The sequence below is a fragment of the Eublepharis macularius genome, chromosome 15 (genome assembly GCF_028583425.1).
Source record: "Eublepharis macularius isolate TG4126 chromosome 15, MPM_Emac_v1.0, whole genome shotgun sequence".
Classification (NCBI taxonomy): domain Eukaryota; kingdom Metazoa; phylum Chordata; class Lepidosauria; order Squamata; family Eublepharidae; genus Eublepharis; species Eublepharis macularius.
The window spans coordinates 50873284-50995922 of NC_072804.1; the positions used below are offsets into that span (position 1 = coordinate 50873284).

Consider the following 122639-nt stretch of genomic DNA (forward strand, 5'->3'; position numbering starts at 1 on the left):
CATGGGATGGGCAGGAAGCTTATAGACCATCTGTTCGTTTGGGAGTACGCAATCTGGTGCCTGAGTCATTGTTCTGAGAATCTGGGTGATTTTTGCCTTAAAATTGTTCCTTGCACCCCGTGAAGTCCTGGTAGACACGGCCTGGAACCAGAGCCCTGGGTGTGTTGCAGTGCATTTATTTCAACTGAGGAAGAAGGTCCACAGGCACATGGAACTCATTCCATTAACATATATGGTGCAAGTAGAAGAGAGCTCCATGCAGTAGAAGTGTGGAGAAGCCTCTGGGCTAGGCTGAGTTTCTATTTAAAAGGCACTTGTGACTGGAACTCCAGAGATTCAAAAGTTCAAATCTGTACAACTCTCTTGCCCCAGTTGTACATGAAGCTTTCCCCATTTCTTTCTACCCCTTGACACCTGCCGGTCAGGGCTGGACTGGCCATCACCTCCCATTCCTCCAACAACATATCATATGCTACCGTTCTGCAGCATCAGCACAAGGTGATAAATGCTTTTGTTTGAGTCAACTCTGCCTTCAGGTCTCTGAAGAACTACAATAGCCCTGCAGAGAAGATTAGCATATCAAGCACCAATCCATATACAAAAGAACCTCCTCAGGATACAGCGAAGCCTCTCTCCATTAGCATTCCACACCCTGGGAAACTCTTACAGGATGACTCAGCCCAAACCCACCTTCCTGAGTAGATATAAATTACCTGCCAACATCTTTTCCACACTATGACACTGAGAGATCTCTGTCTTTTGGTGCTACACCTCTGAAGATGCCAGTCACAGCTGCTGCCGAAACGTCAGGAACTACAATGCCAAGACCACGGCTATACAGCCCGGAAAATCCACAACAACCATTATTCTCTGCATCATCACAAAAGCTGCTTTCACACCCGTCAGACAATGCACTTTAGGGATTGTCTGGAATACTTGTGTGAAACAGGAAAATCAATTTGCTAAAATGTATTGAAAGTACATTATCTAATGTGTGCAAAAGCAGCCAAAGAAACCCTTCAGAGGCAGGTGAGGGCTCGGGCATGTTTATCAAGTGCCCTGGGGGAGAATTCTAACCGGCATTCAGTGCATTGCGCTGGAATTTGCTTCTAAAATTCTCCCAAACCGTGGCTAGGAAGTAGAGCTTTCATGCCTTACAAAACTCTTAACTCAATCCTCTGCATACTGTTTTGTGTTCCTCTGTCCAGGAGATCCATTTATTCCCAGTTTCATGACTGCTCTTCAAGATTAGCTCTATTGTTTTTCTCTTATAGACTCTCCAAGAGGGATGCACAAAAGTTCTTGACAGCCCTCTTCCAGATAACCTTCCTCCAGCTAACGGAAGAGCCACTGAAATTGGAGGAAGGCTGGAGGAAGGATCAAACTTGCCACAAAAGGTAAAGTGGGTATACATATTTTTAAATAAATAAACTTTGCTCAGCGGAGCAGTAGGACAAGGTAGGATCCACGCCACGATATAACTTTTTGTGAAACCTGAGGTTTTCTTGGCATCATAACTGGGCAAGTGTGGGTAAAAAGAAAGATGGCCTCTTTTGTCCTCACTTCCTGGCAACTGCCCTCACTCACCCCAAGAGGGCAGCAAAGTCTTATCTGAAGAAGTGAGCTGTGACAAAAGCTCATACCCTTCCACAGTCTTGTAGGTGCTACAGGACTCTCGCTCTTTTCTCCTGCTATCAAAGAAGGAGAAGCCTGGTCATCAGGGCTGGATCCAGACAATGTTTTCTGCTAATGAAGGAGAGGTACAATTTCCTCCACATATCCCCTTACTGCAGCAGACCCTTTGTGCCATTCAGGATTTGGGGGGGAAACAGTAAGCTGCAGTGGCGAGGTTCTTTTCCACTGACAGAAATGCCCTCTGTTAGCAGGAACATTTAGTCCGGATCCATCCCATTAACAAAGAATGTCACAGTCGCTTCTGCGCAAGGCAAGGCTAGCTCCAACGGGCAGCAACATCAGGCACTGGCCAGGGGTCCTAAGATCAGCACTTCCTCCTTGCCTTGCACAAAGCACCCCCAGAAAAGTCAGAGACACCGTGGGAAAATTCTGGGTTTGCTTCCCTTCCTCTTTGTGGGCACCGCTTGCCCAGTTTGTATCTTGCAGCCTGCGGCTGTTTTGTGTGAGTCACCCTATAGGATCCAGAACCTGCCCGGGAGGAGGCTGCATGGTTTTTGTTTTCTCTCTTGCTTTCAGTTGCATTTTGTTTATTAAAACAGTTGTTTATTTAAATTATATTTAGGTGTGTAGGTGAGCTCTGTGGGTTCCCACTGGGGGGGGGGGAAATCAGGGTACACAAAAAGCTGCCTTATTCCAGATCAGACCCCGGGCCCATCAGGGTCCGTATTGCCGACTCAGGCAGCAGTTCCCCAGAGGCCCTCATATCACCTATTGAGGGTGGAGAGCGCCCCCAAGTCACAGCTGACTTATGGCGACCCCTGGTGGGGTTTTCATGGCAAGAGATGACAAGAGGTGGGTTTTGCCATTGCCTGCCTCTGCAACCCTGGTCTTCATTGGAGGTCTCCCATCCAATTACTAACCAAGGCCGACCCTGCTTAGCTTCTGAGATCTGCTGATATCAGGCTCTCCTGGGCTATCTAGATCAGGGGGGCGTATCACTTACTACCTGCTCTTTTTAACTGGAGGTGCCAAGGATGGAGTCTTGGCCCTTCTACATGCCCAGTGGATGCTCTGCCAGTGACCCAAGGCCCCTCTTTGTTTAAAAGCAGTCTAAATTAACTTGAGCGTGCCTCCCCTTTCCTTCCCCCCCAATCTAAACCTCTGCAGCAAGCTTTGGGGAGCTCTCATGGATGCAAGTCTGGGAAGGAAAACGAATCCTTCACAATCCAGTGGCGGGGGGGGGGGGGGTCCAGTCACAGACGATGGATGAGGAAGGTACAAAGTGTCTCATTCTGATAATTTCCCCAAAAGAGGCTGTGCCACTTTCAAGACTAACACACTCATATTGTCCCTTTGTAGGCCTTGACCTGGATAGCCCAGGTGAGCCTGATCTTGTCAGGTTTCAGAAGCTAAGCAGGGTTGGCCTTGGTTAGTAACTGGATAGGAGACCTCCAGCAAAGACCAGGGTTGCAAAGGCAGGCAGTGGCAAACCACCTCTGTTAGTCTCTTGCCATGAAAACCCCACCAGGGGTTGCCATGAGTCAGCTATGACTTGAGGGCACTTGAGGCCACCATACAGAAACAAGCTTTTGCAGAGGACAGCTGAAGGCATATCTGTGAAGGGAAAAGCCACAAAAGCTCACAACATTCCCAGTCTGGTAGAGTTTTATGGCAGCTTAAAAGCTTTTTTTTTGTTTTTGTGGTTCCCTTTCCCCAGGGCCTTGCTGGAAGAGAAAAGAGAGTCTCCATAAAATAAATGAGGATTGCAGCCTGGTCTCCTCCCCACATGCCCCCTCCCCATCCTGTCAAATGGCCCTCTGGTAAAACCCAGCTGCTTTCTGAGAGCCAAGCTACAAGTGACACCTGACACAGGTTGGACACTTGTCAGCTTCCCTCATGTTTTGATGGGAAATATAGGCATCCTGGTCTTGCAGCTGTAATGGAGAGCCAAGCTGTAAAACCAGGACGCCTACATTTCCCATCAAAACTTGAGGGAAGCTGACAAGTGTCCAACCTGTGTCAGGCGTCACTTGTAGCTTGGCTCTGAGAAGCCAAACACATCCTGTGCTTCAAAATATCATTCCCATTTCGTACAGAGATCCACTGCTCAGTATGTCAGCACTGCAGCATTTAATTGTTGATAGAGATTCCAATGTGCCTCTTCACATTTGTCAGTTTCAGGGGGCCCCCCCTCTTTAAAAAAAAAAACGGGTGGTAATGTCAGCAGGGACCCCTCCCTGAAAGGGACAGCTTGGAACTATGGGCAAAGCAGAAATCAGAGCAAGGAGTCCTCTCTTTCTTTACAATATGGAAGACACCCCCCTCCTTTCCCAGATGTTGGCTCCCCTCCCACATTCATTCATCCTTAGTGGCCGGCTTCTATGCAGAGCAAAAACTCCAGCTCACACCAATCTTAAGTTTTGGTGCAGCCAAGCTAGATGCAGTTGTGGAGGTCAAATGTGTGTAAGGAACAATTCACCAGTATTGACTGAGAGAGAATCTGCACAAGACACCCGGGCACGTGTCGGGCCCAGCAAGGTTGCATGGGTAGTGTAGTCTTACAAAGAACAGCCGCTCAATGTGATTCTCCGCTGGATGAAGAATGATGGGAGGTATTTTTTTCTCTCTCTCTCACAGAAAGCCTCAGCTCGGGTTTCCCCCACGTGGAAGTCAGCGACCCTAAAGACAGGTGATATTGCACCCTTGCTTCAATGAACATGCGCTAGCATCAGGTCCTCCAAAAGGCACCCATAAAAGGCAGACATAACAAAAATAGAAATTCAATAGCAGCTTGTGATCTAGCTAGTAGAGGTCTCAGGTGCCCACGGGTGGTGAGCAAACTCCCAGTGGTTTCCTTCTGGGTGCAAGCTGCCGAGAAATTGCCCACCCCTGGCAAGTATCAGGGTCAAGCACACGGTGGGGGTTGATTTTAGACCCCAACAGGCCAATTCTGAAGGAATCTCATGCAAAGTGTGGGAGCGCTCCCGCAGCGGCCAAGATAATGTCACTTCTGGAAGTCATGTCATCGCAACCCACATACCAAGGGTGAGTGACACTCCCCCTCCCACCACCACCACCAGACTGTGGGGACCTGGTAACCCTGTGCTAGTGGGACCTTATGGATCAAAGACAATTGATCTAACCTAACATAGCGGCCAGCTAGATACCTCTAGAGGTTCACCAGATGTATCAATGGAAAGATGATGACATCCCATTTGTCCCCAACACATAGCATTCAGAAATGTACTGTCTCTGAACATGGAGGCTCCATTCAGTTATCATGGCCCACTATTGCTGATTGACTGAACCTCCCTCAATTTGTCTAATCAGTTTCAAAAGCTGCCCGAGCTCAATCCCACAGTTCGGTAGCCAATCCCACCAATGCACTGCGCATTGCCTGAAGAAGCGCTCCTTTTCGTCCGTCCTCGGCCTCCTGCAAATCAACTTAATCAGGCGGCCTTCTATTCACAAGAGAAGCAGAAGATATATTTAGAGTAACAAAGGCTGCTCCCGAGTCTAGTTTTCACTCCACAAAGAGGGGCTTTGCAGAACGTGGGCTGCAGAAGCACTCCCTGATGCATGGAACGATTTTGCCGCACGAGGTTGCCAAGAAAGAAAATGAAGCCATTCTGCCGCTCGCTGGAAAGAAGCAGCTTTAGGAACTCCAAGGGTGTACTGTTACTTTCAAGGCACAGATGTGGTTTCAAGGATGACATTGGCTTTTCCTCCTTCTGCATCTTGACTGATATTTTTTAAAGACTCAAATGTTGTCTCTTCTCCCAAGGAAACCTTCTTGGAAACTTCCTGCTGCTTGGAAAATTGGGGAGCATGGATCAATAAGGGTGCAGTCATGCAGTCTTGAGCAAGGCTGTTGAGCCAGATGTTGCAACGCAACGGTACATGCAGCCCATGGCAAATGAGAGCAATGTCATGAGGGTCTCGAGGCATGGTCTGCTAGAATGGACTGCACATGCATACCATGCTGGTCAAAGCTTTCTTCCCCTTTTCCTTGGAGTCTGCACATCCTCATGCGCGCATCAGAACCGACACATGACCACCAAGGCACTGAACAGCAGCAGGCGTATCAACACAGCGCCTCCCACTGGCACTGAGCTGCCATTGCAGAGGGAGCCGGAGCAGCACCGGATGGAGGCATTCCGGCTCAGTCCCAACAGCTGCGGCTTCTCCCAGCAGAGCTTCTCCAAGCTGCAACCACGCAACACCGTCTGGCCGCTCTCTAGAAACAAAGACCACAATACCCAATGTTTCATCGGGAAGGGGACCGGTTTCAAAATTCCAATTGAAAAAAAAATCAAAGTTGCTTGTATCCATAGTGGAATTTAAGTGCACTATAAAAGGTAAAGTGTGCAAGCACTGAGTCATTCCTGACCCATGGGGGACGTCGCATCATGTTTTCTTGGCAGACTTTGTTATGGGGTTGTTTGCCATTGCCTTCCCCAGTCTTCTACACTTTACCCCCAGGAAACTGGGGACTCATTTTACCGACCTTGGAAGGATGGAAGGCTGAGTCAACCTTAAACTGGCCACCTGAACCCACCTTCCTCCAGGATCGAACTCAGGTCGTGAGCAGAGCTTGGGCTGCAGTACTGCAGCTTACCGCTCTGTGCCACGGGGCTCCCCGTGCACTGATCACATTTGAAATGCAGGTTTTGGTACTCATACAGCGCAATCCTAAGAAGAGTTACTCCAGTCTAAATCAATGGGCTTAGAGTGAAGTAACTCTGCTTAGTCGATGGGGCAGCTGGCTTGCCGCACGTGCAGGTCCTCCCAGCCCTACGCTCAGCCACCCGCGTGGCAAGCTAGCCGCCCCAGGCACGCACTGCCGCCACCAGCTCTGCAGCGCACCATGTGCTGAGGCAGCCGGCTTGCTGAGCAGGCAGCACGAGTCAGCAGGGCAGGCGAACCACGCGGAGGGCCTCCTAGCCCTGCGCTCAGCCACCCTGCGCACTTATTCATTCATTCATTCATTCATTCATTCATTCATTCATTCATTCATTCATTCATATTGTTTCTACACACTACCCAGGTTTGCAGTTCCTCATTGCTGTGAAACTTACTTGGGCTGGAATGCATTCTGATTTAATATAATATTTAGAGAATGATTGTGAGTGGGTAGTATGGACTAGTTCCAAAGTTTTTGGGACTAGTCCAGTATTTGCATTGTATTTGCATTGTTCAAATATGGCTCTAATACAGTATGGTAGACCTTCTAAAGTGTGTTTTAAGGTCATGTGTAGAAAGAGCTCTGCATCTGTCTTCTCTCCAGCATCTAACCCTACCATCTTGCTTTCCGTTCTTCCCCCTGCAAATCGCACAGGTTGCAAAGCCTGAATTCCACCCGCCACAAAACTCACCTGTGATATTCACACACATGTTCTGGTTCCCAACACACTTGACGTGAGTCCAGTTTCCTGAGGCACATTCGCCATGCCCCGAGTCACAGCAGCTGGCACACTCCAGCCCATTCGCTTTTCTTTGCTTGACCCCTGGAGAGCAAAGAGCACGGTATACAGTCCATAGGCCCTACCACACTGGTTTCCAAATCTTTCCGCACAAAGGGAACTCTGGTCTGCGTTGGCCTGACTGCGGAGGAACTGCAAGGGAGTGTAGGTCACAGGACTCGCACTCCACTCTCTTGGGATGGTCTCTTGGGCTGCACTGCCAGCCTGTCGGAACAATCTCAAACATATTTCATGCTTCCTGTCATCAGTCTTCTCACTAGAGGGGCTCCTGAACTGTATAAGGAACTGCAGAACGCAAGCCAGAAAGCCATTGCCCGAAATGCCTACAGGACATCTGCAAAGGCGGGCAGTAAGTTGCCATCCTCCAGGTGGGACCTGGCGTTCTCTGGGAATTACAAGTGATCTCCAGTCCAGAGGAAATGGTAGACTCAGTCTCTCGACAATGAGACATCTGACACATGAAGAACACATGTTGGGAGATGCAATGGTAGACAGGAAGGGTAGTTTAAAAAGACAGAGCCGGCAGCAGGGGAAAGGCTTTGCTATACACTGGGGCTGTGTGAAGGGGCTGTAAAATGCCAGAAGGGAAACTTCAGCCCATTATAACCTCTCCAGGTCCAAGCCTGGCTCTGGACAGCAGCTCCAGCCTGTTCCCATTCCTTGCTGCACTCTGGTTATGAATGATCTCACACAGTTTTAGACTGGAGAGGTGAAACTGACATAGCCTTTGGGGAGGCGAAGCTGAAATTAACAAACCCTCCGAGGAGCGATCTCTGCTGGCTCTGTCTTTTTAAACTATCCTTCCTGACTAACATTGCGTCTTCCTACATTTGATGAACAGGTGCCGAGGCGTCTCGTGTAGAGAGATTCTCTATGGAATAGCATTCCTGCAGACCTCTGTCTCCTCCCCCAAACTGCGCTCTCCCAGGCTTTCCTCCAAATCTCCAGGAATTTCCCAAACTGGACTTGACAGTCCTAGTAGGAAAAAGCCTCTTGCAGGTATGTTTTTATCTTGCATTTTAATCCTCTTCAGGATGCCAGCCAGACGTGGTTCTTTGCTCCTCTACCACCCTATGAAGCAAAGGTCTCAGGTGGGCAACAGTGTTGGTCTGTAGCAGAAGAGCAAGATTCGGGTCCAGTAGCACCTAAGAAACAAGTTAGGCTGGAAGAGAATGACTGGCCCAAGCTGCACAGCGGAGTGGAGATTTGAAATTCTAACTTCTACCCCCCCCCCTTGTGCTCCCCCACATCCTCCTTCAACCATCACCACATTTGCACCGTCTCCTTTCTTCCTTGCCATGAACTGTCCTTAAAGCAACAGATAAGTTCACCCTAGAGTGGTGCCAGGGACAAGAAAGCTACCTTGCTCTGAAAAGTGGCTGCAGATACTCTTGATGCCGGGCCGGCCATCGTTACACAAAGGAGTGGAACAGCAGCTGATCTCCACCCTGCCCGAGATCTCTGGAACCACATATTGCTGGCGGCACAGAGTCTCCAGGGCACATGTCCGGTAGGTCATTTTCTGGGTACCGTCAATCACTAGGAAGCAATACAGAATACATCAAGATGTGAATCGTGTAATCAACTATGGCTACACTATGACTGCTTCAAAATGTTGGGTCAAAATCAACTTTCCTTGCCTCTGCAGCTCTTGGCTATGTCTACAGTTCCTCTCCTTTTTGCCCACTGTCTCTCCCAATTCATTCCCCTCTTTTTCCCAAAAGATTTTCTTCCTTGTTCCTCTGAACTACTCCCTCTTCTAACCCTCCGTTCTTAGTCACCGTGTTTCCTTCTCCACCCACTACATTTCCCAAGTGTCTGCTCCTTCTGTCCATCCTCCCCTTAGCCCTTATCTTCCTCCTCTCTCTAGGAACAGAACAGGACCTGCCTCCATCTATGACATCAAGGCAGCTCAGCCAATGGCAGCCAGAGACTCTTCTGCTAGATCCCGCCCCAGGCCTCTGTGACATCACAGCAACTCAGCCAATAGGAGCCAGAGATCCTTCTGCTAGACCCCCAGGCTCTGTGACATCACAGCAGCTCAGCCAAAGAGAGCCAGAGGTCCTTCTGCTAGACCCCTCCCTGGCCTCTGTGACATCACAGTCGCTCACTTAATGGCATCCAGAGACCCTTCTGCTAGACCTTCTATGAATCTGTGACATCAGGGCAGCTCAGCCAATCCCTGCCAAAGTTCTCATCACAAGCACCAAATTCCTTAGCTCATTTATAATATAAATTTAAACATAAATATGCCAAATCAACGTACCCTTGAGCCTGTCACTCCACCCTGGAAGACTCCTCCCCACCATAACATTTACCTTGAACACACCCAGCCCAACTAGCCCCTTCGGAGGTGGATTCCTTCCCCTGGGTATGTGATCGATTTCTAGCTTGGCTCTTTAGCATGGTCAAAACTTTGGGACTAGTCCATACTACCCACTCACAATCATTCTATAAATATTATGAGAATTGCCAATCGAGGCAGGGATCTTTGAAGAAAAGTAAACGTAGAAGTGTTTTAGGGATTAATGCCAGGTCCCCCACCCATTCTCCCTGAAGTACTTTCCCCCTCGGCCATATGGCCAATTATTTAAGAGAGGATCCAGTTTACCTGAAAAATCCATGCATTGATTCATGTCACCCACGCATTGGATCCGGGTGGCATTCCCTTGGGCACACTCCCCTGTGCCACGGTCGTAGCAGCTGTAACACTCCATGCCGTTTGCCTCCTGGGAGTGGCTGATGAAAGCTGGGAAGGCAGAGGAGAAGGGAAGCATTTGAGACCAGCAGGTACTGGGGGGCTTGGAAGAGCCCTCCACCCCACCTAGTGCCAATGGTTTTGTTGGGCAAATGCCTGAAATCCTCCCTTCCAGCCCCTGAAATCTCACTTCTCTGGCTTCTCAGATTACAGTAGCCATTGTCCACACACTTCCAAGAGTATCTTAGCAACGATGAGGACTAGAAACCTGACCGTTATGATTCTCAGGGAGCTGAATTCTCCACACTGTATTATTACATTCTATGCCTCCAGTTTTGCTAAGACCCCAGGGTCCAAGCCCTTCATGCTCTCCCAAAACACTCCATCGGAAAGGAGATGCATCCTAACCCCTCCGCCTTACTGCTTGTGAAGTGCGTGTTGCAAAGGTCCGAGTCGCAGTAGTATTCACGGTGTACCTCCCGTTCCTCTTCTGAGTACACGTTGGTAGTGCGGTTGGCCACACCATCCCCCGAACAGCCTTTCATCACATATTCTGCTAATTCCAAGTCTGAAGACAGAGACAGACGGGATTAAGACTGCAAAAGAACTGTGCTTTGCATGACAAAAGAACCATCTTCCCCACCTTCCCTCCAATAAGGTCCCATATTTCAGCCACAATGTTCTCGACTCAGCCAGCCAAGATTGTCTATTGGAAATTATGCCCTTGAAATGTCAGAGTACGGGGGTTTTAAACATACAGGCATAGCAGTGTTGGGTCCAGTTCTTTGGAACGGCCTGCCAGAATGAATGACATTTGAGAAGGCATGTAAAATAATTGTATTCCAGAGGGTACTTGGTGGAAGTTTTAGTGGACCTGGCTGTATTCTTTTCCATTTTGAGTGTTTTTAAATTTTTGCACACTTGTCATTTTGAGCATTTCTAATTGTGTTTTTAATAGTATCATTTCAATGTCACATATTTTGTAATCTGCTATGCTTTTAAATCTGTAATCTGTGCGTTTTTAAGAATCTCGCTGTGATGTTTCTATCCGAGCTGCAATCTAGTGTTGTGCCGCTAGCCGCCTTGAGTCTGAAGAGAGATGGTGGGAGATAGAAGTTTTTAACACAAAAATAAACTTGCAATTTCTTTTCCTCTCTTTCAGTTACCTTCATTCAGCTTCATTAGGTTTTTAACCCCAAAATATCTTTTCAATGCCAGATGAAAAAAAAGATAACATCTGAGCATCTGCAGATGGTTTTTCTCTCTATCACAGACACAGCTGAGTAAACACACCATCCATTCATATACAATGAGATCAAAGTCTTCCAAATCAGAAGGGGTATTCTAAGCCACAATGAGTTTGATTTACCAAATAATTATTTTTTTTTACTCACCTGGCAGCATGAATACTCCACTGTTATCGTTGTTTGTATCTGGAAGAGAATTGAGGCTGGAGAATCAGTGAAGGATACTGGAACGGTTTACAAGCTGATTCTTGATGTTGGAAGTGAGAGAAGCAGGGCTTTTTTTCAGGGGGAACATGGGGGAATGGAGTTCCGGAACCTCTTGAAAATGGTCACATGGCTGGTGGCCCCGCCCCCTGATCTCCAGACAGAGGGGAGTTGAGATTACCTGCCATGCCACAGTGTGGAGGGCAATCTCAACTCTCCTCTGTCTGGAGATCAGGGGGCGGGGCCACCGGCCATGTGATCATTTTCTCCGAGGGCTACCAGCTGAGTTCCACCACCTCTTTTCCCAGAAAAAAAGCCCTGGAGAGAAGGCAGCCCATAACAAAAGGCTAACTATCCTTCCGGTCAGTGATACTCACTCAGTGTTTCAGGAGGCACTTGTGGCTCTTTCACATGCTACCTGTGGCTCTTCTGAGCACCATTCCTGCATGTGCCATCTGCTCCATATTTCAGAAAAGTGGGCAAGGAGTGCTTGTGGTCAGCAGGTGGTTTCCTCCACAGCTGGAGGAACAGGTAAGCTGTGAGTCTCCCTGAGGTGCAGGACTCAAGTCAGGGATGGAAGTCAACGTGGCTCTTTTGGCTGATAGTCCTAAGGAGCTTAGGAGGCGGTACAAGGCACAGAAATGATGCTGCATAATGTGCTACCGTCACTTCCAGGGGAAACCTTGGACATAACACCAGCATGTCAGGCAACCCTCTGGACTTCCTCCAAGAGATGGTGGCATGTCACATAGAGTTGTCAACCTCTAGTGGGGCCTAGAAATGTCCAGACAACAGAGATCAGTTCCCCTGGAGGAAAATGGATGCTTGGGAGGGTGGACTACCTTGCCAAGATCCCTCCCCTCCTAACCCCCACCCTTCCCATGCTTTGCCCTCAAATCTCCAGGAATTTCCCAACCTACAGTTGGCAACTCTAGCTTTTTCCCTGCCTGCCACTTCCCAGCTCCACCTTCTTCTCTGAGATGTTTTTCTTTCCAAGTAGTTCAAAAGGGGCCTTTGCCCTCCCAAATATGCTTTAGAAATCCCCTTCTCTGCCCTCAACCCCCCAGTTGTATTTTAAATTTCAATTGTAGTTCAAATTTTAGTTTTAGATTGTCTTTTTTGTAAATTGAGTTTTTAACAAAATGTTTTACTGCTCTGTGCAGGGAAATCAGAATATTAATTAAAAATAAAATCCAATTTAAGTTTGTAGCATCGTGAGCGAGTGAGTCTATGAGTCTATGTCCCAGGTGAGTCTATGTCCCAAGTATTCAAGGATTCAACTTCTCAAGATAGCAGGAGAAATATGGGGGGGGGGTCAACATCAACACAATGTGCTTTGGTTTAATCATAGAGTTTTAGGCAAATCCTAGAGTGGCTGTGCAACCTGATGATGTCACTTCAGGTTTGTTAGCATATAGCGTTGGTGCTGGTATGACTGTTCCCACCCCCCAAGATCTTCCAGCAGACCCCAAAGCATCTATCGGCTGTATTAAGGATAGGAAATGTATTACCAAATCAATGGTTAAGGTTTGTGTTGTTGAGCTTTGGAAGGACCCTTACAGAAAAGTTTGATGGTGGATGAGAAGCAAGAGCGGTCCTTGGTCGTACACTGCTGCTCCGTCTGGATGCATTCATGGAACATCCCCACACACTGGTAGCACCGCAGGCCTCCGACTGCAGGACAAAGGTACAGGTGAACCCTGAATATTGACTCTGTCCAAAGAATCCCCTCAGGCAGCTCTTTAAAGTGCCACCATCAATAAGATCACCTTTTAGTCATTACAATTCTGGCATTCAAATTGTGTGTAAGAGGCTTGCCCTACTTGTGTGTAAGAGGCTTGCCCTACTTGTGAATGTGATCTTCCCGATAGACACCATTTTGTGCAAACAGGGAAACATGCAATTTTAAAAAATGTGCACCATTTGTGCAATAGGGAAATATGCAATTTTTAAAAATGTGCACCATTTTGTGCAAACAGGGAAACATGCAATTTTTAAAAATGTGCGCCATTTTGTGCAACAGGGAAACATGCCAATTTTTTTTTGCTTTTAAAATCTTTATTTATTAGTGAAAAACAAAAAAGAAACAAAAAAAACACTGCTGGCAACTAAAACAAAAACACTGTTGGCAAATCTATTTGTACACCTCTACAGAAATTTCCAGATATCTAAATGTTAAATGCATACACAATTGCCATCTGCATGCGATATGTTCAAATGCTGATAAATTTATATAAGGTCCTCAGTCCAATGAATTGCAGGAAGTGGGCTTTTGTCTTTCCAGGATTGTAGCATAAGTCTTTCAGCAACTGTAAGGTCATGTAGGGTCCATTTCCATTGACCATCAGTTAGGTTCCAAGAGACAGGCAAATAGTTTAAAAGTACATTAACATCCTCAAAAATAAATAAGTATTCTAATACAAAATTAATACGGGTAATCACTTCCTCCAAAAAGGGCTGAATGACTGGACATGTCCAAAGCATATGCTTAAGAGATGCATCTAATGTTTTCTCCAAATCCTGCACCATATTTCACAGATCGGTCCCACTCACAGTGATTGATTGATTCATTCATTCATTCTTACCTGTTACCAGGATCAAGAAGAACACGGCTGTAGCCAACACTGCCTTAGTCCCCGGCTGGCATTTCTCCCACTCCATCCTCTTCCGCCTGACTCAGAGAATGGTTTCTTCAACTTGCAATAAAGGTGTGTTTGCAACAACCACCCTGACTAGGTTTGACCTGCTTGGTGGCCTAAAGCCAACTGTGGGTTTCCATTAAAAGCTACAATCCAATATCCAAGGACAAAGGAGCTGGGCTTAGTTAAACACAGGGTGGAAAACACAGCTTGCTTCTTCTGGGAAAGCCACCACTGTGGGTCTCCAGAATTTAACAAGATGACGGCAACAAGGCCTCAGTTTGACATGACCGTTGTACTGCTCAGCAAGAGAATACGTTTCCTCCTCTCTTTCTGGGAAAAAGAGGACTTCAAATTCTGGAAGTATTCTCCAAATGGCCTCCCTTCAGTCTCCCGGGATGCGGCTCTGAAATGGAAAGCCAAGAGACTCTTGTTGGTAAAAACAAAGACACATAATAAAAGCTTCATTTTCTGTGTACTGCTTTACCTTTTTAAATTCTTTATCTGCCTTCTGAATGTATTAAAATACAGAGCTGAAAGCATTGGGCAGGAAATCCAGTGGGCGTTCCCTGCAAAGGTTTAAGCCCTGCGGACAGCACATCATTACAGGAAGATGCCATCGCTTGGGGGTATCGCATATGCATTCCATGCGAGCAGGGTCGCCAACTCAAAGCTTGGAAATTCCTGGAGATTTTGGGGTAAAGCCTGGGGAGAGTGAGATATAATGCCGCAGAGTCTCCCTTCCAAAGCAGCCATTTTCTCCGGGGGTTCTGAACTCTGCACTCTGACCCGGATAGCTCAGGCAACCCTGACCTTATCAGACCTCGGAAGCTAAGCATGATCAGCCTTGGTTAATAATTGGATTGGAGACCTGCAAAGACAACGAGGGTTACAGAGGCAGCCAATGGCAAGCCACCTCTGTTAGTCTCTTGCCTTGAAAACCCCACCAGGGGTCACTGTAAGTCAATTAGGGCCGTTTCCACACGACTTACCTGCCTGCGGAACGTCGTGCAAAAGACCCGGAAGACAGCATCTTCTCATGCGAAATCGCGCCAGGAAGAAGCTGTTATCTGGGAGTTTTGCACGAAATCGTGTCTTCCTGGTGCCATTTCATGCAAGAAGATGCTGTCTTTCGCGCAATAGTCCATAGGCAGGTCAGTCGTGTGGAAACAGCCTAGGACTTGACAGCACTCACTACCAACTCCACTGATCTCTGTAGGCTGGAAAACAGTTGTAATTTTGGGAGATTTCCAAGCCCTTCCTGGAGGTTGGCACCCCTACCTGCAAGATGGTGGTGAAGAGTGCCCTCAAGTCACAGCTGACTAATGAAGAGCCCTGCTGGGATTTTCAAGGCAAGAGACTAACAGAAGTGGTTTGCCATTGCCTGCCTCTGCAACCCTGGTCTTCGCTGGAGGTCTCCCATCCAATTACTGATCAGGCTCACCGGGGCTATCCAGGTCAGGGCACCTGCAAGATATTCCAAGTTTAGTCCCCAGCATCTCCACCTGGCGTCAGGTGTTGGGGAAGGGCCTTTCTCTACCTGAGATCTTGGAGAGCCGATGCCATACTAAGCAAGAGGGACATAAGCATCGTCATGCTGGATCAGACAATAGCACATCTCCTCCAAGTACAAAAATCTCATTTCCGACACTGACCACTCAGGTGACCCCTGAGAAGGCCACATGCAAGACCCACTGGCCACAACCTGCTGACTGCTTCCCCAGCTTCTGAGTATCAGAGACATTCTGCCTCCAAACCCAGGGGTTGGATTCCACTGTCAGATCAAATAGACAGCAATAGACCTACCCTTCGGCCATCATCCAACCCCCTTTTCAATCCAGGTAAGCCAGTGGTCGTCCCTGCAGCTCACAGTTTGATTTAAGGCAGATTCACATCATGCTCGTTTTACTTTCTAGGTGCACAATATAGAGAACAGCCCCAGATGCACCAAATGCTACAGAAATTTGCTGCAAAACAGCGTCCCAAACAGATTGCCATTTTTCATCCTTTGCCGTGGAGTCCTGCAACGTAGGAAAGACAGGGGTGGCTGGAGGCAGCAGGCTCCAGTGAAAAGCAGGGCGCATTATGTCCAGTTTTGCAACCTGGCTTGGAAAGATAGCCAGTGCAATTGGTAGACGGACCTTACCTGTTCTGTCCCCAACTTGAAAAACATGATCTGAAAATGTTGTACACGTGCATGCTTCCTTTTGTTTTGTTTTCACTAGGTAAGGCTCTAGTTAAACAGACATTTAAATGAATATTACATAATAAAGTTTTATAGGGCAAGCATTGTGCTGTTAGTGGGAAACCCTGCCATTCTTTTACTGACGGCCAGTACCAGGTTCTACTATTCCTTGCTGCCATTGACTGACATTATGGATTTCTAGCGCATTTTGAGAACACTACTCAAAAGGGGACCAGGAAGAACCACAGAGGCCCAGCACGTTGCATGGAGAGTATTCTCCCCCTTCCCACCTATGTTCTTTCACTTCCTGGCAAAACATTTCTTTCAGTCCGATCTATTTTCAGAATAAAATCATCCAGGTCTGTTCAGTTCTATAAGCTGACTTGAATCAAATTGCATTACAGTGTTAAGAAGTTGAGTCTCTGATTCTGGAGAAAGCCAAACACACTATAGCAATTTTAAAGAGAAATAAAGGTTCCTTTGACTCTTCCTTTAAAAAAAACCCCAAAACATGAGTGTATGCGCAAGCCTTCCCAGCGCTCCCACTCTTCCCAATCTATAGATCTGTAGTGACATTGTGCAAGAATATTGTATATCGAGGAGTTAGTTGGTGTATTAACAATTTTGCCATCTTGCCCTGCTCATGCCAGGGCCTGAATATGATTTCTTGCTTGAATATGCCTTGCTAAGCTATACTGTTTTCTGCTGACGTGAACTCTGGCCTTGCTGGTGTTTTGAGGTCAAGGGTACAAGGATTCCCAAAGAGGTCAAGTAAACTGGCTGCAAGGATACTAAATTAACACACCTGAAAGAAAGGAGGCAGGCAATAATTTCTTGAACTGGCGCCAGCATCTCCTTTATTGGTGCTGGCCTGGGACACTGAGAGTATGTTGTGGTCTTGAACCTTCTCTTTGTGGTTATCAATCAACTTCTCTTTAATTATCCCTCTTTTGAGGAGGATTAATGTAGGGGGAGGCATATGTAAGTTTAACCTGTGTAAATCTTAGTAAATTCCCTCTCAAACCAGACTTCAACCCAGACGGATCAGTAACATGCTGGGCACAAAGTGGCCCTAGGAGTCTGCCCGTTGTCTTTTGGGGTCCCAGACAACTGAAGTTGGCAGTGTAAATCATCAGGGGGTATCCTTCCTCTGTTCTGCTATGCTATTGTGCTGAAATGCTGTATGCTTTCCCTGTTATTTCTTTGTATGTATGCTCTGTCTTGATTATGCATTTATTCTGTTTAATAGATTGCTTTCCTTCCACACCTGTGTGTTTATTGCTGTCAAATCCTAAAGAACCTCTTGCTCTTTGGCAAGACAACTAGATCAGCAGGCTGCATCTTTCAATGCCATTGGGCATACGAGTCACGGCCCCCATATAAGCCCACTAGCTCAACTGCAATCAGGGCCATTTTGTGCAAAAGTGCCCCAGACTTTGGCTCATGTATTAATAAATTTGATTCTCCCTAACCTGGTACATCAGACCAGAGCCATGGACACCCCCCCTCAAACTTTACACAGAGAGAGAGAGAGAGAGAGACACACACACCATTATCAAAAAGAGTCCAGTAGCACCTTTAAGACTAACCAATTTTATTTTAGCATAAGCTTTCGAGAATCAAGTTGTCTTCGTCAGATGCCTGATACAGTCTCTGTATCAGGCATCTGACGAAGAGAACTTGATTCTCGAAAGCTTATGCTAAAATAAAATTGGTTAGTCTTAAAGGTGCTACTGGACTCTTTTTGATTTTGCTACCACAGACTAACACGGCTAACTTCTCTGCATCTACACACACCATTGTGTTTCTGCTGTACTGGAGCAAACCAAATAAATGACTACAGTCAATCTCTCCCCTTCCCCCACAGCTGCCATCCTATGCACGCAAACCAAACATCCATGCGAGCTATAAAACCAAACTGGATTCTTTAGAGCAATAAAAAACTCTTTCTCCCAGGGCACCCCACCTCCTTGTATATCTACTTAAATGAGGCAATGCCGTGCAGAGGGTGAAAAAACATTCTAATTATACAAAGGCAATGAGAGCGATGAAGCAGGTCCGCCTTTAGGCCCTGCAGAATTACTTCTGCAGTTATGGGTCATAAAGGCTACCAAAGCGGCTGTCTCATATACACAAACACCTGCACTTTCTGCCGATGATGCTTCCTTGCCTACCAATCTCCAGCGAAAATTTTCCACATAGAAAACATCCTTTTTAAATTTTATCCAGAAGCACTTGACTATTAACTAGACGCTAACAGGAGTGTGAAATCCTGCAACCAGGAACAAGAAGTAGGTTGCATCAGGTACGTTAGACCATTTGTAGCATTTGTTTGCTCAACTTACATACTAGAAGGCTGATTGCAGGATACCACCTTGGTCAGACTAGAGGCACCAGGAACTTCCCCGCATTTAAAAAAAGGTAAACTGCATTGGCTGTAGCCCTAATCTGGACTGAGGCTATGTAGGAAAGGGGGCTCGATCCTTTCATTTCTTCCAGCATTATTTTGCCTGTCTAAACCAGTCAACTCCCACCTCCCCATCACTCATTCACTTACTCTATTATTAGCCCTGCAAGGGAAAACAGACGTGTGGTTACTAGAGGTGGGCACGAACCAGGAAAATGACGGTTTGTTGCAGTTCGGGGTTTGTTGCATTTCACGAACCATGAACCATGAACCGGCATGAAATTTCCCAGTTCGCAAACCAGTTTGTTTGGTTCATGAATACGTCACTTCTGGGACAGCAGAAGGTCTGCAGAAAGCCCCCCCGCCCGTTGCCTAGGAAACTGATTGATTGGTGCCAGGCTGTCTGCAGTGATGAACCAAAAAATGAACCAAACGAACCAGCCTAAAAATTATAGTGGTTTGTTGCAGTTCATCAGAAATGCCCGCCAACACTGCCAGTTCATGAACCAAAAACAAGGCCCGGTTCGTGATGAACTTTAGTTCGTATTTCAGTTCATGCCCATCTCTAGTGGTTACCTTTTTAACATTATTTTATGAAATTTACAAAATTAATTAGATACATCATACAAAATCACATAAAGTCATACAAATTTGGTGACACATATATGTGCTTTAACACAGCATCTCATTGTTGGAGCATTTCTATAACTTAACATGAGGATCCTTTTAGGTGGGTAGCCCTGTTGGTCTGCAGTAGAACAGCAGGACTGAGTCCAGTGGCACTTAAAAGACCAACAAGATTTTCAGAGTGTAAGCTTTCATGAGACTGAAGAAAGGAGCTCTGACTCTCCAAAGCTTACACTCTGAAAATCTAGTTGATCTCTAAGGTGCCCCTAGACTCAAATCCTGCTGCAACTCGACAGTGCACACATATTTAATCTGGTTAATGCAATGCAATATTTTGTTATTGATTTTGTTATGTATTTTGCAATGTACGGCCGCCTCCTCTGAGAGGGGAGGATTACCAACCTCCAGGTGGGGCCTGGAGTCCAGAATTGCAACTGAACTCCAGGCTACATAAATCAGTTCCCCTGGAGGAAATGGCAGCTTCAGAGAGCTAGAGATTATGGAATCATATCCCCACTGAGCTCCCTCACCTCTCCAAACTCCACCCTCCCCAAGCACTACCCCTAAATCTCCAGGAATTTCCCAAAGCAGAGTTGGCAACCCATGTTGATTCATTGGAGACAGAGCCCTGGAAAGGCATTTTTGCAGTATTTGCTGACTTTAAAAGCATACACTTAAAGCCACACCTACAGTGTGCAACGATCTGCTATCTACCATTAGGTTGAGACTAGGGCTGTCAACTGACCCCCTTGGGAAATACCTGGATATTTGAGGCTGATGCATTTCTACCTGCTACAGGCCAAGCTGTATCTGCCAAAATGCTCTCTCCTGCACCACAGGGGGGAACACAGGGGCTCTATCACCCATTGCATCTGATCGCTAGAGTTGCCAGCCTCCAGGTAGTGGCTGGAGATCTCCCAGAATTACTACTGCTCTCCAGGCCACAGAGATCAGTTCACCTGGAGAAAATGGCTACTTTGGGAGGTAGACTCTATGGAATTATGCCATGCAAAGGTCCTTTCCCTCCCCAAACCGCACTTTCTCCAGGTTTCACTCCTCAGATCTCCAGGAATTTCCCAATTTGGAACTGGCAACCCTACTGATCACCCTAACTCTTTCCTCCTCTGTCGCATGGCCTGCTCATCCCGTCCCATCCCCAAGTGTGCCAACTTGATCTGTTCCAGAAGAAACTGGCCAAGATTCCCAGACACTGCCTCATTACCCTCTGAGTTGCATCACAGCCTTTGCCCCCACTTGGGTTCCACTGAACAAGTTTCAGGTTGGCCCCGCTGCCCCATCAGAGGCAACTGGAATGCAGAACTTGGAAGTGCATCTCACCAAGGCCAATGAGAGAACAGCTCCAGCTGCAGGGGTGAGAAACAGATGATGAAGGCAGCCATATAGTGTCCCGTCCTCGCTGCCCACAGATTGCCACCAGAGGAACTCCCTGATGCTGTAAAGCTGGACATAAAAGACAGGAGTTCTAACTCCCATCACCTTCCCCTACCCACCCTGATAGGGTTGCCAACTTCCTGGAGTTAGGAAACCGTCCCATCCCTTTAAACAGAGGCTTAATGTGGGGGAACGGGCAACTGAAGCTTTTCACAATATGAAGGTAAACAACGTCACCTTGTCAATAACATTCTATTATACTTCTAATAAAGAGAGAGAGTGTTTTTCTTTTCCAGGCTGTTGGCAACCCAAGCCAAAGGGATGTGTGGCTTCCAAAAACCTCACTTTTTCAGGACTGGCCTCTGTTTTCTTACCTAGTGGTAGCCTTGGGGGCAGGCCAGGACGCCTCTGCTAGGGCAGGCCAGGACGCCTCTGCTAACTTTATCACATGCTTCCTTTATATAAACAATACATAAACCGTCAGAGCAACAAATAAAAGCGGAAAACATCGGGTTGGAAAGCCCTTGAATGGGCAAGCAATGACCCCCTTTGCCTGTCGGCAAAGTGAGCTAGTGAAGGTCAGACCGCAGAGTTTAAAAAAGTAATAGATTTGTGATAAGGATCCCCAGCAGCTTGGTTCCAGCCTAGGTCTGCGCAACTTGTGACCCTCCAAAGACAAAGAGGTGCATGGCCATAAACCTCCTCTTGGCTCTGGTCAACAGCTTGATGATAAACACATCAGCAGCTCTAAGAAGGCAATAAAATCGGGGGTGGGGGTGGGCTGAGAGGTGTATTTTATGCAGAGAAGATCCCAGGCTCAGTACTGGACCTTGAAGGATCTCAAAGGTGAGGAAAGGCCCTGGAGAGTCACTGTTGGTTGGAGAAAACAGTGCTGATCCAGGCGGTGGCTGGGGATCTCCCAGAATTACAGCTGATCTCCAGGCCACAGAGGTCAGTTCCCCTGGAGAAAATGGTCAGTTTGGAGGGCAGACTCTATAGCATTATACCTTGTGGAGTCCCCGCCTCAGGCTGCACCCCTCAAGTCTCCAGGAATTTCCCAACCTGGAGTTGGCAACCCTAGCTGAGAGCAAGGGACAAAAGGCGGTGTGGTATATTTATGCTCCTCTTGGGCCACCATACAGTGAAGTGCATGGGTCATCATTTGTGCAAATGCCTCCCCCAAACCCACCCACTTGGGTGGGGGAGGAAAGCCCAGGACTCCAGATCCACAGTCCCTATCCCACAGCAATGACTGGTTGCAAAGTCCAGAATTGCATTTAGAGAGCAGAACATCTGGAGAGCGGGAGTAGCCATGAGTGTTTTTTTTTTAAAGGAACTGTTCCTATGCCATTTTGTTTATTGACTTACTTCATTTATACCCCCACCTTCCTCCCCAATGAAGACCCAAAGCAGCTGACATCATTCGCTCCTCCATTTTATTCTCTCAACATCCCTGTGAGGTAGGTTAGGCTAAGACTGTGCGACTGGCCCAAGGGCAAACAGAAAACCCTCAAGGGCACAGCAGGGATTTGAACCTGGGTCTCCCAGACTCATGTCTGACACTTCCATGCCACTACCTCTCATGCAACTGCAGCCTGACTGGCTACATTATGTAATGTCTGCTTCCCGCAAAATTCCTCTGTGTCTGGCTGCTGCTGTTAAAGACACCATACGTAACTAGTTTGCAGTGTGATTCAAGCTGAATGCTGTTCTTCAGAAGAAGAAACTGGCATATTAAATTAGTTCTTTCTTTCCTGTCCGCCCACAAGAGTTCATCGCTACTAATTATACCAGGGAGTTGCCCTTTTCTTACTGGCCTGGTATGCCAGCGGGGAACGCCAACTGAACCACTGGCAGTAGGATTTCCAGCTGGCACGGGGTTAGGTTTCAGCACAGAGTCCAGACCTTGCTCCATCGTTTGCTCTAACTACTACTCGCAGGACCAGAATAAAATATTCAAAACAAGCCTGTTAACTTATTTTGCCTCATTTATACTATGTCCCAAAACCAAATCTGGCATCTCTTGGTATAGAATATGGATTACCCTGAATATTGATATATTTTATAAACAAACAAAGCTGCCTTATACCAAGTTAGATCATCAGTCCCTAAAGCTGTTAAAGGATTTTTTTTACCTCCCCCCGCCCCACTTCTAGAATCCATATGTGAGCATTATTCAAGCAAGACATTCACACAGGAGGGGCAAAACTTGCTTTAGTGGGAAATTTCTTCTCTGCCAAGTGATTAGGTCACAGAACCCGCTTGAACTCAAAACAAATAAGTGAGTTCTGGCAACTGTAAACATTTTTTATTGTTTTCATTCCATGACCAAAATTTTAGCCCTGGACAAGCTTCTTCCCAGAAGTGTTTCGAACTCATAACAAAGATATGGCTCCAGAATTTGAGTTATTTATATTACAGTGGGATCTGACTGTCCTGTCACTCAAGCTTGTCAGGTGCCATGTATCCTGAGAAATGTAATTCTGAAGAGATGTTTGTGTTAACCTTTTTGATCTTTTATTCTGTAAACAATTAGTGCTAAGGTATATAAGCTTCTCTGATGTAACTGTTCTTTATGTATATAAGATAAGGAGAAGTACACATCTGAGCTTTATTTGGAAATAATAAAATTCATATTTCTTTTGTATCACTGTGATTAGAGTCTTGGAATATATTTGGGTAAGCGGTAGTAGGGAAATTTATAATTGGCAACAGAGTACTATTTAAAAATGACCCTATCAGGACATTTTCCTCTGACTGGCAGCTGTTCTTCAGGGTCTCAGCTGGAGAAAGGTCTTTCTCATCACCTGCTACCCAAGAGACCATACAGTGTATACTCCCCCATCCCCCTTTTAAGAACAGATCTCCTCAAAACTCCTCTCTAGCACAAACGATGCTTAAGATTTCCCTGACAGGGACCCTGCCAATCAACATGGCTGGAAGACACTCCTTGACCACCAAGAAATATCTTGCATGTTTGCCACAGAACCCACTGGGCATTGTAAAGGATTGGGGGACACATTCCAGGTGGAGATCTCACTTTGGGTGGGGTGCTGATCAGACCAGCCCAGGCCCCCATGAGCTGCCAACTCCAGTTTGGGAAATTCCTGGAGATTTCGGAGCAGTGCCTGGAGAAGGGCAGGAACTCAGGAGAGATATGATGCCATGGAGTCCATCCTCTGAAGTTACCATTTCTTCCAGAGGAACTGATCTCTGTCGTCTGCAGATAAGCTATAAATCCAGGACTCCAGAGCTCACCTGGAGGTTGAGAACCCTACACAAGCTGCTAGTATGCATTGTCAAGAAAGACCAGCACAAAGGATACACAAACTGCCTATTGGAGGAGGTCTGTTATTAGTGGAGTTTTCAGTGAGAAACTCCACATATTAAAAGCTCTAGATTTTCAAGAAGGGCAAATGGAAAGCCAACACCCTCCTGTCTACAGCATGCTTAGCAGTGTGATTAATCCGTCCTTTCACACAGGAGCATTCTCTCATGGCCACAGGGGAACACTTTTGATGCCTTTGTTTCCACAGGAACTGGCTCAGTAGAGCCCATAAGCAAAGGCTGAGGGAATTCCGCCCCCCCTCCCCCCATGTAGAAGTGCTCAGCCTGTAACACAGGAGACAAAATCAGTTATGTGGCTATCAGAGTGTGACCCTAGGTAACTGGATTCCTTGTTACCTGGTACTAACCTGGAAAGGGCAAAATTTGAGTCCAGTCGCACCTTCAAGACCAACTAGAGTTTCAGGATATGAGCTTTCAAAAGTGAAATCTCCCTTTGTCTGATACGAGGAGACAAAGGGAGCTTTGACCCTTGAAAGCTCATACCTTGGAAATCTAGTTGGTCTTTAAGGTGCAACTGGACTCAAATCTTGTTATTCTAGTACAGACCAACACGGCTACCCATTTGAAACCAGGGCCGTATTATTCATAAGGCTGACTAGGCTTCAGCCTAAGGGCCCCACAGGGACTAGGGGCCCGTCAATATTATTTACTGAGGCACACCTCCACGTAAATTACAATTGATTCTCTTATATAACCTCTACTAATAAGATAATTAACTGCTTCCTTATTGAAGTGAAACAAATTGTCTCTTATATTAAAACAATTATCCATAAATTATACATATTTTAATAAACAATAAAAATTTATTTACTTCAAAATATTACAGTATCGAACAATTATACCCCCAAAACGTGTTTTCCTGAAGAGTTCTACTCATGCAATAAAAATATATTTAAAATGGTGAATGGAATTCTTCAGGAGACCTTCAAAATGGATATAGGGCTATGTGCTGCAGTCTAGTGCCTACCGTGCCAGGGTCAGGCTGTCAGCTGTAGTGGGGTGAAAGACTGAATGCCAGAGGGGCTCCGAAATACCCGAATGCCTAGGGGCCTGGCCATGAGTTAATATGGCCTTGCCTGAAACTAATCTGGAAAGAGCCAGTTTGTGTAGTGGTTAGAGTGTCAGGCCAGGTTCTGGGAGAGCTTGCTTGGCATTCACACACGCTCAGCCTTGGGCCACTCACACACTCTCAGCAGGGTTGTGTGAGGATGGAGGACTGGAGAACCAGGTAGGGCGGGATAAAACTGTACTATGTATCTAGGTAGACCACACAGCAACCAGTACCACAGGGTTGCTGACCCCAAATGTAATGGCACCAATGGCAGAAAATCCCCGATGGTATACGCAAGCAGTTGCTCTCTCTTATAACATACCTAAAGGGCATCCTCTCCCTCTATGAGCCCATGCATAAACTGGGACCAATCCACCGAGCACTGCTCTCGGTTCCATCCTGCACCAGGTAAGGACTGAGGCTGCTGAGCAGAGCCTTTGTGACAAATACTCCGGAACTCTCCACCTGGAGAGTTCAGGTAACCTCTTGCTCTGCCAAGGTTACATAAAAATGGTAAAACCCTCGTTTTCCCAGTAAGCAGTGAGCCAGGCGACCGAATTTCATTTCCGGCTTTTCTCTGGCTAGATTTCTTGTTTGCTAGGGATCATTTTGGCAGTTATGTTATTTTGTTTTTTACTAACCGTTTTATAGGAAAGCGATCCATAAACAGGGCTTTTTTTCAGCTGGAACGTGGTGGAACGGAGTTCCGGCACCTCTTGAAAATGGTCACATGGCCAGTGGCCCCACCCCCTGATCTCCAGACAGAGGGGAGTTTAGATTGCCCTCCATGCACTGAGGGCAATCTAAACTCCCCTCTGTCTGGAGATCAGGGGGCGGGGCCACAGGCCATGTGACCATTTTCACCAAGGGCAATTTAAACTTTAAAAAACTCCCCCCTTGTTCCAGCGGACCCAAAGTGACGTTATTGTGCGGCCGTGAGTTCCACCACTGAGTTCCACCCCCTCTTTTCCCAGAAAAAAAGCCCTGTCCATAAATAATATTTGAAATAAACAAATCTGGGGCACAAAGGGAAAGGCTCCTTCTCAGTCCCCCGTGAAGTTCTTGGGAACTGAGCAAGAACTTTTCAGGACAGTTTCTCACCTGGCATTCTCTTTTTTGAGAAGTGAACCACAGATTCAAGCCCTCTTTGTAAGCACTGCCCTTTGTCCCCCGCAGCTGTCAAAGTCAAATAATGTTGCCTTTACAGTGAAATATGAACATCTTTGTGTCATTTTAATTTATTTTACAGATTCTTGTCAGTAACGGTACAGGGTTGGGAAATTTCTGAAGATTTGGGAGTGGAGCTTGCAGAGGGCAGGAATTGGGGATTGGAGGGGACTCAGCAGGGTATAAAGCCATAGAGACCACCCTCCAAAACAGCCATTTTCTCCGGGGGTACTGATCTCTGTAGGCTGGAGATGAAATTCCAGGAGATCTCCAGGCTCCACCTGGAGATGGACAGTTCTCTTTAAAGGTGTTTACCTGGCTGAGGTGATGGTGGTCACCACCACTGTGCCTCCCTCACCTCAGTTTCTGCACTCCCCAAGGAACCAGAGGCGAAAACCCGCCTTATCTCATTACCACCCCTGTTTTCTTTAAAAACTCTCTAGTGAGTATATAGGGGCTCCTGAACCCTTAGATTACTTCCTCTCACAAGGACTGGACTGCCATTTTGGTTACCCCAGCAACAAGCAAACAGAAATGGCGGCCGAATTCTGGCAGGAAGGAGAAGGAACCTTGTGAGAGTTGGGGAGCCAGCAAATACAATGCGCCTCAGTGCTTTAGGAAGAAAGAGGCAGTAAGGGAGATTATATCTCCTTCAGCTCCAAGTCAGGAGTGGCAGTTGCACTGTTGGCTGCAGGGGGAGTTGCCAAAATCTCCCACCCCAAATCTTCTACCTGAGGTGACCACAGGAGGCCACCTCATTATAGAGCTGGTACTGATTATCGTATTGTTATTCTGTGACAGGTGCAAATTTAACAGGCGGAACATCTCCCGTTGCTTCTCCTTCACACTGGGAAAACCTCTTGAGTGTATCTGCCTGTTGGGCATCTCTTTGTCTTTCTTTAAAACCTCGTTGCAGCTGCTTTTCCCCAACAGCTTGATGCAGCTAACAAAAGGGGTTTTTAAAAATAATTATTGTGGAGCAGAACAATCTCAGTCCATTGAAGCGAAAATTAAACTTGTTTGAAAAAAAAGACACAGACACAATCCATGAGAAGCAACCAGAAATAAAAAGGTTGAACAGGCATTATGGAAAATTCTGCAAAGATAAGGCATTCCACAGCCTGGGGAACTACACCGCTTATAGCCTGCGTCCTTATCTGATGCAGGGAAATAACATGGAATGCCCACTGAAACTGGCATGTGGGCTAATATATGGAGAGATGATTCTTCAGTGTGTGGATTCCAGGACACAGAAGTTTTTAAGGTTAAAACCAGCACCTTGAATGGGGCTTCGTAGTCGACGTAACCAATTCGCAGTATAGTCAGAAGCCCTGTTGGATACTAGAACGCCAATAATCAGATGCAGTTAACCATTTTTGTCACTTCCCGTTCCTCTCTTCCAGCACAGATTATATCCGCTGGGTGTGCCAGTCACCAGCTCTACCATAACAGTGCCTTCTATGAAACTTTGGTGCCAACAATGCCCACCACCAGTTATGTGTGCTGCTGCCATGGCCCTCTCTGCAGGGCTCAAGGAAAGGCCTGCTTCTCTTGCTGATATCCCTTCTATTCTTAGTACTGAACTCACCCCACAGTTACCTCCCACAGAACACAGCGCTCTTGGCTTGACAGTTCCCTGATCTGAACTCCAGCAGGAGATAGTTGAAGAAAAGAGCTGGGAAGATTCTCAGTTAAAGAGATACTGTTGTAATCTGCTCAGAGCCCACTTGTGGGGTGAGCTAACTAAAAGTCGGATAAATAAATAAAAATAAATACAGTTGGGGGTCTGGTTAACTAGCAGTACATGTTAAGAGCTATAACATGTGCATACATCCCACAGTCCTTTCTGTTGCTAGGAGAACATTTGCCATACTCCCCAAAAGGGACTAGAGTCCCCATATCAGCCATACATGAGCACTAAAAAGGGAGACAAAGGCAAGACAAATTGTAAGACAGGGGCAAACTAGGCGCAACAGTGAGCGATCCAAGATCAAATCTCCCTTTTTAAAAATGTTCCTGTGAAGTGCAGGTGATTTTAACTGGGGCTGGTGGAAAAAAGAACACAAAGAAAGAAAGGGGGTGGGGGTGGGAGGGAACAAACTCCACAAACTAACAGTAGGTATTACTGCAAAGTCTCAGACCACGCATTATAAGAGGCAGGGCTCATTTCGAGGGGGAACGTGCCGGAACACAGTTCCGGCAGTTCCCCAAAAAGGTCACATGTCAGGTGGCCCCGCCCACCTGACTCTCAGCCATTTGGGGCCTGTTTCAGCCTGGATTGGGGCCAAAACATCCCAGATCGGGCCTCTGACGGGTGGTGGATCACTCCCACTCAGCAGCGACCCAATCCTGACCATTTTGCGCCCCTTTTTGGCCATTTTCAGCCCCTTTTTTGCCATTTTGGGCCCAATTTCAGCCCTGAATGGCCAGGTTTGGTCCAAAACATCCAGGATAGGTGATGTCAGGGGGTGTGGCATATGCAAATCAGTTATGTGAATGAAAGGTAAAATTGGTTCTGCGGTTTCTCAAAAAAAATTCACACTGTAGTTGTTGCCTCCAAGGTATTAAAGGCCCTGCTTAACCAGAATACAATAGCCCACTACCCTATTTTCTCACAGAGCCAAGCAGAATGCACACAAAGTTGTCTTATACTCAATCATATCATTGGTCCATCAAAGTCACTCAGACTAGCAGTAGCTCTCTAGGGTCTCAGGGAGAAGTCTTCCACATCGCCTAGATTCTTCTTTTTTTGAAATGCCAAGGATCGAACCTACGATGTTCTCCATGGAAAGCAGAAACTCTGCCACTGAGCTATGGTCCCTCCCCAAAGAAGCTCCAAGAAAGCTTACAAGCAGGCCATGGAGTCCAAAGTCTTCTCGTTGCCACCCCTACCTCCCAGTAACTGGTATTCAGAGATAATACGTCTCCCTCCCCATTCCTGTCTTCTGACAGTAATGCCAGAATCCAAGCCAGGTAGAACTTCCATGGAAATGGGTTCCATTTACCCACGATGACTAATTGTTACCTTCCTCTGATCTCACAGCTTCTGGAAGGCCTCCTACCCTTCTTAGCCCTGCCAAGTTTCACTGAGATGAGCCCTCCCTCCCTCCCTCTTGCTTGCAACTCCAACAAGGCACCCACGTGTGAGCAAAGAATTTGTTCCCTTCCCTTTTTCTGATGCAGCAACTCTTCCCGGGAAGGTGAACAAGTTTATATCTAATACACTGGAAAAGAGAGATTGGTTCCTGGTGCTCCAAGCAACCTCCTTTGAGAGTGGAAAGGGCTTTTCACATTGATTTTTATTTTCCCCTGCTCTATAATCTGCCTCTCACTCATCTCAGAAGGTTGGAGGGGAAAAATAAGTAGGAAGAAAACCTTGGTAGTGGCTGTCTTACTTGGAAAGAGGATAGGGCTAGGTTATTTCCACTCTCAACCACAGCCAGATTAGTCTCTTGTTCATTTCTAGAAATTTCACACAGCCGGTTGGGGGCTGAATCTTCTTTGGCTACAGCCAATTACAATTCCCAAACCCCGTGCATGTTTTGAGCTATGGAGTTTGGACTTCAAAATGCATACCTTGTATGAGTCTCACGGGAAGTTTTATTTTCCCTTGCTGCTGGGAACCGTAAAACGCTGGTTTTCAACTGATATATTGCAACCCACACAACTGGGCTATTCTGGGTGGTACAGGAGCAACATGATGCCATAAACATCTTTTGGAGAAAGAGAGACCAAAAAGAGATTGTAAATTAATACATAGGACAGAAGCAGTTAAAGTGGGTGCCCTTTTGCAAGCAGCAATTCAACAACAGCATCTCCTAGGTCTGGAGACTAGGAGGGCTAGTTTATTGTTGTGGTTGTGGTTTTCAAGCTGTCTCTCTTTCAAACGTGGGATTGCTGAAAGGTTTATCAGGAGTTCCACAAGGAGAAGGCAAAATATCAGGTTCCACCTTCCCTATATCTTGCCAGCCATATTCTGTGCCAAATGCACAGAATATGCATTTGGCACAGAATATCCTTCCAAGGCAATTGATAAAATCGTATGTTGGCCCCAGAAACCTAATTAAAGGATTCCATGTTTGAGCCATTAGCAGAGTCTATCGTTCAGCAGAGGAAGCACAATTATAAGTGGCTGTGAGCTGGTTCTGCTGGCTAGTGTGTGTGCAGGAGAGAACATTACAAAGCATACACTTGCTTATACTTAAAAAGGAAATAAGAGTTCATTATTGTAGGAACTCCATACTCTGATAGGAAAGGAGGAGAGACAGCTCCTAACTACCCATCTAGTCTAAGGATGGGCATGGATGCTAGGACAAGTCCTGCATCCATGCTTCCAAGATGGAGGGAGGAGAAGGAGAGAGATGTTGCCTGGAACAAAGCCAGGAAGAGAAGAGATGAGAGGGAGGAAGTCAGGAGGAGGAAATCTTGAGAATAGCAATCTACATATCAAAGGACAGCCAGAGCAGTAAACAGAGTGCTCTGACCTCTCTGTCTTTCTAACTCTTTGGTTTGTCCTCCTCTGAGACCTGAGGAAAGGGACAGCACCGAACTCCAGAGTGTGCATTACAGTAAATACCCACAAAGCTGCCTTATCTTGAGCCAAACTATCGGGCCATCAAGGTCAGTATGGTCTACTCAGACTGGCACTGATCCTCCAGGATCTTTCAAATTACCTACCTCCTGGTTTATGTGGAGATACCAGAAACTGAACCTTCAGCATGTAAACCTGATGTTCTACCATTGAGCCACAGCTCTTCCCTTAATACAATACCCACCCCTTAATTGTAGTCATTCCCTCCTTATTGTGCATAAAATCTCTGGAAGAGCCAATTAGCCCCAGCCTCTCCAAATGCACACCCAGCATGTTATGGTTAGCTTTGATTAAGTGATCCTTTGCGAGATGCAGCAGTAAATTGAACAAGCTTTTATTTTCTCCACTACTACAGCCAAAAAGGCTGTTTTAGAAGTATCCAAATCCAACAGTAAATAAAAGATCTTACAGTGCCTGTTGCTGTAATCATCACCGAGGAAGCTACAGAGAATTAATCCCAACTAGTTTTGGGTAGCTGTGTGGGTCAGCAGTAGAACAGCAGGATCTGAGTCCAGTGGCACCTTAGAGATCAAGATGATTTTCAGGGTAGGAGTTTTTGAGAGTCAGAGCTCTGTCTGAAGAAGGGAACTCAGATGCTCAAAAGCTTACACCCTGAAAATCTTGTTAGTCTCTAAGGTGCCACTGGATTCAAATCCTCCTAGTCCCAACTACTTGAAGCCTATTAAATGAGAAGAATGGCCAAGAACTTCCTAAGTGTTGGAGAACACTGCAGGCTATCTTCTAAGGTGCACGGCTTAATCAAAAAAGCAGAGGGCAGAGAGAACCTGCCATCCAGAAAAGGTGGCATCTTTAGTCTCGCAAGTAGTTATCATGCCCTACCTAAAGGTACTTCTTTACCCAGAGTGGTAGTTTATTTATTTACCATGTTTATACCCCACCTTTCTCCCTAAGAGGTTTCCAAAGCATTGATCTCCCCCATTTTATCCTCACAACAACCCTTCGAGGTAAGTTAGACTGACAGTACATGACTGGCCCATGGTCACCCAGAAGCTTCCATGGCAGAGTGAAGATTCGAACCTGGGTCTCCAAGATCCTAGTTTGACACTCTACTAACCACACCACACTGGATTAAGGGTGGCCAGTATATCCAAGGGCTCTTACCTGGGACTCTGGTTTGAAGAGTTGTTTTTTCCAAGTGGAATTTTTCATCCAGAGAGTTTCTTCTCTCCTGCAGTAAATTTGTTCTCCGTTCTGAAGAATCTTCCTTGTATTTTTGTGGCCTGCCCTAGCAGTTTGGCTCAAGCTATCCTAAAGCTGGGACACCCAATTGCAAGCTGCAGCTCTGAGCAGGGTTCCTGCAGTCCTTTATGCATCTTCTCGGGTGCAAGAGGACCCTCCCATCTGCTAGGAAGAGGCAGAGCTTCATTATTACCATAATTGCTTGCATCGTGGGAGTGTCCAGCCCTTTTTATGACACAAGTCATTTGGCCTTGGCTCAGCCCTGAGGACGTTGAATCAAATTCTTAGGAATTTCAGAGGCTGGGGACTGAGTGGGACATGAACTCCAAAGGCTATCTGGAATGAGATGAGAAACCCTTTTAGAAACTGTTGCTCTGCTCAAATGCAGGCAAGAGCACCACCGAGTTCTCAAAGGAACATACAGTCTCTCTCTACACGAGACATCTGACACGTGAAGAACACATGTTGGGAGATGCAATGGTAGCCGGGAAGGGTAGTTTAAAAGACAGAGCCTTGCTATACACTGGAGCAGTGTGAAGGGGCTGTGAAATGCCAGAAAGGAAACTTCAGCCCATTATAACCTCTCCAAGCTCTGGAAGGCAGCTCTCGCCCATTTCTATTCCTTGCTGCCCTCAGGTTGCGATCCCACACAGTCTTAGACTGGAAAGGTGAAACTGACAGAGCCTTCAGGGAGGCGAAGATAAATTTGACGAACCCGCTGAGGAGCAATCTCTGCCAGCTCTGTCTTTTTAAACTACACATCCCGGCTAACATTGTATCTACCTACACTTGACGAATATGCACCAAGGTGTCTTGTGTAGAGAGACTCTCAGAGCCAAACTACAAGTGATGTCTTACACAGGTTGGACACTAGTCGGCTTCCCTCAAGTTTTGATGGGAAATGTAGGCGCCCAGGTTTTACATCTTGGCTCTCCATTACAGCTGCAAGACCAGGATGCCTACATTTCCCATCAAAACTTGAGGGAAGCTGACTAGTGTCCAACCTGTGTAAGACGTCACTTGTAATTTGGCTCTCAGAGGCTGGGAGAGGGACTGGGGACTCAGGACTCCTGAGTGGAACATGAACGCCACCTAGTTCTCAAAGGAACATAAGACAGATCAATCCAGGCTTACCTCTTGGAACCATGGAGGTTGTAATTCAGCAAGAGGGCAACTGAACATTTGGTAAGCAAACCTACCAAACCCTTGGTAGGTTTGCCAACTCTGGGACCTCAGTGGGGTATAATGCTGTAAAGTACACCCTCCTAAGTAGCAATTTTCTCCAGGCGAACTGATATCTGAAGTCTGGAGATCCATTGTAATTCTGGGAGATCTCCCTCCTGGAAGGCTGGCAGCTCTAGTTTCTATGATTCTTTGGGGGAAGCTCTGGCAGTTACAGTGTTATAAAAAAACAATATATAGAGTGTATGTAGATATACTCTGGAAAATGACGTGGCCTTGTTCTAAATCTGAGACTCAGCTTAGCAAAATATCCATCTAGCCCTGTTGTTTAAGCTCACAGTTTCGTAAGCAAAGATATACTGCCCCCGACCATAGAGGTTCTATCCAAGGACTTCGTGGCTAATGGCCTCTTACAGATTGGTCCTTCTTTTGGATATAAATAACCAACCAATCCCTCTTCCCAGTTCACCACCCAGTTCATGGCCACCTTCATACTCTCCAATTCAACCAACAGCACAATGCAGCCCATCTAACGTGTTCTGTAATCTATTCGATTTCAATATGGAAAAATCAGGCCTATCTCCTCTGGCAAACAGTCGCAACTCCAACTTTGTGTCTGTGTATATTTTGTAGTTTCCTTGTTGTCAGCCTCACATCTCCATCTTGCAAAGACTTACCATCCAACTACTGCTATTTAATGGGCCACACGGGAGCGGTTCGCCCACCAGGTTGTATATCAATTGTTGGCGTCTCCTTAATTCTCCAGAAAACTGAAGGGTACCAGCCAACTGGGTGCAATGACATCTGTCCTTTAGGATGAGGAAGGTATCATCTCTGGCACTTCCAGTTTAAAAAACATCCCCAGATAGTAAGCATGGGGAAAAATCTCCAAATGAGGGCCAGACCTGATGGAGATGTGATCAGATGGAGTTCTGTGATCAGTTCTCCGTAGTTTTTCTAATTCAGGGTCGAATCCACATTACTCATTCTAAGTCGCATGTTCCCCGCATTCCCCGCGCAAACCCGAGTGCCGGTCACATTACCTCATTAAACAGACGCATTTCATTCGCATTTCTCCCGAATATGTGGTCACAGGTTTTCAACGGGAGTTTCACAGTGGCCATGAACGGGCCAATGCGCAATTTACGCGGTTTTTTTAAAAACCACCCCCCTTCCTGTCTCTCCGGCCGTTCCGAGAGTTCCTATTGGCTGATTCAACTTGCAAGTGCTCCGTAGTCTGCAAAAGACTGTTTTTGACTTCATAGCATTGGATTAATTGATTATGCTGTTTCTGAATCAAATCTGGTAGTTTGAAAAATCATTTTGGGGTGAATCCATCCTCAGAACAGACTCGCGAAACTTCCTTTTTAACTGTTTTTTATTTTATATTACTGTACTATCGAAATTACGAAATATCGAAATAATGACACTCCAAGGAAGTGAAACTTCAGTAAAATTCAGGCACTGAACTGTCCTGCATAGGAAATGCCCACGAAAGCTTCCCACATGCTTCCAAATTTCCAAAAAAGAAACGAGAGAGAGCCATCAGTGCTGTCAGTGGGGGAAAGAGAGGCATCATTATCTTCAATGATGTTTCTTTATAAGGCAAGATCGAAATAACGGAAAAGTGCGCTAAAAAAAAAATGGGCGGGGAAAAAAGGTCCCGCCCAAAAAAGCAGTTTTCGAGCGGCCGTGTGACCGGAGGGACACGCGAGAAAGACGGATTGGAAGCAGGAATGTGAATGAAGAGGAAAAAATCGCGGATTGGAGGCAAAGGGAAGACATCCGATAAACATGCGGGTAATGGGTGAATGTGGATTCGACCCAGCTCTGGGTACAGACTGAGCATTTTCTGAGGGTTTGTTTGTTTGTTTGTTTGTTTGTTTGTTTGTTTGTTTGTTTGTTTGTTTGTTTGTTTGTTTGTTTGTTTCAAATTTCTATCCCACCCTCCCCATAGGCAGGCTCAGGGTGGATAACAACCTATTAAAACACAACAAAAATTCCATCTACATTAAAACATCATTAAAACAGCCGCATATTTCAATTCATACAGCGGCAGCAATCAGACTTACAAATTTAAAAACAGGATGGTGGACAGCTTCACAGGGAGGGTTAGAATTTTATACACCCCTTTTTTTCAGGCCAGCGGAGGCCCAGCCTTAGCCATGTGCCTGGCAGAACAACTCTGTCTTGCAGGCCCAGCGGAAGGATAGTAGGTCCTGCAGGGCCCTGATCTCAGCAGACAAGAGTGTTCCACCAGGTGGGAGCCAGGACCAAAAAGATCCTGGCTCTAGTTGAGACTAGGCGGGCCTCCTTGGGGCCAGGGACCACAAACAGTTGTTTGTCCCCTGATCGGAGTGTCCTCCAGGTAATATATGGGGAGAGACGGTCCCATAGATACGCTGGCCCCAGTCCGCACAGGACCTTATAGGTCAATACCAGAACCTTGGTTGGTTCTCAACACGGCCACCTCGAAATGTTTGTAGAGTCTACAGACACAGGTCTACTGAAGTGACGTGTTGTAGGGTAGGAGTTTTAAAATGTCCTGTCCTTTAACAGAGGCTTAAAGGGGAGCTGAAGATTTTTATGGCACAGGGGTAACTAACAGCCTAGTAAATAACAGCCCAATAAACCGCCATTAAAGGAAAGGATATTTTTCTCCTGGCTGTTGACAATCCTATCTAGAAATAGAAAATTCTGGGAGCCCCAGGTCCCCTCTGGTGCCCTAGGTGGAGGGAGTAGCAATCTACCTTTTCTAATCAAGCATTGTGTTGGTGTTCAGTGATGGAGAGCAGCGGGGAACCGTTTTCTGGGAGCCCACTGTGATTCTCCACAGTTCTGTACAAACACAGACATCAGCTATGGAAGTGACAGACTCCTTTCCGGGTGGCGACCCTTCTCACCACTTTTGTTGTTCCGTGGCCATTTTCACGCAGCCGTTATTCTGTCAGTTGAGCACCACAAATAATTTCCTGTGATATTGCCATCAGAACAAATTCTCCCATCTTGTTACAACTCGTTGTGCATCCACAAGTTCACATTTCACAGGCAGAAGCGCAAGAGGGGGCGGTCGAAGTGCTTGAGTTACTGCACACGAAAGCACGTTTCCGCCCCCTTTATTTTTTTGTTGTTATTTTTGCACACTTTTGCGCTATATCGCACTTTCATAATACCAAATTTGCATTCTCCCACCCTCAAAGTCCCTTGTGATAGGCAGCAGAGTTTTCCCACCCATGAACTGCCGAAAACGTTGGTCGAACCAAATTTTTGCCAAATTTGAACACCCATAAATAGCCTTGGGGGTTCCATAATCGCCTTGTCTGATGAGATCCTCCTCTCCTAAGACTTAACCATGTATAATCGGCGGGATTATGCAGTTGTTCTTGCCTAACAGTACATCGCAATTGCACAATACAGCTTCCCTTTAAAAAAAAATTTTGTTTTGGCTTTCTGGTGGAGCACGAAGTGGCTTGTGGGAGACTTGGGCGGGAAAATCTGTGTTAACTGTAAAGAAAATTTAAAAGGTGGGATGTGTAACTTCGGAAGTAGGCACTTTCGTGTTGGAAATTGTTCACATGCATTCCAGGGCCGATTCCAGACAACTAACCTGAAGGCGCTGCATGCCGCCATGTTCCGGATCGCGACGGGGAAAACGCGAAATATCGCGTTTTCTTGCGCGAGTTTGGCGCGACGTTGCGCCAAACTCGCGCGAGAAAACGCGGTATTTCGCGTTTTCCCCGTCGCGATCCGGAACATGGCGGCATGCAGCGCCTTCAGGTTAGTCGTCTGGAATCGGCCCAGGGCTTTCACATGGAAGCCATTAATGCTGACATGAAGAATCACACAGCAGATTTGGAGGAAAATGGAGAAAACGCAACAAAACCGGAATGAGAATTCTGCGGGAGGTAGAGCTAGTTTAGTGCTAAATTTCTGGCTGTGTGAAAACCGTCAGTGCTTCCAGCACTGCAGGAGTCTGCAGAATTTCAACATAGCTCTTTGAGATTTCTGGTCAACAAATAGCTTTGTCAGAGGGCCCATTTTGAGTTGGTCATGCAAAGTGGTAAGCCAAAATCCCAGCTGCAAACTGTGTGGCTTGCCTTGTACTCCCATTTTAGACCTTTCACAGCCCTCTTTTCCCCTCTGAGCCATACAACAGGTGGGGCTAGTTTCGGCCCCCAAGACAGCTCATGGCTGATCTTTGTTCTAGTGCCAAAAATCAAGGAAAAGGTGAAATTTGGGACTGTTGGATTTTGTGGCACTTGAAGTATCTCCCATTTCAAGGTTTGCATTGCAGTCATTTCACATGTAACCGAAGTTAAACCTCCACACACACACACACACACACACACACACACACACACACACACACACACAATTTCATTGTGTAAATATAATGTATTTCAAGCAGGGCCGGCAACATTTTCTTAACAGAAAACAGCATAGTTCCCCCTACTGGAGAGAAAACGCCCTGCAGAAAAATTGGGGTTGGTTTGGTTTCGCACGGCATTTCAGCATCCTCGTGGGCATGTTTTTATGCTACTAGCCTGAGACCAGAGACAGCTTTTTAAATCATACAAACACCATTGCCAGTTCAGCAATTCAAACTGCAGATGCCAGAAATGCATACCCCCCAAAGGCGACCAGCCACAATCTTTTACAGAGAGCTGATCCAGACAAGATCAGCTATTTCCAGGCCATCCGTGCCAGCAATAAAGCCAGAGCCACCATCCCTGGAAGCCTCTCCGGTGCCGAAGGGCCAGCTGCTCGGTTGCAGAAGGAGGTTTTGCAGCATTCTGCGAAGGAATCCATCCAGATCAGTGGGTGATAAATCTCTAGGTAAGCCGTGCACATGGTCTGCGTGCCACAGCCCTTCTGGATGGTCACACTTCGGTTCTCTGGAAAAGATTAAAGATTAAACCAGATGTGTTTATGGGGCTGGAGCACCTCACACACAGCAGCCTAAAACCTGTAGTGCATTTTACACAGTAAAGAGTCCAGTAGCACCTTTAAGACTAACCAACTTTATTGTAGCATAAGCTTTTGAGAACCACAGCTCTCTTTGTCTGATGCCTCGTCAGATGCATCTGACAAAGAGAGCTGCGGTTTTCGAAAGCTGACGATGCATCTGACGAAGAGAGCTGCGGTTCTTGAAAGCTGATGATGCATCTGACGAAGAGAGCTGTGGTTCTCGAAAGCTTATGCTACAATACAGTTGGTTGATCTTAAAGGTGCTACTGGGCTCTTTACTATTTTGCTACTACAGACTAACAGGGCTAACTCCTCTGGATATTTTACACAGTGACACTAGAGGGCACTGTGAACCAACTAGTAAGCAATTCAATTCCAGAAAGGAGTTTATTTATTGGAACTGCTCCAAGATACTTCACTGTGGGAAGCCTGCAGCAGTCGAAGCTTCTATAACAAAAGAGGACAGAGCTGCTGTCTCTTTAATTAGGGCCGATCCAAAACTTCATGGAAATGTCATGACAACTTCGTTTCCAATACAAAACAAAAAGTGAGCTTCAAGGAGACAAAATTATCTCTGAAACATCACCCCCCACCCCCGCTCCGTTATTATTGTTCATCCATTACTCAGTTGTTCTCCTCTTCACTGCCCTTCCTGGATACTTACTTTGGTGTAACTTTTTTTAAAGGGATGTTCTTCCAGCTGGCTGTAGGATCCAGCCAGTTAAGGATCCCACAGCCATTGAAATGGAATCGTGATGTCCCATAGTTGATCAAATTTGTCCATGTGATAATATCCCTAATGCAGAGACTGACTGGAAACCGTAAAACCTGGAGAAGTGTCTCATACAGAGGCACAGCAGACAGCCTCCTATGCGGATGGCTACCTTGGGCCCACCAGGAACGTGTTGGTATTGAATTCATTTCACACGACATACGACAGGGCTCTAAAGATCACATTCCTGCAATACCAGCATACACTGTGCTTGTTTAATAATTGTGTGGAAAGTGAATTTCCACATGTGCTGCTTTGCTGATCATGGCAAACTCCCCCCTTCCATGCAACCCGGGTGCCTCGGAGTACCACCGTCCTTACCTTGGTTCCTGACATGCACACATCGATCCATGACTCCTGTACAGTTCAAGAGCTGCAGTTTATCCCGGGTGCACTCTCCGAGCCCTGTATCCTGGCAAGTATAACACTGCAATCCGTTGGGATCCCCAGCAGGGATGACTGTGGAGAGAAAAGATGGAGACACTGCAGAAGGTTCAAGGAGAGACTGTGATTCCTAATGGCAAGAGCTGGGGAGGGAGTAAGAGCTGCCAAGGGGTAGCCAAGACCGACAAGAATAGCACTTCTGGGTCTTTTCCTAAGCTGCGAGAAGCGAATAGTGGGGAAACCCAAGTTTTGTCTAGGTTTCAAATTGCAATGAATATCCTGCTGTTACTGTGTCTGGACCCCAAATCTGAACCCAAATCTCTTGCAGGTGCCACCCTGCCCATGGATGAAATCAACAGTAGGCCGCACATGGGCTTTCTCTGTGGTGGCCCCTACCCTAAGGAACAGTCTGCCTGAGGAGGTCAGGAGAGCCTCCAATCTCCTGGCTTTCCACAACACACAACTGGAACACACAATTTATTTAAGCGTACGGTGAGAGTAGCGATAAGAAGCTAATTCTCCTTAGGGAAGAGAACCATGAATCTTTATCAAGCCATTTGAGGGAACTTTGCAGGCAGCTTATCTAAATATTGGCTGTTTCCACACGTCTTACCTGCCTGCGGAACATAGCGCGAAAGACCCGGAAGACAGCATCTTCTCGTGCAAAATCACGCCTGGAAGACGCTGCTATCCGGGAGTTTTCTGCAAAACTCTGTCAGCAAAACGCTGTTATCCGAAATCACGCAAAACTCCCGGATAACAGCGTCTTCCTGGCGCGATTTCGCACGAGACGATGCTGTCTTCTGGGTCTTTCGTGCGATGTTCCGCAGGCAGGTAAGACGTGTGGAAATGGCCAATGTTGCAGTAAAGGCATACATAGTTCACATTCCTTTGGCCACATTCGGCAAGAACACTTTTTTCACACCCCAATCGGCAAAAACACTTTCACCTCTGCTCTCCTTAATGATGACATTCGGACAAATGGCTGCTGTCAGGTTATACTTTCTCACCATCTTGTGCTGCTACAGGTCTACAGTGGAACACATGCTGTTATTGTTGAGGGGATTTGTTTCAAATCTTTCTCGGATAACTCTCATGTGATCCTTTAGCACAAAGTTTTCAGGTATGGCGAGACTATTGTCTGTGCGATATAAATTCAACTGCAGATTGGATTTCACAACACAGGGCATTTCCACACAGCTTACCTTCCCTCGGAACGACCCGGAACATTGCACAAAAAACGCGGAAGATTGCGTTTTCTCGTGCGAGATTTGCGCGACGTCGCACAAATCTCACATGGGAAAATGCGATCTTCTGCGTTTTTTGCGCAATGTTCCGCGTCGTTCTGAGGGAAGGTAAGCCATGTGGAAACAGCCCTAGTCTCTGCTTTGGGCATAGGAAAGCTCTTGTATGCCTCCCATTCAGTTTCAATGGTCAGAGAAACTTCCCAGTGTATTGTGCCCTAATTTATCATTATTCATTGGGACGAGCTCCCAAGAACTATTACTCTGGACAGGTTCTGTAGGCACACAATTATTCTCAGCTAGAGCTGCCAATCTCCAGGTGGGACTGAGAGATCTCCCAGAATTACAATCAATCTCCAGCCTACAGAAATCAGTGTCCCTGGAGAAAATCAGGATTTGAATCCAGTGGCACCTTAAAGATCAACAAAATATTCAGGGTGCAAGCTTTCAAGAGTGTCTGAAGAAGGGAGCTTAGGCCTTGAAAATTTTGTTGGTCTCTAAGGTACCACTGGATTCAAATCCTGCTGTTCTACTGCAGACCAACATGGCTATCCACCTAAGTTATCCTGGAGAAAATGGCTACTTCAGAGGGTGGACTCTATGGCATTATACCCTGCTGAGGTACCTCCCCTTGCCAAATCCTGCTCTCCCCAGTTCCCACCTCCAAATCTCCAGGAACTTCCCAACCCAGAGTTGGCAACTCTTTTCTCAGCACTGAAACACCATTATTATTAGCATTACCTGAGTAAGTTCTGTTATTACAGTTGGAGCCTTTACAGACTTTTTGATCGACATAGGCAAAATTGTTCCCAATCTGGTACACCACCTGAACATCCTTAAAGGAATCATTTCCACACCCTTTGATGATGGGTTCTAGTCCTTCACCTGGAAAGAGAAATCCAGGTTATGTTTTGTAATTTCTCTTGGATTTGGGTGTCGGGAAGAGGTTGATCAGAAGGAAAATAAACCTACTAATCATCTATATAAGCCACAAGATTCCCAGTTTTGATATTGCTGATTCTTATATTGGCTACAAAAAAAGGGGCTACTGGGGCGGCTGCCTAGGCAGTGGTTGTGCGCCTTTGACCAGCACCTATTGGCAAGTCCCTGTGCCATCATTTGTGAAGACTGACATCTTCCCCACATCCCCGCAAATGAATCATCTTGCTGAATAAAATTAATATCTACTTCTGCAGTACCTGGCAGGAAGCGCTGGGATATTTGCACACATGTGTCCTGTGTCCCAATGCACGGCTCTGAGGGAGCATTCTGGCCACATTCGGTTGCATTCCCAATACAGCTCTGGCACTCCACACCGTTTTTGGACCCTTCACTACTAGCTACACAAAAAAGGGGGGGAGGGAGGGGAAGAGCAGAAAGAAGGAAATCTTCAGATTGAGCAACTGAGGCCTTAGAGCCAAGCTACAAGTGACGCCCTACACAGGTTGGACGCTTGTCAGCTTCCCTCAAGTTTTGATGGGAAATGTAGGCGTCCTGGTTTTACAGTTTGGCTCTCCATTACGGCTGCAAGACCAGGATGCCTACATTTCCCATCAAAACATGAGGGAAGCTGACCAGTGTCCAACTTGTGTCAGGCATCACTTGTAACTTGGCTCTAAATCACTAATTTCAAACCCTTGGCCAATCTTTTCACAGTTTGGGCCTATTTCTGTTTTCTTGGGAGGCTATAAGCTCCCGTCCTCATGCCCTTGAAAAAATTCACCTCTCAGGTAATATGAGGGAAGAACCTTTGGGGGGCTCTGTATATGGGCGTCCATGCGTGCGTATACCCTGACAACTCTATTTTGGCAATTTGACTGAATCCAGGACATTTTTGTGTCTGAGGTGAAAAATCTAAACAGCACTCTCCTCTCCCATTTCTCTACTCTTGGGCCAACCACCTCCCTTCATTCCAATAGTATTTGCTGATGCCAGGGGGAGATCACTGAGCTAAACACTCAGGGTTGGATCCAGTGGATCCCAGAAGTACTTTCCTCTGGCAAAAGGAGCCTTCCCTGACCCAAGATTATTGTTTTCCTACCACTGGAAGAGAACCTCCTTGTGAACTGGGCCTGTGGGTCAGATACGACTCACAGACCGTTGCGTGAGGCAGCCCTCTTAGCTTCCCGCAAAGTTTAAATTGCTGAGAAACCAAAGGGGCTCCAATCTACCTTTTTCACAGCACACCCTAGTTAAGGTTTTTCACTTGGAGGGATTATTGTTTTCATTACAGGGACCTTTTACCTTTCTCCCAATGATTTTGAACAGGGTGGCAAAATTGAGACCATTGTTTTCCATTATGGAGGGATGATGACATAGCTTGATGGGTGTTATCCACCCACCTCACAGCTGGGGAAATAACATGGCTCAGTGGTAAAGCAACAGCTTTGCAAGAAGAAAACCCTAAAAGTCCCTAAAAATCTCCTGATAAAGGATCTCAGGGAACGGATGTCAGGAAATGTCTTTCGCTACTTGAGACTGATTTCCAGTCAGAGAACTGAGAGCTGCTCCAGCCCGTTAACCTTGACTGTTTCCACACTACTCACCTTCATCCGGAACGCTGCAGAACGTTGTGAAAAAAACGCAGAAGATAGTGTCTTCTCGCTCGAGTTTTGCAAAACTCGCACGAGAAGACGCTATCTTCCACATTTTTTTCACGACGTTCCACAGCATTCCGGATGAAAGTGCGTAGTGTGGAAATGGCCCTAGTTTTCTCTAGCTTTTTCCATCTCTGCAATATCCCAAGTAGTCTAAAAGTTGCTACACCTAAGATTGGCAAAGCATATAATACCATTGTAATGTTTCATCCTTTCCTCAAATAATTTATTGTGTCTCTCCCTCCATTTCTGTACTGACTGGACAGTTGTGGCCAGGGCTTTTTTTCTGGGAAAAGAGGTGATGGAACTCAGGACTGCACAATGACGTCACTTTGGGTCAGCTGGAACAAGGGGGGAGTTTTTTAAAGTTTAAATTGCCCGCCGTGAAAATGATCACATGGCCGGTGGCCCCGCCCCCTAATCTCCAGACAGAGGGGAGTTTAGATTGCCCTCCGCACCGCAGACCATGTGACCATTTTCAAGAGGTTCCGGAACTCTGTTCCACCACGTTCCAGCTGAAAAAAAGCCCTGGTTTTGGCTGGAGGAAACTACCTAGCATGACGCCCCAAAATCTTTCCTAGCAAGTTCAGACTCCATCAGTGCATAAGCAGAGCTCAGATTCGTCTCGCCTCTGTGAGCGTCCCTTAGCACTTCTTCTTTATGCTCTCCCCCGCTGTTCTGCCCTTGCCTACCATGATAGGTCACAGGTAAGCAGAGATCTGTGGAACAACAATGCATCCTCCGGAACAAGAAACCTCTAAACCCTCCTGGATAGTGACGGCAATAGTTTGACCGACCGCAGCCCTGTTTTGCTGTGTCTGCATTCACTACAAAGAGAAAACAGAACAGTTAGGGGAACTGTGGAAAAGAGCAAGAGGCCAGTAGCACCTGTAAGACTAGCAAAATGTATGGTAAGGTATGAGCTTTCATGAATCATAGCTCACTTCTTCAGATACTGCTAGAATGTGAGTCCGTCTGTCCTATATCTTGAAGAGTGGTGTGATTTTAGATGCTGAATTACAATAGTAAATGACAATAGCCAGTGAATTACAATAGCAGGCATGATTGGATTGGGTGGGGTATGCAGAGGGGTGGTAGGGATGGAGAAATCAGCATTGGTAATGAGACAGGAAGCCTAGGTCTCGATTCAGTCCAGGTAGATGAATTGTCTAGAGCTTAGTTATCAGTTGTAATTCAGCAGTCTCTCTTTCTAATCTCCCTTTGAAATTTCTCTGCAGGATAACTGCAACTTTTAGGTCAGCAACTGAACGTCCTGGAAGGTTGATATGTTCCCTCACTAGTTTTTGAATGTTGTGGTTTCTGATGTCAGAATAATGTCCATTAATTCTTTGTCGAAGGGACTAGCCAGTTAGAGAAAATGTTTGCAAACAGATAAAAGGAAACAGCTAGCCTCCCCTCTAGATATGCAACACGGCATTATCTCAAAGGCGTTTGTTTCGTTTTGCATAGCCTGCTAGCTAAAACTGTTTGCTTTAGCCTTTGATGGCTGGAGGCTACTAGCCACTGTTCTCATTCCAGCTGCTTCAGTGTGGGTCAGGAAGTAACAGCTTGGCCAGCGGAAGACAATCAACAAAGGAGAAAGAATTCTTAAACTCTGTCTATGTGTCTGGCAAAGGGATTCCAAAATCATGTCTTGGAGGAAATCCCGCTGAGTGTGTTTGTCACTACATTTCACTACAGCTATGGAGTGTAATAAAATTCTGCCACAAACACACATTCCAGGACACACACTGTAAAAATGACACTGGCAACTTAATGTGTTTCCTTTATAAAGGTCAGCAATTTACTGACAGACTTTCAGGCGCAAGAACCCAGCTATTTGCCATAATCCTGTAAGTGACTTAGATTTTACACAACCTAAAAATGTGGGGGGGGGGGGCTGACCTTGGTTCTAAAATGCTGTTCACACCAGTCACAATAATAGCAAGCTGGCCAAGAAAAAAAAGTGAACAGGGAGGAACACACAAGAGTCAGTTCACTTGCCATTCAAGAGTAATTCGTCACTTGTAGCTTGGCTCAGAAGAATGTCGGAAAGGGGAAAGGGACAAGAAACCACGCTGCCACACCCCACATTCCCACAGCCTGTCCACCCCACTAAAATGGCATTACTTACAACCAGTGAATCTCTTGATCTCAAAAAAGCAAGAGTCTTGGCCGGGCTTGCAAACCTCCACTTCTGTTTCAGAGCAGTTCCCTTGCCTGTTCAGGCACTTGTGACATTTCAGGCTGTTGGCTGGAGGAAAAGACCCTGACAGTTATCTTTTCTGTTCAGAGCAATCTTACATTGCATTGCAGCAAGCAGTTGTATGATAGGTGGTGGGTAGCCCTGTTGGTCTGCAGTAGAAAAGCAGGATTTGAGACCAGTGGCACCTTAGAGACCTGAAGGAGGAGCTTTGACTCTCGAAAGCTTACACTCTGAAAATCTTGTTGGTCTCTAAGGTACCACTGGACTCAAACCCAATTGTGTGTCGGCAGCATAGCCTTTGCCTGTGATTGGCTGAGTTGCCATTGGCTGAAGGGCTCAGATGTCAGAGCAGGACAGGTCAGGAAGAAGAACCTAGGAAAAGAAGGGGCAAAGAAGTATATACTTAGGGAGAATAAGCCAGGATGCACAGGAATAATCACACATAGTCTGAAAGATGCATGGCAGATGCCAGGATATCCCAGATGGTTTGTTCTTTGTAGCAAAAAACCCCACCCTCCTCCAAACTCTTAAGCAGAGTTGCAGCCTCTTGAGCCCATGGATTTAGAAGGGTATAACTCTGCTTAGGATAGCATGATAATTCAACTAACACCCCCCCCCCCCTTTCTCTGGGTCCATCCTACCACGTCCCATCTCCAAAGGGTATGGGACGGTAAGCCCTATGCTAGGATATCATAAAGGTATGTTGGACTTTGGGGGTCTTAGATTTGGTCTTCCCATTTAGTTGTGTTTGGAGTATCATAAAAATCCGGGGGACAACTGAGTTGCAATTCACTTCTTAAATCAGATTGACCGTAAATAAATTTAACCGGGATCTAGTACGTTTTATGCTACAAACAAACGGGGCAAGGTCAAAACTTTTGCAGACTAAACGTTGGCAGGACTGTTAACTTGACTGAGTAAATAACTTGCCATAAACATCAGCCATACAAGCCTCATTGAAATGGGAAGGGCTTCAGAGATGTTCTGAAGGGGTCACACCCGACATTTACACACACACACGGAAAATCACAAATAGATCCAGAACTTACCCAAGACGAGCCAAAACGTCAGGACTACAAGAGATACCCCAGTCTTCATGTTAACTTTGATATGGACCTGGGAGCAGCTCAGACTTCACTTGATTCAAGGACCTCCTAGAGAGTTGACCCCAGAAACGGTATATGCCAGTTTTGATCCCTTCAGGACAGGAAACGTGCCAAGGCTGTAAAACTTGGGTCAATTCCCTTATTTTTTAATGTTTTAGATACCCGACTTGCCTGCTTATTTTTTCCTCCTAATAAAACCCAGAATTTGCCAAGTTCCCGTTCCCTACTGAGCCGACCGTTGCAAATAATTAACATTCAGCCGGCACCTGTCCACTTAAAGGATTTAAATTAATCAAAGATGGATAAAAAGTGCTGAACCGAGAATCAGACCCCTGCCACGACTTACCTGTTGGGACTGATCCTGCAGAAAGAGAAATGACTCTTCTTGGCAAAGTTCCTAGGAAAAATGCCAGCGCCAAGTTCTCAATTTCACCCCCAGACCAAAGAGAAGGCAAATGTTTTGCAGCAAGCCCACTTGACTAATTCTTGCTTTCTTTTTCCTCAGAGGACCTTTGGTGGTATAACGGCTCTTCCATTCATTGCCTCAACTTCTGCATTTCTTCACGTATTTGTAGGGCTCGGGATTTGGCCCTTCCTCCTGGCTTTCCTTTTCACCTACTTGGTATACCAGCTCAATAGCACTCCCTCCCCTCCCCACACCCCTTGAATGACAGTATTTATGGGTTCCAACCAGGACTGCCTCTGTTTTAAGGCGTTGGGGCACATTCATGCCACTGGTTGCAACTTCAGTCAGCGAGGTCAGGCGGTGAGTTTGAGGAAATCTTCTCAAACAGTTTCCTTTTAATAACTGTGTGCCGTCATTAACTAGCCAAGAATACACCAGGTATAAACCATACGGGGGGGGGGGGGGTGCCACAGTCACATAATTGGTGCCAAGCGCCATTTCTGGAAATCCTGTCCCAACTTGCTTACGGCTAGACTTTCTCCAAGACCTGATGGCAAATTCCATGAATCTTAGCTTCTCTCTTCCCCGTTCCGTCAGATGTGACATCAGGAGGAGACCCTCCCAATGCTGCTGCAAGGTATGAACCCAGTGCGTCGCATCAAGACCCCATCTTGGCCAGGAAGCATTCCTGGAGCTCCCTGGGCAGCCAGAGGTAGAGAGAGACACACACACACATCCCGTATCAAACCAGTGAATTATGATCAGGACTATGCGCTATCAAGCACAACTCCCAGTGAGAGAGCCAAGTTCCCAAGGGAAAGCTGTCACACCCCAGTCATGAACTAATGAACTGACTCCCTGGGAGCTCTCACACCCATGCTAAAATGCAGGCCTGGTGTTTGTCAGACAAGAGGGAAGAGGCACCAGCTCAGTGGTGGAGCATCTTCTTGGCACGCAGAAGGCCCCAGGTTCGATCCCCAGCGTCTCCAGTTAAAAGGACCGGGCAGCAGGTGATATTAAAATCCTCTGCCTGAAACTCTGGAGAGCCGCTGCCAGTCTGATTGGACAATCCTCACCTTGATGGAGCGATGGTTTGATTCACTTTTGTGTGTGTTTGTGTGTTTGCAAGAACTCAGCCCTCCACTCCACTCCTCGGGGATGTCCTTCACCAGGTCAACACAGCCGGTAACCTAATGAAGTCTTTAATCAGCAGGAGAACATCATCCCCCCTTGAAGTAACTCAAGTATCCTAAATTTCAGAGTGTCACTGCACGAGACATCTGACATGTGACAAACACGTGTCGGGAAATGCAATGGTAGCCGGGAAGGGTAGTTTAAAAAGGCAGAGCTAGCGGCAGGGCAAAGGCTTTGCTACACGCTGGAGCTGTGTGAAGGGGCTGTGAAATGCCAGAAGGGAAACTTCAGGCCATTATAACCACTTCAGGTCCAAGCCTGGCTCTGGTAGGCAGCTCCAGGCCATTTCCATTCCTCGCTGCCCTCTGGTTGCCATCCCACACAGTTTTAGACTGGAGAGATGCAACTGACAGAGCCTTCAGGGAGGGAAGATGAAATTAACAAACCTTCTGAGGAGTGATCTCCACCAGCACTGTCTTTTTAAACTACCCTTCCCAGCTAACATTTCTTCTCCCTACACTTGACGAACACATGCCAAGATGTCTCCTGTAGAGAGAGTCTCAGTTTCCAGCAAAAAAAAGGCGCCAATTTAGTGTATAAAAGAGATGCTCTTGGTCCCTTTATTTTGAGTTCGTTTTGTCGTGGAAACTTCTTCCACCACTGATATAAGAATACGCTTCAGGACAGGAAAAGAACCACCAGAGTTCTCTTGGCCCTACTTTGCCTCCACATCCTCTTTCCCTCACCCCACCCCCTTTTGCTCCACACCTCCTATCCTGCCCTGTAACTACAAGGAGAGATTGCACAGACAGTGGTGTATTCAACAGAGGGATTTTCCATAATAAGTCTCTTTATTAACAAAGGCAGGGAATGCAGGATTGCACCATGGAGAGGAACGAGGGAGGGGAGGGTTGCATCCAAATAAATTGGTCACCTGATGGCATGTGTTTTTGCTCATGCTTTTCTTCCCCTCTGTTCTACCTGCCACCAACAGCCCAGCTGCAACATCTGCCGCTCGGCAAACTTTCTGCCTTTCCCCCCCCATCAAATGCAAGGCACTGCCCTCTCGTGGCATCCTAAAACACTGCAGGCAGAAGCACGCAGTGAAGACAACCCAGCCTCTATGGGAGAAAAGTCATGCACAGTTTTTATGGTCAGGCATATACTAATTGCCCTTGTTATTAATAATTTTCTCCTCGTTATTGTACATTTGTGCTTAGCCAGCCAAGAGCAGTGGTTTGGAACTGACAGGCGATGGGCCAAAACCAGCTCAGAATCGCCAGCAATGAGCGCCGCTGAACAACAGAAAAGTGGATTGTTGGTCTCTAAGCCTATCAATATCTCTTCTGCACAGTCTCAGGCACAGAGAGGAGTGTTCCAGCCCCGGTGCCTGAAACCCTTGAAGCAAAGATATCAGGGCATGGACACAGAACTGTGCTGGCCCACAGACTCAACAGGCACCACGCCAGCTAGTTATCCAAACACACTAGGGGGACAGTGGAGTGGCTGTTAGGCATTCTCCTCTTCTCGGTGGCTGCAGTTTCCGCAAAAGGGAAAGAATACTAAGGTGGATTCTACAGCAAGCCCCTTTCCCCCACCTAAAATAAATGGCAGGCAGAGCACAACAGAAGGGGAGGAATGAGGGAACTATGCCAGGGTGAGAGAGAATAAGGGGAGCAGCGCCGAGAATTGGATCACTGCCCCTACAGCAACACGAGGCTCATGGGCCTCTGCCTGAAGGTATGACACATTTGAATAAATAAACCACATAAAACAACAACAGCAACAACATCCACAAGGTCTGCTACTATCCTGAATGTTCTAAGAAGCCAGAGAATCTGAAAAAAAAAACACCTTGGAATCAAGCAAATCGTTTGCACCAGACTGGTAAACAACCGAATATCTGGCTGCCCGTAGCAAGCGGGAATCTTCTCCAGGCAGGCAAACTTTGGACAGAGGATCTAGGTTCTTTTTCCCCCTCGCTAACACGTTAGAGGGATGAGTGAGACCTTCTATTTACTGGAAAGAAAACTGCACGTAGAAAGCTGCCTCCTCTACCATTCTCGACCACAGCTTCATTCATTCCAGTAACGTGCTATAGCCATGCTAGGGTCTGGCCTTGTGGATTTCTCAAGCGGCAACGTGGAGGTCAGTTGAGATGACGCTAAGCTGGAGGGCAGTTGCAAAGGGTCTTAAGGAGGGTCAGTATATTCTAGCCGCCTCAGACTTCACTGTCAAAAGCTTTCAGGAGAACCCTTTGGGAGTCACTGGCCAGCTCTTCCAAGCAGTGGCTCAGCATGGAGTAGGTAGAGTGGAAGGAAAGACTACCGGCAGCCAGGGATCCATAAAGTGGGATACGGTGGAGAAGGAATTCGGCCACCATCAAGCCTGTACCAGTGGCTTTCCCTAACAACCCGACCACCACATCTTTGTTGATGGTGCGGCCCAGAGTGCTGCGCACTTCAGCTCTCAGAACCTCCAGGGGCTTCCCAGAGCGCTCCGCTAGCCGTGTCAAGGATGCTGCATCTAAGCCAAAGTCCTGCCGGTAGGTGGAGAGCTTCCGCAGCAAGATCGAGACGTCGCAGGTGAAGGCTAAGCCAGGCAAAGGGACGGCGGCCACCAAGCAGGAGATCAAGGCAACCTTCCACACCTCCTGGTGAAGGAGTTGTCTCTTCTTCTCTATGATTGCCGAGGAGACGTTGGGCAGGGACAACAGGAAGGCGTGGCGTTTGTGGCTCGGCAATTCTTGCTCCAAAGTGTCTTCGAAGGCGTGAAAGTCAAGCTTGTTGATCTCAAAGCTACTGAGCAGGAAAACCTTGGCGTCTGCCAGCCCGGCCTTGGCCAGCTTTTCACGGCAGTCGCTCCTGATCTCCTCCAAAACTTCCTCTTCAGTGGGTGGGTTCTTCCTCCTCACTATGGAGTCGAGATCGTTGTCCACCTTGGTGCGCACAAAGTAGAACCTCTTGCCTGCTCCCACAATGGCTTGGGCCAAATGGATGTGGTTCTCCCTAAATCTCTCGGAGCCGAGGATGATGAAAAAATCGTAACGAGAGAACTCCACAGCTTCCAAGTAACGGTCCGCTTGGAAGTTGGGCGTGCCGATGCCGGGGAGGTCCCACAGGATAACATTGGGGTAACTGGGGTAGGCGTACGGTGTGGGTCGGGCTGTGGTCTCGGTCACACCCGTCTCAGCTGCTCCCTCATCCTCATCATTCAAGCCCCTCAAGGCATTGACAAACGTGGATTTGCCGGCACCGGATTCTCCCGTGACGGCGATATCAAGCTGAGCATTCCAGATGGTCTCCAGGCTGCACTGGATTCGCGTCACCACCTCGGAAAGGCCACCCAGTTCGTAGGCCTCCTGGATCTCAGCAATTTCCTTCTCGGTGATCAGTTCAAATCCTAAGCGAGCAGGTTTCAGGACCCTGCAGGAAGAGAGAAGGGAGCTCAGGGTTGTGGATGGTAGGCCAGGTGGGATCTCACACAGCTACATTCAGTAACTTTTATGGATCTGAAGCCGCAAAATGTTATATTTAGGGTATACTCAGGGCTTTTTTTCTGGGAAAGGAGGTGGTGGAACTCAGTGGGTTGCCCTCGGAGAAAATGGTCACATGGCTGGTGGCCCCACCCCCTGATCTCCAGACAGAGGGGAGTTTAGATTGCCCCCCCCGCACCGCTGGAGTTGCGTGGAGGGTAATCTCAACTCCCCTCTGTCTGGAGATCAGGGGGCAGGGCTACCAGCCATGTGACCATTTTCAAGGGGTTCTGGAACTCCATTCCACCACGTTCCAGCTGAAAAAAAGCCCTGGGTATACTGAACACCAACAACAACATTTTAGTAAAGAACTAAGTATGGTGTCTAATTGCTGGCGCTGTAACAGGATGCAACTTTTAAGCATATGTTTTGGACATGTCCAATTATACAATCTTGCTAGGAGGAAGTTATGACTCAAATTTAATTTTGTGTAAGAACACTCACTGATTTTTGAAAATGTTTATGTACTTTTAAACTACCTGTCTGTAACCTGGAACTTAACCAACAGTCAATCAAAATAGAGCCTCCACACCCATACATTAGCTAAAAGACTTGCATTACCACAATAGAGTGACAAATGCCCACCGCTCATAATTCAATGGATGGAGGACCTAATAACTTTATCAATATTTGAGCATATAGCATACAGATAACAACTGAGGACAGACATATTTTCAGATATTTGGGAACCGTTTATAGATGCTTCTGTGTAGATTTCTCACTATTATCGTCATATTTTTATTTCTATTGCAATTGAGGCTCATTTTAATTTTTTTTCTCTTCTTTTCAAATAAAAAAAATATTTTAAAAGTGGCTACATTCAGGAAATTTTGAACTGGGATTTCAAATTAAATAAATATTTTGAACAATGTTAACAAAAGAAGACAAATTTACCATGAACAAGTATGGGACCTTAAAGAAGCTCTGAGATTTGCCCGTGTTTCATGTCCCACATTTAGCCCAGCTAACATGACAGATCCTCAACACAACAGTCCCAACAGCTCTAGATAAACAGACCATGGCCGATTCCAGACGGCCCTCTGCAATCCAAAACGTTGCGCGTTGTCGCATCATCGCGCGGAAAACGCGAAATATCGCATTTTCTCGCGCGATATTTTGCGTGACCTCGCGCAAAACTCGCGTGAGAAAACGCGATATTTCACGTTTTCCGCGAGCAACGTTTTGGATTGCAGAGGGCCGTCTGGAATCGGCCCATATTTAAGTACTTGAGGTGGAAAATTTTCCATGGAAAAATATAGCAATTTTCTACCTCACATCTGTGGCTACATTAAATATTAAAGTGATATATCTGAACTGTGTGACATTAATACAGAGGGTTGAACCCTATGAATCTCTTGTGCCAAGTTTCCCTTCAAAGGAGAAAGATTTCCTCCAATGGAGACTGACTTTTTCTGATGGAGAAAGGCTTTCTTTAATGGAGAAAAGTCTTTCTCTGTTGCCAGAGAACTTGGCGGAAGGGATTCATAGGGTTGAGCCCAGTGGCTTCAGAAAACGGGGCTTCAATGATTTAGCAATCTTGACTTCTACAGAAAGACAGCTCTAAGAGATCTTCGCAGCTGACGCTGTGTCATAATAACTATGTAAAAAATGCCGTTCAGCCTGCTTGATCCACATGACTTGGTAATATGAGCATCCATCCGTGGGTAGTTCCTCTGCAACAGAGGTTGTTTACCTAGAAGAAGCGCCTTCACCCATCTCAGGCTAAAACATACAAGATGCAGGAAGATTCGGGAGTAGGTACTTCCAGCATTTTTAAAGGGGGGGCCCTACTCAGACCAAAGCAGCGCAGGAAAAAAGAAGGTAAACTTGTGTGTGCGGTTCGGTTGATCTGAACCCACTTCCCCCAGTGTTAGTTATTAGCACCACAGTGACATTACAGATACAAACCTCGGTCTCTTTATCCCAACCCTGCACTCTTATTTGCAAATCACAGCCCAATCCTGTTTTTCCAAAAGCAGGTTTCGGCAGCAACCAAGCTGTTTGACTGACCTCTCATACACTTGTACGTCCTTCAGCAACGTTTCTCGCAGTTGGGGGCAGTCCAGTGCGTAGGGCTCAAAAGCAGAGACCAAGAAGACAAAGGGCTCCCCCAGGCTGGGAGCCCCCAACGACTCGGCACAGACCCCCCGCAAGGCCTCCAGCACCTCGGACCGTTTGTAGCTTTCGCGCATCAGCCGCTTGAGCGTATGCACCTCCAAGTCAGCCTTGGTACGGGCAAAATAGACTTTCTTGCCAGCAGCTCGGACCTCCCCAGCAAGACGGGCGTGCGCCTCATCAAACTTGCCATCGGTCACCACGACAAACACGTCCGCCTCCCCCAGCCATCGCTCCGCTTGTCCTTCACTCTCCATTTCCAACTCCCAAATCAGTAAGTTAGGGTGGGTCAGATCAGGGTACATGACAGGACACCCTGATTTAGCCGGGGCCCCAACGGGTGCGGCTCCAACATCCCCTTCCATCATCCCTCGCACAGCATTCAGAAGGGCTGATTTGCCCACGCCAGGCTTGCCCACGAGGACTACGGAGACATCCCCTTGCTCGGGGGAACCCGAAGTGGAGCTCTGAGGGGTCTTGAGAGGCATTGTGGATGCAGAGAATGGTTTCCTTCAAAAAGATCCTGTGGAAACATAAGGGAAAGAGAAAATACGAAGCAGAAGCAAAAGATTTTGCCCACAGGCTAGTGCCAAACACAGTGAATTTTGCCAGATAATATTTTAAGCCAACTTTCTATCACACACGCAGGCTGTCAAAAGGGAACTAGCTGGCCTCCAGCCGAGAACACGCTGCAATAATGCTTTCTACTAATTTCACTGCTTGCTACTGAAGACAAGGCACACATCCTTCTCCATCCGGTGCAAACAAAGCGCTATCAGCTCAAATCATTCCATGGTTTGTTTGCACCATATTCTCCCATCACCAGATGAAACAAAGAACGAACCAATAAAAAGGAGAGGGAAACCATGTGCCCATAATTAAAGGAAGCAGAAACTTCAATCACTCAGTGACTATGTAAGCACTGACAGCCTTTTAAATCTGGCCTTGATGAATTTTCTTTGTCTTTAAAAGGCACTCCAAAAATTTAGGAGCCAGATTTATTTTTCATCCTTCATGGTTTTATATTTTAATGACCATATGTTTCTATTATTCTACCACAAAAGCTGATCCTCAACTCTTAAAAAAAGACATTTTTTAAATGGCTTTAAAAAAACATTTTTTTAAAGTGTTGTAGTGTATAAGACAAGTGTTGTAGTGGGTAAATAAATATAGGGTAACCTTGTCCGTCATCACCATAAAAAGCTAGCCTCTATCCCTTGCCTAAATAAGTTTTGTACCTCTACCGAGAATCGCCAAGAGGCATTTAAAGTAAATGACTACTGAAAAAACGAGATGCCACAATGAGATTTCTAGGTGCCAGCCCTGACTGGGCGGCTGATCTGCAAGGATTAGCCCCCAGGACTCCCAGGGAGGGAGCCAGGGTCCGGGACGCGGCGGGAAGAACTCCCCGAAATCAATGCGGGGGGGGAATTGCCCGTTTGTCCCTATGGAGGCCGGCAGACGTGCGCGGCGCCTCGAGTGCCGCCGGGCAACGAGAAACGGCAAGTAAAAGAAACAGGCGGAAGCCTGTAAACAAGCGAATCCCTTCTGTTCTACAAGCGTTTGTGAAGGAGAGGTTGATCTGAAGAAGACTCGCTCTTCCCCTTCGTTGAGTTCCAGAATTTTGTTGGTGCCCCCCCCCCCCAAAATGGCAGCAAAGAAGCAAAGTCCCGCTCTCGGTAAGTCAATCTCGGCTACCTTGCAGAAGGGGGAGTCGCTCGAAGAGTTGGTGCGCAGGGCGGTGGTGGAAGCTATAAAACCCTTTGTTGACAAGCTGAACGAAACTGATCAAAGGGTGGGCTTAATTGAAAGCGAGGTGAAAACCATTAAGGCAGCAGCGGGGGGGGGGCAGAAAAGTCTGCTCTGGAAAGTGCGTCACTTGTGAAGGCTACAAAAAAGGAGCTGAAGTTGGTGGAGAACCAGCTGATCGGGCTACAGGTGGAACGAATGCAGACAATTTTGCGTCTCCAAAACGTGAAAGAGGAGGAAAAAGAGGATCTGTGGGAGGTGGTCTCGGAATTACTGGCGACACCCGCGAGGACGACTAAAGAAGAGGTTAAAAGCGCCATTTTGGAGGTCCGTCGGGCTTCTTCAAAATATGCAACAAAGCGACAGTTGCCTCGTGAGATCATTATTGACTTTTCATCTAAAAAGATTCGGGACACCATCCTATATAACTCATACAATGCGGATTTGGACTTTATGGGTTTGAAAGTTAAGATTTTGAAGGACGTTCCATTTCTAGTCCGGAAACGGCGTTTTAAATATAAAAAGTTTGCAGCTCTTCTGAGGGACCGTGGAATAAAGTACAAATGGTTATTCCCAGAAGGAATATGGTTCAGATATAAAGATCAGGCCTATAAGATATTATCAGAAGATCAACTAAAGGATTTTGAGAATAAAAACCCAGAACTCTGCTGCACCAAGAACGAAGAAAAGGAGGAGCCGGAGGGGGGGGGGGGGAGGAGAGCATCGCAACAGCAGTTGCACAGAGAGAATTGCGTCCGGGACCTAGAAGGGGGAGGAAAGTTTAATCAGAATTTGAAATGTTTATTCTCTGTATGATTAACCACTCCATCATTATCCTATGGAGCTATTTTTGTATTATGATAGTATGAAGGGAAACATTGAAGTGTAGTGTTTAGTGTTTGTAGTTCATTCCCCCCCCTTTTCTTTTTCCACCCCCCTTTGTCCCTTCCCTCTCCCCTTTCCTTGTGATAGTCTTGTGTAGTGTTTTGTAGTTATGAAAAATAAAAAAATTTATAAAAAAAAAAAAAGAGATTTCTAGGTGCCATGATGCCCCGGCGCCTGGAATTTGTCAAGCCCTATCTTAAAACTTAAATTCCTGATAGGTCTTAAGTATGTAGCAGCAAAATTAAACAGGAGTCCGGGGGTACATTAAAGACTAACTAGATGTATTTATTTCATACACTGCAACACATGTTATAGCGCTTTTTAAAAAATAACTAAAATTATTCCAGCATAAACTCTGACCCAAAAATTTATGCTGGAATTTTGTAAAGGTTTTGCTACCTGCTACTAGCAACATGCTTTTTAAAAAGGCAGCTTGAACAGTTTCCACCTACTCTCCCTGAATCGCACTTTCCCACCATCTGACCTTTACATAACTGTGCCTGAGAGATGCTTCCTGTTTAACAATAAAACTTAATCCACCCAAGTGAACAAATTATGCAAAATCTATTGCATTTGCACGTGTGAGATGTGTGTGTGTGTGTGTGACTGTTTTTCAGTCCATTCAGCATTCAAGATTTAGGTTTTGAAAGAGTAAGGAAGGCAAGAAGGGGGGGCAGGGGGGACGCAGGGAAATCACTAGCAATGTCTTGCTCCTAAACAGAGCCGTTGACCAGGATTAATATCACTGTGCCATATTAAATGAATACTCGGAAGGCATAATTGAAAAGGATCGACATAACAAATCAGCAAAATAGGTGCCCATAATTCAGCAAAATTGGCGGCTGCAAAAGGACAGCTACAAGAGCTTTTCAGAGATTAAATCGTTCCGCTAACGGCTGTGTGAGCAGGCAAAAAAATCAGGTAATCAGGCATTCTTTGTTTGGTGGGCCTCCTTGACAAATGGAATGCCCTTCCCAGAAGTCAAGTTTATCTGCCTCTGCAGAAAGCACTGCCTCCAATGTCGAAATGGTTGCTGCTGTGCACTCTTCAGAACAACGCAGAACTGACTCGGCTCGCAATGTAGGCGCCTGGCCTTGGATCTCTGTATATTTGCAACTCTACATGCTCATTGAATTGTTTGGGTCGGTAGCCCAATGAGAAATAGCGACTGTGAAGAACCACAGTTCAGACCGTGAACTCCTTTATCTGACAAAGGGCAGTCTGACTGTCGAAAGCCTGTGCTCTGGGAATATGCTTGGTCTTTAAGATGCCACTGGACTCAAATCTTGCACAGTTCAGACTAGTGGCACAGTGTGGGGGCACATGTGGTTTAACCAGGGCTTTTTTTTATGGGAAAAGAGGTGGTGGAACTCAGTAGGTTGCCAGCACATTGGGCAACTCTTGGCGGGAGGTGGTGCCCCTGGTACCACATCTGCACGCGCAAAGTGCACGCATGCTCCCAGGGCCAATGACGTCACTTTGGATCAGCTGGAACAAGGGGGGAGTTTTTAAAAGTTTAACTCACCCTTTGTGCCACGGTGCAGAGAGCAATCTAAACTCCCTTCTGTCTGGAGATCAGGGAGCGGGGCCACCAGCCATGTGACCATTTTCAAGAGGTTCCAGAACTCAGTTCCACTGCATTCCAGCTGAAAAAAAGCCCTGGGTTTAACCCTTCTCCCCCCTTTGCTAATCAAAATCAGTAAGCAGCAAGCACATGCCCCCTCCCAGGGCAAACAACAGCCAGAGGGTCAGAGTCAATCAGAGAATGTGCCCAGGGGTGCAAGCAAAAACACACCTGTGTTATATTCTTCATCCAAAAAAGGGCACTTGCAATTCAAGGCCCCAATTTTGTCTCCCAGAACCCAGCATGCCCTCTCACCCCAATTCTATTTCTTGACTTGCTCACAGTTAGCTGGGGTTCCCAATTCCAGGTTGGGAAATACCTGGAGATTGGGGGGGGGGGGGGCTGGGGAGAATGGGGTTTGGGGAAGGAGCGCAGCAGGGTATAATTCCACAGCGCCTCCAAAGCAACTGTTTCCACCAGGAGAATACTGATCTCTGTAGTCTGGAGGTCAATTGTCATTCTGGCCCCACCTGGAGTTCGGCAACCTTAACTGACAGACAGGCGCAGATGGCTATTTTCATGGATAAGCCACCAGTAAGAAATGGAAATATTGGCAGATATGATTTGCTGTTTTGATCAACCGATTAAGCAGATGCTGTTTGATGTGGATGTGCACATGTGCACATGTGGATCAGCATGACTCAAAATTTTGCTAAAAAGGATTTCCCAGCCCAAGAGGGCCCAGCAGATGGACCCATGTGCGCCTGACACCGGGGTTGCCAACTCTGGCTCAGGAAATTCTTGGAGATTTGAGGATGGAGCCTGGGAAGGGCGGAGTTTGAGGAAGAAGCTGAGTGGAGATGCAATCCCATTAGAGCTGCCATCTCTGGTTTGAGAAATCCCTGGAGATTTGGAGGGCAGGGATCTTAGGAGAGTATAGTTTGCAGAGGAAGCTAGGGTTCCCATCTCCGTGTTGGGAAATTTCTGGAGATGGCGGTGGAGCCTGGGAAGCGGAGGGAGCACAACAGGGTGCCACCCTCCCAACCTGCCTCTGTAGTCTGGAAACCAGGCGTCATTCCAGCAGGTCTCCCGGCCCCACTTGGATGTTAACAACCCTAGATCATCCTGCCATTTTCTCCAGGAGAACTGATCTCTCGCCTGGAGATCAGGTGCCATTCCGGGAGAACTCCAGGCTCCGCCTGGAGGTGAGCAGCTCCCCCAGCCCCTGATCCCAAAGCGGACAGTCCGTGCGCACCGACCGGGGCCCCCTTTTACCCGTTGCGCGGGGGCTGTCCAGCAAGCTTGAGCGCCGGCGCCGCTGGTCTCCGCTTACCGATCCCAGCTGAGAGACGCCGGGAGGAGCCACCGGAGGAAGAGGAGGAGCCGCCGCCGCGTCCTTCGCCCCGTAGGTTTGTTTCCCGGCTGCGCTCAGGGCGCGTCTATTGCGCGCTACCCCGCGGGAGCCTGCAGGGGACCCACCGCGCGCGGGGCAAGGAGCGCACGGAGGCCGAAGGCGAGGAAGGTCGGGCGGCGGTTGGTTTGGGGAAGGAGCTGCTGCAGCCGGATGCCTGGGTCCTTTTGGAGAAAGGGGGCTGGGGGGAGGGAGTGCGGGGGTCCCTGATTCTCGGGAAGGTGGGAGAGCTCGGGGGAAGGAGACACACCGGCGGGGGTGGGGTGGGGGAGCTTTTATTTCACGGCACAGGCGAGCCGGAGGACAGCGGGTTCTTGGCCGGGATTCTTGGTTCTTTTCGAAGCAGGGCGAAAGGGGGGAGGGACTCGGGAGCGCAGGATTCCGTTCTAGGAAAGGGGCTGCATTCGAAGGGCCCGACGGTTGCCAGCCTTCAGGTGGTATCTGGACATCTCCTGGAATTACTGCTTATCTCCAGGTTACAAGGATCAGGTCCCCTGGAGGAAATGGCCGCTTTGGAGGGTGGACTCTAGGGCATTATACCCCGCTGAGGGCCCTCCCCTTTCCAGGCTCCACCCACCCGCCCCAAATCCCCCGGAATTTCCCAACCAGGAGCTGGCAGCCCTTGGCTGGGGAGAAGCTGTTTATTTCTTGGCAGCAGGAATTGCTGCCTGGTTTGACTTCCTCCAGAAAGGGTTTAGCCATGTTAGTCTGTACGTAGTAGCAAAATAGAGAAGAGTCCAGTAGCACCTTTAAGACTAACCAACTTTACTGTAGCATAAGCTTTCGAGAACCACAGTTCTCTTCGTCAGATGCATGGAGGGTAAGAAGAAACTGTTTCTTCTTACTGTTTCTTCTTACCCTCCGTTCATCTGACGAAGAGAACTGTGGTTATCGAAAGCTTATGCTACAGTAAAGTTGGTTAGTCTTAAAGGTGCTACTGGGCACTTTTCCAGAAAGGGTGAATCTTAAGATTCTCCCTCCACCCTTTCTGGGCTGATCTCTCTTCTCTTTCCTTTGGTCTCTGCAGTAGAAAAGAGCAAGAGTCCAGTAACACCTATAAGACTAACAAAAATTGCGGTAGGGTATGAACTTACGTGAGTCACAGCTCACAAACTCTTACCCTATCACAAATTGTATTAGTCTTATAGGTGCTACTGGACTCTTGCTTTTTTCTACTGCTACAGACAGACTGACGGGGCTACCCATCTTGTTTGGTCTCTCTGTTAGGTTGGAAGCCTGCTGACAAAGAGTTTAAAAAATACTTAACAGCACCAAGTAGATTTATTACTGCTATTATTCGGCAATCTTGGTGCCTGGGCAGAATTGATCCTAGAGGCCTTGCTCTATGGGGGCGTGTTGTGAGAGGGCGTTGGTCCCTTGGGACCTGAAGGAATAGGAGCCCAGGTTCTCTTGCCTGCAGTTTCCTGAAATGGAACTGGATCTAGTAGGAGCAGGGCTTCATTGGAGTTAGGGAGTTGCAGATTTGGCTCCACCTAGTAGGAGCAGGGCTTCATTGGAGTTAGGGAGTTGCAGATTTGGCTCCACCTAGTAGGAGCAGGGCTTCATTGGAGTTAGGGAGTTGCAGATTTGGCTCCACCTAGTAGGAGCAGGGCTTCATTGGAGTTAGGGAGTTGCAGATTTGGCTCCACCTAGTAGGAGCAGGGCTTCATTGGAGTTAGGGAGTTGCAGATTTGGCTCCACTTTCACATTTTTAAACTAAGTAACCCACCAACCCCGGCTGCAGATGAGGAAAGTCGACACATTCTTTGTTTTCCAGCAGCATCTTTAAAAAGCTGTTCATTGGGCAGGAATCCAACAGGTGCAGTCTATGCACTGTGATTTCCTTTCTAGCACTGCAAGAAAATCTTTATGATGTGGGGAAAGGAACAGGGAAGCATTCGATGGAGAGATGGCTGGATAAACAACTGCCCGGGGCTTCTGAAAGAGTTAAGAACCAACGCACGCACGCGCGCACACACACCAGGTGCTGCATAATACCTCTCTTTCTTCCTTGTCTTGTAGATTCCATCATGGACGAATCACAGCTGAGAAACCTGAAGGCTCAGTATGAGGCCCAGAATGCCAGCACTGCCGCCTCCCAAATCCAAGTGCTGGTGGATTGCGTTAACACCCTCAAGATAAAAGTTGGGGTCCTGGGGCCACGTGGAGCCGGAGTGAGCACACTTGTTCAGGCTGTGCTGGACAAACCCCGCCGGGTGACCGATCCACGGGCTTACTTCCGGGAGACTCCGGAGCCTACTAAGCAGCTGGTCGCACACATCCACCCCGTCTACCCCAACCTCACCCTGTGCGACCTGCCCGGCTTTGAGGTGTCCGAGAAACCGGCGACGTATCTCAAGCGCTTGGGTGACCTGAGCAAGTACAACTGCTTTGTGGTAGTGGTAAGCACAACCTTGGGAGACACCCACCTGCAAGTCCTCAAGGACCTCAGACAGAAGGGGAAGACTCTCTTCTTGGTGCGCACCAAGGTGGATTTGGATCTGCATACAGCCGAGAGGCGGCTCCGTTTTAAATTCAACTGCGGCGAGCAACTGGGGCAGATCCGGAAGGAACTGACGGAGACGTTGGCAAAGAATGGGATGGATACCAAGAGGGTCTTCCTGGTGTCAGGGCTGGAGACGGAGAGATACGAGTTCACTCGCTTTGAAGATAGCCTGGAAGGGGAGATGCTCAGCTTGAAAAGGTGAGGAAGGAAGGTGTGGGGGGGGGGAACCTTGGTGATAATGAGGCTTCTCAGATCTTGGTAAGTTTCGCACCAAAAATACCAAAACTAACTTGAACGTTCACATGAACTCACCTGAAGCCAACTTATACTGAATCAGACTTCAATCAAGGTCAGTATTATCTACTCAGATGGGCAGTGGATCGTAGTGATTAAGGGGTTGGGTTGCAAATCAGCACTCTGCTGGTTCGACTCCCAAGGCAGGTGGCCTTGGGTAAGCCAGTCAGTCCCTACTCCCAAGGTGTATTTGTGGGATAATAATAACACTGACTTTGTTCACTGTTCTGAGTGGGCTCTAATCTGTCTGGAAGGGCAGTATATAAGTGCAGATATTATTGTGAGAGCTGCTGTAGCACAATGGTTAAGTGGTTGGGCTGCAGATCAGCACTCTGCTGGTTCGACTCCCACTACTGCCCTGAGCTCTGCAGGTGGCCTTGGGGAAGCCACTCCTCTCAATCCCAGCTGTATTGAAGGGGGGATGATAATAATAACACTGACTTTGTGCACCACTCTGATTGGGCATTAATATGTCTAGAAGAGCGGTATATAAGCACAGCTATTATTATTATCGTTATCACCTTATCTCTGGTCCTTTTAATTGGAGGTGCCGAGGATCATACCTGGGACCTTCTGCATGCCAGGCTCTTCCACTGAGTCACACAAGCTTTAATGTAAGCACCTGTTTGAGAATTAAAATTTTCATCAGAGGCTCTTTTATTCATTCTCCTTTGTTTGAGAGGTGGTAGGAACTGCTCGGCTGTGGCACCCTGACCTTGGAATGTTCTCTGCCCCGTGCTGGATCTTATTTGTTTCAGGCACTGGGACAGCAAGCTGTTTGTAATCCCCTTCTCTCTCCCTAGAAGCCTTGACGGGGACCTGGAAGACTTGAATGCAGTGAGCCAGAAGAAGATCGAGGAGCTATATAACATAAGCAAGAGCGGCAGCTTGTCCGAAGTCCCGGACGTCATCTGCTCCGCGTTAGTCGATTCCTCGCAGATCCGTCTGGACGTTGCCGTGATAGGAGAAGTCGGCTCAGGGAAGTCCTCGCTGGTCAATGCCCTGAGAGGCGTGGCTGCTGGAGAATCAGGTGCAGCCCCCACCGGGGTGACCGGGACGACGAGGAAAGCCACAGACTATCTGCTTCCAACGGTCCCCTACATGCACCTCTGGGATCTGCCAGGGGTTGGAGTGACAGAAGAGGATGTGAGCCACCTGGATCTCAGCCGCTACGACTTGTTCCTGCTGGTGGCCTCCGAGCGCTATAAGCATGTCCATAGTTGCTTGGCCAGGGCCATTGCTGCAGCTGGGAAGGATGTCTTCTTTGTGCGAAGCAAGATAGAGGTGGACATGGAGGCCCAGCCTGGGAGCAAGCCCATCCCTAAAGAAGAACTGAGAGAACTGGTACGGAAGAACTGCACGGAGGCCCTGAAGAAGGATGGCATCCCCTCTCCACAGGTCTTTCTAGTCTCCAGCCTTATGCAGGAAACCTACGATCTTCCTCTCCTCCAGGAAGCCCTCAGTTACAGCGCTCCTGACCTTAAGAGGAAAGCTCTGAGGAGAGCCATCCCGACCGTCCTGTCCCGACTGGTAAGACGGAAGTCCAAAGTGCTGATGAAGGACGTGTGGATGAAGGCTCTGCAGACTTGCCTGTACTGTGTGGAAAGGCCAAACCCAGATGTGGCCGAGAGCCTCATCACCTACATCGCCAGCTTCTGCATAGACCTCGGCCTGGATGGAGAGTCTGTGGAGCACACTGCGCGGGTCACTGGCAAAGCCGTCACACTGCTGCAAGCACAGATCCGAAGCCCCTTTGCCAAGCCACTGGACTCCAAATACGTGCTGAGTCTCATCACCAAACCGGTCTCGATGTCCACCTGGGCGTGGAGCTACGTGCCGTACTTGGGCCGAGGGACTAATCTGGAACCCGAGATCTCTTTCGAGTCCATTTACAGGATGTTGAAGCAAGTCGTGGTGGAATTGTCTGAGGATGCTGAGCGGGTGCTTTTCAGGGCGCTTATGGAAGAATAGAGCTGGGCAGGAATTTGGGGAAGGGGTAAGTAATTGCAACACCCCACCTCCCCCTCTGCCTTAACGTCAGCTGCAAGTTGGAAACTGGAGAGGAATGATTCCTGGAAAAGCCTGGCTGGGACAAGATCAGTGTTTCTGAGAACAATGCCATATGGTGGATTGGATCACAGAGATCCAATCCACTAGTGGAAGTGGTTTCTTCTGGTGGAAGGAGTCTTCCCAAAGCAAGATGCTTGGAAGGTAATGAGGGGAGGGTTCCTTCCACCAGAGGGAAAGCTCTTCTGCTAGTGGAATAGATCCACGGCATCCAACCCATTGGTATTAAAGCTAATTTTGAAGGTCAAGCAGACTTATTTATATGCTGGGGGCGGGGGGGGGGTGTTCTCAAAAGTGCAAGAAGCGATCATTGGATCCCAACTTCTATGATGGTAAAAGAAAACTTGGATGTAGAACAGGAGGTCAAGTGCTTTACCAAACTGGTCAACCTATGCCTGGGCTGTACCACCTTCAGACAGCAGGTAGGGGCTCTCATGAATGCTCGTCCATGTAAAACAGTCCTTTTGACATACAAAACGAGAGGGCAGTGAGAAAGCCCCGCGGAAGGTTAGCATTCCATGCTTAGGGAGTCCTGCGGTATGGAACAGTGCCTCCCCCCGCCCCGCAGTCTGAAGTGACAACAGTCCTAACGCAGCATCACCACCACGTCTGCTAATTGTGAGAATAGCCTCAAGACCTCAGGTGATTACAAAAAAGCATCCCCGTCCCTTAAGAGGGGAGCTTGGCTTGCTACTGTCTGTGGCATATACAACCCCTATGTACCATATGCCCCAAGAGGAATCCCATCTGGATTTTTTTTTTAATCATGCAGACACTGGAGAGAGGCATTTTGTTCAACTCTTTAACTAATTGTACTGCTCAACCTGATAGATGGATATTCTGCACATTCTAACCGTACTTGGAGAAGATAGGGGCAGGGAAATCCATTTGTATTTTCTCATATCCCACTCATTAATGTTTTGCATAGCTGTCACTTGCCGATTGTGGGATCGTTCTGTTTCGATAATCTTGATCGTTCACTGAAAACAATCGAAAGAGGCGATTGTGGACATAAGCGTTTTTCTTGTGTCTTTCTGTTATTAGTTGTTGCTGGGTGGCAAAGCATTATTTCCAGGAAACATCACGCTTGAGATATACTGTTTGACTAGCAAGAGAGCGCACACGCACTTGTGTTATTTCCTTTTGATACTTGCAGTAGTTTTTTTTTTATGTTTGCTTTGTGACGTGATAGCTGTTCAAAACACAGATGCTCAGTTCTTCCTGGGATGCGCAGAACTAGGTGTGCATGGTTGTTGGGGTCATGGCCCATAGAGAGAAGTGCACACTTAATTTACAGGAAGTGCCAGCTATTTCCAGGTGAAATTCTGACACTCAGAGGAGCTGATGGAACTAAAGTCAGCAAAGATTCCTTGTGGGTGCATCTTGAGAGTTTGGGTGTGTTTCTCACACCATCAGTTAACAGAACCACCCTGGAGAACTTTGCATGGGGTGTGTGCACGCAAATGTTCTCCCACAAGAAAGGAAGCCAGGATGAGTCCCTGTCTCTGTTTTTTGTCTACTAACAGGAGTGCAGCCCGAGATTTTATGAGGGAGTCTGTATTGTTTCTGTAGGGCTTGCAAGACCAGCGGGGGAAAACCACGATCCGGTGAGCCTGCTAACAGCAATCTGTCTTCATGCACGAGTCCTGCAAAAAAATCATTCAAATGTCGGGGACCCAACTGGAACAGAAAGCCCTCGTGGTAGACTTACATTAAAAACAACATGCCAGCCCTGAACGTCCCAAGCACCAAACTGAAAGCCACCATTTGAATGCCAGGCTTACAACACAGATATGGGGTTGCTCTCCCTCTGGCGTAAGCCCGGCATCAGGGCCCGCACCCAAATGGTGCAGTCAGAACCTGGACGGGCCACTCCATCAGCACTGGGGATGGAACCCCTGTGGCCCACTCAAGTTCTTCAGCGCATCCCTAAAGAAGAGAGCAAACCTACCACTGATGCTATTTGAGCATGCAAGAGAGAACTCTTCCTTGGCTTTGCCTTGTTAGTTAATTGTAATTAACAGTCGCAGCAGCTGCCGCCGCCGCCATGCCTTTTCTTTTCCCCCATTACAGATTGCTTGCTCGGTAATAGGCAGCTATCTCCGAGGGAGAACGACAACAGCTGTTGATAGAAGAGCCCTTCTGTAGCTCTGATGCAGGTAGGCAGTGACTCCTTAGCAGGGTAGTGGTCTAGGCGGCATTACAGTCGCCGGATTCATATGGAGCAAGGAGTACAGGGAAACAGTGGAAAACACACAAGAGTGTCAGCGGGAGGGGAAAGAATCTCATCCTGGAAAATACGCTGTATTTACTTTACTATCGCCACCAAATGTACTTCAGTCTTTGGATCTGCAAATATTACATAAACTTGATAGACCTTGATTAGGTGGCTTGTCTGTTCTTCACATGGGAATGGTTATTGTGAACTGTAGCAGAGTTATGTTCTAATGGGTAGTTTCTAGTCCTATAAACATAGTGCCCCCTGCAAGGAAAGACCCCCATTAATAAAGGGGAGGCTAAAATAGGGAAATTTACTCAGACAGATGGGGTGATATTTATTACCTGTTTAGAGACACATAAAACAGCATGTGGCAGTAATTCACAACCTCATATATAAATGTTTGTCTAGTGAGGACCCATCCCATCCAATGAAGTGAGCATATGCTAGAATAAAATCTTGTTAATCTTTTAAGATGCCACCAGACTCCTGTCCGTCTTTCTCATATAAAATCAGAAGTTAGCCCTTGGAAGCCTATTAGGCTCAAGACAGGCAAAAACAAGTACTACTTCACACAACAACGGGTTTATGGAACTCACTGCCACAAGTTTACACGGCTGTAAAGACAGGGCAGACTTTTCAATGGTTGTCCATCATGCTTTCGGCATGGAACCTCCATACTTAGAGATATACACTTATTACCAGATCTAACATCCTTACAGCTGTAGCAAATGCCAGCTAGAATTTAAGATGTGAAAAAAAAATCATAGCTCCCTAACTCATGTCCATCCCTTTGCTTCTCAGGGGCCACAAAACCAGACGCATAAGAACATAAATACGGCCAGCAGGATCGTTCAGCAGGCCATCTAGTTTAGCATCTTGTTTCAGTGACCAACCAGGTACACTGGAAGGCCTGCATCAAGGCCAAGGCATTACTCTGTTTTAAAGCTACACCAGGGAGAAATTTTTACCGAGACCCCTTGGGTCACATGGGAGCAACTTCCCCTCCCGCATCATGGTGTACTTTCTTCCCAATTACACAAATTCAAAACACACTATCTTGCTCAGGTGTACAACCACCTTTTATTGTTTCCTTGTGAAAGACCGGACCTTTGTCTCTTTCAGTGCTCACAGTATTATTTTGAAAAATAAAATCACCAAAGAATAAACAGGTTGTGGGTGGTTGAAAGGAGCATTTACTGTGACATCTGGCTCGTTTGTTGTAGTGAACCCAGGCAAACCTTTCCGCTCAAGACAGCCCTTCCAGTAGCTTTCAGAGCCACACGCAGAAAATGTTTTCTCCCAGCTGCAACACCCATCGCGGAATGTTGTGAGAACGTTGCTTGCAGCTGCTGGTCAAGTGTCCAGCTCAGCATCCCACATGACGCTCCTACAGCATCGGGTCATTTTTCACTGTTATTAAACTATCTCAGAACCTACACTTGCTGGTGCACCACATCACCTCTGGAGTATTTGTATAGCCCTTTAAAAACAAAACAAAAATGGTTTCAAGCAGCCAATGGTATATTTTTTAACTTATACCCTGCTGCTCTCCCCAGTGGGGAACCCAACATAGCTTACAACCTCTCTGTCTGCTCCACTTTCTCCTCTAACAGCCACACTGTGAGGTAAGTTGAGAGAAAATGACTGCCTCAAAATGACCCAGCAAGCTTCCGTGACAGAGCAGTTACATTCACAGTTGGCATCGACCAAAAGAGCCATCCCTAGCATACGACCTGCAGCTCAGGGAGGCTTGCAGCTTACCTATTCCTCTGGCAGTGGCTGTTCCAAGGTGGGAACCACCTACCAACCCCTTCCTTGAAATGTGGGGCAGATGCCCCACTGAGAAAGTGCTCACAAGAGCCATATGTGGCATGTCAAAGAACCTCATGTGGCTCCTGAGTGTCACCGCTCAAACCACAACATTCCACACTTATTTAGCGGAAGGAGCTCTCCATTGCTGCTGCTGGGTGTGCCCTAACATGGATGTGGTAGGGAGGAAAAGAGGCAGGTTTGTTGCTGGCCAACACCTAGAAAGTTTGCCAACCATCTCGGGACCGGGGGGGGGGGGGGGGGCTTACCTAGGCTGGCAAAGGCTAAGCCACATGATCCAGTAAGTTGGGAGGGAGGATGAGGGTCAAGCATGAACTCTGCATGCAGAAGGCCTTCTGTCCCAATCTCTGGCACACCCAGTTGAAAAGGATTTCAGAGCTGGGAAAGGCCTCCAAGTGAGAACTGGACTAGATGGTACAGGCTGAATGGGCCAGTAGCTTCCAGATATTCTTCAGAGCACCGGGTTGAGCTGCAAGGTACATTCAAATTCTTACACAGCCACAAAGCTTGGTGAACGTTCATTCAATGCCTTATGGGGCAGCCACAGAATTCCCCATATATGTATTTTAATATATTTTATACTAAGGCAGGATAGAAATTTCAAAAATGAATCTCTTAAGCACTATTTTCTTCTCCGGGCTGGGTTTGAGGACACTTAAAATCCATACAGCCACAGAGACTGTACCCCGCTGTACAAACAAGCCAGCTTTGTCATCTTTGTTTGGCTCAGCCAACTCTGAAGAATGCAGAGTGGTCATAGTGTTGAATAACCCGCTGTCATAAATTACAATTCCCAGAGTTCCTTGCAGACACACACTCAGTGTAGTGACAGCAAGCTGGATATTATGGATTGCCTAACAGTGCAAAAAACCCTTGGACACGCTATGGAGTACACCAGTTTTGCAAATACTTCACATGCTATAGAGGATGAAATCAATTTGCATGATACAGTCCCGGGGTGATGCACTCACCAAGTCCACAAAGATGGATGCCAGAGGACACCCAGTGGCCACACTGGACCTGTAGAACAATTATCCTGAAAGTGCTAACCTTCCACCAGTGCATGGCAATTCTGAACAGAATTTGCCTCCCCTAATCCAAGTGCTATAGCCATTTTCAAACCAATGTCTCTATCCAGCTCCAGAAACCCAGTTTGTTTGTTAATTGTAGTGCATCTCTTGTCACAGACCATATGATTTGGGGGACATGTAGGGCAGAAGAACCCAGGATTAAGGTAAGTTTAGAAGCTATTAGTGGGCACATGGCTTATTCTTTGCCTTGAAGTTTCTAGGGAGAATGGGTGTTTGCAGTTTGTTGCCTGTTGACTGCCAGCTGAAAGAGGGTGGCCCACATGTAGTGTCAAAGGCCTAAGAGGGAGAACCATCTGGCTCACAGAGAAAGACGAGACATCCATTAGCAGCACACATCCTGCTGAAAGCATTTGAGCATGTGGAGTAGAAAATCCCTGGTCTCAGCCTGAACAATTCCAGACAATTCTTTATCAGCCTGCTGCAAGCAAGGAGAATGAAACTGGCTGGCAAGAGAGACTTCCTCCTTTCTTCCCATCTCTGTGGAAAGGAATTTACATTGGGAGAAAGAGTACATGGGCAACACACACAGGATTCAGTATCAATGATACCCAAAACTGGAAGGCGCTGGTTCAGAACCCCAGGTCACAACCAAGGCTGTGTCTGTAGGGACCATGCTTCAGAAAATAATAATCAGAACTAAACTAACGTCCTAAATCCTAAGAGATTCAGGATTCTGCATTTCAAGAAAGAGCTTTTTACTTTCCTGCAAGACTTGCTCCAATTTTGGGAGAGGCTAGGGAGCAATACAGAGAAACCCAGCCTAGAAAGTCATGTTCAGACTCCCTCCAGTTCTCGGGATGTCACTAGGCCCTACCACTGTCACGGTTTTATGTTTTTTCCTTCCACAGCCATAAAGACTCGGTTTAATTCCACTTCCTATATCAAATTCCACTTACGCCTGGGAAAATCGGGACACAAGAAAGACACACAGCCTTTGTTTTCCTCTGCACCTGCATGCCGTGTGCGCTCCTCTCAACCTAAAGAGGAGAGGAGATTGACTGCAGGCCACATACTCCCAAGCACACTTATTGCAAAAGGTGCATTCATAGTAGACAGATGACCCTCCAAAAGGCAATATACCAGGAGGAAGCTGGGTAGGAGCTTCCTAGCCTCCTGGCCAATGACCTAAAACGGATGGGCTGGAGTCCACTCCTAGAAGAAAGGAGAGATGGTTCACACCCCCTTCCATCACCCATTCTCCAATTTTTGCTCAGGCTACCGAGGGAGTATTTCCTATTAGGGGAAATCCCTCTGTACCATTCCCTTGAACCAGCTATACTTCATGATTGAGGCACAACCAGGTCTGGCACTTCCTAGAACTTGGGGCACTTTCCTCTTCCTATCAGGAAAGGGCACTTTCTCTGCCATTCCTTGTCTCCCTCTGGTTTTGCTCCTCATGCAGCAATGCGCATTGTCTTCCTGCCTCCACCCAGATCCAGGAAGTTGACGCACAAAGCCACAACTCTCGTTAGAGCTCCCCCCGGGCATGGCGGATGTAGTGTTCATGCAGCCCTGCCTCTTGATTAAAGCTCTCCCCACACTCCATGCAAGAATAGAGACGGGAGGGAAGCAACTCCTGTGTCTGCTGGTGGAAAGCTTGGTGCCGACGCAGATTCGAAAGCTGACGGAACCTCTTGCCGCAATCCGGGCACTGGTGTGGCAGGCTTTGGCTGGCGGTATGGCCCTGGCGGTGACGCTGGTAGTTGGCCAAGTGGCCAAAGCAGCGGCCACAGTCGGGGCAGTCAAACGGAGGGTGCAAGCAGTCAGTGCAGTCAGAGGGTGGGGCAGGCGCGTGGCCCCGCTGATGATAGATGAGCGCACGTGAGCTCTCGAAGGCCTTACTACAAATAAAACATACAAAGAGGGCATCGCGCAAGTTGGCCTGAACAAAGTCCTCTGGGTGTTCCCGTTTCATGTGCCGCTCCTTGTACTTCTCATCCGGGAATGTGATCAAGCAGTGAAAGCACTGGTTTCCACCGAAGCTGTCTGGAGAGGGGTACAGAGAGAGAGAGAGAGAGTTTCAAACAGGGCCTGACATAACTTGTGAATAGTCTCCCTCCGCAAAAAGAGATGGCTAGAGCACCGTGACATGGTTTGCTGTCCAAGTCATTGGCATCTCACATGCTAGTTTCACAACCTTCAGACAATACATACATTTTAAGTCAGCCATACACACAACTACAGGAGACAGTAGTTCAAGACCTCTCTACTTTTGTCTGTTGGTGTAAAAAAAAAAAAAAGCACTTTCTCTTGCACATGCAGCCTCCATAACTGAAGGAAATAAAAGAAGTGGTTACTGAAAGAGATGAGTCCAAATGCTATTGGGGAGCTCACACTTGCCCCTCCTAGGGGCAACACATGCTGTTGTGTGCAACAAGAGAGGAAACATTAGGAGGGTTAGGAGGATGGGTCCACGTGTGAGCTATCAAGCAGTGTGTAGCATAGAGAAGACACAGCAGGAGAGGGCAAAGTTGTTAACACCAAGGCAGTTTCTATTCACTGTAGCTAAGCATCAAATTAGATGGCTGGTTGACATGAAGACCAGAGTCTACCTTTTGCTTTAAAAAAATGAAAACCACAGTTTTCAGGAATCTGCCTGACATGCTCAGTTGCACACAATGAACCAACGACCGGCTATCTGCAATGCAAATGCGTCAATATCCTGTGAAGGACACAACCATCCTTGCTCACATTGCAGAATGCTGGCAAAGAAGATACAAAGGAAAAATGTTGACTCCTGCTGCTATTATTTAGCATGTTTTTTATCTCTAATAGAGCAATAACCCCAAAAGGAAGTTTGTTAGCATCAATGACAGGTCACAGTACTCACAGATTGTACTACTGCTGGAGGATTCTCTGCCCTTGCTGTGCGCGCTTGGGCAGACTGGCAACACTGCCGTTCTGTTGTCCTCCTCCTCTATGCAGACGGGTTCTAGTTTACAAGCCGGCAGCCGCTCCTGGGTCGGTAGATCACTTGGCCCATCATGGCTTGGCAAAGTTGTAATGAGTTGTTCAGTCAACAGTGTTTTGTTTACTGTAGCAGGTTCAGCCATTACTTCTATAGAAATGAAACCAGTGGGGATAATGAGCAAAAGATCCTCCTTCTATATGTCCCACCATATACCCAGGCACAACATACTAATTTTGCTGAGCTTATAATAGTCCCCAGTTCTACAAACAAATGGCAACTGTACCACATCTCGTATGCTTTTGTCAACTGGAAAACCTTTCTGTATGGGAATCTAGCTAGCTGCTTTTTCCGTTTTCAGTACACTCATGCACATATTAGGTTATTAAGTTTGCCTACAAGCAAGCTATTAAATTTGCAACAAGTTGGCTAGTAACTTCTAAACATTTATTTTGCAGGGCTACTGTATAGAGACCAATAACCAGTAGAACTTAGCATGGCACTTTCTTCCAAACTGTAATCCCTCTGCCGCATCCAAAAGATTCCCCACAAAGAAAATGCCGCCTGGTTGAGCCTTTCCCTCTGTGACTCAATGGCAGAAAACAGACTTGGCAAGTGGAAGGCCCCATTTTCAGTGCTCAGCATCTCCAGTTAAAGAGACCAGTCAACAGGTGACAGGAAAGACATCTGCTAGAGAGCCACTGAATCCAGAGCAGTCAACTCTGACCTTGACAGACCAACTGTCTGACGCAGTAGAAGGCAGTCTCAAGTGCATATATTGGGATTTTCTCACTGCATCCTGAAAAGAATGACACACCTTCACTGCCTGGCATGAACATCCTCCAGGCCATCTATCCCCCACCAGACCCACTCACCCTCTTTCACAGCAGGCTGAGAACACTCAAGGGTTGCCAACTCTGGGTTGCCAACTCTGGGATATTTAGGTGGAGCCTGGGAATGGCCGGGTTTGGGGAGGGAAGAGACCTCAGCAGGGTAGAATGCCATACAGTCCAAGCTCCAAAACAGCCATTTTCTCTAGAGGAACTGATTTCTGTAGTCTGGAGATCAGTTGTAGGTCCGGATCTCCAGGCTCCACCTGGAGCTTGGCAACCTTATCACCAGCTCCAGGTTGAGTACATTCCTGGAGATTTGGGGGTGGAGGCTAGAGAGGGCAGGGTTTGGAGAGGGGAGGGAACTCAGCAGGGTATAATGCCACAGAGTCCAACCTCCAAAACAGCCATCTTCTCTAGGGGAACTGATCTCGGTGGCCTGGAGTTCAGTTGTCATTCCGGGAGAACTCCCGGCACTGGCTGGAGGTTGGCAACCCTATCACTCCCTTCTCTTTCTTGGGCCGGCACCCCTCAAGGGCGCTGCCCTGCACCGACTTCCCCGACGGCGTCCCACACCCTGCCTGCTTGCAGCCAAGGGGACCCCGCCGGAGCTCCAGGCCCCCTCCTGTTCCCACCCCACCCCTGAGGGCCGCCACTGCGCTTTCCTCACCCCTCTCTACGCTTCCCTTTCCCACTGTGTTGTTTCCTGCTTCCGGGGTCCTTTCATTATCACACACTAAGGCCCCCTGCGACCACTTTATCGTGAGGCGGTGCCAGCCGGTGCCTGAATAAAAATCATACACATTCTTCATAGTCACCACTCTCATGGTTGCCATGGCGACCACTCTTTATTAAGAAGTCAGGAAGACTTCACGTTTTATCTCAGGAGCCCGCGCTCCGGATATTTTGTCATTCGTTTTTTCAGGCAACGCACAGCGCAGCCCTAATAGAGAGCCACGACGCATGCGTACTACTAAATCCACTGCGCGGCCGGCTCTTCCACCATAGTTTACCATCAGCGCGCCGGTTCATGAAGATATGAAACGCATGCGCTTTACGGGCTTCTGTCTCGGCCACTTGGCTTCGGCGCATGCGCTTTCTCCGTACACCACCTCTCCACTTGCAATAATGGCAGAAGGGGAAGAAATTCTACAGGTGAAGCTTTGGGTCCAAATCAGGGAGAAAACCAGGAAATAAAAAGGCCTCTTATACACATTTAGCTAATGTGCAGCTTTACCCATTAAACAACTACCTAACCTTCCTGCTGTTAAAAGATGTCAGAGACCGTCAGTCAAAAGAAAAACTAATCAATAGAAACAAGACGTTTCTCTCAGAGTTGCCAACTCGGGGTTGGAAAATTCCTGGAGATCTTGGGGGGAGGGGATGGAGAGGGACCTCATCAGGGTATGACACACCAGAGAGTCCATTGTTTAAAATAGCCATTTTCTACAGTCTACAGATCAATTGCAATTTTTGGAGCTCACCAAGCCCCACTTGGAGGTAGATGACCCTTGAGGGAAGAGTAGGTTGCATAGTAGTGTACAAAGCCCACTGGTAAACTGCATGGTTTGTTCGTATTTCCGATGCTCTGTCCATAACTTGGAAATATATTATGGCTGGAAGCAACTGAGAAACTAACAGCTTCTTACCGTCTAAAGAGTGCAAATGCTTCCAAGAACCAGGGCCTGTACCTTCAGCTGCAGAATGTGTTACACTCACCAATCCGTTCCACAAACACGGTCTACAGCGGAAGGCACAAGCCCTGGCTTACAAAACATTCTGCCCCACTCCATAAGCGGTCACATTATTCCATAGTTTTCGCCACCCCAAATGAACATAGGCACACTTCGGGAATTTGTTACGGATGGATCTTGGGTCTCTGTTTTGGCAAATGCAGGTTTGTATGAGTGATCTACCTTGAATTGTTTCTGGATAGAGGGTGTGGTTTTTTTTAATTGGAGGGGATTGCTAAAAGCTGCAAGCAACCTTATCAAAAAAAAAAAAAGCAATCTTCATGTGTTGCACAATTCGAGGAATAAGCCTGCTTTATGAAAGCTAAAACTGAGAACAGCCTATTTTAACTTCTGAATACTTTAAAGCAAGCTTTGAGGTAGTAAAATCACAGTGCGCTCTGAGAGCCACGAGCAGCCCAGGAGTACAGAATGTTACATGAAGACTTGCAGTCCTAAGCACATTTACTTGGAAGACCCATGGCATTCAGTTGGATTTGCTTCCTGGGAAATGACCAGGGAGAGCAACATTAAGAATATAATGCAAAGGAAGGAAACCTCCATCTAATAGAATGTAGGTGTGTGGCTTTTAACAGACCCAGCCCGATGAAAATAAGCACACAGAAAAAGTAATACTCTATATTAAGAGGCAGCTGGGAATCGAGCCAAGACAGCGCAGCTAATTTGCATACCTACACTTAATTGAACAATATACGCTGTTTAATATGCCAATCGCGTGCCAGCATATATAGATGTCCCTGCATACGCTGAAACTTTCCAGTGACCAGGTGGCTTTCCCTTCCATGATACGGGCCCAAGGTATATTAGAGAGATCGGAATGGGAGAAAGTGGTGTGATCAAACTTATTCCTGGAACCAATCCAGGTTAATTGCTGCTGAAAGGGCAAGTGCCTATCAGCACTGGTCCCTCCGCCAAAATAAGGACTATACCACTGCAGACAGACGGGCACAACTCCTTACCACCGTAGGAACATTTCCTATCATCAATAAAACACTATGCACATAAACGTCTGCTCCATTTGTGCAAAGAACCCTTTAGTTTCAAACCAAACCCTAACCCTTTCATGAGCACAGACACCAAGCAGACATCTGCAACGCCCCCCTCCCTCCCCATCAATCGTGAATACAGAGAAATTGGCACAATGAGGAGTCACACGTACAGAATCACTTTTATTAAGACAAATCTCCCAGCTACTGTGGGGACCGTTAATATCCATGATTTATACCGATTTGATGCTGTCTCCAAAAGCTGCTCCCGCAAAAGCCAAACACACGCACACACGCACGCACACACAGACAGACAGAACACAGCTTCGATTCAGCATGGATCTTTCCCCCGCCCCGGGTACCAAGCAGGATGACAGCGAGACTGGGCACCAAAGTGGGGAAGGGGCAGTCTAAGCGTAAAAGGGCAATGGACACGAGGAGAGGAGAAGGACTGGACCTGGCACTTAGAAGACAAGCGTTTCCAATCCTCCTCCTACCCCCCTGACCTTGGAACAGACCTGTGTCAAGTCTTGCCCAGTTCCCGTAGTGAGGATGAGTTACGAGGCCCATTGGACTCGCACTCCTAACGCAAGAGACCCCGCGCAGGGGGTCTCCCCTTGGCAGCAATGCCAAGGTCTCGATGGCATTAGGTTTAGAGGAGGGTGGGGGGGTCCTATGAATGGGGGGGAGGAGGCAGCACCCCTCTTCCTTGTGGGTGAGCCGGGGGACTTCCACGGCTCCTGCACCCACTCGGCAGAGGCAGAATGCACAGAAGGGGATTGTTCTGCGCAGCCCCGGGAGTGTGTTGTTTCCCTCCCCTGCCCCCGCAGCAAAAATTATTTTTTTTAAAATACAGAAAAGAAAAACTAAAAAGGAACTAAAAAAAAGTGAAGGAGGTCAGGGGTTTCCGATTCACTTCTTAAGAGTCCTAGCCAGACCAATCGCTTGGCCGGTGCCATATACTAGAAGAGCAGGGCGCGAAGCGATCTACAGCTCTCCCCGCGCATGGAGCATGTAGTGCTCATGCAGTTCTGACACCAAGCCGAACTCCCCCGGGCACTCGGTGCAGTGGTACGGTCCATCAGCCCCCTCTGTGTCCTGCTCGCCGTTGGCCTCCCTTGGGGCAGGAGAAGGGGGGAGCTTGTTGCGGGGCGTGGCTGGAGGGCTGCGGCGCCAGCCGTGTTCACAGCGATGCGCCTCCAGTGAGGCGGGAGAAGCAAACCCCAGGCCACACTCGGCACAGATGTAGTGGAAAGCTCCGCCCCGGCCAGGAGGCGGAGCTGTTCGCCCTTCCCGGCTCTCCAGGTTGCCGGAAAGGGTCATAGGAGGCGGCTTGGAGGATGAGGAGCCGCTGTGTGGCCGTTTGCGCCCCACATGGTAGCTACGGTGCACCTTCAGAGCTCGGGAAGTGCCGAAGCCACGCCCGCATTCAGGGCATTCGTGCCACTCGGGGCTGGGAGCCTGCGAAGAGCTCAGCCGATCTTGCCCCACCTCGCCAACTTCGCCTGCCGGCTCCCCTATAGTTCCTTGCGACTCTTTGCTTCGGGGTCCTAGTAAGACAGCCAGAAGAAAACAAAGTGAAGCAGACACAGCGAGGACCCTCCCACCCCTGCGGGTCAGCTCAGGCAGTGGTGTGGGGAAGCTGTCCACCAGCCCCATGGCATGCTGCAGTTTGAAATTGCCAAACTCACTAACAGAGTGCATTATACTAAGGAAACTTCCACCTTCTTTACTTAGGAGAGGGAAAAACAAGTTCCACTGTCTGGGAAGTCCTGGGGCTGTTGACTACCTGGAAGATGCATCTTCCAATACAGAAGCTCTGCTACTTAATTTTCAAAAGCCTGCGACTGAAAATGCATCCTTAATGTGTTCTAGGGTGCCCCCTTCGTGGTTACCATCTTTTACAGGCAAGAGAGCTGAATTGCCAATGTTGTGTAGAAGCTCTCGGCTGAGCCCTCATTCAAATTAATCCTCCCACCCAAAACCAACCCTCAAAATTCCTCTCTACAAAAGAGACTTTTGCTACCTAGTGCGTGGCAGATCTGCCTCTGTCTAAACGCGTTCCGATTCCTGGTACCTGGGTAGCCATTTGCAGACGGGGTTGGCGGGCCGCTTTCTCCAGAAGAAACAGAGGTTGCTTCAGATTCAACCTCTTCTTGCATGGTGGAGACACCTGGAACAATCAGTGTATGACTGGCAAAACTCAACCCTGGACACCTCTAGGCTACTTAAGACATGAATGAATACATATGCACACATTCAGAATATACCAATCCTAATCAGATTGATGTGCTACAATTATGCTATGTCCATCCCCACCCATACACCTTTCTGGCCACCCTCGATCCTTAATGAACTGTTCTAATGACCTTCAAAGTTACTTTGCATACATGTTTTTTCAGAGAGTATACCTAAATCTTCCAAGGTTTAATTTTAGATGTTGTGCCTTTGAGATTCAAAAAGGTGCAATTTGGCAATGAAACAGGCTGCCCACCTCTGCCTTGCGATAAAATGGGATATTCATCTAAATAAATTATGAGTCAGGGCTGGGAAACATCTCCTTAACCCAACCAGACTCACAACCACCTTCAGAGAGAGACTGCCCATACTCTCATGTTACAAGTGACAAGCAGAGGCCCACAGGCCAGTCATTTACCTCTGGCTTTAATCCAGGACTCCACACATTTCCCACTTTCAAGGTCATCATTGCCAGTCATAAGGACTAGAAACTTGAGTTTCCATTGAAGAGGGGAGGGGGTTTAAAATGAAGCTTCCAAGCCCTCTGAAGTCAGTACAAAATGTCCCTTTTTCTGTCCTTCGGCAGAATTGAGGAATATACATCCACTTCCCCAAAGCTCATAGCATTAAGCGTTTAGCCATTTTAAACCTCAGCCCTCCAAAAGGTCTCACAAAGGTCATTTGCTCCTGAATTATGCTCAAGCTTTGGTGAGTTTCCAAAGGAAGGATGTTCCACCATTGCGGGATGGCAACGGAAAATGCCTTTCTTCTTGCTGTCTAAGCTGTGCAAAGAGGTGGAATTTCTGATGGGTTAGAGACAATGTAGCAGTCTAAGGCTTTCAGATGGTATTTAGTCTGAACATCTTGACCAAACAAAGTTCAAAATCTCTGCTCAACTGTGGAGCTTCACTCTTTCTCAGCCAACCCTACCTCAAGAGGTTGTTGTTGTTAAAAATATTTTTTTAAAAAATTAGATAATGCCAAACACGCCATAGAGACAAAGGGAACCAAGATGTCTTTGGTCACTAGGAGAGAGCAGTGGACCAAGGGGAGTGTGGCCACACCTCTATGGGACTCCACTATTGAAAACTGGCCTCAAAGTGAGTGCCATTAAGCATGGCATAATAACCACTATATGACCATATAGAGCTGTGCCCTACATCAACCAAGACCACAGTGTCTACCTCAATCAGTATTACCTAGTCTGATCGGCAGCAACCCTGCCTGAAATCCTGGAAAGAGCATGCCCAACCTCTGAGGCCAGAGGTACTTTAACTGATGCTGGAAGGAGGTGCAGATGGGACTTCCAGCATGTACAGATGAAGCCACTTAGTTACTCCACCTCCTTAAAAATGCCAGGCCCCAGGTCACAGCACTGCACTGAAGGGAGCAAGACAGCTTTCCTCTTTACCTCAAATGGCAGCTCACAGTTCGGAACCTGAGGATCAGAGGCCGATGTAACACAAGGTTTTTCTTAGCTCTGTCTATGAATGGGTCTTGTGGAAAGAGCTATCAATAAAGCAGACAGAAGTACTACATAACAGGGAAGGAGCCAATAGAAAGAGAGCCCAAGAGAGAGTGAAGTGAACCCTGCTATGAAAACCAAGTGACGCCTGGTCCCTTGCAGTGTAGGAGGTATTTATCAAGCTATGGGAACCTTTACCTGCAACACAGCTCCCCCTAGTGCCCAGGTGAGGCAACCACAGACTCTGCCAAAGTTAACGGTGACTCAAAAGCCTAGCGGGCTGTAGAGGATGTTGATTAGATTCCAGTTATTCTCACAGGCATCCAAAGAATACCTGTCTGAAGAAGAGAGCTCTGACTCTTGAAAGTTTATATCCTGGACTCTAATCCTGCTGCTCTCATAGTAAATAAATCCATGTCCTGCTTTTGCATGCCCGCTCAGCCAAGAAAACCACTTGGGAGGACACTGGTTCAGATAGGCAGCCATGTTGGTCTGCAGTAGAACAGCAGGACTGGAGTCCAGTAGCATCACAGAGACCAACAAGTATGAGTTTTCGAGAGTCAAAGCTCCCTTCTTCAAATAAGAAGGGCACTGCAATCACTGGAACAGGGACAGCCGATCCTCAAATCACCTTTATGCTTACCTTACATCTCTCCCCTCCAGGCTGAGGCCAAGCAAGGCAGGATAATGCCTCATTCTCGTGATTCTGACATTATGGACCGACTGGCAGGAGACAAGGGGACTCAACCAGCCCTCCCCACTCGCCACCCCGCTTGCTATACTTTGCTCACCAGTCAAGGTCCCATCCTCCTCCTCAAAGCCAATGTCCTCTGAGCTCCCAACTTCCACCTGCTTAGGTACGTCAGACATCACCCCTTAATGCCCAACAGCCCAGCCTGCAAGAGGAAGGAGCGGAACCAGTCAACAGGTTTGCCCAACACTGCTGGCATCCAAGCCCCACTCCCTAATCTCTGAAGCGCTCTGCATGGGTGGAGGGAAAGGAGAATGGTGCAAGGGGCAAAAAAGATGGGGAGTGAAAGGGATTCTGCCCCAGAATGCACTAGGGCTGATGTGATATGGCCCAGTCCCATAATGCCCCAGGGGAACTGTGACTGCAGCCCAACTACCCACAATGCACTTGGGGCTGACATGATATGGCCCAATCCCATCATGCACTGAGGGAACCCAGGGAGGCAATCCAATTGCCCACAATGCACTGCACCAATATGGACTGGAGGGAATTCCATCCCATAATGTTCTTCTAGCTGTCTGAACCTCAAGTGGGGGACCCAATCCCATAATGCACTGCAACTACTGGCGGGGGGTACGCGGACCAGGGGGGAGGGCATGCCAAAAAAACCTGCCCCCACAATGCATTGCGCGCCTAACACTCACCGGTTCCTCCGGATTTGGGGAGGGGCAGCCCGGTCCCGTCTACCCACAGGACCCTAGCTGCGCAAGCGCAGACAGAGAAGGGAGGCGGGGTGTTGTAGCCAATGTTGACTCCTCGCGCGTGCGCTTTCAAGGCAGAGAGAACACAACTGTGTAGCAAATCTGCGCATGGGCAGAAGAGCGACTGGATGGAGTGATGCGCATGCGTTTCGGCCGAAGGCTCACGGAGCGGTTCTGCGCGTGCGCATGAAAGTCATGGCAAAGGCTGGGCTTCGGGTTGGTTGTGCGCGTGCGCTTATGAATATACTGCGAGATGGAGGAAGGGCAGGAGTCGGGGGGGGGGTTACAGAGCGAGTCGATGCATGTTTACTCAGAAGTAACTCGTTTTATTCCATGGGGGTTACTCCCAGGTAAATAAGCACAGGACGAGACTACAGCCTCTGTTTTCTGTTTCTCCCCTCTCCCCCTTTTTCCATCCAAGCAGGATCTAGAAAGCTGCACGAGGCTCAAGAGTTTGCAAAGATCGTGCAATGGCCAGAGGCGTGCAGAGAGCCCAGCGGCTTTTGCAAACGTATCTAGCCATGTCCAGTTAGGTGCCCGGACGGGCTGCTCTGCAGGGGCTGCTTTGCTCTAGAGCCACCTCAAGCCCCTGATCCCAAAGGAACGTCTTCAGCAGCACACAGAAATGCATGGTATAGCAGAAGCATCGTTTGCCTGATTTTTCCCAGCCAGCTGCACGGCTCTTTTCGAAGCAGGGGAGCCCCGTCGCCGATCAGGCGTTGGCATTTAGGGTTGCCAGCTGTAGGTTGGGAAATTCCTGGAATGTCATAGAGTCCGCTCCCAAAGCAGCCATTTTCCCCAGGCATACTGATCTCTATGGCCTGGAGATCAGTAGTGATTCCGGGAGATTTCCAGCCACCATCTGGAGGTTGGCAACTGCCTAGAAGCTGCGTGCAATGGATAGGTGGCCAGCCACTAGGAGGCGCAAGTGCAGAATGTAGCGTTGCAGGAGAGTGGCCAGCAGAGGGAGCTCAAGTGTTAAATTGGATAATGATGGTGGAAAGTGCCGTCAAGTCATAGCAGACTTATGACAACCCCTGCTGAGATTTTCAAGGCATGATATTAACAGAAGTGACTCGCCATTGCCTGCCTCTGTCTATCAACCCTGGTCTTCTTTGGAGGCCTCCCATCCAATTACTAAGCCAGGCCTACTTAGCTCACAAGATCGGACATCGCATGTTGGTGAAAGGCCACTTTGGCACAAGGCAGTTGGCAATTGCATGGTGCAGTTGTGCATGGCCTGAATATTGCCACTGGGGGGCGCATGATGCATCTAACGCACCCATCGCTGGCACATGCTGGAGCTAATTGGAATGGCCCAGGCAGGGGTGGGTGCTCAGCAGGAGGCGCTGGGGTGACCTCTTTGCAATGGAACCAGCTGCACAGGAACCCGTTAATAAGTATGATCCTACAGGGTAGTTCTATATTGTTTTAATATGTCCATCTTAGGATTGCTTATGGTCTCTTTCAGCATCTCTTCAACTGTGTGTTGGATTTCTGTTGATTTTTAACCTTTGCAAATTTCATTTGTATACCCTATTACATTGCTTATTGAAATGTCTTTGAAACAGACTGGACTCAAGCTGTGTGATCCACCTTGAATCTCAGTGAGAAAGGAGGATTATAAGTCACATAAATAAAAATAAAAAAAAATTTCCCGTCTCCTTCCTGGGAAAGAGTTAAGGGCGGCATACGTCCCTCTCCCGCTTCCTCCGTTTCCCTCTCACAACAACCCTGTGAGGTAGGCAAAGCTGACAGAGGGTGACTGGCCCGAGGTCCCCCGGTGAACTTCCATGGCGGAGTGGGGATCTGGACCTACTGCAGGTCTCCCAAGTCCAAACTAGTACAAGTTCTCCATTTTACTTCAGAAGCCTGCATCCCAGCTACAGCCAGTGGATGAAGGACGCCGCGTCAATGCATATCTCAGTATTGCCTGCTTCTTCACGGCTTCTGGACCCCATTCCCCTTGCGGCAAGCAGCAGGCACCTCGAGACAAGAGCAAGGTGGGGTTGGCTGTACAGAGAGGCCAGCCTGCCCACACACGTGACATTCCAGGGAAATAAAATGACAAAACTGAGGCTATCGTACTTTGGCCACATCATGAGAAGACAAGACTCTGGAAAAAAACAATAACGCTAGGAAAAGTGGAAGGCAGGAGGAAAAGAGGAAGACCTAAAACGAGGTGGCTTGACTCAGTAAAAGAAGCCACATCCTCCAGTTTGCAGGATCTGAGCAAGTCTGTTAATGATAGGCCGTTTTGGAGGACTTTCTTCATAGGGTCGCCATAGGTCAGAGGTGACTTGACAGCACATAACACGTAACAACAGAGCTCTGAGGCAGGCAGGGAACACTTTCCTCCCCATCTCTCTAGGCAAAAGACTGGAGCAAATTTGTATTATTTGGGGATCAGCTGACTCCACTGGAGTCTTAACTAAGAATTAGGTTTTGTAAATGGATATCGGGAAGATTAAAGGCTAAGTGGAAGACTTGTGTGATCAAATAATCAACCTCTCAGCTTGTCTTTGGGCTTAGCTCCTCAAGTCTGTTCCACCACGGCAGCTTTGCTCATCTGAACAGGGCCTTCTGCAGGCGTTCCCTTGCACACTGGCAAAACCCACAGCTGCCTGCACACGTGGCTTCTCTGTGGTGCCCCCCCCCACTTTATGGAATGGCCTACCTGAAGAGGTCAGGAAACCTACCATTCTCCGGGCTTTCTGCAAATTACACAAAATGGAATTATTCCCGAGGGCTGTTTACTCAGACAGGAGGGCTTTACTATAAGGAAATGACCTCGAGACAGGGCTTTTTTTCAGCTGGAACACGGTGGAATGGAGTTCCGGAACCTCTTAAAATGATCACATGGCTGGTGGCCCCGCCCCCTGATCTCCAGACAGAGGGGAGTTGAGATTGCCCTCCACGCCGCCGGCGTGGAGGGCAATCTCAACTCCCCTCTGTCTGGAGATCAGGGGGCGGGGCCACCAGCCATGTGACCATTTTCTCCTAACGCAACCCACTGAGTTCCACCATCTCTTTTCCCAGAAAAAGAGCCCTGCCTCAAGATAATGCATCAGTAAAGAGACAGGGACCCTAGGCTTTACTACATGTGCGACTATTTTTTGCTTGAAGTATGATCCCGCTGGGTAGTTCTATGTTGTTTATTATGTCCGCTTTAGGATTGCTTACGCTCTGTTTCAGCATTTCTTCAACTATGTACTGGATTTCTGTGGGTTTTAAATCTCGCACATTTGCTTCTATATACCCCGTTACATTATTTTATTGAAATCCCCTTGAAATTGACTGTAGTGACTCACGCTGTGTAATCCGTCTTGAGTCTCAGTGAAAAAGGCAGACTATAAATAACTTAAACAAATAGAAATAAATAAATGAAATAAACGACTTCCTGAAACCTTGGAACATCTATGTGTACCTTTCTGAATTGCAGTGCTGCAAAATTGCCGTAAAGCCGCCTGAATTCAGTAGCGCTGGCATTAAAAAAAAACACATGCTGTCATTCTCGTTCTCGCTCTTCCTGAAGGCACAGCCGTTCAAATGCACTTCATGGCAGACGATCTTCTTTGATCTACATTGCGCTACATTGAGCTACAATCAGTATGACTACATGTAGGCAGGCTAATAAGCTTTTCACAGAGTCACAATTTTTCTTTTTATCTATTTGCCACACTGAACATCTGCACAGCATTATTTTGCTGCAATGCTCCTTTCCCCCTCGCCCATATTCAAATCACCACCGTCACTGACATCCATTTAATGGCCAAAACTCTTGTCACCTAGCCCCAGAAAACCCAGCAGGCTCAAATAGAAGTGGGCACGAACCGGGAAAACGACAGTTCTTTGAGATTCGTCGCATTTCATGAACCGCAAACCAGCACGAAATTGCCCAGTTCGCGAACCAATTTGTTTGGTTCGTAGTTCGTCACTTACAGGGCAGCAGAAAGTCTGCAGAAAGCGCAGCATTCGTGCGTCCCAGAACTGGCGTGATGACATCACTTCTGGAAGTGATGTCACCGCACCAGTTGGGAGCGCGCATGGGGCGATTGGCAGATGAGGGGGCAAATCCCACTGATGAACCGAAAAACGAACCACCCTAAAAGTCATCGCAGTTCATAAAAAATGCGCCCCAATGAACCACTAGTTCGCAAACCCCGAACCTGCCCGATTCATGACGAACTTTGATTCGTACTTTGATTCATGCCCATCTCTCCCAAATACTCACTAGGCCTTCAGCTTCTAACATTCCCCTCACAGAGAGCCTTGTTACCAGCAAATGCATTCAGTGCAGGGCCAAGAAGTCAACATTTATGCAAAAATAAGCAAGTCTAAATATCACACTGAAAGGAAACCTTCTATTGACTTTGGATGTAATTTTTATTTGGATGTTTAAGACAATTTGATTTTGATTTGATATTGGGTGGCGGGAGAGTAGATTAAAAAGAAGAAAAGCTGTACTGTTTTTCTGACTAGGTAAGCTGACAGAGAGAGAGAGAGAGACGCTCTTCACAAATCAATTTTCTTGACAATAATTTAGCCGTAATGGAATTGCGCTCCCCGCCATCAACTTTTTCTAGCCTTGACAAATTTGACAAATTAATTTAGGAGTTTGAAAAATTAATTTAGGGGTTTGAAGACGAGGGGTTAAAAATTAATTCAGGAGGCTAGAAACGAGGGGTTACAAATTAAATTAGAGGGGTTGCAAATTAATTCAGGGGTCCCTCCATGGAAAAAATTGGGAAACCCTGATTTGGAGGGTCAAATTATGACAGGGAAACCTGGGTTCAAATCTCACCACGAAGCTCCCTCTTTGACCTTGCAAGGCTTAGCTTCACCTACCTCAGAAGGCTGTTGTGAGGATAAAATGGACAGCAGTACATGCCGTCCTGAACTACCCGGAGGAAAGGGCCAGATAGAAATCTGATAGAGGAGAATATGATCCTTGCAAACTCTCCACCCAGCTGAAGGAAAGGGAAGGGGAATGCCAAGGAACATCCTAGAGAGGTTGCTCCAGTTTTCCTTCAAAAGCACATTCTGGGAGGCAGGGAGGAACGTCCATTGTAATGCCTTCAGTCTTCAAAGCACTTCCTATGCATTACCTTCTTGTAAACCTTACAAGAACCCTGCAAGACAGATCAGCATTGTTACTATCCTAATGCAGATAAGAGGGATGCTCCGGTTTTTCAAAAGACATGCTTCCTCAAAAGTAAACCCCTTGGGCGTGAATGGAAGCCCCCCCACCTAAACCTTAAACACATGAATGAAACCCCCAGTGCAAGGAAAAGACGTGCAGAAATGGAGCAAAACATCAAGCGGGAATTTCCCACTGCCTCTTTAAGACAGCAAAAGGGAGGGGGGGTTGTTTGAATGAGGATGATGTCATTCTCTTGGGGGTCACATGGGGCTCCTGATTGCTACAATGAAGTCAGCTTGGTTTTTATATCCCCCCCCCCTTCCCACACACGCATAGGCAAGCAGAGGCGTGGAATTTAATCCAGCGATGGGAACATCTCTGATGTTTTTAGATACTTAGTCAGGGATCAAACAACATTTCCCATCACAAGAAGAGAATTCTGCCTGCTCTTGGGGAAAAAAGAGCTTTTGCAAAATCACCACTGAGTGCAGCCAGATTCTGAATGAAAGATGCAGGGGGCTGACGCTCTTGGATTCTGGTCCAAATCCTGGAAGGCTGGCACTTGCCTGCTGGACTGGCACCAAGGATGCTTTCCTTGGAACAGGTTTGCAGGCATTTTAGAACTGGGCCTGGAAATGAACTGTGCTGAAACTGAAATGAACAGCGGTATGATCCCAGGTAGCCTAAGGAAGCCGCCCAACCTCCTCTCCACTCTCCCTGGTTTGGCCAGTTTAGGATTCCTGTGTCTTTCCAAGTAGCCTCAAGGAAAAAACTGCCCGATTCAAAACTCACCTGTGCTGCAAACTTCCAAGGGGATCTTTATTCTGCAGCCCCCTAGAACCATAAGGTTGGAAGGTATCTTGAAGGTCATCTAGTCCAACCCCACATACAATGCAGGAAATTCACAACTACCTCCCCCCCACACACACACACACATACCTCCAGTGACCTCCTGCTCCATGTCCTTAAGATGGCAAAACACCATCAGGATACCTAGACAAACTGGCCTGAAGGAAATTGCTGTGGGCGAGCTGCATTACCCTGGGCATGTAAGAAGGAGCCAGGAGAACTAAGCACTGATGCAACCCTTCCTGCCCATCCCGTCATGATCTGCCCAGGTTCACAGAATCAGCACTGCTGTCACATGGCCATCTAGCCTCTGCTCAAAAGCCTCCAGAGAAGGAGACCCCCGCCACCTCCTGTCAGGAAGTTCTTCCTAATGTTTAGCTAAAAACTCTTGATTTCATTTCAACTGATTGGTTCTCGTCCAACCTTCTGGGGTAACGGAAAACAACTTCGTGCCACCCTGTATATGACAGTCCTTCAAGTACGCTGAAGGCATGCCTGTTGTAAATGGCACTGTAGGATTAGATCAAGTCCCGGTTCCCAACCACAGCTAGTTTGGTGCCTCTAGAAGTGCCGGAGCGTGGCCCCCAGGCAAGGCCTGCCGCTCTTTTCACAGTCATTCCAGTATCTAGCATTCTGAGGTACACTGCCTCTGTACATGAAGGTTCTGTTTCCTTGTCACTTGCCTCCAGTTGCCATATCCTCCATGAAGGTCTCTGAATAGGGTTGCCAGCCTCCACGTGGTGGCTGGAGATCTCCCGGAATTACAACTGATCTCCAGGTGATAGAGATCAGTTCAACTGGAGAAAATGGATGCTTTGGAGGGTGGACGCTGTGGCATTACAACAATCTGAGGCCCCTCCCCACACCCCACCCTCTCGAGGAATTTCCCAGCCTGGACCTGGCAACCCTATCTCTGAACCTTTTTTAAAAAAAGCTGAGGCAAACGATCGAATGTCTGTGAAGCAGTCTCGGCTGTGCTACACAGAAGTTAAAAGTACATGTTTTTAAAAGAGAGAGAGATTAGTTTCGGCCTCTGAAAGATACACGGGGCCCTCCTGGGAAGAAAAGAAGAAACGGCGGGGGCAACCGAAGTGTCTTGTCCGAGCTGCGGCTTGGCTGAGTGGGGATTTGGATGGAGGTCGGAAGTCAAGCCCGCTGGCACATGTTCCCCTTAGATGAAGGCCCGAAAGCACACGATTCGCTCAGCCCCAAAGCTGCACCTCCTGTGGAGCCCGCCATTTCCAGCAGAGCATGCTGCCTTTTCATCTTCACCACCTCAGGCTTGCTCTTGTTGGTACATGTCTTCCGTGCCCCTCTGGGGAGTTTCCACACACTTTGCTCCAACTGCCTGCAAGCCAGCTGAGACCCTTGATCTCTAGCATGGCAGGTTAAGAGCTGACAGCGCTCACCCCGAGGGCGGGGCGTGCGCCGCTGACTCACAGACGCCTTGCTTCCTACTGACCCAGATCCACTCAGGGACCTCTCCGGGTGTCCTGTTTGACATGCATTTTTCCGTGCCAGGTTACTGCTCATGATTCCGCAGAGTTTGTGCTATGGCTGCCAGCTTCATTGCAGGCTTTGCTCCTGTACTGAATTTCAGCAGGGGGAGAGCCCCATCCGTTCCCCTTGAGGAGATAATAGGAAAAGAACTTCAAGTAGTCCAGGAGCAGAGGCACTTAAAGTAATAATAATATGGCAATAGTATGCTTATATACTGCTCTTCTAGACAGATTAGTACCTACTCAGAGTGGTGAACATAGTGTTATTATTATCCCTACAATGCAGCTGAGGAACTGGGCTGAGAGGAGAGGCTGCCCCAAGGCCACCTGCTGAGCTCATGGCAGGAGTGGGATTCGAACCAGCAGAGTGCTGATTCATAGGCCAGCCACTTAACCACTATGCTACAGCAGTTTTCTATGCTACACAGTCACTGTTATTATTATCCCTACAATGCAACTGAGGAGCTGGGCTGAGAGGGGTGGCTTACCCAAGGTCACCTGCTGAACTCATGGCAGTGGTGAGATTTGAACCAGCAGAGTGCTGATTCACAGCCCAACCACTTACCCATTATGGTACAGCATGAAAGCTGGGAAGCCTGTTGTTTGTATCTCCTTCTTCCTCCACTTGTCCACAAGATAATGCAGATTTGACCTTCATGACCATCCCGTGGGGTAGGTTAAACTGAAAGGGAGAGATTGACTCCAGTCACCCAGTGAGCTACTGGGGTCTGGAGACTGAGCCCTACGAGGAAAGGCTGAGGGCCTTGGGGATGTTTAGTTTGGAGAAGAGGAGGTTTAGGGGGGACATGATTGCTCTCTTTAAATATTTGAAAGGCTGTCATTTGGAGGAGGGCAAAGAGCTGTTCCAGTTGGCAGCAGAGGGTAGGACGCGAAGCAATGAGCTAAAACTACATGCACAAAGGTACCGGCTGGATATTAGGAAGAACTTTTTCACGGTCAGAGTAGTTCAAAAGTGGAATCAGCTGCCTAGGGAGGTGGTGAGCTCCTCCTCACTGGCAGTTTTCAAGAAGAGGCTGGATGAATACTTGTCAGATATGCTTTAGGCTGATCCAGCACTGGGCAGGGGGTTGGACTAGATTGTCTGTATGGCCCCTTCCAACTCTATGATTCTATGATTCTATACTCCTGGAGTCAAGCTTGGCATCTTTGCAATCCAAGTCTCTATTTGCTACACCATGCTAGCCCTTCAAAGTTATGCATGTTACTTATCAGAGGTGAAAAGGCAAGATGACTTTTAAAAAGACGTTGGCAACTTTATGCACAGTTGACCCAAGTTTCACTCTGTACACTTTCTGGTATTCTGCCCGTCTCTCAAGGCTTCAGTTTCTTATTCTTGTAAAACTGTGGCCAGCATGTGCTTTGAGGAAGAAAAATATCTGTACCAATTTAAAAGGGAAGAGAATCCCAACTCTATGCCAGAAACCCCTCCGGAAACCTACAAGGAAATTGCTGCAAAGGTTTCTTTTCTCTAAGAACTTCAATGGCATACTTTCTGATAGTCATCAAGTCAAGTTAATTATTCGTTTTTAAGACTTTTTAACCCTAGACTTTCCACACACTTAAAAAAAAATATTTAAGACTTTAAAAATATCCAGCCAGCAGTACAATTAAAATGGCATTCTATACAAAGAAATTGGAACAGACCAGATAAATCACAAAAAGTTATAGACGCCTGCAGTTGAGAAATCTCATAAAGCCACGTAAGGGGAAGGGCAAACTCCAAACAAATCGAAAAGTTAGGATGAAATTGTCCACCGCTTGCCCGCCATGTCCTGTGCGGCACTGGTGCCTGCCCTGGCCTTGTGCCACAGCTGTATCCATGCTTTTTTAGATATTTATTGTAGCCTCTATTGTTCATGGTGCCGGTTTTAGTATTATATTTAGCTTTTAAATATTTATGTTTTCGATATTTGTATATGCATTTAATGTATTATATTTTCTTTTGTAGTTAGCCACCCTAAGCCCGTTTGCAGGGAGGGCAGGGTATAAATTTGATAAAATAAAATAAATAAATAAAAAGAATTTTAACCTGGATGCTGGGCAGTGGCAGACTTGATGCCAGATGCTGATATATAACCAGGGCTTTTTTTTCCTGGGAAAAGAGGTGGTGGAACTCAGTGGGTTGCCCTCGGTGAAAATGGTCACATGGCTGGTGGCCCCACCCCCTAATCTCCAGACAGAGAGGAGTTGAGATTGCCCTCCGTGCCTACGTGGAGGGCAATCTCAACTCCCCTCTGTCTGGCGATCAGGGGGCGGGGCCAGCAGCCATGTGACCATTTTCAAGAGGTTCCGGAACTCCGTTCCACCACGTTCCCGCTGAAAAAAAGCCCTGTATATAACCTATTTAATGTCATTTCAGAAACAAAAAAAAAGTATACGTTTTTTCTTTCACGACTCAGAAGATTAGATCTTTGGGATGGGATTGGGGGGATCACCTTTTAAGTTTGTACCAGTCCTGGAGAAATGGGCCCTGAGGAAGACCCAAACACATGGGAGCCAAACCATTCACAAGAAAACACGCCCAGAATTGCGTCAGAAGAGCTCTGGTGACTAAGGCAGATTTACATCCCCATTTCACCCTGAAGCATCCACTGGAAGGCTTGGATACATCTCTCCACCCTTTGACTACGCTTGAACCAACTCAAAACTTTGCACGACGCAGCACGCTTTGCCAGAATTTCTGATCTAATGCCTCATCATCACAAAGGCCCCGGTTTTAGCCCCTCCCACACTGCACTGTGACATCATAGCAACTCACAGTTTGTGAACAAGGATGGCTCCAGCAGACGGGCTGCCTGGCTCGGATGGTGGGTGTATGCCCAATGATTTTGATGCTGCATCATCCGATAGACGGACGAACATCTAGGCAGCCCTAAGCCACGGCCCTTCTCAGTTGGTCAGTTTCTCTCTTGCTATTGGTGAGCGGCGATGAAGGTTGTCAGTGGTTATTTTTTATCTAAAGAGCTCAAGAGTCAAATCTCATCCGTCCCCCCCAACCAGAACTGGAAACCCTATAACCCCCTAGCTCCTGAAATTTTGGCTCGGAATGCAGTTTGCACATACACATTCTTCTTCTCACTATATAGGTTCCAAGCTCCGGTTTGGAACATGGGTCCGTGGATGAGCTGGGGAGAGGCCTTAGTTCAGTGATATTATCTGCTTTGGATGCAGAAAATCCCAGATTCAGTCCTTGGCATCTCCAGGCAAAAGGATCAGGTAGCAGTAATGGGAAAGACCTTGATCTCAGACCAGGGCTTTTTTTCTGGGAAAAGAGGTGGTGGAACTCAGCGGGTTGCCCACACAGGGGGCAACTCTTGGCGGGAGGTGGTACCAATGATGTCACTTTGGGTAAACTGGAACAAGGAGGGGGGAGTTTTTAAAAGTTTAAATCACCCTCGGTGAAAATGGTCACATGGCTGGCGCCCCCCCCCCCGATCTCCAGTCAGAGGGCAGTTTAGATTGCTGCTCAGCAATCTCAACTCCCCTCTGTCAGGAGATCAGGGGGCAGGGCCACCGGCCATGTGACCATTTTCAAGAGGTGCCGGAACTCCGTTCCACCGCGTTCCGGCTGAAAAAAAGCCCTGCCTGAGACCTCGGAGAGCTGCTGCCAGAATACATATCTTGATAGACCAAGAGACTGCCTCAAGATAAGGTAGCTTCATGCGTATTCAAGCATCGGAAGTCTAAGGGCAGAATGGGTGTCCCTTAATTCTGACTGTACCGATGGTTTGGCAATGCACAAAGAACTCCCTTTCCACTAACCACAGAAGCACTGATGGGTCAATGAGGCTGATGTCTATTTCGACACAATGGTTGATTCCTCCCACGAATACCGGTGATTTTTTTTAAAAAACAGCAGGCTGTTATCTCTGTACTAGTAGCTTCCTCCAGGGATCAAGTGCTTAAATGCTTCCCTGCTGTACCATCAGCACTTTAGAGGTCGCTGCTCGCCACACCCGTTGCTGGAAGGTCCTCCTCTGGAGCGGCCTTGCACTAGGAAATGGTTACATTTTCAACTTCACACCCCTCCATCCCTGCCGAGTAAGGGCTTTTCAACAGTCTGTGCGAGCTGGCAGGACTATCCAAAATTAAACTGGATGTCGCTTCAGCACATCTCCCTCCAGTGACCGTCTTGAATTTCCATGTCTTGCTCTTAGAACAAAACAGCTGCCACCCAGTTCTCTGGTCTTATTTCCTGCCCATGGGGCTGCCAACTTTTGAACTTGCCCCAGTTCTTCAGCCTACATCACACCTGTGTTTGCAAGCTGGTAGGATTTTTTTTCCCCTCATCAGCGGACAACTCAAAAAGTTTCTGCGCAGCCTGAATTTGAATCCAGTGGCACTTCAAAGACGAACGAGATTTTCAAGGTATAAGCTTTCAAGACCCCAAACTCCCTTTGTTCAGATGCCTAAAATCTAGAGCAACACCTGTCTAGAGCCGTGACCTGGATAGCCCAGGAGAGCCTGACCTCATCAGAACTCAGAGCAGAACCACAAGTGACAAAAGGCACAGATTGGACACTTGTCTGCTTCCCTCAAGTTTTGATGGGAAATGTAGGCATCCTGGTCTTGCAGCTTGGCTCTCTGACTGCTGTCCAATGGACTTTTCAACAGTCACTTGTCCAACATTCCGCCAAGCTGCCTAGATTTCCCATCAAAACTTGAGGGAAGCAGACAAGTGTCCAATCTGTGCCTTTTGTCACTTGTGGTTCTGCTCTCAGAAGCTACGCAGGGCCGGCCTTAGTTAGTAATTAGATGGGAGACCTCCAAGGAAGCCCAGGGTTGCAGAGCCAGGCAATGGCAAACCACTTCTGTTAGTATCTTGCCATTAAAACCCCACCAGGGGTTGCCATGAGTCAGCTATGACTTGAGGGCACCACACACACACAAGCTTTCAAGACCCCAAACTCCCTTTGTCCAGATACCTAAAGTCTAGAGCAATACCATGGCCACTTCAAAATTAACAAAGATGCATTCCCACCCCTCCAGTTTGAGTTAAAAGGAGTTTTTTTTTTAAGACATGGCCCCGTTGACCCCTTGCCTTCAAAGCGGTTGTGACCACCTTCTCTTGCAAGGAGATGTTTATTACCCTCTGGGCCCAGCCCTGTCTGTGAGATGTTCTAATCTACGACAAAGGTTGAGCAACTAGGGAAATCAAACCTCTCGCTGTCTCTCTCTATGGCCTCACATGACTTTAGTAAACACAATCTTTGTGTGGGAAAGGTGGGGCGCGCCTGTTTCAGTAAGAAGAACAGTGCATAAGCCAGTCTCTGAGATTGCTCCCGACTAAACCCTAAAATAATCAGTGATGTTTGGTTTGTGTGAATGCAGTTTTGGCTTGCTTGAGTTCCATATGAAAAAGAAAGGTGTGTGGTTTTCTAAAGGGTGTCCTCTCCCTCCGTTTCCCCCTTTTTTTCCTTTGGCAGGACATCTAGGCCTCTAGCTGCTCTGTGAAAGGCAGATATTCTACAGGCGAAGCACTCACCAGCCATTGCCTGTCCGTACTGAAAAATAACATACCCGCTGGATTTCTGCCTATCACGCAGATGATAAAGAACCAGAAGTCCAGAGTGGCGATGGGGGAGGAGGGAGCTGGCAACGCTCTCTGTTTTGACAGAGGAGAATCAGTTTTACTTTTGTTTCTGCTCCACTGCATACTTTGAAGAGGGTGGAAGAAAACTCAGATAAACTTGCTGGTGTGCTTGCATAATATGCGTGCCTCCTTAAGGGGGAGGATGGGTGATGCAAGATAACTTCCCTCCAGCGGTCTAGGACAAAGGTCTAATGGAAATTCCCATACAAAGGGAAACCTGATCTTCCTACCACCCCAGAATCTTTCAAAAATCCGTTCCTTCCCAAACTCTGGTTTGAAATAATATATTTGAGAATTCCCCGCAGCCGTTCTGCCTCAGTCCCAGCCAACATGCTCCTTCTTCATGTTGTCTTGTTTGAGCACCATTTTTCCCCCCATTTGAAACAGCACCTCGTAGTGGGTCGAAGTCTCAGGATTAACGCTCTTGATCCAGTCCTTCTCTTTCGGTCTAAAGGAAGGAGGACGGGAGGACACCTGAATTAAGCAGACCTTTGAGATCTGCAGAGAAGCAAAGTGAAGAAGCAAAATGTAAAGGGACTGTGTCGGGGAGGGGTGAGTCATTTACAGAACAGATCTTACTTCCAAGGAAACCATCAGAGGATCTCTTTGCTGAGTTTCACAGGAATTATAGCTCTGTGGAACCATTTTTGGTGATTACCCCTCAGGCTCCCTAATGAAACATTTTCCTCCTGCTATCTGGTGTGCACAAGTCCAGGTCCAGTCTACAGCAAGAATGAGATCAACTGGATTGTACCAGATTGTCCAGTCTACAGCAAGAATGAGATCAACTGGATTGTACCACTTTGGGTCATGGCTGGAGGGGATGCCGTTTTTTAAAGTCCCCATAGTTTAAAAAAATTGTCAGGGGGAGCGACTCAAGCTCAACCAACTCTCTGCTGTGCTAGTTCTTTATCTACAGGGATCCAGAGGAGTTAGCCGTGTTAGTCTGTAGCTGCAAAATAGTAAAGCGTCCATTAGCAGCTTTAAGCACTAACCAACTTTATTGTAGCATAAGCTTTCGAGAACCACAGCTCTCTTCATCAGGTACTACTGGACTCTACTATTTTACCAACAGGGATTCTTTGAAAAATTGTTAGAGGCATATTCCATTAAACTATTCCTAGTCTGGTCTGAAGCTGTACAATTTGGTGCCTTTGGATCAGCGCATTCTCTTACGCATAGAGACCAGGTCTCAGTACCTATAGAAAGTTCTGCTAAAGCTATCTGTTTGGGCTGGACTTTGGATAGTTAACCCAGATAAGAATTTCCAATTTGCATTGGATAAAGCGGTCTGTGGTCCACCGAAAGCTGATGCTACAATAAATATATTAGTCAACGTCACACTACGCCTTTGCTGTGACCAGACTACGCACGAAGATGCTGTATCTTGAGTCAGACCTTTAGTCAGGTTTGTCTAGATTCTGACCGGCAGCAACTCTCCAAAGTCTTGGCCTTTCCCCCTCTCCTACAACAAGATCCTTTTAACTGGACATGCCAAGAATTGAACCAGAGACCTTTCGTGTGCACAGCACATGTCGGTCTGCTGAGTCACAACTCCTCCCCTAACATAGCTTCGCCTCTGGAAGTCGCCATCCAAATGTGAGCTGCTGCCAATGGCACATCACACTGCCCCATTTAAACAGTTCCAGCCACTCCTAGCAAAGCGCAACCAGGGAATCCTACTGGGGAACTGTGTTGTTGACTTATCCTCTTTCACCCCAGTTTCTGGGACCGGCTCCATCCCACGTGCTGCGTAGCTCCACTTTGGACAGTTACAGAAAGGCAAGGAGGGGGAAGGCATGCCAACTGCAATCCCTTTTCATTGTGTTTAAGCAACCCCTCCCCTCTCCAAAGGGGTCCTGATTAGAATCACGCTCTTCACCCCCACCCATGTCTCCAGCTATTCCCAGGTTAGGCAACTCTGCTCCGCCACCCCATGCGCTAAATTCGTGGTGGGAAGACAAGAGAACCTCTTCCCCTCCCACCCCCCCCTCCTCTCTTCCTTCCAACTAGGGTTGCCAACTCCTGATTGGAAAACTCCTGGAGACTTTGGAGTGGAGCTTGAGAGAGGGCAAGGTTTGATGACGGGAAAGGGCTTCAGCGGCATATAAAGCCACTCCAAAGCTGCCAGGCGGACCGATCTTTGTAGCTGGGAGGATAGTTTTAGGTGGGTAGCCATGTTAGGGCTGCAACAGAACAGCACATTTGAGTCCAGAGGCACCTTGGAGACCAGCAAGATATTCAGGGTGCAAGCTTTTGAGAGTCAAAGCTCCCTTTTTCAGACACCCAAAGAAGGAAGGGAGCTCTGACTGGCCTCCAAGGAGCTACTGTACTCAAACCCTGCCGTAGTCTGAAGTCCTGCCGTAGTCTGGAGTCGACTGCAATTCCGGGCAATCTCCAGGCTCCACCTGGAGATTGGCAGCCCTTCTTCCAGCCTTCCCTGTTGGGTTTCGCGCCTGAACTCCTGCACCTCCCCCTCCCCTCGCTCTGCGCCTGTCGGGTCAGGAGCTGCACGAAGCGACTCAGCGCCTGAACTGGCCTCTCCGGTTTAGTTTGCTATTAACTTCCCCGCCCCTTTGTGGAGCCGCCGGCGACTCCTCTGCAGCTGCCAGAAGCCAGCTGTGGGTGGCTGGCTGGCTGCTGGGGGGAGAGGGCGGCTCTTCTGGCGCACGAGGCGGCGAAGGGACGGAGAGGAAGCGGCGCCTGGTCGCCCCGTTTGGCCCCCGCGCCCTCGAGCGGATCTGGGGCCCCCGCGCAGCGCGTGCGGCTGAGCGCTTCTCCTTTTGCAAGCTTTTTGTTTTCTGCACTTGGTGGTTTCCTGCTCCGCTGCTGCCCGCGAAGACTTCGAGCAGGAAGAGGCGAAGGAAACTTTCGCAGGACGCCAAACAGAGCGGCGATGGCGCAGTTCCCGCGGCGAGCTTGCCTGCTGGCTGCAGCCCTGGCGGTGACCCTCCGAGCAGCCTGGGCCGGTAAGTCACACCGCCGCTGGCTTTCTGGGGCCGGGGCGGTCTCGGGTTGCGGCCCTAAAACGGCTTTCGTAGGGGGATCGCCGCCCACCTCCCCAGCTCCGACTCCTGTGTTTCGAACCACCATTAACAGGTAGGGAGGCCCCTTTCCGTCTGCGGTAGAAGAGCAAGATGGGAGTCCAGTGGCAACTTAAAGATCAACTAGATTTCTCGGGTCTGAACTTTGGAGAGTTAAAGGTCCCTTTTCCAGATACGGTTAGAACCCTGCGTAGTCCCACTTCGAAATGTAACTGAAAAAACGAGCTTTGACTCTGGGAAGAGAGCTTTGACGCTCCCAAGCTCATACCCTGGGGATCTAGTTGGTCTTTAAGGTGCTACTGGACCCCAAATCTTGCCCGCCCACCCACGTTTGACTCAGGTCTTGACGCACAGGTAGATTCAGGTGGGTAGCCATGTTGGTCTGCCGTACAACAGCAGGACTTGAGTCCCGTGGCACCTTAAGAGACCAACAAGATTTTTAAAGTGGGTAAGCTTTCGAGATTCAAAGCTCCCTTCTTCAGATGTGAAGAAGGGAGCTTTGACTCTCAGAAGCTTATACCCTTGAAAATCTTGCTGGTCTCTAATGGGCCACTGGACTCAAATCTTGCATTCACAGGTTGTTTCAGGTGGGTAGCCATGTTGGGCTGCAGTAGAGGTGCACGGTTGGAGTCCTGTAGCACCTTTAACGGCCAACAGTGAAATCCTAAGCAGAGTTACTCCAGTCTAAGTCTATTGATTTCTGTGGGCTTAGACTGGAATAACTCTGTGTAGGATTTCACTGTAAGTTTCCAGAATGTGAGTTTTCCAGAGTCAAAGCTCCCTTCCTCAGTTACATTTAGTAGGAGGGTTCTAAATGTATCTGATGAAGGGAGGTTTGACTCATGAAAACTCACCCCCTGGAAATCTAGTTGGTCTTCAAGATGCTACTGGACTCAAATCTTACCGTTAACAGGTAACACTTTTCTTGGCATGAGGTTCAATGGTGGGGGAAGGGTTGCCTTCATATGTTCTGGGGTGTTTTGTTAAGCAGGGGAGCAGGGCCAGTAAATTTTTTAAAGTGGCAACTTTCTTTCCCGGCCCAGGCCCAATTTCCATGTGAAATGGGGGTTGAGAGCATTTGTAGGAAGGTGAATGGGACAGATCAACATGAAAAGGAGTTGTAATGGGTTAACTACTCCGCGTTGCTGTGGCACAGGAAGTGACCTTGCATATCTCAGACAACAATGACAAACAAACCTGGCTTGAATCTTATGTCTGCCAGGAACTCACCAGGTGGCCTTTGGTGCCGAATTTCTTTCTCCGCCTTTTGGATAAGGGGATGGTGATCCTACATGGGTTGTATACAAAGGCCAGGCATGATGATTACTGGGATTGTTGCCCAATTAAAAACAATCGAAGTCAATCATACTGATTTTGGTTGATGAATTAACTGCTTAATGACCTGATTCTATCTGCAGGCATTTGCGACCTGATTCTATCTGCAGGCATTTGCATAATAGGGAAAACAACCCTGCTAAAGGAAAAAAGTAAACTCTGCTTCTGGACTAGGTATCATGGCAGGCATCGTCTTAAGGAGAGGCATTCCGTCAGGTTTTCTCTCCATGGGAATGCTTCTTTTAAGATGGTTGCTGCCGTTGTCAGTTTTATAGGCCATATTTTAATTTTTTTATTTATTCTCTTCATTTATACCCTGCCTTTTTCTCCCAGTGATGACCTGAACGAGCTTACATTGTTCTCTTCTCCTTGCATATCTCAAACAACAACAACAAACAAACCTGGCTCAATGGGAATGCCTCTTTTAAGATGGTTGCCGCCATTGTCAGTTTTATAGGTCGTATTTTAATTTTTTAATTTATTTACTTCATTTATACCATGCTTTTCTCCCCATTGCGGACCTAAATCAGCTTACGTTGTTTTCTTCTTCATTTTATCCTCGCAACAACACTGTGGGGTAGGTTAGGCTGAGAGTGTGCTACTAGTCCAAGATCATCCACTAAGCTTCCATGCCCAAGTAGGGATTTAAATCTGGTTTCCCAGATCCTACTCTAACCACTGCTCCACACTGGCTGTCGGTATCTGCTGCCTGAATAATTGTGTCTGTGCGTCCGTGCGTGTGTGTGCACATCACTGTTTTAGTCAATCAAAGTGTTTTCCGTGGATTAATTTACCAACTGGCTGAACTATGCAACCTTATTCTTTCTAACGGGCATTCTGGGCCTCGGGCCTGCCTCGCTCTTTCTTCCTCCCCAGCCTTTGCCAATGCATGGAGAATAGCTGTAGGTATTCCAATCACATTGCGCATGCAGAGAGACATTCGCTTCGTTTGTCTTAGGGTCGAGCAGGGACTTTGAAAGAAGAGCCCCCATGGGTTACTAAAATTAAACACAGAGAATAGGAAATAAGGTAAATAAAAGAAAAGAAGCGACTCCCTGCCTCAAAGGTTTGAAATCAAGAAATATGTAAGACAGGGGAAGTGTTTTGGGAAGAAGCAAATGAACATAAGCCTAGGCTCAAGTGAGAGGGTACTGGGGCTGTTTCAGTATAGGGATGGCGGACCGGTTAGCTCAGAGTGTTGGGAAATGGCAGAATGCATCTCTTGCTCATAATTTTAGGGGTACCCACCCTACACATCAGTACCCAGGAGGGTCCTTTTCTCGAGGGCAGCAACGTGACTATGGAGTGCCTGACGGATGAAGAAGGCGAGGATTTAAGTGGATTCTTCTTCCAGAAGTACAACAAGGTCAGTTGGCATGCCCACAGGGCAAAGCTGTCTCTGGCAGCCAGAACTGGGGACCGCTTAAGGGTTACCAACCTCCAGGTGGGGCCTGGAGATCCCCCAGAATTACAACTGATCTCCAAACTACAGAGGTCCTTTGCCCAAGAGAAAATGGTTGTTTCAGAGGTGGAATCTATGGCATTTTACCCACCCCAAGCTCCACCACCAAATCTCCAGGAATTTTCTAAGCTGGAGCTGGCAATTCTGGAGAGCTTAAATAAGTAACCAGTATTGAGGAGGATTGCTTGGTCAACAAAGGAGCTGCTTTTATGTGACCCAATGTTTATTTAGTGGCAACACTCTGTTGGGCAGACAAGACGTAACACCTCTGAGATCAGTAACCTTTTTTACAGTCATTCCCAAAGGATCCTGGGAACTGTAGTTCTGCCAGAGGGGTCGGTGAGTGGGCTACAGATCCTTAGCAGAGAATTTTTAGGGTCCCCTCAAGTGCCAGAATTCTTTGGGCAAAAGCATGACACGTCAAAGTGGTATAAACTAGATACGGATGTGTTGCGTTGATGGACAAGGATGGTGGGCGAGGTCAGAGATGGACAGTCCTGTGACAGGACAGAAGAGTTTAAATTGGTTTGAAACGAGCTTGGCTGTAGTGGGTTTGGGGTTGCCACCTCCAGGTTGGGACAGTTCTGGAGATTTGGAGGTGGAGCCTGGGAAGGGACAGTCCACCCTGCAAAGTAGCCGTTTTCTCCAGGAGGACTTATGTCTGTCGTCTGGAGATCAGCTGTAAGTTTGGGAGGATTTGCTAGCAAAGATGGAAGATGTGGATGAATGGAGGCAGGGGTGGTAGTGGAAGACTGCTCCGGGCATAGTCTAGAAGGAGACTTGAAGCAGATCAGCCATAGCTTGGGTGCGCAGCGCATGCTTTGCAGGTTCCAAGCCCTGTTTTTGACAGCGCTGCCAGAAGCAGAGGTCGCCAACATTCTTGAGCCCGTGGGCACTTCTGGGATTTTGAAACAGGATAAGTGGGCGCCACCACAGAATGGCTGCTGTGGGGCGCAGTCAACCACAAAATGGCTGCTGTGCAGGCAGGGCCAATCCCAAAACATTGGGAGATTCCACAAAACATTAGGCAGTTCCAAGCCAAACATCCTAGCAAAACAAGAGGCAGGCATTTTTGAATGACTGTGTCAGGGCTTGCAGTGGCCGCCGCTGGGCGGGGTGCTGCACGGTCTGCTCCTGACATCAAAGGGGGGCCAGGGATTCTGCAGGACCCTGCTCTGTGGAAGGAGGGGTGGTATACATCACCCAGACTCCCTCTCAATCCACTCGCTGGCCTGCTCAACCTGTGCCACTCACCCTCTTTGGTCTCTGCCATCTCCTCCTCCTTCATCCACTCTCCTCCTAGCCTTTGCTCTCACCCTGCTCTGCTTCCACTCCACACCATCACTCCTTACTCACACCCAACCCCCCCCCCCCCCGCCAGCTTTTATAGGGCCTTCTCTCAGCACCCCGCCCTCCTTGCAGGTCCTGCCTGCCAGGCCACACCCCTCCTTGGCCTCCCAGCATTGGCCTGGGCTGTCTCAAGCTGCTGCAGCTGGGGTAGCTGGCTGGGCTGCCTGGATCAGCAACAGTTGCGTTATGTTGGCTGGCTGCCAGGCCTCTCTGGCTGAGCTGATTACTGAAGGTAGGCCCAGCTGTGGCCCCTTGGCTGGCTGCCCAGCTCTGCCCACAGAATGCTTTCAGCAGCTCCACCTGGAGGGGCTTGGTTGTGAGCATCTCCTGAGCCAGGCTGCTGTCTTCAAGCCAAGGTGGAGGCTGGGGCATGGCTCTGAGCTGCTGTGGCTGCTTCTCCTCCCTGCCAGGTAAGAGCTCTGTTTGGGCTGCTGCTGGGCCCCTATTCCCCCTGCCTTGGCCCTTTCCCTCTGGCCTGCTTAGCTCCCTCTTCTCCCCCTGGAGGGTGGGACTAGCTGGTCTCTCCCTGCTCCCTCCAGCCCCCTGAGGCTTTGGCCTTTCGCCCCTTCCCCCTGGAGTAGGCAGGTCCTGGACCTGGTTGCTGGCTGGGGCGGCAGGGCCGCTGCCTCCCGGTTGCCTCCCACTGTTCCTTCCTGGCAAGTCTGGGGGCTGGGATGCAGACCCCGGACAGACTGGTCCTTGCAGATGCATCCTGTGCCCTTGTAAAGAACCCCCCTGGATGGGGAAGGTGGAGGAAGGTTGGGATTGACTCTTTCTTCAAGGAAAGCCACGCCGTTTGGTTTCACGACATGACCCCAGAAAAACATTTCCAAGCCCAAAGATACAAGGAAGACCATATCTGCAGCTAAGCCAGGGAAATGCTCAGCACTTTTCTAGTCTACCAGTTTGTAGGGAGCTGCCCGAAACTCCCTGTTTTCTTTTTCTCAGTTTCACGCAAGATCTTTTGAATTTTATCTCCGAGGCTCTTGAAACAAACAGGGGCCAGGTGACCCATCAGAGGGCACCTCGGTGCCCTGGGCACAATGTTGGGATTTGCTCGCTTAAAGAAAAGATCTCTAGACTTTAGTGAGTGGCTACAAGCGAGAGCAGACATTGCAGGACTAAGCCGACCAAGGATAGGGAAGATCTTTAAAATCAATGGTGCTCAGGGGAAGCAATTTGGGCTAAGCGCTAATCAGTGCCTCCCAGTGGCCACTCGGGAACTCTGTGCGGCGGGATATGGAACCGAGACGTTGAAGGGTAGTAATGACCAAACGTGTGTGCGCTGGGATATTATGGCCCGCACAGCACATAAATCGGCACCAGAAGACCTGTGCCAATTAAGGGATCCTTATTCGGGCACATCCTCCTTCCTCCTTGAGACTCAACGCCTCTGCAGAAGTTATTTCAGGCCACTTCATGGCTATTGGAACCTCTTCTGGAGTCATAAAGGAAAGAACCCTAGACAGCTTCTGGGCTGCGGTAATTGCCGTGGCTTCACTCAAATGTGTATTAGCAGTCACAGAACAGCCCTGAAGCATACTTCAAGCCTGTAGCGCTCTGGCCGTGCTCCTGTGAGTTCCGTCATGCTCAGATTGGCGCTCCCAATGCTGTTCCCAGTCAGGATTGCATGTAGGCCACAGGGGACCCGAGACTGCACAGGGCAGTGAAAATTGTGGGGGTAGTGAAAAATCACGAGGTCTCCCTCTTCTCCCTTTGCAGTGGCTGCACACCTGGATCTCTCTGGACTCCGAGACTCAACTGCGCTGCTGGTTTTATGACGTCTCTGTGAGCCACGAAGAGGGGCGCCTCCTGCTGAGCATCAGCAACCTGAGATCCTGGCACACCGGGCCCTACCGCTGTGCCAGTTCCAATGCCACCGGCAACGCTTCCACCTCCACAGCACAGGATCTACAAGTGGAATGTACGTGGGGTTTTCTTCTTGCGGCCACCGGCAGGCGATAGAGACGTGGTAAAGAACAGATGCTGAGGGCTAGGATCTTGCGGCATTGCTGTTCTTGCCTCTAGATGTTAGCAGAGAGAAAACCAATCCCACTGATCTATGTTCGTGAGCATAGACTAGGGTAATACAGCAGTGAGTTGAAGGACCAACACAAAGGGGGCACAAACTACTTGGTTTTCCCAGGGCCAGTGGTGAAAGCAAGACAAAACCTTTCCAAGAAATCAGGGCCGGATCTAGCGCTCCCGGCGCCCGGGGCAATGCTTGCCGGCCCTCGCGCATGCTCCCGACACGGCGTGATGATGTCATTTTGATGACGTCATCACGCTGCGCGCCGGAGGCAGCGCGGGGGGCTGAGAAGCTGCCCGCGCCATTCGCTTCAGAAGCGAATGGCGTGGTCGGCTTTGCAGCCTTCCACGCTGTATTTCGCCTGCCCCGTGGGACAGGGGTCGACCGGCTTGCCGCGCGCCCTCTGTCCTGCAGAGCAAGCAAAAGGCAGTGCGGGGGGCTGCGAGGCTGCCTGCGCCATGCGCCTGCCCCGCGGGACAGGGGGCGGCCGGCTGCCCCCTCTCCTGCGGGGCGAGTGGCATGGGCGGCTGCTCTGCCCTTTGCCTGCCCTGCAGGACAAGGGGTGCGCTGCAAGCCAGCCGCCCCCTGTCCCGCGGGGCAAGCAAAAGGCAGCGCGGCAGCCTGTGAGGCTGCCCGCACCATGCACCTGCCCCGCAGGACAGGGGGCGGCCAGCTGCCCCCTCTCCTGCAGGGCAAGTGAATGGCGTGGGCGGCTGCGCTGCCCTTTTCCTGCCCTGCAGGACGGGGTGCGCGGCAAGCCAGCCGCCCCCTGTCCCGCGGGGCAAGCAAAAGGCAGCGCGGCTGCCCATGCTGCCACCTGCACGCTCTGGGAGCTGCTTCCAGTGCCCCCTCCCTGGCGGCGCCGGGGGCAGACTACCCCCCTGCCCCCCCTCTAGACCCGGCCCTGCAAGAAACACCTATTTGCACCATAATCCCCCCTCCAGAGTACTTTTCCCATCCCCTGGGCATCTGCAACCTGTTCCCATCCCTTTAGAAGCAAGGTGAGGCTTGATGCCCTCCCTCCATGCAGGGTGACTGGTCCAAATGCCACCATTATACAGAAGGAGGTTAACGAAATACTAACCTTTGGCCTGAGAGTCTCTCTACACAAGTCGTCTTACATGAGGACGCTCAAGTGTAGGGAGATGCAATGTTAGCCAGGAAGTGTAGTTTAAAAGAACAGAGCCTAAAGCTCTGTCAATTCCACTGCTCTACACAAGGGTAATTTTAAAAAGCAGAACTGGCGGAGATCGTTCTTCAGAGGGTTTGTTAATTTCATCTTTGCCTCCCCAAAGGCTCTGTCAATTTCACCTCCCCTTTGGGGAGGGGAAGATGAAATTAACAAATCCTCTGAGGAGCGATCTCCACCAGCTCTGCCTATTTAAACTACCCTCCTGTAGAGAGTTGAAATTGACAGAGCCTTTGGCTCTGTCTTTTTAAACTACACTTCCTGGCTGACATTGCATCTCCCTACACTTGAGTGTCTTTGTGTAAGATGACTTGTGTAGAGAGAGTCTGATTGTCCAAGCTTCCAGATAGTCCCTGTTTATACCTTCCCGCATTTTCCGTACTTGCAGTTCTCTCGCTGGTTTATCTGCTGGCTCCACTGTTTCTGGCTTAGGATCTGTTTGCTGTTCTGGGGCAAACAGGCACCTCTCCCTAAATGGATGCAGGGCATAGAGCTGTCTGGATAGGATCCAGCAGATACTCAATGTTTCTGAAACTTTTTTTTTAAGTTTATTATATTTTTTGGCAGTACTCTTATACCCTACTAAACTTAGCATAGAGGCTTTCAGATACTGAATGAATTGTGATCTCAGAGGTGCCCAGATCAAACCAGTTCTGCCAAAAACTTTCTAAAGAGCCAAAGCATATCGCAAAGTTGCTGGCACTATTTACAGATAGTACGGATTCTGCCTTATTTATTTAGTACATTTTTTATTCTGACCTCCTCCAAAGGATTCAGAGCAGCAACGTTGTTCTCGCTCCATTGTTATCTTCACAATCAGGGCCGCATTAACCTATGGCTAGGCCCCTAGGTATTTTGGGCCCTCTCTGGCACTTCAGTCTTTCACCCCACTACAGCTGCGAGCCTGACCCTGGTACGGTAGGAACTAGACCGCAGCACGTAGCCCCTTATCCCTTTTGAGGGTCTCCTGAAGAATTCTATTCTCGATATTTGTATTGCATGAGTAGAACTCTTCCGGAAAGCACATTTCGGGGCTATAATCATTCAATACCGTAACATTTTGAAGTGAATTAAAAATTTACTATTTATTAAAAATATATAATTTATGGATAATTTATTAAATATAAGAGACAATTTGTTTCACCTCAATAAGAAGCAGTTAATTATCTTATTAATAGAGGTTATATTAGAGAATCAATTAATTGTCATTTATGTAGGGGTGCGACTCAGCAAAAAAAATTGGCGGGCCCCTAGTCCCTGTGGGGACCCTAGTAGGATTGCCAGCCTCCAGGTAGTGGCTGGAGATCTCCCGGAATTACAACCAGTCTCCAGGCTACAAAGATCAGTTCACCTGGAGAAAATGGCTACTTTTGGGGGTGGTCTCTATGGAATTATGCCATGCCAAGGTCTTTTCCCTCCCCAAACCCCGCTTTCTCCAGGTTTCACCCCCCCCCCCCGAATTTCCCGACTTGGAGCTGGGAACCCTAGCCCCTGGGCTTCGGCCTAGTCAGCCTTATGAATACTACGGCCCTGCTTACAATAACCCTGTGAGGTGGGTGAGCTTAAGCGTGTGACTGGCCCAAAGTCACCTGGTGAGCGTCACACCTAAGTGAGGATTTGAACTTGGTTTTCCCACATCCTAGTCTGACACTCTAACCACAGTACCACATTGGCTCTTACATGTAAATAGTCATTTCCTCCGTGTAAATTGTAGTTCTCTAAGTTTGAGGCTCAGGATCTCTAACAGCAAATGTTTAGCTCCCCCCCCCCCCCAAAATTACTTCCCAGAGTTCTTGCAGCGGAGGAGAAGCAGGAAGGAAGACAGTTGGACTGGTATAAAGCCAATATATGTTTGTAGTATCAGCCCACCTTTGAAAATAAGTTTCTGGTAGGTGGCCATGTTGGTCTACAATAGGGGGATTTAAGAGACCAGCAAGATTTCGAGGGTGTAAACTTTCAAGCGTCAAATCTCCCTTCTTCTGACACAGGGAGGAGTGGAGAGCTCTGAGCCTTTATACCAGTTAGGAGGTAGGTGAGGTGAAGCAAAGAAGAGAGTTGCAATGAGGTATAAAGGCTCAGGGATCTCCACTCCTCCCTGTATCTGAAGAAGAGAGCTTTGACACTTGAAAGCTTACACCCTGGAAATCTTGTTGGTCTCTGTGGTGCCGCTGGACTCAGATCCTGCCGACCCGTCTTTGGTTTACTCCGACAGCAGCAGAATCTCAGCCACAAGAATCTGAGAATGCTATGAATGCTTTCTCCCCGCACAGATCTTCACAACATCTTCCTGACTCGTTCAAATACCTGGTGTGGAACCATTGGAGACACCATCACAGTGCTTGAAGGTGCCGACCTGGAACTTCTCTGTTCGGCAGACGCCTCGAAGGACCCGATCTATGAGTGGACCCGGGAGGTGAGACCCAAGGCATTACGTGGAGATACACCCAAGAGATTTTGTCCCTAATCGAAAGCTGTGCAAAATATTCGTCTGTCTGGTGTTTTGGTAGAACGTTCAAACGTGGATGGCCGGGGGAATATTCCTTCAAAATCTCACCTTGTTCACTCAGCCACCTGCGTGCTGCCACGGCTTCACTGATTTGCTCCCGCTATGACACTTAAAAAATGGAAAACCCTGGGTTCTAGGGTTGCCAGGTCTCTTCACCCTCCGGGCAGGAGGTGGAAGACCTGGCACTCACATTTGTTGCTGTCTTTGTGCGCACTCCCAGGCGACGTGATAACGTCACTTCCAGGAAGTGACATCACGCAGGGCCTTGTGCCGCCTCTGGGAGAGCTCCATTTGGGGCCAAATTGGGCCTGTTTGGGGCCTAAATTGGCCCCCTGTGAAACACAGGAACTCTCCAGGGCCCTCCCCGCAGCACTCCCACGCTCCGCTGCGAAATCGGCCTGCTGCAAAGTGCAGGAGCACTGCCGGGTGGCATGATGGGTCCTGGAGTGCTCCCGTACTTTGCGGCAGGCTGATTTCAGCCCCCAAGGGTCCAATTCAGCCCACTGCAGAGCACAGGAGCATTGCGGGGAGGGCTCTGGAGAGCTCCTGCGCTTCACAGTGAGCCAATTTAGGCCCCAAACAGGCCCAATTTGGCCTGTTTGAGGTCCAAACTGGCCTGCTGCAGAGCACAGGAGCACACAGTGCTGCCAAGGAGCACACCCTGGGAAGCATGTTTCCCCGCCTTTTCCCCCCACTGGCCAAGTAAGCAGGAGCAGGGGAGGCGGAGGGTAGGAGCAGGGACTCCCCTGTCCCCAGTGCGGGGCTGGCAACCCTACTGGGCTCCCTTTCCCATCCTCAACTGGGCTTACATCAGGACTCGGAGCCTAGAAAAAAATAAATAAATAAAAATGACTTGAAGGGGGAAAGTAGGATTTATAACTGAGAATCAGCTAAAGCAGTAGGGAGAATTAAGCACAGACGCTGCTGAGAATTCCTTGTTTGCTTCATCATATACAAAACGTTCGTGCCAGAACATTCGTGGCTAACACATGATTTTGGGAGGTGAGGAACCCTCGGGCTTCATAGGGGTGAGGCTGTTGTGAATCTGACTAAGGAGAGGATTTCTGTGTTCACGCAGACTCAAACCCAAACACTTCTCCTTTGAGTAGAACTCCCACAATACTCCATCCACCTGTGGGCAGAGGAAGGCCTCCTTCGTGCCACTTGCCACTTCCCGCCTTGAATTTCTGGCTTGCTTTCATTCCAGCTTGCATTCATTCATATGATCCAAGCCGCTAATTTTAAAGACACTAAACTGACTGGTCAGTGCTCTGACATTGATGGCCGTTTTGAACCTGAAATAACAGTGCTGTGTAGTGGTTAGAGTGTTGAACTAGGATGGTTTTAGGTGGTTAGCCATGTTGGTCTGCAGTAGAACAGCAGGACTTGAGTCCAGTGGCACTTTAGAGACCAACAAGATTTTCAGGGTATGATCTCAAGAGTCAGAGTCCCCATGTCTGGAGAAGGGAGCTCTGACTCTTGAAAGCTTACACTCAAATCCTGTTGGACTAGCATCTGAGAGACCCAGGTTCGAATCCCCACTCTGCCATTTAAGCTCACTGGGTAACCTTAGCCAGCCATGTGCTCTTAGCAAGCGTTGTTGTGAGGATAAAATTGAGAAGCAGAAAATTATGTAAGCCACTTTTGAGTCCCTGTTGGGGAGGAAGGCGAGGTATAAATGAATAAATAAATTAGTTAATTAAGTTATTGGGAGCCAAGCATTTGGCTTGTGTTGGTTAAGAGCGGCAGGACTCTAATGTGGAGAGGCAGTTTGATTCCCTGCTCCTCCGCTTGAAGCCAGCTGGGCGACCTTGGGTCAGTTGCAGCTCTCTCGGAGCTCTCTCACCCCACTTACCTCACAGGGTGATTATTGTGAGGATAATAATAACACACTTTGTAAACCGCTCTGAGTGGTCCTCAAGTTGTCCTGAAGGGTCGAATCGAATGTTGTTATCTGTCACAGCTAGCTCCCCCCTCTCCCCAAGTCCCAATATCTGAACACGATTCTTCTTCCATTCCCACCCGGATGTCATGCTCGGCTCTAACGGATTTTTCCTCCCACAGGGCGACGATTGGGTTGTGGCGTCCAACTCCCTAACTCTCCCCAAGGTGAACCGGAAGCAAGCAGGAACCTATAACTGCCAGGCCCGGCACCCCACTTTGCCCCAGCTGACCAAAACCAAGTCGTTGCGCCTGTTTGTGGAGGGGAGCGAGCGTGGCTTTACACTCCGTGAGTAGCAGCTGGTCTCCGTCTGGCAGGCTATTTGTTTGGGGGGAGGGGCACAGTTTAGACCCTGAAGCACCTTAGACTGGCTCTTTGGCTCTTCGCCCCCTTTCCTACTGGGGCAAGGCACCAGTCCCCAACAAGGACGCCTTTCTCTATTTCCTTTTCCCCATCATTCCTGACACAAAACCCACCCCGTTTGGGGGTTGCCAGGTCCCTATAGCCTCCTGCCAGGAGTGGGTGGGGAGACGTGGCACTCACTTTGTGGCATCAGTGTGTAGGTGTTCGAATGTGCGCTGTCCAGCGCGTGCGTGATGATGTCACACACACACACCAGGAAGTGATGTCATTGCACCAACCATGGGAGTGCTCCTGCATTCTGTGGGGCCGATTTGGACCGTTTGGGGCCCAAATCAGCCCCAAACGAAACACAGGAATGCTCCCGCAGCCAGTGCAACGACATCACTTCCGTGTGTGCGTGTGTGTGTGACATCATCGTGCCTTGGGAGCATGCACTCAGCATGTGCTCCTGGGGTGCCTGCTGGTGGCAGCCAACCTCCAGGGGGCTTGCCACCTCCTGCCGATCGTTGGTAGATCAGCGGGCAAGGGTGCAAACCCCCAGGCACCTGGGAACCCTTGCTGCAGGTTCATCAACAGTATGCTCAAATAGAGGGGCCATGTACAGAGTAGGCCCATAGCCAGACAATTTGTCACACAAGGGAGCATGAACGCATGGGGGGGGGGGAGGCTAGAGTTGCCAAGTCTCCATCATCCTAAACCCTGAGACTGATGAGGTAGGACCTGATGATGTCATCTGATGGATCCAGTGATGTCATAGGGCTGCCAACCTTCAGGTGGGGTCTGGAGATGTCCCAGAATTATGGCTCATCTCCAGATGACAGAGCTCAGTTCTGCTGGAGAAAATGACTGCCTTCGAAGGTGGACTCTGTGGCATTATACCCAGCTGAGGTTCTCCCCCCCCACCTCGCTCCTCAGGCCCCACTCCCCAAATCTCCTGGAATTTCCCACTCTTGAGCCGGCCAGCCTATGGGCTGGTGCTGTCAAATGGAATAGTTGTATTAGCGTTAGTACTAAGGATGTGACCAGATGGTATCTGTGTATAGTCACCGTCACATGCCTTTGAAGAGCTGGGCTGTTTACCAGACTTGGAAAAAAATATTTTAAAACCACATGGAAATTAACTGTGTGCTAAATGTGATATGTAGTCAAGCTTTTAGTGCCTTCCATCTCCAATTTATGTATGCCAAGAGCCGACGAGTGAATGGCATACTGCACATGCTCAGAGGCACTCAGTCTTTTACTCAGGCAACTTAACAGCAAGGTGGATTTCATGTAATGGTTAAAACCCAATGTCAGGCTAATGGGGAATTTTTTCTGCTCTTCCCCTCTCCCCTAGCGGCAAATTTCCCATGAAAACAGAGAAGCTAACCCCTAAACAGCATAAACCTCATTCAGGTTTTCTGCCTAATATTTTCCCTTGTCACTGCGAACATTAAAAGAGGAGAAAACTATTGTATACTTAGCAACAAATCCCCCGACTTCTTCTAACGCAGTGGTTCTTTCAGTGGTTCTTTTTTAATGACACCAGGAAATCCACAGCAGGCAACTTGAAAGAACAAAAAAATACTTAGCTAAGACTTTTCCTGGTTCCTATCCATCAAGGCCCAGAAGTGTCCTGGCCCAGCTTATGCAGTCGAGCAGCTGCCCTAGTGAACCTGTTTGTCCTCACCCATGGCAGCGTTCTGGTTAGGCTGTTGAAGAAGCAGTGCATGACAACAGCAAACACGACAAAAGCAAAGAAAGGAAAAGGGCTGAGCTGATGAGCAGGAATGCAGTCAGGAAGGGCCAGAGTGACTCAGCTTCTGCCGTCTTGCAGTTTCCCTGCCCCCATTCTGTCTCGGCCATCCAGACAGAAACGGTTTACACATTTTACTTTATGTCTCTGCAACGAAAAGGGCAATAGACTTGCCTTTTGAAAAATTGAACACTGGAAATTCAGTGGTGGGGCATGATATATCCTGGGAGGGGAGCTGCCATCAAATGCCCCCTCCCATAGCTACAAAGACAGCATGAGATTGAACACCAAATGCAAAGAACAGGGATGGACCTCTCTTTTGTGCCTTGGGTGTGTGTGTGTGTGTGTGTGTAGAAGCATCTGGCTACCTATTACGGTACTTTTGGAGTGGACCAATTCAGAATGGCAGGTTCTTGTTTTGAGGTGTCTGGCCCACAACCATAAGTTCTCCCTCCCTTGAGCTATGAGAAATTCGTAGAAGTCTACACCACTCCCAATTTATAGCATCTTTGTAAAAAAAAAATCCATATATTATTTACCATGTTGTAATTTGAGAAGGACTGATCTCTGTGTATCAGCCCCTATAGCAATGTCGACTTCCAAGTGGGGCTGGTGACTTCCTAGAAGTGCAACTGACATCCAAACTACAGAGATCAGTTCCCCGGGAGAAAATGGCTGCTACGGAGGGTGGACTGTATTTCAGTACACCATACTTGGGTCTCTCCCTTCTCCAGGTGCCACCCCTAAATCTCCCGGAATTTTCCAGCCTGGAGTTGTCAGCCACATATCACTTGTGTTGCTGGATGACCTTGGACTTAATCAAACAAAACCTAAAGTTCAAGACTTTGAAAACCATGGAATGCAGCCCAGTCTTGATTAATTTGTGCCCTTTTGGTTGCAATGGATTTTAGCCATGACTAACCTTGGTTGGGTTTCAAGTTGGTAGCTGTGTTGGTCTGTGCAGAAGAACAGCAGGATTTGAGTCCAGGGGCACCTTAGAGACCAACCAGATTTTCAGGGTAAGGGTATGAGCTTTAGAGAGTCAACGGTCCGATCTGAAGAAGGGAGCTTTGACTCTCGAAAGATTGTGCCCTGGAAATCTTGTTGGCCTCTAAGGAGCCACGGGACTCAGATCCCTCGGTTGGGTTGTGCCTTCTGAATTCTGCAGGTTTTAGACAAAATAACTCTTTTCTGACCTGTTTCACAAACTTCCCAAGCCATCTTTCCCAGACGTCTTTTCACCCAATTACCACCCTCGAAAAAAAGGAAAAACAATGAAGAGGGAACTTCTGGGTCAAATGGGAAACCCTGTCGATGTGAATGGATGCCTGCTGCCCTCTGCTGGAGGGGATGGTGCTTGCATGCTGGGCTCTGCCCTAATGACTCTTGACTCCCTCCTTTGCAGAATCCGTGCTGACGCAAAGCACCCCGATGCTGGCCCTAGCAGTGGCCGTGCCAGCGGTGCTGCTACTACTGGTGGTCCTTGTGTTTGCCATCCTGATCCCCCGCCACCGGGCACTTGCCAAGAAGAAAGCTGCCCCGTAAGTACTTTGTGGGATCGGGCCCCTTTGTGGGTCTTGGAAGCAGTGGGCTAGATTCCGCAGATCCCTGTCCTGTTAACAGAAGTGCGTGCGTCTTAGGAAAGACTCTTTGCACCAGAGGAAAGTGCCTCCCTCAAACAGAGCAGAGCTGCAGGATCCAACCTAGTTGGTCACATCTGGCATGTAGATAGGGTTGCCAACCTTCAGCTGGTGGCTGGAGAGCTCCCGGAATGTCAGCTGATCTCCAGGTGACAGAGATCAGTTCCCCTGGAGGAAATGGCTGCTTTGGACAGTGGACTCTGTGGGATTATAACCTGCTGAGCTCCAGTACCTCTGCAAACGCTGCCCTCTCCAAGCTCCCCCCCTCCAAAATCTCCAGCTATTTCCCTACCTGGAAATGGCAACCCTACCTGTAGAAGATTGGCCATTGGGGAAAGTTGTCGTGGATTAATAGCCTAAGATGCCACCTCTCCATGTGAGGTGCAGTGTGTTGCCACTCCCTGTGAAGGATGTGCACAGCACAGCATTGCCCCACACAAGGAAGGATGTGCTTTGCTGGCTAAACAGGCTCCTTCCTTCCTTCCTCCCTTCCTTCCTTGTGGGTGGTGCTTTTTCCAGTCCCCTTTTTTTCCTCCCAGTTCGCCTCTGGTGTTCTGACTTGGAGAGACGGGCTGAACTGGCTAGCCTGCTGGATTTCTTTTCAACCCTACAGTCAATATCCACAGAGGATTTTGCTCTTTTTTTTAATAAAGTGATGGAGGAAGCACTTTTTCTTCCTAGGTTGCACTGAGGCCAGCCCTGAGCCAATTATTGTTTGACTTGGGCCAGGGGGTTTTAATTAGCTTGGTGGAGGCCAATTCACACATTCTCGTTCCAACCACCGGATAAACTACATGTGTGAAGCAGGGATGGCTGATTAATCTCTGGTGCCACGGAAGCTTGGTGCTCTCAAACCTAATCCTTTTCAAAAGGAGACACTTCGCACATCCAGCCGAGCCCTTAAAGCGACGAACCATGAATGTGTGAATCGCCTTTTGGAGAAAATCAAATCTCTGTTGTCGGTGTGGTATGAACGCAGCTCTCCTTTTCTGTTTGACATAAAGGGAAGATTCTGGCCAGCGTACTCCCATCTATAAAGGGAGCCTGGAATCCGTGCCGTCTGCGGTTGGGGATACACACCCTCTTGTGCTGTAATCGGGATGCACAGGTAGGTGGAACTGCACAAATTGAATCTTGTTGGATGTCCTGGGACAGCGACACGCACTCAGCCTACTCTATCTCACAGGGTTGTTTTAAGGATCCGATGGGGAAGAGGAGAAATTTGCAAGCCACTTTGGGTCCCCATTGGAATGAAAATGGGGTATAAACAAAGTAAATAAATACACACATCTGCCCCCCTCTTTCCGAGATCCTGCGGAGAGAGCATGCTTAATCTCAGCGATTCCTCACATTTAGTATTCTAGGGAGGATCTAGGTAGCGGCACAGAGTTCCCGAGGATCTCTGCGGGGAAGTCTTGCTTCACGATGTTTCATGCTCTGTCTTGTGAAACTTCCCTATCTAATGACCGTGTAAACATTCCCCAAGGTGATTGAAGAAAAATAACACAACCACAGGATTCAGGCAATACAAAAGACAAGGTCAGACCAGACAGAATGGTGAGAAATCCAGGCTAGGACTTTTGGCACAGTTTATCTTTGTGAATGGTAGCTACAAGAGGCCATATTCAGAACAATGCTGTAACATACAGTAATGGAGTTTAACATGTCTCCTCACATTGTTTTCCTGACCACAAATCCCCCCTCCCTTAACACTGCTACCAGTTTGATGTAGTGGTTAAGAGCGGCAGGACTCTAATCTGGAAAACTGGGTTTGATTTCCCACTCCTCCGTTTGAAGCCAGTTGGGTAACCTGGGGTCAGTCACAGCTCTCTCTGAGCTTTCTCAGCCCCACCCACCTCACAGGGCGATTGTCGTGAGGATAATAATACACTTTGTAAACCACTCTGAGTGGGCATTAAGTTGTCCTGAAGGGCAGTATATAAATTGAATGTTACTAATATTTGCCCCATTGGGGATAATGCACAGGTATAACCTATACATTTGCCCCACAATGGGGCAAATAGCAGCTCGGGGAGCCGTTTGAGGTTGAGAAAATGGCATGGGAGGGGTGAAATCAGTCCTCCTTCACTATGATCCCGATACGTATCAGGTCCTCCCCGGCTGCTGCAAAGGAAAAACACACTGGACATCCGGTTCTCTCCAGTCTCTCGTCTGGTTTTATTCTTGTGTAGGCACTTATGCACCATGCATGCTCAAAGATCGTTGCAGCTGGGGGAATATCTGTGGCATCACCTACCGCCTCCAACCCCAGTGCTAGTTGAATATTTCCTTGGGGTACCTCTCTTTTCCCCCACCTCCCTGGAACAATTCTGGTTCAAGTATTAATTCTGGGCACAGCAAGTCTCAGGAACTTTGCAAGGTTATTAATAAAGAACTGTTGAAGAAATTAAAGATGATACCTTAGAGGGTAGCCCCCACAAATTCCAGCTCGTATTTGAAACTCTCCAGTTAGATGGTAAGGTTACAACGTAGAAACCCTCTTGTGTCTATGGGCAATGTCTAGCCTTGTTCTCTGCTCCAGTTGGAAACGGAGAACTCGCATCTCGCGTTGGGACCTGGACTCTTTGGGTGTCCTGCTGAGAGCGGTCCGAAAGTTACGGCAGGATTTGAGTCCAGTGGCACCTTAGAGACCAACGGGATTTTCATGGTATAAGGTTTCGAGAGTCAGAGCTCCTGTTGGTCTCCAACGTGCCACTGGACTCAAATGCTACTGTTCTATTTGCAGACACAACACGGCTACCCAGCTAAAAGTCTCCAGGCAAAAGTTATGGTGGTAGTTGTACTAACACTTCGAACCCCCACTCTGCTGTAGAGTTCAGCAGGCAAGCTTGGGCATAACCTACCTCACAGGGTTGTTGTGATAAAATGGTATATGGGAAAGTGGGGGCTGGGAAAAGCCGTAGGCACATAGGCCGCCCGTAACTCCTTGGAAGAAGGAGGTAGTAAAAAAAATGTTAGAGAACAAATGGTGTGTTTTGTTGACGATATCGGCAACCTGTGTTTTTCTTTTTCTTTCCCTCTTAGGGTGAAACGGAGATTTTGTTTTGTTTTTGTCTTGGTGTCGCTTCCAAGATCCGGTTTCTTCTGAAACGATGGGTTGGCATTGTCAGCAATACACAGCGACTGCTTCTTTTCACCTGTGCGCGCAACTGGGCTTTTGTACCTTGGTTGGAGGAGGAGAGAGGAACTCTCGGGGTCAATGGTGGGCGGGGAGGAGGCTGGGGTCAGATTCTATTTGCCTGCCGGTTCGCCATTTCACTTTGCAAGGGTGAAATTTTTTTTTACTTTCCGCACTCAGATCTTCCTTTGGATGGGGGCCTGTCCTCAAAGTATTAACCCTTTCCTGTTCAGATTTTAAAACGTTGACTTGTGTAAAGAACCAAAACTCAAGGGAGAGAGAGCGCCAGAAGACCTTCACACTGGAACGTATTCTTGCTGTAATTATTTTTGGCTGGCGTAAGAGGAAAATTGGTAGTAAAGAGTTAAAACTCTCCAAAAGCTCCTTTCTTTTCAGGAGGGGGAGATCCGTGTGATTCAGGGGGAGGGGGTTCTTTGAAAATCCCCAAGGAGTAAGGATGAGTAGGCAAAAAAGGGGATTATGCACGCAATGCTTCTAGGGGTTGGAGGGAGGTAAAGGCACAATATTGCGGGGTGGGGTGGGGTGAATCACTCCAGAGGGCAGGGTTAGGTGCCACTGTGTGTGTTGGGGGGGGGGGACCCGCAATATACCAGGTCCAGTTTTGCACCATGTGTGTGTTTTTCCTGAATGGGAAGTGAGACACAGAGTTAACCTTAGTCTGGGGAGCCTGTGGTGGTTCTTGGTGCTGCCCCCAACTGTACAGCGCACTGGATTCAAGAGTCGTCTCCTCCCCTGGTTTTCGAAGTGCTTCGTTGTCTCTACCTACCACCGCCCTCCTCTTGTCCCTTTGGGACCATCCTGTGCCACCAAATTTTGTCCTGGTGTGACCCAAAGCTGCAAACTAAGCGTGGGAAACATCTGTGGGTGTCAACGATAAAGTAACTGTTCGTTTCTCAGATAGTGACAAAGCCCGGTGGGGGACGGGACCTCTCCCACTCTCGGGATCCGTGCCCTGCTTCAAAACAAACGTGGCCCGCTGCAGCTCCGTTGCTGTTCATTCAGCATGCCTCCCCTGGTGCAGCCCTGCACCAGACCTCTGAGCCCTTTCAGTAGAGTGCTTTGCTCGCTCTGAGGTCAACGACTAGGAATGTGCCTCGAATTCTAGTTGTGCCTTACTGTTATTTGCATGCCAACATGTGGATGATGCGGGAGGGGGAAAGGCCGTGAGGAGGAGTGGGCGTAGATCATGACCGTCTCTGCAGCAGGGAGCTTAAATGTTCCCCCATCCGGCACTTCCCTTTCATCAAAATAAAAAATAACAAAATCCTGCAACGGTGGCTGTTTGGAGCACACAGCTTCGAGTTTCTTCCTTTTTATCACCAGCCGTTCTCGGTGGAACCCAAGGGGGCTATAAAGTAACCCAAGCCAACGACAGGCACGCAGGCGTGCTCCCCACTTCTGCCGAAACTGGAGCCGTAAAAGGCCTCTCTCGGAAATTAAGCCCTCGTAAAAACTCTTTATCATTCCTCTTTCTCTTTGTACCCATCAGGGGCGGCTCCTCTGCCTCTACACATTGCCCCTGAGCGGAAAGCGGGCAGGGTGGTGCGATGGCTATAGGACCAGGGCAGTTTTGCAGTACAGGGCTGTTGGTGCTCCGTAGCTGCAAACCAGTTAGCCGCCTGTGGTGTGCTTGGGCTTTGGCACATGGTAGCCGTGGCTTCGATGTTAACACTGATGTTTTGTGGTTGCAGCATTGCCCTACCTAGCCAGGAGCGATACTGCTGAAGGAGGGGGCACAACCTTTTCATTGCCCCCGCAGAAGTGGGTGTTTGTGAATGATGCTCCCTGCATCCAATCTGCAATATTGGGGGATTGCAATGACGGCAAATTACCCTTTAAGGTCTGGATTCACAGTAGGGCTGGGAAAAACGCTCAGAGGTCCTGCATGGCTGCACAGGCCGTTTCGCTTGCCAGGGCGCTGCTTACATCCTTAAAAGAAAGCCCTTCGCAGAGAACGAAAAGCTTAAGGCTTCAAGGTCGTTTGGGTAATGTCAGTACTAGACACGGAGTGAGCCGTGTTCTTGGTGTCAGGGATAAGGCTGTGTTTAATGTTACTATTTCTGTTCCTTCCACTGCCCCCTTCACTAGTCAACATCTTCAAAAGTTGTGCAAGGCCTTGCGTGGGGTAACTGGCATCTCCAGAGGATGCTGAATTTCTGCTGAGCTGGTGCAACGTAAGGGCTTACATCCTTGCTGCAGCTTGCACAAAGATTCCCCCCCCCCCCATTCTTTTAGCCAAATTACCAGCTCTCCTGGAGTATAGCTCTTTGGCTTTCTCCAGAGCAAATGGGTCCACTTTAAGCGAGATTTGGCTTACAGCACAGTAACCAGTGAGAACACTGCAGAAGCCGAGAGCATCTCTGCTGGTGCCGTGGGTTTGGGAACTTTTACAAAAGATGGCCTCTGCATTAGGAAGGAGGTTTGACTCACCTAGGGTTGCCAGCGCCAAGTTGGGAAATTCCTGGAGATCTGGGGGGTGAAACCTGGAGAAAGTGGGGTTTGGGGAGGGAAAGGACCTTGGCATGGCCTAGTTCCATAGAATCCACCCCCCAAAGTAGCCATTTTCTCCAGGTGAACTGATCTCTGTGGCCTGGAGACGAGTTATAATTCCTGGAGATCTCCAGCCACTACCTGGAGGTTGTTCGAAGGAGTCCCCCAGTTGGTTGAGATCTAGATTGCAGTCCGGGACAGCACCTTGCAGGCGGGAAGAAGACGTTGGCTGTAGCAGCAGAAACTGGAAAGGACTTGTGCATCCGACTAGAGTCCCCAGCTGTCCCCCCCCCCGCTCTCTCCACCCAAACTCGCGGGCTTTTATCAGCTTGCAGGAGAAACGGAAGTTCAGCAGGTAGCTTTCTTGTTTTTTGATGTATTTGCATGTTAAGAACAGCTTTCCTTTTTGAAATTCAATACAGCCTAATTCCTGCTTTCCCCCACCCTCCTCCTCTCCCCAGGGACATTAGTTCAGCCTACCAAGGGGGGATGCTGAATTTTCAAAGGTAGTGGTGGAGAGATTGATGGTAAAGCTCAGAGGCCTGCTCTTGGGAGCACGCAAGATGAGATAGCAAAAACCGCTGCGTAATTTAAAGAGCACAGGTTGCGGTTTCTTCATTAACAGTAAAATATGCATGTTGCTGAAGAATAATCACATGCAGTCTCAAATATCGGGGGGGGGGGTGTCCTCTAGTCCTCCCCACCGGTAAACTGAAGAATGGCCAGCAGAAACCAGATTTCTAATGATACTAAAGACAGGTTGCAAGCTGCAGGTGCAATGCTTGGTCAGCCGTCTCTGTTGTCTCTACTACGCTCCATTTTCCTCCCCTAGATGAAGCTACACCCCAGCAGCTACAGCCATCAACCCTAGAGCCGCCAACTTCAAGTTGGGAAATTGCTGGATATTTGGGGGTCGAATGTGGGGAAGGGCAGGTTTGAGGAAGGGAGCTCAGCTCACCCTCCAAAGCTGCCATTTCCTCCAGGAGAACGGATCCCTATAGTCTAGTAATCATTTGGAATTCCAGGAGGTGTCCAGGCCCCACTTGGAGGTTGGCAACCCTAAGTCCCCCACCCACTCTGCACTCATACATTCAGGACACAGGTACTAGGCATAGATCCAGAGGAATTAGCCCTGTTAGTCTGTAGTTTCAAAAAAGTAAAAAGGTACTGACGAAGAGAGCTGTGGTTCTCAAAAGCTTATGCTACAATAACGTCGGTTAGTCTTAAAGGTGCTACTGGACTCTTTACTATTTTGGTACTAGGCAGTTTTTGAGAGGTTAAAATGCATCTCTGCCCCTTGCCACCAGGTGGCACTGCCACCAACAGCTCTTCTGTTTTCCCACCTGGGACAATTGGTTTCGGGAATGGGAAATGTGCAGGCTTAACGGAAGCTGTCTCCTGTCCTTCCAAGACTCTCCTGGCCGTCTTTGATCTGCTCTGCACTGTGCATAGCAAACCAGAAACCCCCTCTGGCTGGAATCAGCCCGGCAGACCCTCAGAAGGGGCCCTCCCGTTGTCAAGGAAATAAGACTCGAAGACAGCTTAGATGTAATGGTTGCACTTGTGACAATCCCTGTTGTCTCAAGTTTACAGGAGACGAAAATGAAAGGAGTTTTTCCACTGGATGGTGTGCTCCAATGTACTGGAGGCCTACGCTACCCACTCCCCATTGCTCTGAGGGGGAGAAGGACAGACAGAGATCTGATAACCTTTATACATCCTTGCCTGTAACTTTCATCTCTATCAGTTTTAGCTGTCTATTCTGATAAAAGTGATCCCTCCTTTGCATCCCCTTTATGCTTGCAACCCTTTCCCAGAACACCCCTTTTCTCCTTTTCCTTTCAAAGCCCAGCTCAAAATCCGCTTGTTCAATGAAAACTCTGCCCTAATGCCTTATCCCCCAACAACAAAGAAAGCCAAGATTATTGAAAATGCTCTTGCTTGGTGCATTCTTAAGTCTGTCTGTCTTGCCCCAGTGTTTAGAGTGCAAATTTCTAGGAACAGGACCCCGTATATTGATGACAGCCTCTCTCTAAAAAATTTAAATGCACTACAGGGAGCCAAATAACTGTGAAAAATAGTAGAGTCCAGTAGCACCTTTAAGGCTAACCAACTTTATTGAAGCATAAGCTTTCGAGAGCCACAGCTCTCTTCGTCAGACACATGGATGGTACCCTCCATCATCATACCCTCCATGCATCTGACGAAGACGGCTATGGTTCTCGAAAGCTTATGTTTCAATAAAGTTAGTCTTAAAGGTGCTACTGGACTCTACAATTTTGCAATTACAGACTAACATGGCTAACTCCTCTGGAAATGACCTGGAGTGAACAAGATACGTAGCAAAAAAGGGTACCGTCCTTACACCTATCCGCTTCGGCTGATCTCCCAATGAGACCCTTCCCTTCATCTTTCTATGGTCCGTGGCTCAGTTCTCTACCCAGAAAACCCCAATGCTAAGCAGTGCATTTCCTCTTTTCTTTGCCCAGCCGGTTGCGAGCCCAGAGTCTGTGTTCTTTTCAGAAACCAAGCCCCTCCCCATCACTCCATCTGCTTCTGCATTTCACTTGTGGTGCTCTTAATGCCCCGACAACGGTCAGGGGCAGAGAAGGTTGCTGATCATATTAGGTGCCCAATGAAGCCCGGGGCCTGAAGGCTAGGAAGACACTCACCTCTTAATGAGCAGAATGAGACTCGTTAGGAACAATTTGGTTCCTCGATGAGTTTGCTGCCCCAGTGAGCAGACACCATCCATCTTTGTTCTGCCAGTCGCCATTGTGTTCAGGATGCAAAGACAGATGGGACAGATTCAGAATGGGCCGGACAGCAGGTTGTGATGGTGTCCCAGGCCAGGAGCAAAATCGTGGACAAAATGGCTAATCAAATGTCACAGGACAGATGGGCCCTTCCTCCACTTTTCCTGTTGCTGTGCGGGTTGCGAGAACTGTGCCATCGAGACGATTGGTCTCATATTGTACAGACCACAGGACTACCGGCTTGTTAGAGAATGGGCAACACCAGGCTAAAATAGGAGCATAGCTGCACTTGGGGACATCGTCACCATTCTATATAAAGAATTAACCACAGAGGGGTTCCTGTCTAGAACTGCCTATCAAGGGAGTCAAGATTGACAGTTTCCAGGCTGAATGGGACTAGGTGCAGGCTTCAGAATTGAGAACATCAAGCTACATGGATGCAATCAGGAAAAGAAGGTAGCTAGAAAAAAATCCAGGTATGTGCTCCACAAACAGGGAATACAGTTGGCCATCTTGATCCAGAGTACGGGGATAGGCGAAGTGGATGTATATAGAGTTTCGAGAATACCATACAGGTCCGGTTCAAGGTTTTGGTGTTGACCTATAAAGCCCTATGTGGACTGGGTCCAGCATACCTTCGTGACCCATATGTTCCCCAGAGGTCGCTTTGATCAGCTAATAAGCAGTCGCTGATGGTCCCCGGCCCCAGGGAGGTCCGTCTGGCCTCTACCAGAGCCAGGGCCTTTTCAGTCCTGGCTCCGACCTGGTGGAACTCTCTGTCTGATACTAGGGCCTGGCGGGATTTATCATCTTTCTGCCGGGCCTGCAAAACGGAGATGTTCCACCAGGCATTTGGTGGGGGCTAGGCTGTCCTCTCGCCAGCCATACCACTGAAGACCGTCCACCACCCACGCAGGCGCTCATAAAGTGTGACGCATACTTATATCTGCCATCTGAGAAATTTTATTGTACATGGATAATGTTTTTAAATGTTTGTTTTTATTGTTTTAAACTGTATGTTATAAATTGTATGTTGTTACACCGCCCTGAGCCCATCCGACGGCGAGGGCGGTCTAGAAATATAATAAATAAATATAGAAGGGGCCCTACGTATCCAGGACAGAGGGAAAGGGATTATGGGCAAGATCTAGAGTGAGATATCTAGTTGGTGTAGCCTGGAAGGGAGAAAAATCAGCTGAGTTTCAAGACAGGGAAACATATTTCGAATGGAAATGGTTTGGATATAGGGTTGCCAACCTCAAGGTGGGGTCTGGAGATCTCCCAGAATTACAACTGATCTCCAGACTACAGAGATTGGCTCCCGTGGAGGAAATGGCTGTTGCACAGGTGGACTCTATGACATTAATCCCTGCTGAAGTCCCTCCTCTCACCAGACCGTGCCCTTCCCAAGCTCCACACCCCACCCCCATATCTCGAGGAATTTCCCCAACCCAGATTTAGCGACATTATTTGGATACTGTTCTAAAAGAACTTCCTTGGGACAGAAAGAATGAATGTAGACTCAATCCTCTTCCATCCCCTTTTAGAATGCATATCAATCTTCGTTCTAAACCATGATCTCAAATGGAGGATAGTAGCTAGGAAAGTCTCAAACTGAAATCCCAGATGGAATGGTGTGTGCAAACCAAAACAAAGAACCCTTAACTAGATGAGTTTGTTAGCCCGATCCTAGGGTAGGAGAGGCCTTTTTGGCAATGGCAATTTACTCCTCTATTTTGAGCATTCACCCCTCAAGGACCAG

General features: G+C 48.1%; 7 protein-coding genes across 14 annotated transcripts; 2 read left to right on the forward strand and 5 right to left on the reverse strand.

The window, feature by feature from the left end:
- Positions 1-3733: 3733 nt before the first annotated feature.
- On the reverse strand, positions 3734-31865 carry LOC129343521 (urokinase plasminogen activator surface receptor-like). Its single transcript, XM_054999775.1, has 9 exons — positions 31797-31865; positions 13853-14312; positions 12828-12941; positions 11211-11249; positions 10238-10384; positions 9730-9867; positions 8481-8657; positions 7011-7142; positions 3734-5872 (listed from the first exon to the last, which is right to left on the reverse strand). Exons 2-9 carry the CDS (start codon positions 13926-13928, stop codon positions 5673-5675), a joined length of 1023 nt encoding a protein of 340 aa, XP_054855750.1. The 5' UTR covers positions 13929-14312; positions 31797-31865; the 3' UTR covers positions 3734-5672.
- Positions 31866-37445: 5580 nt separating this feature from the next.
- Positions 37446-47006, reverse strand: LOC129343522 (urokinase plasminogen activator surface receptor-like). Of its 2 annotated transcripts, none has more exons than XM_054999777.1 (8): positions 46680-47006; positions 46277-46381; positions 45156-45275; positions 43714-43848; positions 41624-41764; positions 41166-41309; positions 39118-39255; positions 37446-37951 (listed from the first exon to the last, which is right to left on the reverse strand). In XM_054999777.1, the coding sequence occupies exons 2-8, from the start codon at positions 46323-46325 to the stop codon at positions 37740-37742; spliced, it is 939 nt and encodes a 312-aa protein (XP_054855752.1). In that variant the 5' UTR covers positions 46326-46381; positions 46680-47006; the 3' UTR covers positions 37446-37739. The 2 variants fall into 2 exon arrangements, with proteins under 2 accessions (XP_054855752.1, XP_054855751.1); XM_054999776.1 differs by having other exon boundaries at positions 46277-46424.
- Positions 47007-48703: 1697 nt separating this feature from the next.
- LOC129343602 (interferon-inducible GTPase 5-like) lies at positions 48704-59142 on the reverse strand. Of its 3 annotated transcripts, none has more exons than XM_054999904.1 (3): positions 59055-59142; positions 53419-54046; positions 48704-51298 (listed from the first exon to the last, which is right to left on the reverse strand). In XM_054999904.1, the coding sequence occupies exons 2-3, from the start codon at positions 54009-54011 to the stop codon at positions 50095-50097; spliced, it is 1797 nt and encodes a 598-aa protein (XP_054855879.1). In that variant the 5' UTR covers positions 54012-54046; positions 59055-59142; the 3' UTR covers positions 48704-50094. The 3 variants fall into 3 exon arrangements, with proteins under 3 accessions (XP_054855879.1, XP_054855878.1, XP_054855881.1); XM_054999903.1 differs by having other exon boundaries at positions 58997-59077; XM_054999906.1 differs by lacking the exon at positions 59055-59142 and adding an exon at positions 55222-56218.
- LOC129342981 (interferon-inducible GTPase 5-like) lies at positions 58712-66695 on the forward strand. The gene is made up of 4 exons (XM_054998939.1): positions 58712-58805; positions 58959-59243; positions 61155-61836; positions 62736-66695. Exons 1-4 carry the CDS (start codon positions 58712-58714, stop codon positions 63901-63903), a joined length of 2229 nt encoding a protein of 742 aa, XP_054854914.1. The 3' UTR covers positions 63904-66695.
- A 1589-nt stretch (positions 66696-68284) lies between these two features.
- Positions 68285-73570, reverse strand: LOC129343603 (zinc finger protein 576-like). Of its 2 annotated transcripts, none has more exons than XM_054999908.1 (3): positions 73550-73570; positions 71972-72199; positions 68285-71127 (listed from the first exon to the last, which is right to left on the reverse strand). In XM_054999908.1, exons 2-3 carry the CDS (start codon positions 72192-72194, stop codon positions 70610-70612), a joined length of 741 nt encoding a protein of 246 aa, XP_054855883.1. In that variant the 5' UTR covers positions 72195-72199; positions 73550-73570; the 3' UTR covers positions 68285-70609. The 2 variants fall into 2 exon arrangements, with proteins under 2 accessions (XP_054855883.1, XP_054855882.1); XM_054999907.1 differs by lacking the exon at positions 73550-73570 and adding an exon at positions 72925-73484.
- Positions 73571-75772: 2202 nt separating this feature from the next.
- LOC129343412 (zinc finger protein 428-like) lies at positions 75773-80782 on the reverse strand. Of its 4 annotated transcripts, XM_054999601.1 has the most exons (4): positions 80715-80782; positions 80111-80215; positions 77643-77789; positions 75773-77166 (listed from the first exon to the last, which is right to left on the reverse strand). In XM_054999601.1, exons 2-4 carry the CDS (start codon positions 80187-80189, stop codon positions 76604-76606), a joined length of 789 nt encoding a protein of 262 aa, XP_054855576.1. In that variant the 5' UTR covers positions 80190-80215; positions 80715-80782; the 3' UTR covers positions 75773-76603. The 4 variants fall into 4 exon arrangements, with proteins under 4 accessions (XP_054855576.1, XP_054855577.1, XP_054855575.1 ...); XM_054999602.1 differs by lacking the exon at positions 80715-80782 and having other exon boundaries at positions 77694-77789; positions 80111-80339; XM_054999600.1 differs by lacking the exon at positions 80715-80782 and having other exon boundaries at positions 80111-80339.
- A 15691-nt stretch (positions 80783-96473) lies between these two features.
- LOC129343420 (sialic acid-binding Ig-like lectin 16) lies at positions 96474-115990 on the forward strand. The gene is made up of 8 exons (XM_054999612.1): positions 96474-96845; positions 99494-99621; positions 102790-102991; positions 106556-106698; positions 108856-109021; positions 112237-112372; positions 113476-113579; positions 115517-115990. Exons 1-7 carry the CDS (start codon positions 96773-96775, stop codon positions 113564-113566), a joined length of 939 nt encoding a protein of 312 aa, XP_054855587.1. The 5' UTR covers positions 96474-96772; the 3' UTR covers positions 113567-113579; positions 115517-115990.
- The last annotated feature ends 6649 nt before the right edge of the window (positions 115991-122639 follow it).

Excerpts from the sequence above, each read along its gene's own strand:
- LOC129343603 (XM_054999907.1), bottom strand. The coding sequence starts at position 73,054 with ATGGCATTCTACCCTGCTGAGGTCTCTTCCCTCCCCAAACCCGGCCAT. Across the intron at positions 72,200-72,924 it reads TCAGCCTGCTGTGAAAGAGG|AAGTAATGGCTGAACCTGCT; the intron begins GTGAGTGGGTCT and ends TCATTTCTATAG. Across the intron at positions 71,128-71,971 it reads CTCCAGCAGTAGTACAATCT|ACAGCTTCGGTGGAAACCAG; the intron begins GTGAGTACTGTG and ends ACCCCTCTCCAG.
- LOC129343522 (XM_054999777.1), bottom strand. The coding sequence starts at position 46,325 with ATGAAGACTGGGGTATCTCTTGTAGTCCTGACGTTTTGGCTCGTCTTG. Across the intron at positions 41,310-41,623 it reads ATCCCAGCGCTTCCTGCCAG|GTGAAGGACTAGAACCCATC; the intron begins GTACTGCAGAAG and ends TTCTCTTTCCAG. Across the intron at positions 39,256-41,165 it reads TAATAACAGAACTTACTCAG|TCATCCCTGCTGGGGATCCC; the intron begins GTAATGCTAATA and ends TTCTCTCCACAG.
- LOC129343420 (XM_054999612.1), top strand. The coding sequence starts at position 96,773 with ATGGCGCAGTTCCCGCGGCGAGCTTGCCTGCTGGCTGCAGCCCTGGCG. Across the intron at positions 96,846-99,493 it reads CCTCCGAGCAGCCTGGGCCG|GGGTACCCACCCTACACATC; the intron begins GTAAGTCACACC and ends TCATAATTTTAG. Across the intron at positions 106,699-108,855 it reads TCTATGAGTGGACCCGGGAG|GGCGACGATTGGGTTGTGGC; the intron begins GTGAGACCCAAG and ends TTCCTCCCACAG.
- LOC129343412 (XM_054999601.1), bottom strand. The coding sequence starts at position 80,189 with ATGTCTGACGTACCTAAGCAGGTGGAAGTTGGGAGCTCAGAGGACATT. Across the intron at positions 77,790-80,110 it reads GGAGGATGGGACCTTGACTG|GTGTCTCCACCATGCAAGAA; the intron begins GTGAGCAAAGTA and ends TGATTGTTCCAG. Across the intron at positions 77,167-77,642 it reads GCAGATCTGCCACGCACTAG|GACCCCGAAGCAAAGAGTCG; the intron begins GTAGCAAAAGTC and ends CTGTCTTACTAG.
- LOC129342981 (XM_054998939.1), top strand. The coding sequence starts at position 58,712 with ATGGCGGTGGAGCCTGGGAAGCGGAGGGAGCACAACAGGGTGCCACCC. Across the intron at positions 59,244-61,154 it reads GGAGGCCGAAGGCGAGGAAG|ATTCCATCATGGACGAATCA; the intron begins GTCGGGCGGCGG and ends CTTGTCTTGTAG. Across the intron at positions 61,837-62,735 it reads GAGATGCTCAGCTTGAAAAG|AAGCCTTGACGGGGACCTGG; the intron begins GTGAGGAAGGAA and ends CTCTCTCCCTAG.
- LOC129343602 (XM_054999904.1), bottom strand. The coding sequence starts at position 54,011 with ATGCCTCTCAAGACCCCTCAGAGCTCCACTTCGGGTTCCCCCGAGCAA. Across the intron at positions 51,299-53,418 it reads GACGTACAAGTGTATGAGAG|GGTCCTGAAACCTGCTCGCT; the intron begins GTCAGTCAAACA and ends CTCTTCCTGCAG.
- LOC129343521 (XM_054999775.1), bottom strand. The coding sequence starts at position 13,928 with ATGGAGTGGGAGAAATGCCAGCCGGGGACTAAGGCAGTGTTGGCTACA. Across the intron at positions 12,942-13,852 it reads CTTCTTGATCCTGGTAACAG|TCGGAGGCCTGCGGTGCTAC; the intron begins GTAAGAATGAAT and ends TTTGTCCTGCAG. Across the intron at positions 7,143-8,480 it reads CAGCCACTTTTCAGAGCAAG|GGGTCAAGCAAAGAAAAGCG; the intron begins GTAGCTTTCTTG and ends TTTGCTCTCCAG.